Source organism: Narcine bancroftii, chromosome 3 (genome assembly GCF_036971445.1).
Source record: "Narcine bancroftii isolate sNarBan1 chromosome 3, sNarBan1.hap1, whole genome shotgun sequence".
In the NCBI taxonomy this organism is placed as follows: Eukaryota; Metazoa; Chordata; class Chondrichthyes; order Torpediniformes; family Narcinidae; genus Narcine; species Narcine bancroftii.
In genome coordinates, this window is record NC_091471.1 from 13,339,415 (window position 1) to 13,445,199 (window position 105,785).

Genomic DNA, 105,785 nt, shown 5'->3' on the forward strand with positions numbered 1-105,785 from the left:
AGTAGGTGAGATACAAAGCAGAGGAGATAGGTTAAGTGAGAAAGGGGAAAAAATTAGGGGGAACATGAGGAGGATCTTCTTCACTCGGAGAGTAGAGGGAATGTGGAACAAGCTTCCAGCTGAAGTGGTGACTGCAGGCTCAATTTGAACATTTCAGAAGAATTTGGACAGATACATGGATGGGAGCAGTATGGAGGGCTATGGGCTGGGTATAGGTCAGTGGGACTATGAAAAGAATGGTTCAGCATAGACTAGAGAGGCAGAGATGGCCTGTTTCTGTGCTGTAATTGTTCTACGCTCTAAGATGGAGGTTTATGGCAATATGATTTTTAGACATACAGCACAGTGACAGGCCCTTCTGGCCCATGAACCTATGCTACTAAAATACAGTAAACCCCCGGTATCCAACACCGATGGGGATTGATAGATGTCGGATGTATGAATGTTCCGGTTGCTTGAGACTAACTCTTACAATGCCTAATTAATACACCAGCATTAAGAATAAACAGTTTAAAAGACAAAAGTGAGTGCAAAATATAAAATAATTTGAAAATAATCAGTATTGTCGTCCTTAATTAAAGTTCACTTTAATCAGGTCATTCCTGTAACTGGTAATATATAAATTTAAATTCTAATCACAGTTGCTGGCGTTGTAACAGTGTTGCACTAACTGATAGGCTAACCATACAGCTGTCATAATTAAGATTCCCCTCCCCCAAGTTTACTAAAATATACTAATAAGATGAAGACTGAACTAACGTTTCAGCAAATAGATTATCGAATTACTTACCTGGTTTAATTCATGTAGATCAAGCTGGATTTATTAAAATTTGTTATTCTGCAGATAATATTGTAAAATTAATTAGTTTGATTCATATTTCTCGAGAGGAATCCAAGTTACCAATAGTCTTATCATTAGATGCCGAAAAGGCATTTGATAGTGTAGAATGGAGTTTTTTTTAATTTAAAGTATTGGAAAAATTTAGGTTTGGATCAATGTTTATGAGTTAGATTGAATCTTTATGTAGAAATCCTTCTGCCAGAGTGGTGATGAATGGCCAAATATCATCATCTTTTTTAGGTTCTCTGTGATTAGTAAGGTATTGCTTAAGGTGGTATGTGGGTGGAAAGAAAAAGTTTGAAGACCACTGTTCAATCTCTCCTTGTATTTCAGATGCTGAAACCCAGGCAACATTTTTGTAAATCTTCTCTGCACTCTCTCTGTTGTTAATATCCTACCTATAAATCGGTGACCAGAACTGCAGACAGTCCTCTAAATTTGGCCTCACCAATGCATTGTACAGTTTCATCATTACTTCCCAACTCCTGTATTCTATGCACTGATTTATATAGGCAAGTATACTAAAGGCCTTCTTCACCACCCTATCCACATGCGCTCCTACCTTCAGGGAACAATGCACCGTTATTCCTAGATCTTTCTGCTCCACTCCGTTCTTCAACACCCTCTCATTTACCAGATGTCTTGCTTTGATTATTCTTTCCAAAATGAAGCACCTCACACTTATCAGCATTAAACTCCATCTGCCATCTTTCTGCCCACTCCTCTAAGCAGTTTAAATCTGTCTGCAATCTTTGAAAACCCTCTTCATCATCTACAATTCCCCCTATTTTAGTAACATCTGCATATTTACTAATCCAATTTACCGCCCCATCCTCCAGATCATTAATATATATGACAAACAGCAAAGGTCCCAATACTGAACCCTGAGGTACACCGTTCGTCACCAGCCTCCATCCTGACAAACAATTATCTACTACTTCTCTCTGGCACCTTCCTTCCAGCCACTGTTGAATCCATTTGACTATCTCCAAATTAATACCCAAGGACTTAGCCTTCCTAACTAACCTCCCATGCGGAACCTTATCAAAGGCCTTACTGAAGACCATATAGACAACATCCACTGTTCTACCCTCATCAACGTTTCTAGTCACCTCTTCAAAAAAATTCAACAAGATTGGTCAAACACAACCTTCCACGCACATATCCGTGTTGAGTGTCCCTGATCAGACCCTGTCCCTCCATATACTTGTATATACTATCTCTAAGAACGCTTTCCATCAATTTACCTACCACAGACATCAAACTTACAGGCCGATAATTGCTAGACTTGCTCCTCGAACCCTTTTTAAACAAAGGAACCACATGCTCAACTCGCCAATCCTCCGGCACGATACCCGTCTCTAATGACATTTGAAAAATCACTGCCAGAGCCTCCACTATTTCCTCACTAACTTCTCTCAAGGTCCTGGGGAAAATCCCGTCAGGACCTGGAGATTTATCCACCTTTATATGTTTCAAAAGCTCCAGTACTACCTCTTTCTTAAACACTATAGTCTCCATATTTACCCCCTTTGCTTCCTTTACCCTGCACAGTTCAATATCCTTCTCCTCACTAAATACTGAGAAAAAGAAATTGTTCAAGACCTCCCCCATACCTTTTGGCTCCACACACATTTGTCCTTACTGATTCTCTATTGGACCAATTTTATCTCTCAATTTCCTTTTGCTATTTATATATTTGTAGAAACCCTTTGGATTTATTTTCACCCTGCTTGCTATAGCCACCTCATACCTTTTAGCTTTTCTAATTTCTTTCTTAAGATTCTTTTTACATTCAATATAATACCCAAACATCTCCTTTCTTCATTGTTTCTTATATTTATTGCAATACTCCCTCTTTTTTCAAACCAAGTTTCCAATATCCCTTGAGAACCATGGCTCTCTCACTTTTGACCTTACCTTTCAACCTCACAAGGTATATAAAGATTTTGTACTCTTTAAATCTCTCCTTTAAAAGACCTCCATTTCTCTATTACATCCTTCCCAGAAAACAAATTGTCCCAATCCACCCCTTGTAAATCCTTTCGCATCTCCTCAAACCTAGCTTTTCCCCACTTCAAAACCACAACTCTGGGTCCAGACCTATCCTTTCCCATGATTACCTTGAAGCTAATGGCACCATGATCACTGGACCCGAAGTGCTCCCTCCACACATACCTCTGTCACCTGACCCATCTCATTCCCCAACAGTAAATCCAACACAGCTCCCTCTCAAGTTGGTACCTCCATGTATTGATGCAAAAAGCTACCCTGCACACATTTTACAAACTTCAACCCATCCAGCCCTTTCACGGAATAGGTTTCTCAATCAATAATCGGAAAATTAAAATCCCCCACAATCACTACCCTGTGCTTATTACAAATATCTGCTATCTCCCTACTAATTTGTTCCTCTAATTCGCTTTCCCCATTCGGTGGTCTATAATACACCCCTATAATTGTAACTTCCCCTTTCCCATTCCTCAATTTCACCCAAATAGCCTCCCTGGACGAGCCTTGTATTCTATCGCACCAAAAGCACCGCTGTAATATTTTCTCTAACAAGTAGTGCAACCCCACCCCCTCTTTTCCCCACCCCCCCCTCCCGGTTCTATCACACCTAAAGCAACTAAATCTAGGAATATTTAGCTGCCAGTCACATCCCTCCTGTAACCATGTTTCACTAATCACTACCACGTCATACTTCCAAGTGTCAATCCATACCTTCAGCTCATCCACCTTCCTTACAATTATCCTAGCATTAAACTATATGCATTTTAGAGATTTCCCACTTTTTACTTCCTGTACGCCCAAGGGTTTCTACAAATCTTTACCAACAGCTCTGTGATGATCTTTTGCAACCGACCTCTGTCCATCTTCGTTTTGAGCATCCCCCTTTTCTATCACCTGCCTTTCCCACCTCAAACACTGTCTACAAGCTTTCTCTGACTGCACTCTAACCATCTCCTTGCTGTTCTCCTTCATTTGGTTCCCTCCCCCAGCCATTCTAGTTTAAAGTCTCCTGAGTAACCCTAGGAAACGTCCCTGCCAGAATCCTGGTCCCCCCTGGGGTTCAAATCCAACCCATCCTTTTTGCACAGGTCACACCGACCCCAAAAATGGTCCCAGTGATCAATACTTGGTAATGTGACACTGTTAAACCTCTTTGGACACGACTTGAGTTTTTAGAGTAAGTTTTTAAGATTGAATTGTCAGTGGAACCAACATTATTTTAATGAGGTAATATTAAAATGTTGGGTTTGAATTTGAGATTAGCTAGGTATCAAATTTAATTTTTAAGATTAGCTTTGGCTGTAGGGAGAAAATGTATAGCATTTACTGGCAAAAATGAGGTTGATTTAAGTTTGCAACGATGGCATATGGAATTGAGATGATGTATTCCACTGGAAAAGATAACATACAATTTAAGTGATAACTATCTTTTTTTACTGGAAAGTATAGAGCCCTTATTGGATTATATGAGTTTAAAGTTTTGAGCTTTCTATGGACCGTTGTGGTATTTAGTTATGTTATTGATGGTTGAACCTCCTTTCTTTCCTTCTTCTATCTTTGGGGTTGGGGTTAGCGGGGGGGGAGGGAGTGGAGTAAAGTATTAAAAAAAAAAGATGAAGACTCTTACTAGGCTGGGAGTGAGCCCCTTACTAAGGCTCTAACTAAGCAGGCAGCTAATTGGCAAGCAGCATCAACCAGTTCTTCATCCTGGGCTATGCCCTTTTATTCATACACATCTTAATTTGAACAGCTTTGAGAAGAAGTACCAAACAATGCCTACTAGAATCCCTGGAAAAGGTGAGAACCATGTGATATCTGTCTCTGAGGGCCACATCAGAAGATCATTCAAGAGGTCAAACCCTTGCAAGGCATGGCATACCAACTAGCCGGAGTGTTCATGTAAATTATCAACCTCTCATTGTGGCAGTCAGAGGTTCCCACCAGCTTCAGAAAGGCATCAATCATCCTGGTGCCCAAGAAGATTAGTGTGGGCTGCCTCAATGACTACCACCCAGCAGTACTAACTTTTACTGTGATGTGCAGTTATGACCAGAATTAACAAACCCCTAAAAAGAAATCTGGACCCACTGCAATTTACCTATTGTTACAATTGCTCCACAGCAGATGCAATATCGCTGGCTCTCCACTGAGTTCTGGATCACCTTGAAAACAGCAATTCGTACATACTGCTCTTCATCGACTGCAGCTTGGCTTTCAATATCATTTTTCCCTCAGTGCTGCTACAAACTCTAGACCTCTGCAACTGGATCCTTGACTTTCTCATCGGAAGACCACAGTCAGTACAAATTGGAAACAACGTCTCCTCCTCATTGATCGTCAGCACAGGGGCACGAAGGATGTGTGCTTAGCCCACTACTCTACTTGTTATACACTCATGACTGTGTGGCCAAGCACAATTCCAGCGCCTTATATTTTTGATGGGTGGGAGGAAACCAGTTTCCTGGAGGAAACCAATGCAGACACGGGGAGAACTTAGAAACTCATTAGAAACAGTGGCAAATTTGAACCTGGGTCACTGGTGCTGTAATAGCATTGTGTGTAATAGTGTAATGGTGCTGTAATAGCATTGTGTGTAATAGTGTAATGGTGCTGTAATAGCATTGTGTGTAATAGTGTAATGGTGTTGTAATAGCATTGTGTGTAATAGTGTAATGGTGCTGTAATAGCGTTGTGTGTAATAGTGCTGTAATAGCATTGTGTGTAATGGTGCTGTAATAGCGTTGTGTGTAATAGTGTAATGGTGCTGTAATAGCATTGTGTGTAATAGTGTAATGGTGCTGCAATAGCGTTGTGTGTAATAGTGTAATGGTGCTGTAATAGCGTTGTGTGTAATAGTGTAATGGTGCTGTAATAGCATTGTGTATAATAGTGTAATGGTGCTGTAATAGCATTGTGTGTAATAGTGTAATGGTGCTGTAATAGTGTTGTGTGTAATAGTGTAATGGTGCTGTAATAGCGTTGTGTGCTAACTGCTGAACTAACCATGCTGCCTATTTGGTTCAAAAGAAATCATTTAGATGCATCATTTCTGTTGTATTTGTGGTTTGAGTTATTCTTGTATCCGTATATTTCCTATCCAAAATAATAGTGTTAAGTGGAATAAATTTAAATTTTGTGGATTTAAAATGTTGACTGTATTAACTTCTTCCCTGAGAAGCGTTACTTGAATTTGACCTCCTTGTGATCTTGGGTTTTGTGGGCAAGCATAATTACAATGAGTTATTCTCGTAGGATTTGCGAGGTGCAGTCACATGTGGGCTGGGAATATTATTTTTATTTCTGCACATGTGATAGTTTAAAAGATATTCTACATGTGTGCAATAAATAGAACAAGTTTTTTTATTCAAAGAATAAAATGATCATGTGCTCTGACAAACTTATGCCTGCTTAGTTATCGTTAGTAAAACATTAACCCAGGATTACAGACTTTTTCATAATTGCCTTGCATATCAAATAATTGGTAATAGTATAAAAACGCAATGCTGGAGAAAGCAAGCAGGTCAAACAGTGTACTTTATATTGCAAAGGTAAAAATATATAACCAACATTTTAGGCTTGAGCCCTTCATCAAGGTATGGAAAAATGTCGGCAGGCGTCCGAACAAAAGAGTTGAGGGAGATGGAGGTGTTGACACAAAGGCAGAATATAATAGGTGGAGGGGACTACAGCAAGCAAGGGGAGGAGGGATGGCTAGGTGAATAGACTGAGGTTACCAGCCGTGGGAGGGAGGTGACCAGAGGTGATGATGTTGGAGACAGTGTTTGATGAGCTGTGGTAGGGTCCTGTGGATGGTGGAGGTGAGGGGTTAGGAGAAGGTGTCTGAGTGCTGTCATCCTGCCTCATCATGGTGGAGGTCAGTGTGCCAGATCACAGCTGCAGCAACCTTGTCAGTGGGTTTGGTGAGGATGGGATTGTTGTAGGGAGAGTGGAGGGCAGAGCTTTTGGAGGATGCAAGATGAGAATACAAAAGAGGAGTGGCAAAGTTGAGATCGTTTGTCTTGGTGATAGTTGGAAATAAAAAGGTCCAGAACAGGCAGCTGGCCAAGACCAGGTGTCCTGGAGGAGGAAGAAGGCTTTAAATGGGAGAAGGGGTCTTCTGTGGAAGGAGGAGAAGGAGTGACAGAAGAGTTTGGCTTTGTGGCGTGCGCAGAACTCATTTAGATATGGGCGGAGGGGGATGAAGGTAAGGCCTCTGCTGAGGCCTGAGCATTCTGTCTCAGAGAGGGGAAGGTCAGAGGGGTTAGTAAAGACTAAGTAGGGGTCAGAGTGTGGATTCCGGTTCGTTCAGTGGAGCATGCAAAATGACGACACCCAAACTTTTGTCTTGGTCAGATTACTTTATTCTGCAGAATACTTGAGCTATCTGCTCAATACTGTCACAGACATGCTGTCTGCAAGCAGCAGGCAGAGAGTGTTTTACAACTTTCCATTGATTGGTCTACACTTGGGTCAGGCTACATTTGGCCCATCAAAAGTTTACACCACCCATTCTTACCCAATATAATTGCTTCTTACATACACATTAGTTTACAACTTAAGATTGGCAGCCTCGTATCAGACATTGCTCAAGCTGTTTGGTTCAAAATAAATTCGGAGATGGGGGTGGGGGAGAACTGTGGGGGAGTTCAGAGGGGGGTGGTGGAGGGGGGAGATGAGGTCTGAGGGTTAGGGAGAAGAAGAGAGCTGAGAGTGTGAGATATGTGAGGGGAAATGGGTGGAGGTGTTGGGGGATAGGGAAGAGGGATGAGTAAGTGCAGTCCAGCAGCGAGATCGGGGCCACAGTAGGAGTCTATATTGGCAGCCACGTGGCTTAAGTCAGTCTGGTAAACTCTGGCCTGAGGTTAACTGGGGCTCAAGTGAAGAGTTGGCACCATCAGCTTCGGGATTTCCTGCAGGTAGGCAGATGACGGGATCAATGCTGAAGTTGGCGGTCGAAGCGTCGGGATCTCCAGTGATGGTCACGATCCGGGTTGGAATTTGTGGCCTTGTCATTGGGAGCTCTGTCGGGTCAGCGGGTGGGGCCAGTGTTCTGGTTGGCGGCCTTGGCGTCAGGAGTTCCCTTCACCACCATCAACTGTTAGGTAAAAACATCATGAGCTGGGAATGTAGAGGGAGTCACCCAGTGCTGGGCCGTAACAAGATGCAGTTGTGACCTTGTACTCTCAAGATAAGAGTGGGGATGACAAATTGATGTGCAGGAGGCGAGCAGAGAGGGACAGCAACAGTTTATTCATTGGACAATGTCATGGTATGATAATTTACTAAGTACGTATCCTAAGGTATATAAAAAACACCACTTGCTGATAACGGCAGAATGCGCCTTCTCCAACTAACACTGTTAGTTGCAAGTGTTACAATCCGGCAATAAAGAACAAAGAACCTTGATTTCGACGAAGTCTGGTGTTTGACTCACTCATTCATGAACAAAGCAGACCTAACACAACTCAGCCCTCACCTCCATCTCCTTCTTTTCCTGCTCATCTGCCCTGGATCCCTCTGTCCCCAGATGCAAGAAACAGAATCCCCCTCGTCCTCACCTATCACCCCCACCAGCCTTTGCATCCAACACATTAATCTCTGGAATTTCCAGCAATTACCACAGGATCCCACTTCCAGATGCATCTTCCCTCTCCTCCCCTCCCTGCCTTTCGCAGGGACTGCTTTCTCCGTGACTCCCTTTTGCCCTCATCCCTCTCCACCAAGGATCCCGGCCCCTTCCCCTGTGGCTGCAGGAGGTGCCACTTTGTGCCCACACCTCCTCCCTCACCACGGTCTGGGGCCCCAAACAGGCCTTTCTAGTGAAGCAACACTGCACTTGTGTATCCGCAGGATTGATTTACTGCATCCAGTGCGTTATTTGAGGCCTTTTCTGCATCAAGGAGACTGGGAGCAGATTAGGAGATTGCTTCATTGAGCACCTTTGCTCCGTCTGCATCAGTGTCAAGAGACCTCGCAGTAGCCAACCACTTCAGATCTGTGACACACTCCCATGCTCACATATCTGTCCATGGCTTTTTTTTTGTCCTGTCCCACCAAGACCACCCATAAATTGAAGGAATAATACGTGATTTTCCATCTCCAACCAGATAGCATTAACATTGACTTTTCTGGTTTCGGCTGACCTGTTCTCTCTCCCCAACCCCCACATTCCTTCACCCTCTTCCAGCTCTCATCTTCTCCCCCCCCCCTTTTCTATTCATCTCGCCATTCCTCCTCTTGCTTGCTGCTGTCTCTTCCCTTCCTTCTCCATCCTGGCTTTGCGACCATGCCTCCCTCCCATTCTTGTTTGGACACCTATCAACATTTTTATGAAGGGCTCAAGCCAGAATCATTGGTTATGAATTTTTATGTTTGTTATATAAAGGACGCTGTTTGACCTGCTGAGATTCTCCAGCATTTTGTCTTTTCTTCAACCCCAGTGTCTACAGAATTTTGTGTTTTATTTCCATTTGGTAATAGTGTAGCTGAAACTGGTTGTTCGACAGTCTGAGAGGACTAAATGAAGTTTGAAAACTTGGTGAACTTGCAAATTTGAGATGATCTTATGTTGGATGCAGGCATATCTGATCTGTTGGGGTTACCACTGAGAAGCTGGAAGCACTTTGGTTGGAACTTCCTTTTCCAAAATGAAAGCAACTGCTTAGTTTTCTTTGGAGGAATTGAGCAGGGTTTTTCCTCTTGTTTATCATTTGAAGTTCCAACCAGCATTCTGGCAAGGGGCTCAGCTGCTGACGGACCCACACAAATTGCAGGCGACTTGTGGCTAGGAGGCCTGTAGGGGCTGCGGCCTGCTGGAGACTGGCTCATGGGAACCAGACCTCAGAGCTGTGATTCGAGAGGCTGCTGAGGGCCAGAAGAGCTCCCGAAGGGCCTCGGTCATTGAAGGAATCCTGATTGGGTCAGAAGTTTGGATTTGGAGGTTGGGTTGCCGATGGTTGAATTGGAGTCTGTGCAGTTACAGAGGGTGAGCGAGTGCTGGAGCCAAATCCACAGAGACTCCATAGCCCCTTTTCCACTGGCATCCCAGTTAATTGGCTGTGCAGTGTCCTGGGATGGGAAGCCCTTTGTGCTGTTTTCACTGGGCCACCCTTAACTGGGAGACAACTTTTCACTGGTGATTGGAATGTTCTACCTTCAACTGAAAATGGGTGACTTTCTGCTATCCCTTTTCCACTGGTTTTATCAGCACGCCGGCATCCACTGACTCCTGGGATATGAGGAAGGGTCAAGGTGGTTAATCCCCGGCGTGAAATGATGCCATTTGATGCCGGTGTGCTGACGGTTTTCTTTTTCCACTGGTCCCTATCCCAGTTAATTGCTGGGACAAGGTGCCAGTGGAAAAGGGGCTAGTGTCTCTGAAGGGACTCTCTTTTGTTTCTCTTTCTCTCGTAAGGGGTGTCGAGCAGTGCTCATGTCGACCCTTGCCCCGTGGCCAGCACAAGTTAAATAATATCACGTATGTTATAGCGCTACTGGCGGCAGAGTTACAAAAGAAAACACCTGACTCCGGATGAGGCGAGCAGGAAAATTGTTTTATTCCCTTTCCGGCCAACTTTTATGTCACTTCTGGTCCGGCTGTCCTGACTTCATGATGCCCCTATGTGTTTCTCGACTTGCAGGCTTCATCGCCAAGGTGGTGGGAGTCAGCGCCATCTTAGCACGGATCCCTGGGACGTGTGGTTGGCTGCCATTACAGGGACGATTTGTGTGTCCTTGAACCTTGAAACAAACCTATGCAAAGAAAATTAAATTCTCTGACCTCTGGTGAATGCTGGTCAATATCAGCATTATTTTTCTTTTGTTAATATTTTAATTATTTTTGACTTGAATATTTTTTAAATAATTTTTGTAAAATAATCTATTTGAACAGCTTTTGTTTTGTTCAGTTTGAAATCCTTTGACAATGACGATCTTGTTTTCTAAAATCTAGGCCTGTTTTCCTTGGAGTATAGAGGGAAGAGAGAGGATTTTGAGGCGCATAGAAAGTCTGTTTTCAAGAGGAGTGGAATTTTAAGATGAGGGCATAATAGGTTGGGACAGCACGTTGAGCAGTGGTTAGCACCACGCTGTTACAACATCAGTGACCCAGACTTGCGTTTGAACCTTTGTGGTGAGTACTGGCTGCCTAATGTTTCACTTGAAATAAGGGAAACAAAAAATAACTCTGTGGTGACCTGAAAGAAAGAGGTTATCATCTGGAGAACCCTGATGGGGCAAGTTTCTTTGGCAAGACACTGAAGTGGCTGATTAAAAGGGATCAGTTGTGGGTGTCCAGCGAACAACAAATCTCTCTCTGAAAACAGACAAGAACCTTCCTGAGCGGTAACCATTTACCTTTCAAGCACCAAAGCCTGGTGAACTTCATAAATGTTAAATTCTGTGCATGGTTCAAGAATTGCCTGCAACCAGTAAACTTTTAGGAATGAGAAGTGAGATTGGATTGTGAATCACATGCATGTGCTTAGAATTAAAAGGGGGTTGTTAATTGTACTAAGTTAAAGTGTGATCCTGTTTTCATGTTTAAAGATAATTAAAAGCAACTTGCATTTAAGTAACCATTTGTTTTGGTGAATATCTATTGCTGCTGGGTTTTGGGGTCCTCTGGCTTGTAACAAAAGAAACTCAGATTATTATATGAATAGCAGGAGTTTGGGAGGGATTTTGGCTAATGCAGATAAGTGAACTAATGCGAGAGGTCACATTGTTCAGCATGAACAACCCCCTGGGCCTGTTGGTCAATTTCTGTTCTGTATCTCTCACTCATGCTCTCTCACGCACGCTTAAATAGCACCCAAGTCATCATTTTCATCACAAATAATTAGCATGGCCTTGGTTAGGATTACTGTAAATATTCGAGTATAATGCAAAATATTTTTTCCTCCTTTTTCCCCTCAAAAATAGGGGGTCGCATTATATTCTAGAGTAATTTTTTTTCTGCAGGCGGGTGGGCGAGGGGAAGGGGGTCGTGAAAGATGGCAGCACGACTCAGGTGTGTAGGGGAGGGGAGGTCGTATTGTACACAAATATTTACGGTATACATAATCTTTGAGCAAATAGTTGGAGGGTTTTGGTACGAGTCCACCATTGAATATGGAATGGCAGGTGTTCCTTAAACTGTGGCCCTTACTCATGGAAAGACTTCAGTTCATCCCTCATTACGTGATCTTGGACCTTGTGAGTGTTAAAGTTTGCAGTCCTTGGTCAACACCACATACTAGAAAACCATGAAGTTGAGGCAGACTGGAAGATGTCCTTTGTTAAACTGATGGATCTCCAGCAGCAATTTTTTCTTTCAAAAATTTTTTGATTTTAATAAAGAACTTGTACAAATGAAGAGGGTACAATTCCATAAGACAGTGTGGACACCTACACAAACTAAATAAAATGTTCCATATATCAGTAACATACATAAATTGTTAATCATATCTATAATTCATATTCTAAATAGTATATACTATTTTGGAGAAAAAAACTAATAATATATTTAAAAAAAAAGAGAAGAAAATATAAAGGAAAAACACTCAAACCCCTTACTTAATTACCAAGTTGCCAGATGCTATACATGACTAGTATTTAAAAGAAAAGCGAAGGTTTAAAAAAAAATGCGGAAAAGATAAAAGTCAAACAATTTAATTACATTGGAGTAAAATTATAAAGTAAGACAATAAGTCAGAAATGACACCCTTAACTTCTGGAATCTTGTATCTGAATTATTAATTGAATAACATGCAGCGGCCTGAACCGCACTAAGCAATGAAGCAGCTCACTGAGGCCTGGGTCAGCAAGAAGCAGCAGCCCTGGAGCTGCCAGTCAGTTGTCAGAGGTGATGCCATTTCTGGGCCGAGCATTGTGAAGGCCATCGAGAGCACGGGTACTTTAAAAAATAAATGTGCGTCAGAGTTGAGTAAAGCAGTGGGTCTAAACTCAACTGCAATGACTGGCGAGTTTAGTTCTTCACTGAACAAGCACAAACAGGACATACTGTCACACAACCACTGATCATGAGTAATTAAAATTGAGATCCAAAATAAATGGCGCTGAATCAAAGATTTTAAAAAAAAAAGAATCCTTCCCTCCTGTTGTACCGAAGAGAGCCACCAAAGGATTGGATGTCAAATCTATATTGAATTTTTTTGATAAAGTCTGGAAAAACTCTCTCCATTATTTTTCTAGACCAGGACAAGTCCAGAACATATGAATTAATGACGCTCTTTGCTCTTACACCTGTCACATCAGGGCATCATATTGGGATAAAAGCAAAACAATTTAGCCTTAGACAAATGCACTCTAGGTACCACTTTGAATTATAATCTTTTGGCTTGGCTTCGCGGACGAAGATTTATGGAGGGGGTAAATGTCCACGTCAGCTGCAGGCTCGTTTGTGGCTGACAAGTCCGATGCAGGACAGGCAGACACGGTTGCAGGGGAAAATTGGTTGGTTGGGGTTGGGTGTTGGGTTTATCCTCCTTTGTCTTTTGTCAGTGAGGTGGGCTCTGCGGTCTTCTTCAAAGGAGGTTGCTGCCCGCCGAACTGTGAGGCGCCAAGATGCACGGTTTGCGGCGAGATCAGCCCACTGGCGGTGGTCAATGTGGCAGGCACCAAGAGATTTCTTTAGGCAGTCCTTGTATCTCTTCTTTGGTGCACCTCTGTCACGGTGGCCAGTGGAGAGCTCGCCATATAACACAATCTGGGAAGGCGATGGTCCTCCATTCTGGAGACGTGACCCACCCAGCGCAGCTGGATCTACAGCAGCGTGGACCCGATGCTGTCAGCCTCTGCCATCTCGTGTACTTCGATGTTAGGGATGAAGGCGCTCCAATGAATGTTGAGGATGGAGCGGAGACAACGCTGGTGGAAGCGTTCTAGGAGCCGTAGATGATGCCGGTAGAGGACCCATGATTCGGAGCCGAACAGGAGTGTGGGTATGACAACGGCTCTGTATACGCTAATCTTTGTGAGGTTTTTCAATTGGTTGTTTTTCCAGACTCTTTTGTGTAGTCTTCCAAAGGCGCTATTTGCCTTGGTGAGTCTGTTGTCTATCTCGTTGTCGATCCTTGCATCTGATGAAATGGTGCAGCCGAGATAGGTAAACTGGTTGACCGTTTTGAATTTTGTGTGCCCGATGGAGATGTGGGGGGGGCTGGTAGTCATGGTGGGGAGCTGGCTGATGGAGGTCCTCCGTTTTCTTCAGGCTGACTTCCAGGCCAAACATTTTGGCAGGTTCCGCAAAACAGGACGTCAAGCGCTGAAGAGCTGGCTCTGAATGGGCAACTAAAGTGGCATCGTCTGCAAAGAGTAGTTATAACATATAACATAACATAACAATTACAGCACGGAAACAGGCCATTAGGCCCTTCTAGTCCGCACCGAACCAAACACCCCTTTCTAGTCCCACCTCCCTGCACAATGCCCATAACCCTCCATCTTCTTCTCATCCATATACCTGTCCAACCTTTTCTTAAATAATACAATTGACTCCACCGCCACTATTTCTCCCGGAAGATGATTCCACACAGCTACCACTCTCTGAGTAAAGAAGTTCCCCCTCATGTTACCTCTAAACCTCTGCCCCTTAATTCTTAACTCATGTCCTCTTGTTTTAATCTTTCCTCCTCTTAACGGAAATAGTCTATCCACATCCATTCTGTCTATCCCTTTCATAATCTTAAATACTTCTATCAAATCCCCTCTCAACCTTCTACGCTCCAAAGAATAAAGACCCAATCTGTCCAATCTCTCCCCATACTCCAGATGCTTAAACCCAGGCAACATTCTGGTAAACCTTCTCTGCACTCTCTCCACTCTGTTTATATCCTTCCTATAATTAGGCGACCAGAACTGCACACAGAACTCCAAATTAGGCCGCACCAACGTCTTATACAATCTCAACATCACCTCCCAACTCCTATATTCCATGCAATGATTGATAAAGGCCAGCATACTAAAAGCCTTCTTCACCACCCTATTCACGTGAGTTTCTACCTTCAGGGAACGATGTACCGTTACTCCTAAATCTTTCTGCTCTTCTGTATTCCTCAATGCTCTCCCATTTACCACATATGTCCTATTCTGATTCTTCTTACCAAAATGAAGCACCTCACACTTATCAGCATTAAATTCCATCTGCCAAGTTTCTCTTGTGTCTTGGTGTGAGCTTGCAGGCGCCTCAGATTGAAGAGACTGCCATCCGTGCGATACCGGATGTAAACAGCATCTTCATTTTTGAGGTCTTTCATGGCTTGGTTCAGCATCATGCTGAAGAAGATTGAAAAGAGGGTTGGTGCGAGAACACAGCCTTGCTTCACGCCATTGTTAATGGAGAAGGGTTCAGAGAGCTCATTGCTGTATCTGACCCGACCTTGTTGGTTTTCGTGCAGTTGGATAACCATGTTGAGGAACTTTGGGGGGCATCCGATGCGCTCTAGTATTTGCCAAAGCCCTTTCCTGCTCACGGTGTCGAAGGCTTTGGTGAGGTCAACAAAGGTGATGTAGAGTCCTTTGTTTTGTTCTCTGCACTTTTCTTGGAGCTGTCTGAGGGCAAAGACCATGTCAGTAGTTCCTCTGTTTGCGTGAAAGCCGCACTGTGATTCTGGGAGAATATTCTCGGCGACACTAGGTATTATTCTATTTAGGAGAATCCTAGCGAAGATTTTGCCTGCAATGGAGAGCAGCGTGATTCCCCTGTAGTTTGAGCAGTCTGATTTCTCGCCTTTGTTTTTGTACAGGGTGATGATGATGGCATCACGAAGGTCCTGAGGCAGTTTTCCTTGGTCCCAACAAGCTTGAAAAACTCATGCAGTTTGACATGCAGAGTTTTGCCGCCAGCCTTCCAGACCTCTGGGGGGATTCCATCCATACCTGCTGCTTTGCCACTTTTCAGTTGTTCAATTGCCTTATATGTCTCATCCTGGGTGAAGACCTCATCCAGCTCTAGCCTTAGGGGCTGTTGAGGGAGCTGGAGCAGGGCGGAATCTTGGACTGAGCGGTTGGCACTGAAAAAAGATTGGAAGTGTTCTGACCATCGGTTGAGGATGGAGATCTTGTCGCTGAGGAGGACTTTGCCGTCTGAGCTGCGCAGCGGGCTTTGAACTTGGGGTGAGGGGCCGTACACAGCCTTTAGAGCCTCGTAGAAACCCCTGAAGTTGCCAATGTCCGCGCTGAGCTTGGTTCGCTTGGCGAGGCTTGTCCACCACTCATTTTGGATCTCCCGGAATTTGCGCTGAAGATGGCTGCATGCGCGACGGAAGGCTTGTTTCTTCTCTGGACAGGACGGCTTTGTAAGGTGAGCCTGGTGGGCAGCTCGCTTCTTTGCCAGCAGCTCCTGGATTTCCTGGCTGTTATCGTCGAATCAGTCCTTGTTTTTCCTGGAGGAGAAGCCCAGTACCTCTTCAGTGGATTGCAGTATGGTAGTCTTCAGCTGATCCCAGAGGGTTTCAGGGGATGAGTCCGTGAGGCGGATTGCATCGTCGAGCTTTGCTTTGAGGTTTGCCTGGAAGTTTTCTCTCAGTTCGTCTGACTGCAGGTTTCCAACATTGAACCTCTTTCTGGGGGCTTAACTGTTCCTGGGCTTTGGCTTGAAGTGAAGGTTGAGCTTGCAGCGAACCAGCCGGTGGTCAGTGTGGCATTCCGCGCTGGCCATGACCCTGGTGTGGAGCACATCTCGTTTGTCTCTTTCTCGCACCAGGATGTAGTCCAGGAGGTGCCAGTGTTTGGATCGGGGATGCATCCAGGTAGTCTTCAGGCTGTCCCTCTGCTGAAAAAGGGTGTTTGTAATGACAAGCCGCTGTTCTGCGCAGAGCTCCAACAGGAGGCGCCCGTTGTCGTTGCACTTGCCGACACCATGCTTGGTTAGGATTCCTGGCCAGGTTTCTGAGTCTTTGCCGATGCGAGCGTTGAAGTCGCCAAGGATGAACACCTTGTCGGCTGTAGGGATGCGTTGAATGAGGTTGTGCAGGTTAGTGTAGAACTTGTCCTTTTCTGCTGGTTCCGCCTGGAGGGTTGGAGCATAGACACTGATGAGGGTGATGTGACGCTTGTTTTGAAGGGGGAGTCGCATGGATATGATCCGGTCCGAGTGGCCTGTCGGGAGGTTTTCGAGTTTGGAGGCAATGGAGTTCTTGACCATGAAGCCTACACCAGATAGACGTCGTTCATCCAAAGGCTTGCCAGACCAGTAGAGTGTGTAGCCCGCGCCGCGTTCTTGGAGGCTGCCTACATCTGCCAGGCGGACTTCACTGAGAGCGGCTATGTTGATGTCAAGTCTAAGGAGTTCATGTGCAATGAGGGCAGACCAACGTTCAGGTCAGTGGCTGTCAGCCTTGTCTAGCATGGTTCAGATGTTCCAGCATGCTACCTTGAGTTTGTAAGCATCTTTTGAGGGGGAGGACGTGGAGGGGGAGGACGTGGAGGGGGAGGACGAGGAGGGGGAGGACGAGGAGGGGGAGGACGAGGAGGGGGAGGACGAGGAGGGGGAGGACGAGGAGGGGGAGGACGAGGAGGGGGAGGACGAGGAGGGGGAGGACGAGGAGGGGGAGGACGAGGAGGGGGAGGACGAGGAGGGGGGGACGAGGAGGGGGAGGACGAGGAGGGGGAGGACGAGGAGGGGGAGGACGAGGAGGGGGAGGACGAGGAGGGGGAGGACGAGGAGGGGGAGGACGAGGAGGGGGAGGACGAGGAGGGGGAGGACGAGGAGGGGGAGGACGAGGAGGGGGAGGACGAGGAGGGGGAGGACGAGGAGGGGGAGGACGAGGAGGGGGAGGACGAGGAGGGGGAGGACGAGGAGGGGGAGGACGAGGAGGGGGAGGACGAGGAGGGGGAGGACGAGGAGGGGGAGGACGAGGAGGGGGAGGACGAGGAGGGGGAGGACGAGGAGGGGGAGGACGAGGAGGGGGAGGACGAGGAGGGGGAGGACGAGGAGGGGGAGGACGAGGAGGGGGAGGACGAGGAGGGGGAGGACGTGGAGGGGGTGGACGTGGAGGGGGAGGACGTGGAGGGGGAGGACGTGGAGGGGGAGGACGTGGAGGGGGAGGACGTGGAGGGGGAGGACGTGGAGGGGGAGGACGTGGAGGGGGAGGACGTGGAGGGGGAGGACGTGGAGGGGGAGGACGTGGAGGGGGAGGACGTGGAGGGGGAGGACGTGGAGGGGGAGGACGTGGAGGGGGAGGACGTGGAGGGGGAGGACGTGGAGGGGGAGGACGTGGAGGGGGAGGACGTGGAGGGGGAGGACGTGGAGGGGGAGGACGTGGAGGGGGAGGACGTGGAGGGGGAGGACGTGGAGGGGGAGGACGTGGAGGGGGAGGACGTGGAGGGGGAGGACGTGGAGGGGGAGGACGTGGAGGGGGAGGACGTGGAGGGGGAGGACGTGGAGGGGGAGGACGTGGAGGGGGAGGACGTGGAGGGGGAGGACGTGGAGGGGGAGGACGTGGAGGGGGAGGACGTGGAGGGGGAGGACGTGGAGGGGGAGGACGTGGAGGGGGAGGACGTGGAGGGGGAGGACGTGGAGGGGGAGGACGTGGAGGGGGAGGACGTGGAGGGGGAGGACGTGGAGGGGGAGGACGTGGAGGGGGAGGACGTGGAGGGGGAGGACGTGGAGGGGGAGGACGTGGAGGGGGAGGACGTGGAGGGGGAGGACGTGGACCTGTCCTCGGGCCTGCGCAAAGGAGCTTTTAGGTGGAGTGCAGTTTGCGCAGTACTGGCCCCACCCTTTACACCCATGGTTCGTGTGCCGTGGCCAAACAAGCTGGGACGTGGCAGCGAGGTCCTTGGGTCGTAGGTTTTATATCGGAGTGGCCTTCTCCTATGCATGTTTCTTACCCGGGCTGGAGGGGCCTGCCTCCCCTCTTAGGTCGGTCCATACTGCCCGGACCGGGGCCGAGGCCGCCGCTGCTCTCCCTGTGCCCGGACTGGGGCCGCCGCCTCCAACTCTCTGCCCGGACTGGGGCCTCCGCCTGCCTCACTCGACCCAGGCCGGGGCCCCCGCCTCCCCCTTGCTCCTGCCCGGATCGGGCAATAACAAAGAACCATCAACCAATTTAAGAATTTGACTGTAATTGGATGTGGATTGGGACACAACAGTCAAATTTCAATCCTGTTCCCAGGCATTTTTGATTTTTAACTAACAAAGCCTGATTTAAACATAACATTTTCTTATAAATAATAGATATTAAACCTTTACGAGAAGGCATTCAGCTAAAATCTACAAAATTTGATTCAGACTCCCTTAGGAAATTAGAAACGTGATTCAAGAAAATGTTGGACTTGCAGACATTTAAAGAATAGAGGTTTGGTCAAGTTAAATTTAGCAATAAATCTGTTCAAATGATGCAAAGTATCATCGGTGGAACAAATCCTCAAAGTTTTGAATACACTCTCTGAAAAATATTGTCATGTAAAGGGGGTTGAAAAAAGTGATTGGATACAGTAGGACTTGAGAGAGAAAAATTATGAAATGCAAAATATTTTCTAACTGTGCCCACAAATTCTCATAGAATATTTAACAATTGGGTTATCTATTAACCTCGTTGAGAATTGAAGAGCCCAGAAGCGCTGAATTAGAAAATTTTGGGGGAGAATTCAGCTCCATTGATATCCATAATGAGCGGTCGGAATTATTATGAAAGAAGGACCAAAATGTAAAACTTCGTATTTGACTGCCCAGTAGTAGAATCTAAAGTTAGGTTGAGCCATTCTTTCTTAGATCTTCAAAGAAAAACTATATGCAAGTCGACATGGCCAGCAGCAGTTGACATTTGTCTGGGGGTCTGTCCCTGAGAACAGAGTCCTGTGCCCATTGAGGAAAAAAAATGTCTTCAGAATTATGAAAGGAAAGTGTTTTGTGATCCCCTGAATAGACTGTCATTTGGCAGAGTGCCTTGTTATCAGAATCATCCAACAAGCACAAGGACCATATTTGACTGGGTCATGGTTAAAATGGTTCTCCTGCCAGGTCCTTTTGTCAAACCCCATCCTCCCCAACCTTCTCCTTAAGAGCACGGGAGGCTGATGGTAGACCTAATAAACTCATGAGGGCCATTTCTGGGGTACACTGTCAGAATCATTTCCTCAGGGCAAAAGCATCACCCACCAGAGAACATGTGCTTTAGGTGAAGAAGTATAAGGGAGATGTTTGAGGCAAATTACTTTTAAATTTTAGTGTTGTGGGTGCCTGGAATGCATTGCCAGGGATGGTGGTGGTGGCTGAAACATTTGGGGCATTTAAGAGACTTAGGCACATGATAGATTAAAAAGAGGGTTATGAGGTCAGAACAGTTAAGGAATCTTTGGTAGGTAGATGTAGGTCGCCACAACATTGAGGATGAAGGGCCTGTACTGAGTGTAATGTTCCATGTTCTCTCTCTTTTGCTTTGCTGACTTGTTGTTTTCACCTTTGGTGCCCTTGCATATAAATTCCATAGTCTGTTCTCATCTCAGTGCTGTTGGGTCAGCTCTTTTGGTTATGCTTTTATTTGGAGCATGTCATTAACTAGGACTGGTGGGAATTCCATCCTTGGAATAGGAGCTGCAGTAAAGCAGCAAGCAAATCGTACTTGTTGGTAAAATAGTTGAGAAATTGGAGATTTAGTATCAGGCACAAAATGATTGGTATGTATTTCCCTCCCTGATGCGCTCCTTGTTTCTGCTGAGTCCCAAAAAAATTTCCTTTATTATGTCAAATGAGAATAAAATGCATTATGACGGTGAAAATTTTGCATAATATGCCATTTTTGTTTTGAGTAATCTTCTGCTATTTCAGCACGTTTTAAATAAGGTCAGAAATACATTTGCTTTAAAATATCTCTCTAGATTGCCTCTTATTACAAAAAAAATTTAATCTACTTGGTGATCCCAGATAATAGTCCCCAACCTTGCTTTCAAATGATCATGTTTTTGAGTGGTTTAATAGTTTTTGGCAATCTTTTTTTTGGCAGGTTATCATTTACTGCATCCAAGTATTTAGTTCTTCCTCGGAGCCCTGATCCACATCCTAAGCCCAAATGGCACATTATTTCTCATTGTCCCCAATTGCCTTTTGAGTCACAAATTTATTACTTGGGCCCTTCATGAGACATTATCTGCTTCTGAACATTTACCATCTCCAATTGGATGCAGTTAAATGGAAACACTTTTTAAAAAAAAATTCAGTTTCACTGTTGATAAAATTGAATATCTAAGGTAAAAGGATTCACGATGAGAGGGGAAAGTTTTAAAGGGGGCCTGAAGAGCAATGGGTTTTTTTTTTGCACAGAGGGTGATGGGCACATGCTGGGAGAAGTTGGGCAGGCAGCAAAAAAGTTGAACATTTGGATGGGTGCATTATATGGAAAAGAAAGCTTTTGAGGGGTAAGGGGCAAATGCAGGCAAATAGGGTGAGGTCAGGTGGACAGCTTGGTCAGCGTGGCTCAGTTGGGCTGAAGTGCCTGTTTCTGTGCTGTACAACTCTCAAGAATGAAACCAAACTCTCTGTCTTTCTGCTGTCCATGAGACATCTAACGAAATAATCTGATCAGCTAACGATTTGCTTGTGGGTATGGTTTGGCTTGACTGGGAGGGAAATAATGGTTATTCTTAACAAACGATAAACAAAATCCCTTTTTCCCTCATCCCACTGTCTCCCTCCAGCTCTCCACCTCTGTCCCTTCTTCCAGCAGAGCTATTTTTCTTGGCTCTCTGTCCTCTCTTCCTATTATTTCTTAGCTCTTTCTTTTCTACCCTTCACTCATCAGTTCTTACCCATTGGCCTGTGCTCCTACCCCCAACTTTTTATTCAGGCATCTGCCTGATTTTCAACACACCTGAGGAAGGGTTCAGGCCTGAAACATGAATTTCCTTTTACTTTCCATGGATGCTGCGTGACTTACTGAGTTTCTCCAGCACTTTTGTGCACTAAACCTGATCTTTTTAATACTGCTGATGCTTTATACTTTGGTTTGCTCTCATTATTACTGTGGAGATGATGTAAGGTGTAGCACCATTCCAGCTTAATGCATGTAGAAGGTTACTGCACTCTGGGCTGCAGTCAGCAGTTTTATACCCAACAAAAATATCCGTTGGACCTAGCTTTCAAGTTCTCAATGAATTTTTAATTTCATTTTAACTCCGGAAAACAGCACCCTAAAAGGCCCTTCCAGCTTACGAGCCCGTCCTGCCCAAATATCCCAGTGAACCTACAACCCCTGTATGTTTTGAAAGATGGGAAGAAACCAGTGTGTCCAGGGGAAATCCACGCAGACACGGGCAGAATTACAAGCTAGTTACAGACATTGCCAGATTTGAACTCGGGTCGCTGTTAGGTCTGCTTTGTTCATGAATGAGTGAGACAAACACCAGACTGAGTCGAAATCAGGGTTCTTTGTTCTTTATTACCAGATTGTAACACTTGCGACTAACCATGTTAGTCGGAGAATGCATTCTGCCGTTATCAGCAAAATGGTGATTTTTTATACCCTTGGATATGTGCTTAGAACATCATCATATCATTACTTGTCCAATGACTAAAACTGTTGCTATCCTTTCCCTGCTAGCTTCCTGCCTCTCAATCCATCAATGTCTCTCTTATCTTGTAAGTACAAGGATGCATTCACATCTTGTTACAGCCCTGTACAGGGTAACTCCTTACACATTCCCATCTCATGATGTTTTACCTTACATCGCTGGCGCTGTAATAGTGTTGCACTAACCTTACTGCTGTCCTCTTTTCTAGGTCACCTGAATAAGATTGCCATAACATCTGCTGGTTCACTGTTTTTTTGTGGAGGGTCCACAGTGACCTCTACTTTAATTAACCATAGATACATGACATGGCCACATAGTATTTATTAAATTCTGTACCACTTTTGTTGATTGTCTTTAATTTTCAGTTTCTCTTGATTTTTTTCCAGCATGTAATATTGATGCCAGCCCTTGAATTTTAAAGTATCTTACCAGAATGGACAGTGGCACAATGGACACAGAAGCTGACGGCAGTAGCCCTGCTGTTGATTCCATCTCCATTTCCTCCTTGAAGTTGAATGGCTTCAATTCGCAGTCAAGTGATAATGAAGATGAGGACTTGAACTGTGAGGATGGCGATTTAGAAGTCAATCCTTTTGATGGACTCCCTTTTTCCTCTCGATATTATGAGCTGCTCAAATGGAGAAAAACTCTGCCAGTCTGGAGAGTCAAGTATCTCTTCATGGAAAGCCTTGTCAACAATAATATGGTGCTGGTATCTGGCAAACTAGGATGTGGCAAAAGTACACAGGTCAGTGGTCTACAGGTGGTTTTATACATATAGAATGGACAAATTCAATTCAAATCATTTTTGGGCACTCACAAATTTTTCTTAATAGCAAGATGATGATTTGCATTTTAATGCAATACATGCACAGTAAACGTGTACCTCTTCCTGTGTTGTATGTCTGGTCTTCAGATTGTATGGTGTTCGAAAAATCACTGAGGCAAAGCTTCATTATTCTTGCGATTTCTTCCCTCTTTCTCCTGCCTTTAGTGGATTTTTTGTGGAGGGCAAAGGAATGTTCAACGTTTCAGGTCAAGAGTCTGCATCAGGAATGAGGGTCTCGTACTGAACTATCAAAAATCCTTCTAGCTCCACAGATGCTGCTCATCTTGCTAAGTTCCTCCACAGTTTCTGTTTGCTCCAAATTCTGACATCAGCAGTTTCTTGTGTCTTTTTTGGAGTTCTTGTTTTGCTGGCTTCAAGTTCATAGTCTTCCCCGGAGCCATCAGGTTCCTGAATAATCAATTAACCTTGCTTTTCGTTCAGTATTATTTTTATTTTTTTTAATAGTAATGTTGTAAGATGGTTATAATATGTCTGTTTCCACTATGAAGCGGCTGCAAACACCAAATTTCATGACTTGTTCATGACAAAAAATTCTGATTCTTGAACTCTTCTTTTTCCACATCATCTCAACACAACCCTTTCATTTTGAGGCTCTTATGATTTGACTTTTTAATGAGCTAAGATCCTCTTTCCTTCCCCCGCACGCACGCACGCACGCACGCACGCACGCACGCACGCACGCACGCACGCACGCACGCACGCACGCACGCCTCTTAAATTTCAAGCACATTCTTTCATCTCCGATCCACAGCTAATCCTTTCTACGCTTCCTTTCTCCTGACTTAATGGACAAACTCCACAACACCTCTTCCTTCACCAAACTTCAGCTTCTAAACAACTACACCCTTGGTTCTGAGAGGAGGATGTTTCTCCTTGGTGGAATGGGAGTGGGTAGCAACAGGATGTGTTTAAGACATTTAGGGCAGAGATGATCAGTTTCCTCACTGAGGGTGGTGAACCTCCAAGATCAGGAAAGGCAAAAGTGCTGATTAGATTTTAAAAAAAAGAATATATTTCTAGATGCAAAATGCTTCAGAGTATGGGGAGAGGAAATGAGCATTATATTGAGATCGATGATCAACAATAATTGGTGGAGCAAGTGGTCTATTCCTGATCTTACTTTCATGGGAATTTTTTTTAAGTCACTGACTTGGATTTATATACTTAATTTATTCTTAACTGTTGCCTTGAACTGTTTCATTATTTGGTGCTATTGAGAAGAGATTTTGAGGGTTTAATTTCATCAATAATAAAAGAATAATGGTCAGGACTTGATATGTTATGGGATTCCAAATAGAACTGCAATACATGTGGTCCAGACAGAATTAATATTAATAACTGCAAAAGTTATCTTCTTCTTTGGCTTGGCTTCGCGGACGAAGATTTATGGAGGGGTAAATGTCCATGTCAGCTGCAGGCTCGTTTGTGGCTGACAAGTCCGATGCGGGACAGGCAGACACGGTTGCAAGGGAAAATTGGTGGGTTGGGGTTGGGTGTTGGGTTTTTCCTCCTTTGTCTTTTGTCAGTGAGGTGGGCTCTGCGGTCTTCTTCAAAGGAGGTTGCTGCCCGCCGAACTGTGAGGCGCCAAGATGCACGGTTTGAGGCGATAAGTATTTCAGTCTATCAGACATTGATGAGAATGGGAGTAAATTTAAAAAAAATGATCAGGGAAAGGTCTTTAAAATGGATAGAGTAATGAAGGGTGACCTTACAGGTCGTATCTTAAGGGAGCATAACTGGGTGGATGTCGAGATGTTTCTGTTAGCAGGAGAGGCACGAAGAGAACACAGCCACAAATGAAGTAGTACAATGACATTTTTTCTTTCCAGAGGGTAGTGAATCTCAGGAAATTCTGTGCCCCTGGTGATGAAGCACAGATGATTAATTGCATATGCGATAGATAAATAGTTAAAGAATTGAGGATTACGGGGAACTGGCACATCAGTAGAAGCTTCTAACTTCTCGATTTGTTGTTAATGTTTTGAACTTAGTTGGTCAGGACTAATGTGATAGACTGCAGGCAATACAGATATTATAGACCACCTCATGCTATTTGCTACATAAAAAGTAAGAAGTAAAATGTAGTTTGAGAATAAAGCATAATAGCCTTGTAAAAAATCTTTCCTGAGTCCTAAATTGTCAAACTATGGTAAAGGTGAAAGGTCAGGAGAATGGGACAAAATGGACAGCTTGCCAAGAATCTGTACGAGCTGTTTGGATTGAAAGATTGTGTTTTTTTTTAAAGTTTGATACAGCGGAGTCTTCCACAACAAAAGAGAATTCCAAAAGCGTATCTATTTAAGAACATAGAACAAAAAATCAACAGTGTTTTTCTGATTTAATAACCTATTCTAACAACTGCCTAGAATTTCTCGGCTGCATAACCCTCCGTGTTTCTCCGATCCATGTACCTATCTAGTAGTGTCTTTAAAATATTCTACCTGCCTGCATCACCATTTTCCATACCAACAGATTATGCATTTGTCTTGGGAAAAAAAAACATTGAGATCATAAGTAAGTAAGATATTGTACCAATTGTTCAGGTTCAAATCGGGTATCTGCACAAAAGAGCAGTTTTGGGCCCATAAAACTGTTGGCACTCAAACCCATATTATTAAGTAATAAGTAATAAGTCCAACCAATTTTCCCCTGCAACCGCTGCAACCGTGTCTGCCTGTCCCGCATCGGACTTGTCAGCCACAAACGAGCCTGCAGCTGACGTGGACATTTACCCCTCTATAAATCTTCGTCCGCGAAGCCAAGCCAAAGAATAAGTCTGTGCACTCGTAACTCAAGTAACGTAGCCATAACATGAGCAATTTAGTACATTAGTTAACCAAGACGTTCATTTGTCATAAATGTATCTTGACCAGACCTGTACTTGACCAAAAAAAAACACATTTATTCTCTCACTGCCTTCTCAAAATATTCATAGAGCATTTCTCATCAGAATCTGTTTGTTCATGTTGCATGCAACTTGCTGGAAGTGATCTTTAAGGTATTTTGTGGTTGAGGTGTCAACAAATGTATTAAACTTTGGTCATAAAATATGGTATATGATCTCAACTGCAAAATATCCTGGTCTTGTGATGAATTTAAAATACCTGATATTTACAGTCAGTGAGTCTGTTTACTTAAATTATTACCTGAGCTTTGTTTTTAATTGACAGTAACCCTCAGCCAAGTAAAACATGTGACTGTTTAACAGAAAGAATACTTACCTATCATTTCCCTCTGGATTTGGACACTCGTCACCTGTTCCCAGTCTCCAGTAAATATTATTTTAAATGGGCTTTTTGGGAATAGACTTCAAGGTACTGATTTCCTTGCACGTTCATTTTGTGCTCCCTTTTTTAAAAAAAGTCTGGGCTCTGTTAATTCCCAAGGTTGCACAGCTGAGATGATAAACTTTGTGCTGTGAAGCAAATACAACTCCTGATACCTGACAGGTGCAAATGGAAAAGTCTGGGCTCAAATGCTGATAAGATCTTTCAAAGATTGGGTTTGGAGCCTTGGAAGAGGTTTTGGTTTTTACAAGCAGAGAGAGGAAAGGAAAAACAGGATTATTCTCAGAGAGAGAGAAAAGTCAGTTCTACAGTGGCAGTTGAGGTTGCAAAATGGCAAGCTCACAGGCTTGTTGAAAGACCCCATTTTGAAGCTGGGTTGTGAGTTCGGAGTTCCGCCTGTTGAAAACCCTTGTAATCCTTACAAGAGGAAATGGCTGGCTAGAGTATTTCTCCTGAAGTAAGGGAAGCAAGAGGAACTCTTTGGTGATCTGGAAGAGGAGGTTATCATTTGGAAAACCCATCACGGAACAAGTTTCTTCGACAAGGCACTGAAGTGACTGATTGGAGGAAATCAGTTTGTGTGTCTCCAATGAGCAACAAATCTCTCTCTGAAACCTGAGTGGTAACCATTTAACTTTAAACACCAGAGCCTGATGGAGAATCATAAATATAATAATTGCCTGATACCAGTGAACTTGAAGAAGTGAAAAGTGAGATTGGACTGTGAATCAAGAATTTTCCTGAACATATACACATTACATACACGTGCACTTAGAATTGGAAGGGGATTAAGTTGATAGTAAAGTTTGATCCTGTTTTTGCATTTAAAGAAAATTAAAAGCAACTTTTATTTAAGTAACCATTTGTCTTGGTGAATTTCTATTGCTAATGGGTTTTGGAGTCCTCTGACCTTGAAACAATACTTCATTTGCCAGATTGTGTTCAAATGCTGCGAGGTAATAAGCAGCTCTATAAAACTATGTTTAGACCACACTTAGAGTATCGTGCTCATTTCTGGTCTCTTCATCACAGGAAGGATGTAAAAAGTTTGGATAGGGTGCGGAAGAAATTTACTAGGATGTTGGCTGGATTCAAGAACATTTCATCTGAGCAAAGGTGGTCTGTGGTGGGGCTTTTTTCTTTGGAGCGAACGAGAAAGAGGCAACTTAATGGAGGTGAATAATGTTGAGAGGCCCAGATTGAGTGTGTAACGGCACTGATTTAGCACAGCTTACAAACAAAGAATACACTCACTCATTTCTTTCAGCATACCATGAAGTTGACTTGATTATTCACTAGACTCAACATTGCATTCTTCCTCTCCCCAAACACCACCCAGCTGAACTCCTCTAACCTTCTTATTGGCTCACTGCTACACTGGTGATCCTGACGAAGGTAAGTGGGCAACCTGACAAGGGGAACAGCCTGCACCTTTCTCCCCAGAGCAACAATGACCAATATTGAAAAGGATTTCAACAGTCAGGCTAATTATGAAGGAATGAAGCAGGATCTAGTGAAAATAAATTGGAAACTGATGTTTAAAAAGGTGAAAGCTCAGAAGTAATGTGGAGGAATTTTTTTGGACCACTTGTGCCAGGTTCAAGATGGGTTTGTCATGGAAAAGATGGTAGGAAAAGGGAACTGTGGCTGTCGAAACAGGCCGGGCAACTAATCAAGAGGAAGAAGGAAGCATACATTAGATATAGGAAACAGAAAGGGCTCATGAGAATTATATGGTAGCCAGGAAGGAGCTTGAAAGGAAGGAAGTATACATTAGATATAGGAAACAGAAAGGGCTCATGAGAATTATATGGTAGCCAGGAAGGAGCTTGAAAGGAAGGAAGTATACATTAGATATAGGAAACAGAAAGGGCTCATGAGAATTATATGGTAGCCAGGAAGGAGCTTGAAAGGACTTGGGAGAACTCGAAGGGGGCATGAGAAGGCCTTGGCATGTAGAATTAAGGAGAATCCTCAAGGCATTTTTTTGTGTATATGAAGGATGACGAGAATGAAGGTGGGCGGCTAAAGGATGAAGGATGAAGGAGGCAACAAAGGATGAGGTTGGCGAGGTCCTAAATGAATTCTTTGCATTGGTCTTCACAAGAGAAGAGGACCTTGATCACAGTGAGGTCAAAATTGTGCGCTGGACAATGGGGAGATTAAGAAGTGTTCTTTAAAAACATCAAGATTGATAAGTTCCTGGGGCCAGAAGTAATTTCCTCCCCAGGTTGCTGTGGGAAATGAGGGAAGAGATAGCTGGGGCAGTAGCGATGATCTTTGAATCCTCTTTGGCTGCAGGGGAGGTGCTGGGGGAACCTTTTTTAAAAAAGTAATCGGGAGAATTCTGGGAATTAAGTCCAGTGAGTCTTGCATTAGTGGTGTGCAAAGTAATGGAGAGGATTCTTCAAGATAGGATCTATGAGCATTTGGAGAAGTCCAGTGTACTCAGGAATAGTCAGCATGGCTTTATGAAGGGGAAATTGTACCTCGCGTGTCTGAGTTTGAGGGGTAACAAAATAAATTGATGAGGATCGTGTGGTAGATGTGGTCCACCTGGATTTTAGCGAGGCATTTGACAAGGTCCCCATCCCGAAAGTCGTGAGGCACGTTTTCAGTGGAACCTTGGCTGTATGCATTAAAAAATTGGCTTGTAGGAAGAAAGCAGAGAACAGTAGTGGATGGAAAGTATTCTGCCTGGAGGTTAGTGACTAGGGGAGAGCTGCAGGAATCTGTTCTTTTAATATACTAACCCTGCCAACAGCATCCATTTGGCAGCTTAAATAAAGTAAGTTGTAAATCAGGATGAACTTCCTGAAAGAAACCAGAAGCGGAATGAATTTTAACTTTCAAAATAAATTAATACAAATAAAAGGAAGAATGAGATTATTGGCCTGCAGGGAAAGAGGTTGTACAGTGAGATGAGCTAAATAGGAAAATTTGGTCACTGAAATAACTCCATAAAAACACGAAGTTCAGACAGGATGGAAGTTCATTGAGCATAGATCCAATAAAGAGATGGGGAAGTGCAGAGAGACCTAGGGGTACTTGTACATCAGTCTCTGAAGGCGAGCATGCAGGTACAGCAGGCGGTTAAAAAGGCAAATGTTGGCCTTCATATCAAGAGGGTTTGAGTCTAGGAACAAGGATACCTTACTGCAGCTGTACAGGGCCTTGGTGAGACCACACCTGGAGTATTGTGTGCAGTTTTGGTCACCTTATCTAAGGAAGGATGTTCTTGCAATGGAGGGAGTGCAGAGGCGATTCACCAGGCTGATACCTGGAATGGCAGGAATGACTTATGAGGAAAGATTGCGCAAATTGGGATTGTACTCGCTGGAGTTTAGAAGATTGAGAGGGGATCTCATAGAGACGTACAAAATTCTGGCAGGACTGGACAGAATGGATGCAGATAGGATGTTTCCAAGGATAGGAAAATCCAGAACCCGGGGCCATGGTTTGAGGACCGAGATGAGGAGGAATTTCTATACCCAGAGGATGGTGAATCTGTGGAATTCATTGCCACAGAGGGTAGTGGAGGCAGGTTCATTAAATCTATTTAAGAGGGAATTAGATATATTTCTTCAGTATAAGGGTATTAAAGGTTACGGAGAGAAGGCGGGGAAGGGGTACTGAACTTTAAGATCAGCCATGATCTCATTGAATGGCGGAGCAGGCTCGAAAGGTCGAATGACCTACTCCTGCTCCTATCTTCTATGTTTCTATAAAATTGATGGACTTCAGCTTTCCAATAACTTGTGACGAACAGCTGCAATGAATGAAGTTCAAAGCAAACTCCAGCTGCAGATGGTACTATGGGTGGTTTCAAGCACCATGTTTCCACAAGAATATTGGTTCAAGAAATGGTAACTGTTTAGCCTTTCTTGACTAGATCATCTTATTAGGAACTAGTCCCCTGAATCTCCTTTGTACTGCCTCTAATGTTACAATAGGTTGAAACTTTGGTCTGGCATGTTTTGAATCTGTGGGATTGATCTGTAATTTATTTTAACTAAGATGTAAAATTAATTGACATTTGTACTAATCTGTAAGTAGTTCCGGTACCAGTACAAACTTGTGTGATCTCCTCTTACACCAGTGACAACTTTCAGAAACTTCAGGTTACAGGGTTCTTGGAACCCTTGTGTAATCCAGAGAATCTATTCTTTGGAAGAATGTTTCTGCTGCTCAGAGAAAGATGATGATGGTCCAACATTTTCTTTGGCCCAAGATTGCTGGATGGGTAAACTGGGAGACCTGTCCCACAGACCAGTCAATCACAAATTTGTGTGTGTGGCAAATTCTTGATCACAAACCCTGGAAATATCCTGGCCTGCTTGCAGGAACTCCCACCAGAGGTGGTAGCACTGTGTTACATAGGTTAGTGGATAGCCCTGAAAGTCTTCAGGGAAAGCTTGGGAAGGAAACCTCCTAATTAGCATTTAACCTTTCCTGACAAATCTGTATTCCTCCTGAAAGAAACATTCCAAGTCACAAGGTTGGGACTTCAACACGATTATTAAGAGTGGCTTGAGAGTATCATTATTGAGCTTTGAGTCCTGATGGACAAAACTAAGATGGACTCTTCATCAGTCACAATGGATATCTTATTTGACCTTGTCTGTGCCAGTGTACTGACGACAGGTGCATCGATGCATGGCATAGGAGTGACCACCACTGCATGTTTTTTTTTGTGGAAGCAAAAGCTTCTCTCTCCACACCCACCCTTGGGGTATCTTCAGCATATTTGGTTGTCAACACAACTTTGCTAAATGATATGAAATTTAGCAGTTCAGACTGGAAAATCAAGGAGCTCTGTAGACCATCGGCATGGGTGGACATCTACATCACCACAGTCTGTAATTTGGTCCAGCACATCTTGCGCTCTGTTGTTGCTATCAAGCCAGAGTGGGACGGAGTGGCAATTTGTGTGAATGTGATTACACTTAGTTCATTGTGCAGAGAAAGCTTTGCTCTACGATGCTTCAGATGGGCATGAATTATCCTAGTGTCCAAGATGAGCAGGGTGAGCTGCCTCACTGACTATCGCCCAGTTGGAAAGAGATATGGGAGTATCACAGCCAGCATCGCCAGGCTGAAGAAAAGTTCTTTCCACAGGCAGTGAGGATGCTGAACGATCAAAGGAACTGCTCACACTAACCATCTGAGACTCTCTTATTCACGAAACAATATTTATATGTGTATATGTATACTAGTCCTGCGTTTATGGTTTGTTTGTCTGTAAGTGTGTTATGCCTGGTTGTGTGTCTGTGCATTTTGCTCTGAGGACTGGAGAATGCTGTTTCATCAGGTTCCACTTGTTCAATCCGTTGACCATAAACTTAGCTTGACAGTAGCACTCTCATCTTCAGTGATGAGATGCTTCAAGAGGATGGTCATGACCAGAATTTCACTCTCATGTAAGTAAAGGAACCACAGACACTACGTCACTTGCTATTTTGCACTAATTTATTTATTTTTGAAATGTAACTTACAGCAATATTTGCACCAGTAATGCTGAGGCAAAATGATGAATTTTATGCTCGTGGGTATGAATGGTAATGTGTGTAATTTTGTTTTCTCTGTGTTTTGATGTGTGTTTCCCCTCCCCTCCCTCCCCCCCCCCCCCCCCCCCCCCCCCCCCCGCCGATGTAGCTGGAATTGCATTTGGTTCCTTGCATTGCATGGGACTCTACAAAATCTCAGGGATATTGGTTGGAAAAAAAATAGTTATCTAGAATCTGTGATGCTTTAGAAATGAGAGCGATCACTTCTCATTTGTCTGAAGAGGAGAATATGAGATACCTCGGGGTCTATGCCCAAGATGGTTGTGCCTGTACTGGCATTGCAGGCTCTGGGGGAGCAGCGACCTGGTGCAGGGCACCAGAAGTGGGGAGAATATCCCCACCTCCCTCTTTTTCCCCCTTTGAGAAGGAGAAGCATAGGAGATGACCCTAGCGGACCCAGTGAGGGTTGAAGCGGCTGTAAGACTCACACAAGCTGTGAGTGCTTGGGAACTTGCAGTTGAAGGACCCACACAGGGGTAGCTGGACACTGGCACATGGGAACCAGACTTCAAAACTGGGATTTGAGAGGGTGCTGAGGGCAAGAAAGCTCCCAAAGGGCTCTGGGCACTAAAGGCTTCCTGATCGTATCAGAGGTTTGGATCTGGAACTTGGATTGACAATGGTTTGAACTGAAGTCTGTGCATCTGCAGAGGCTGTAGGAGCACTAGAGTCAAAACTATGAATATTCGTTGTCTCTGAATGGACTTTACCTTTGAAATTGATTTTTTATTCTTTGTTTTTTAAAAAGGACCCTCTCACTCTACTAGGTGTTTTGTGACAAACATTTTTTTGTAAATGGATCAAGGACACCTCATCTTTTGAGTATCACTAATTATCAGTTTCTCACAATTTCAAGAAAGATCATATTGCAAAGGCAGAAAGTATGTGCAACTACTAGAATTTTCTGAGAAATATTGATAATGGTACAAATTGTAGCGGCAGTCAGACGGGTGAGGCTTCATGTTTGAATTATCCCTGTAATGCTGGATGACCACGAGTCCTGGGGGCCCGCACTGAGATGGCGCTGGATCCCCTCCACCTAGGGGACAAAGTCCGCAGGCTGAGAGATGTGTTGGGAACGTCATGACGTCACTTCTCGGATTTGGAACGGTTGAACCAGAAGTGACTTAAAAGTGGTCTAAAAATGAGATTAAAAGAGCTCTTTGCTGATTACAACTTGAGTCAGTGTTTTCCTTTGTAGCTGTGCCTTAAAAGGTGCCACACAAATCTTTTTTTTTGCAATTTCTTTCATCCTCACTGATTACTTTGAAGCCCTTTGGCACTTCTAGTCTGTGCCAAACTATTTCTCTGCACTGACCTGCACTATCCATAGTCCTCCATTACCTCTCCCATCCATGCCCAAAATCTTCTTAGCTGGCAGCTTGTTCCACTGATCCACAACTGTGTGAAGTGGGTCCCCTTGTATTCCCCCTAAACTTTTTCCCTTTCACCCTTAACCCATGCCTCTGGTTTGTATCTCACCTGCCTTCAGCGGGGGCGGGGGGGGGGGGGGGAGCATTTCATAATTTTCAACACATCTATCAAATTTCCCCTCATTCTGTATGCTCCAGGGTGGAAAAAAAATCCTATATGTTTAACCTTTCCCTGTTAATCCGTTCTGGAAGTCCAGACAAAATGTTAGAAAATTACCTCTGCAATCTTTCAATCTTGTTGCTATGTTTCCTGTAGTTAGGTGACCAAAACTGCATGCAATACTCCAAATTTGGCCTCACCAATGTCTTAAACAACTTTGCTATAACATCCCATCTCCTATACTGAATACTTTGATTTATGAAGGCCAATATGCCAAAAGCTGTCCTTATAACCCTATCTACCTTCTGGGGATTATGCAACTGTGCTCTATCTTTGTCCTTTCCTCCAGCTTCCCAACCCCTTTTCTTCTCTCACCATTATGAGCTGCCTACTTCCTACCGGTTAGCCTGTACTCCTTCCTTGTCCCATCCTCCCTCTCTTTCCCCCCACCCCCTTCCACATTTCCCCGTATTTTTATTCAGACATCTGTCTGTTTTTCGCTCGTACCTCACAAGATCACAAAATAAAGGAACAGAAGTAAGCCATTCGGCCCATCAAGTCTGCTCTGCAACTCCACCCTGAGCTAAACCATTCTCACATCTAGTTCCAAATCCTGGCCTTTTCCCCCCATATTCCTTGATTTCCTGACTAATTGGATACCTATCAATCTCCTCCTTAAACTCTCCCAATGACTGGGTGGCAACAAATTCAACAAATCTACGACCCTCTGGCAAAAGAAATTTCTCCTCATCTCGGTTTTAAATGGGTACCTCTCATTCTAAGACTGTGCTCTCTTGTCCTGGATTCACCCACCAAGGGATATATCTTATTCACATCTCCTCTGTCCAATCCCTTCAGCATTTGAAATGTTTCTGAGATCCCCTCTCATTCTTCTACACTCCAATGAATAGAGTCCAAGAGCCACTAAACATTCCTCACATGCAAGCCCTTGCATTCCAGGAATAATCCTGGTAAATTTTCTCTGTACTCTCTCCAACATTATTACATCCCTTCTGAGATAAGGGGCCCAAAACTGCACACAGTACTCCAAATAAGGTCTCACCAGTGCCTCATCAACATCTTTTTACTCTTGTACACTCAATATTCCTCTTGAAATGAATGCTAACATTCACTTTCTTTACTACTGATCCAACCTGGTGGTTAAGCTTTAGGTTATCCTGCACAAGGAATTTTGAATTTTCTCCCCATCCAAATAATAATTTGCCCATTTATTTCCTCTTCCAAAATGTACAATCACATACTTTTCAACATTGTATCTCATCTGCCTTACAAGTCTATGCAACCTTTCAGTTTTTTCAACACTTCCTACTCTACCACCCATTTTGGTGTCATCTGCAAACTTATCCAACCATTAAATCCATAATCTAAATCATTGATATACATTGTAAAAAGAAGCAGCCCCAACACTGACCCCTGAGGAACACCACTAGTAACTGGCAACCAACCAGAACACGATCCCTTTATTCCCACCCTGTGCTTTCTGCCTATCAGTCAATGCTCCACCCAATCCAATATCTGGTAATTCCACGTGCTCTCGTCTTTTTAAGCAGCCTCTTGTGCAGCACCTTATTGAAGGGCTTTTGAAGATCCAAATACACAACATCCACAGCCTCTCCCTTGTCCATCCTGCCAGAGATTTCCTCAAAAAATTCCAATACGCTGGTCAGGCAGGATCTTCCCTTCATGAAACCATGCTGGCTTGGACCTATCATGGTATTTCATAACCTCGTCCTTACTACCGATAACTTTCCAACTATCAAATGTCAGACTGATAGGCCTATAATTTCCTTTTTTTCTGCTTCCCTCCTTACTAAAACAGCAGAACTACATTTGTGACCTAATCCTCCAGAACCTTTCAGAGTCTATTGATTTCTGGAAAATCATTTTCAATGCCTCCACAATCTCTAAAGCCACCTCCTTCAGAACCTGTGCGTGCACCTCATCTGGTCCGGGAAACTTATCTATAGAGTCCATTGAGCTTACTGAGCCCCATCTCCTAGTAGTCTTGACTGCATTTAATTCTATTCCCTGAGACATCAGGCAGATTGCTATCGTCTTCTTCAGTGAAGACTGGCACAAAATGCTCATTTAGTTCCACTGCCATGTCTTTGTTGCCCATTATCATTTCTCCAGCATCATTTTCTCTCTTATTCACATATTTAAAAAAAAAACTCTTAGTATCCTTTAGTATGTTACTTGCCAATTTTCTTTAATAATTCATCTTTTCTTTCCTAATGACTGTCTATTTCTGCAAGTTTTAAAGTTTTGCCAGAACTATTTTTCCATTAATTTATACCCTCCCTTTTGCTTTTATTTCAGCCTTAACATCTCTTATTAGCCACATTTGTCATTTTTCTAGTCATAATTTTCTTTTTCTCTTGAATATATCTATCCTGCACTTTATTTCTTGTAGAAATATTATCCAATTCTGCTCTGCTAACCCACTATCTGGCTTACTTTTTCAGTCAACTAGGCCCAGTTCCTCTCTCCTATCACTGTAATATTGACACAGCTTTTCCTTTTCAAATTTGAAACTGAACTCAATCATATCACTACTTCCTAAGGGTTCCATTACCTTTATTCTTTTATCAGCTCGAGTTCATTACACATCACCCAATCCAAAACCGCCGATCCCCTGGTGGGCTTATCTATTCCAAAAAGCCATCCTATAAGCATTCCACAGACTCTCTCTTCTGAGATCCAGTACCTTTCAGACTTTCCCAATCTCCTTTCATATTAAAATCTTCCATAATTATTTCCACATTTTCCTTCTGACACACTTTTGTCTATTTCTAGCTGTATCTCATAGTCCACTTCCTGACTGCTGTTTGGGGGCCAGTATATTACTGCTAATAGGGTCCTTTTTACCCTTGCCATTTCTTAACTCAACCCATTAAGGATTCTACCACATTTCACCCTATGTCCTTTCTTTCTAGTGGGCCATGCCACACCCTCTAACCTATACACTGTGTACTTTTGGACATTCAGCTCCCAATCACACCCATCATTAAGCCACGTCTCAGTAATGGCAACAATATCATAGCTTTTAATCTGTAGCTGTAGAACAAGGTCACTTACTTTATTCCTAAAGCTGCGTGCATTAAGTACAGTATGTTTCTGATTTTGCTGTATTTTGTCATTTTTGCTGCATGTTATTTTTGACTTTTTTCTGTTTTCCTCTTTCTCAACCCTAACTCCATTCTTCCCTAAACTCTGCACTCACATTCTGATTCCCACGCCCCCCCCCCCCCCCCCCCCGCCAAACTAGTTTAAATCTCATCAGCTTTAGCAAACCTGATCCCCCTACAGTTCAGGTGCTGCTGTCCATTTTGTAGAGGTCAGACCTGCCCCAGAAGAGATCCCAATGATCCACGTATCTAAATTTACCTTGCACCAACACTTTAGCCATGCATTCATCTGCCATAACTTCCTGTTCCTACCCTCTCTAGCGCATGGCACAGGCATCAATCCAGAGATTACCACTCTTGATGTCCTGCTTTTCAACTTCTTTCCTAACTCCCTATATTCCCTCCTCAGGACTTCATCCATACTCCTATCTGTCATTGGTCCCCACATGGACCATGCCACCCAGCTACTCACCCTTCCCCTCCAGAATGCTATGAACTCGATCAGAGACATCTCTGACCCTGGCATCTGGGAGGCAACATACCATCCGGGAGCCTCAATCTCGATCACAGAACCCCCTATCCACTTGTCTAACCTACAAGTCTCCAATGACTATCGCTTTTCTTTCTCTCCCCCCCCCCCCCACCCCCGCCTTCCCTTCTGAGCCAGCCTCTGTACTGGAGACGTGACCACCTCAACATGTCTATGGTAGGTCGTCCCCACCAACAGTATCCAAAATGTTATACCTATTGTTGATGGGAACAATCCCAATCTTCACTGTCTGCATCTTCCCCTTCTCTCTCCTGACAGTCACCTAGCAACCTGCCTCCTGACTTTTAGGGGTGACTGTCTCCCTGAAACTCCTGTCTATAACTACCTCTGCCTCCCTCAAGATCCACACTTCATCCAACTGTAGTTCCTTAACTCTGTAAGCAGCTGCAGCTGGATGCACTTTATGCAGTTGTAGTCATCAGGGACAAATATACAGTCCCAGATTTCCCACATCCTGCAACCAGAGCAATCCACTGCCCAAGCTGACTCCATAATTCAACTTTAATGAAAGGACTGAAGCTATCTCAAAGGATTGAAACTATCTCGTAATGGAATTGTTGATGTGGAGGACTGTTAGGAGTGAGGACAATTTATGTCGTTTGAACAATTGAGGAATAAATATGAAATACCACATACTCCTTTTTTTTTGTTATTTTCAATTAAGGGAATATTTCAAAGATATATTCGGACCAGCAATGTTTTTGTCCAATTGTACTGAGGGAGATCTTATTAGAAGTGGAAATGCCAAAAAAATTATTTTTGATATATTAGTTATTGCAAGAAGGAACTCCTAAATTAGGTTGTATAGATCTAGGCAGAGATGGGAAACAGACTTAAATATTACGATAGATCAACAAATTTGAGAAAATTTATTTAGAGATTCTATGACTAATACTATCAATAAGATATAGAATTGTTAAGTACAATTTTTTTAACATCAATTATATCTTACACCACACAAATTAAATAGATTGAAACCAGATTTATCTGGTGTAGCAGGCCAAATGATCGCGTGGTTAGCCAGGCCGAATCACCGCCCCAATCATTTGGTAACACTGGTAATCATCTCAGGAGAAGCCAGTGTTTAGCGACGTGTTGGCTGGGAGATGTCGCCTCTTGTTTGCGTGTTGCTGGGCGACTCAGTGATGTTGCAGTCTCAGATAGCCCATCCTACACATTCAAGACTTTGCTACATAGCTCCAGGGTTGCCAAATTTTTTTGAAGGTGCACTTTGTCAAAGGGTACCATCAGATTCCAGTGCATCCTAACGATGCCCTTATTACACCTTTTGGCCTTTTCGTGTTCCTTCAGATGCCTTTCGGATTAAAGAACACAGCCCAGACGTTTTAGCGTCTCTTGGGTGTGGTTGGCAGAGACCTCTATTTCATTTTTGTCTCTCTTGAGGATATCCTCATCACTAGCCCCAACGCCATTACGTACTGAATGCACATGACTTGCCTTTTCGAAAGGTTGCAGGAGTTTGGACTCACTGTGAACACGGCTAAGTCCCAATTCGGCCTGAAAACAATTGATTTCCTTGGACGCCCACGAGGGTACCATGCCGTTGCCAGATAAGGTAGAACCCATCCAGCTATACCTCCTCCCCCTGCCCCCCCAGGCTGAGCACCATCAAAGGTCTACAGAAATTCCTAGGGATGGTAAACTTTTATCATAGTTTCCTCCCGAAAGCAGCCACCCTCATGCAACCCCTATTCGACCTCATCAAACTCAGCGACAAGGCGCTCTAGTGGACACACAAAACCGTGAAGCATTCCAGGTAATTAAAGCGGGACTAGTGGAAGCCACATCTTAGGCCCATCCTAACTATTCCTCCCTCTGGCCCTTACAACAGACGCATCGGACAGAATGGTCAGCACGGTGCTTGAGCAGCGGGTTAATGAACAGTGGTGAACCATGGCCTTCTTCAGCAAACATCCCCAGACACCAGAACTCAAATACAGCACATTTGACCATGAACTGTTGGCCCTGTACCTGGCAATAAGACATTTCCGGTACATGTTAGAAGGAAGGGTTTTTGTCACCTACACAGACCACAAGCCACTGACTCATGCACTCAGAAAGGTCTCAGACCCAGGTTAGCGAAGCAACAACGATATGTATACTACGGACATTAGCCACATCGCAGGCAAATCTAACTTTTTGGCCAACACTCTGTCTAGACCAGCCATCTCCACTATCTCATGAGGACTCGATGTTGCTGAACTGGCCATCGCCAGCTTGAAGGTTCACGATTTCCTGTGGTGTAGTGCGCCAAGCGACCACACAGTTAGATGGTTGGAACAAGACGGCGTGGTCTTCCCTTCCCTTCTCAGGAGAAGCCAGTGTTTAGCATTGCCTAGGAGATGTCACCACTTCCTGGTTGCATGTCGCTGGGCAGGCAGTGACTCCACAACGCACTGACGTCGTTCCCTTAGACCAGTGCACCCTAGACTGGAAGTGTTCGTCTCCTAAAACCAGCGTGAGAGATTCAAATAAAGTCACCCTCCTGTTGTGTGGACGTACTTCATTTCAGTAGCTTTGCCGTTAGCAACTGCTATAAAATCAATGTTTTAGATGCTGTGAGGATGTAGGATCTTTCATATATTCAACATGGTCTTGTCCAAATGTGAGACCTTTTGGGTATCTACAAGTAATTTTTTTTTTACAAGTTACAGGAGTTGTTTTCCCATTAAATCCTGATTTGTTTTTATTAGGAAATATTGAAGGTACAACTCCTAAATTAAAATTATCAATTTATCAACTGAAATTTGTTAAATTAGCATTAGCGGTTGTGAGAAAATGTATTGCAATTACTTGGAAAATAGATACATCTTTAACATTGGTGAAATTCAAAGTTGTATCCCTTTAGAAAAAAATTTACTTAAAATCTAAAAAATAAATATTCTATGTTTTAACAAAGTTGGCACCCGCATATTCAGGTAAGGGGATTAAATTTGTAGTGATATCCCTTTTACCTCTCTGGCCCTGCAGAATCCCCCTCTATATGTTTGTGTTAGAACTGATGAGTTGCACTGGACATCTCTCTGCAATCCAAATCTTTGCTACTTTTTCTATCTTTTTATACATATTTTTAAATTTATATTTTTTTAAATTTTTTTCGGGTGAGAGGGAAGGGGTTTTTGTAATCAATCTTTTTTTTTGATATCTGTATATTCTAATTGTAGTGACTGCATGTATGGAGTATTAAATAAAATATTCCAAAAAATGTAAACTACCTCACCTGGCCTTGCCTCTCCGGTACCAAGCAAGCTCATTCTCAGCCTCTGCTCTCCAAAGCTTCAGAGCTCCACGCCCTTCCCTGCACCAAAGCCTCAGAGCTCACTGGCCACTCCCTGGCCACTCTAGCCCTCCTTTTTCAGGTCCCTGCCAATTAACTCAATTACCCAATTATTCACTCACTTAAATCAACACTCTGCTTAATTCTTTACCCTGCACACCCATTTTAAACCGTGCAAAAGGCTTGTACTCACCAACACCAGTCATTCACCCCTCCTCCGACTCTCCCTCGACTGAAACCGAAAAGGCCCGAGTCCCAACTGCATGCCCTTCTTAAACAGTGCAAAAAAACTTGTGCTCACCACCACCAGTTACTCGCCCCTCCTCCTCCGACTCTCCCTCAACTGGAACTGAAACTGAAATGAAAGGCTCAGCCCCGAACTGTTGGTAACCCTTTACTTCCAATGGGGGCTTTGTGGCCTGATAAGTTTCTCCAGCACGTGTGCACTGCACATCTGTGCTGACTGTGAAGCAAGCACCCATCTACGTTAATTTCACTTGTTTTTCTCATTCTTATCAACTTTCCAACAGGTAAGATTAAAGTACAATTTACAGTAGCCAATTAACCTAAGCGTCCACACATACTTGGTATGTGAAAGGATACAGGTGGCAAGGTTAGCACAATGCTGTTACAGTGCTAGCTTTTTCATCTGTGAGTTCTTAGACAACACATAGATAAAGGAAAAGGTTCTGTACTTTAAAGTTGTAAGAAGCCCATGAGGCAGGCCATGAGGCTGCATGCCTCCATTACAGATCTTGCATACTGCAGTCTCCTGCTCCTGTGTCAGCCCCCTGCTGGCAGCCATCTAATCAAACAGGAACTATAATCAAGGCCTTGCTAGTGGCCTTGCAAACATTTATGTCTGTGCGGGATTCCTCTGGGGTGCTCCGGTTTCCTCCCACTAGCCAAAAACGTATGAGATTGCAGGTTAATTTAGGTCTAATTGGGCGGCATGGAATTCGCTTTTTTTTAAAAAAGCAATGCACTCCGAGGAAGGCCATGCAGTTACAGGGAGATGCTGGAGGAGGTCAAGCAGCATCAGTGGGAGGAAAAGAATTGTTTACACTTCGGGTCCTGATGAAGGATTCTGATCCGAAGCATGAACAATTCTTTTTCTCCCACTGGTGCTGCTCAACACACACTGAATCTCATAACAGACTTGCTCCAGTCACACTCCACACATGCAGTGGCATTCAAGATCAGAATCAAATGCTCTCTGGAGCTGTGAGGCAATCACCACTGTGTTTTCACAGCTTTGCCACTCGGTGTTGGATTTGGAACCCTTCTACGAGTACCCTGAATACAGAAAACAAAAGGAGAAATTCGGGAGATATTTAGAGCCCTAATTATTTCATAATCATCAAAGATTTTGTGTTTGTGTGTGCCAAATCTTCCTGATTGTTTCAAAGGGAATCCATGTCGTAAAATTCTATGGCCCCATTACATCCATGACTTATTGAGTGTCATTTGCTGTTGTATCAGTCAGTCTACCTGATGCCAAACTCAACAATTCCTGGTCTATTGGAATTCCTCGTTGCACTTAAGAATCCCCTACCTGGTCATCTGATACCCAACACTTGCCAGCGGCCATTATCTACGTTATTTTTAATTATTTTACTTCTGTTTAAATGTCTTTAATCTTTATATTTTAAACTAGTCACAATATGAGTAGCTTTAAAATGTATCTGTCAGATGCATTAAAATGTATTTGACAGTTTTGATAGAAAATGAAGCTTGTCACCAGGGTTCCCTCGCACAGGGACCACGACCACGAGCACCAATTTTGAGCCAGATATAGAAAAATCTGATTCAAAAAGATAAACACATCAACATGCAAGGAATAGGAGGATATGTATTGTATGAAAGCAGCAAGAGTTTTAGTTTAATTTGAGCATCCTGTTCTATGCAAACATTGTTCGCTGAAGGTCTTGTTCCTATGCTTTTCTACATTCTACACAGTTGATGGACTTTTTGTTTGTAAATACCCAAAAGAGCGTAGCAGTGTGTTCATTCCTCTGTCAACCAGAGGCATTTGACAGGAATGTGACCAAGCAGGGAATGGAGAGATGAAGCCATGTAGTGCAGTTGAAATTGGCACCATGGACATCGTGGTCACAGGGCCTGTGACTGCATTATCTTTTCTTTCTTTTGGCTTGGCTTCGCGGACGAAGATTTATGGAGGGGGTAAAAAGTCCACGTCAGCTGCAGGCTCGTTTGTGGCTGACAAGTCCGATGCGGGACTGCATTATAATGTTTTATGAAATAACAAAATTAAAAAGATATCATGCGGTTGAGCTTGTCGCTGTCTTCCCTGTCTTAGATTGCCCAGTGGTGTGCTGAGTATGCACTGTCTGTCCAGTATCAACATGGAATGGTGGTCTGCACACAACCCCATAGTCTGTCTGCCATGTGCTTGGCCCAACGTGTCGCGGATGAACTGGACTTGAATGTAGGCCACGAAGTTGGGTACCGTGTTCCTTATGAAGACTGCTGCACAACAGAAACTATTCTCAGGTCAGAATCTTTCAGTTGTTTTACTCGTCACAGAACTGAAAACTAATGGCATTATGAAACCTCTCTCAACTTAGATTATCTTTAGAGAATATTGGCTATTCAATTTCACGGGAAAATACCATAAGGGTTGCTCCAATCCCAGTAGACGAAAAACAGCTTTTGGTTGTTCATTGTTTTTCCACATTTACCATCTCTCAAAGTGCTTCTCAGGTATTTTAAGTATTGTCACTGCTACCATTCAGAGTGCTTTTATATGGAAACCTTCTACAATAGGTCAGATAAGTTCATTTTAGTGATAATCGTTAAAATTAAAAAAATTAAATTTTAAATTTAGAAATACAGCACGGTAACAGGCCATTTCGGCCCACGTGCCCGTGACACCCAATTTACACCCAATTAACCTGCATCCACGGTACATTTTGAACGGTGGGATGAAACTGGTGCCCCTGGGAAAACACACGCAGACATTGGGAGAACATACAAACTCCTTAAAAACAGTGCGGGATTCAAAACCTGGTCTCAATCGCTGGTTCTGTAAAGGCAGTGAACTAACTGTAATTTGCCAATTTATTGGATAGTGTCTTTTGCACTTGTTTGAAATGGCATCCCTGGGTATTTTGTATCCACTGTTGGAGTCGATAGGGCTCCAGTTTGCAATCTAAGGCCCTCGTCTGCTTAAACTCTCGGCCTCAGCAACATCTTGTTCAACTGCAACATAATCTTGCAACTATGACTGATGAAGGCCAGAGTGTTTAAAACCTTTTTAATTCCCCTTTCTATCTTTGACACTACCTTTATGTACCTAACATCCTAGATTCCTCTGCAACACTCCCCGGATCCCTACCCAATGTGTTGGTCCTACCCATGTCAGACTTCCCAAAAGCAATCCTCACTTTTCTACATTCAATTCCATCGTCCATTCCTCTGCCCACCTGTCCCAACAGATCAAGATCTGAATGCAATGTTCGGCAACCATCTCCTCAATCCATATTGACAGTGAAATGGAAAATGGAGTTTAATCTGGACAAGTGTGATGGGTTACAGTTTGAGAGGTCAAAAGTAAATGATTGATGTAGAGGGATCTGGGGGGGTTCCAGGTCCATAGCTCATTCAAAGTGGCCCCACAAAGAGATGAAAAAGGAGGGATGTGGTCCACTTTGCTTCATTGAGTATAAAAATAAGGAAGTTGCAGTGATATAAAACTTTGGTCAGGTCACCCTTGGAATACTTTACGCAGTCTTGTTGCCCCTTACAGGAACGATGAAGAGGCTTTGGAAAGGGTACCGCGGAGGTTTGCCTGGTTTGGAGGATACGAGTTAAGGGGGGATGGGAGGGGGCGGATTGGACAAACTTGGATTGTTTTCTTTGCAGCCTCGGAGGCTTTGGGGAGACTTAATGGAGGTTTATATTTTTTTTAAAAATGTGGGTAGGACAATCAGAATCGTTTCCTTGGAGGTAAAAGAGTCATACACGAGAGGACACGTGTTTAAAGTTGGGGGGAGGGGGGGAGTTTAAGGTGGGATACATTTTTTACACAGAGTAATAAGAGCCTGGTACAGGCTGCCAGGAGTAGATGTGGCAGTAAATGCAAAAGACCAATTTCAGAGACTTCTAAGGAATATGAATATCAAGCGGTAGAAGGATGTCTATCAAGTTCCCACAGCTGTTTTAGTTTGTTTTGCACATCATGTTTGGCACTGATATGTTCCTCCATGAACTGCCCCATGTTCCATTCTTCAGAACACTTTATAATTTGCATTTTCTGCCACAAATCTTAACAGGTTCCCTTTCTAGGAATGTTTTCTGCTCTTTTCCCTCCTATTATCAATGCTTAAAAGATGTGTCGCATCCAATTGCAGAATGCTCTATTTTAGTCGCTGAAGAGGTGACGGTGATACCATGCATTACTCCCACCTACAGAATGCTATCAGTGAAGAATCACATGTTATTAATTGTAAAAATATCATTGTTTAAGAGTGTTCTTTGATAATTGGTCTTACTCATGATAACAAATCTGGACTCCAAATTTATTTTCAGTTCTTGTAGTCTGTCTTGTAAGCTATCCACTCGTGGCTTCACGCTCCAATTGTCCATACTTAACTCACTTTATTAACTCAAGCCTTTCTTATTACTTCGTAACATTCTCTCACTTCATGAGAGATTAACTTTGGATCTTTCAGTGGCCTGTCCCCTGTCTGGAAACTTATTCACAAGTTGACCTCAGATTTTTTTTCTTCCTGTGCTGTTGATTTGCTCAATGAACAAGTCCAATTAATGACTCTTGATTATTTTAATATCATACGTAACTATTCTTTATGTGACCTGACTGTGGTACTAATATATGAATCTTCCTATTTTTGACCTTGCTTGTGGTGCTGTCAGTTAATGCCTTTTATGATCAAGGTTCTTTTATCGTCATGTAAAAAAACATGTAATGTGATATGAAATGGCATTTAGTCTGTAGTAAGGCAAAGTTTGGCCATGAGCAGAAATTGCATGATGCCCCTTACAGTCAGAGAAAGAGAAGAAAAAAAGACTCCCTTCAGAGTCACTGAATATCTGTGGATTTGCCTCCAGCGCTCACGCTCCCTACTGCCTCTGCAGTCACACAGACTTCTGTCCGAACCATCACCAACCTGAGTTCCACATCCAAATCTCTGACATGATCAAGAAGCATTTAGCGCCTAAGGATCTCCTCCTGCCCTCAGCATCCTCTCATCCCGGTTCTGATACCTGGTTCCCCTTCATCCTGTCTCGAGCTGGTCTCCAGCAGTCCACAACCTGGTGTGAGTCCTTTGACCACAAGTAACCCACGGCCTGCGTGAGTCCTTGCCTCAAATCACCAAAATCCCCCTGCCTGTGTGTTCTTCAGTAGCCGAGCTCCTCACTGGTCCACCGCCGTGGTCACCATCACATACAGTTGTCTCCTCTGCTTCTCCTTCTCAAATGGTTCCTTGCACTAATCCTCAGCTTTCCTGAAGACCTCAACCCCTCGAGCCTGCTGCCAGCGCAGGTGCCACCATCTTTGGCCCAGACCCCGTGGTCAGAGATTTTAAAATAAAACACCGTCAGTTCCATCAACAAGTCATTTAAAAGCCGGTATAGAGCCATTGGTAGTTGCCTGGGAGTAGAACCCTGCGAAGAAGCGCTCTCTGCTCCCCGTTCTTCTGGGTGAACACTAGCGGTAGCTTTGCTGTGGCAGCAGCTCTGGCAGTGTGCCTTTTTTTATACAAAGCTTGTGAGTTAGTTTTTAAGCAGGTCTAAGCTGTTCTCAGCATGAGATGATAAAATAAGGCCTTTCTTCTTTTAACAGGTACTGCACAGATGATATCTTGCTCTGTGAAATGATGTCTGATCCCTTATTGCATCACTATGGCGTTATAATTATTGATGAAGCCCATGAACGAACTGTAGCAACAGATGTGCTTCTTGGTTTATTGAAAGACTTGCCAAAGCAGCGGCCGGAGTTGAAGGTCGTGGTCATTACAGCGCCATACCTGGCAGACAGGCTAGGGAGTTACTATCCAGATGCACCTTTTGTGAAAGTGGAGGGAGCGGCTGAGAATTCATTTCCTGTGGAAATTGTATACAGAGATGGACAGTTTAAGGATTGTGTGTCAGCTGCTTCACAAACAGTACTGGATATCCACAGGAAGGGAGAAGAGGGCAACATTATCGTCTTCCTTGCCAGTGAAAAAGTGAGTATTTTTCCTTGTAAGAGCATTGATTTGGGCATTTTTAAAGCAGCAAAATGAGATATTCAATGTCAAATGTATTTGGAAGCAAGAACAAACCTCGACTATTCAAACACACATTTTCTACATTGGGAGTTTAACTGCTATTCTTCCAAGCCAGCTGGTTCCTGTCTTTCTATTCCAACATGTAACATTTCTGTTTCCTTGAAATGAAAGGGTGGAAATAATGGCTTGGGAATTGCAATTCATTTCTTTGCGCAGACATGGAAAGTTTAACCGGAAGTTAATGCTCCCCAATTTACACAGTGTCTTCAACAAACATACCTATGAAGTGATCAAAAACTCATTGTTTGTACAAAATATCCCCAAATATTTAATTGCAAAGCAGTTCTTTTACTGTCAGCAAAAAGAAATGTGAGGAGGAAAGCTTTGGGCTGCAGGAAGAACAGCTGCTCTGGTTAAGTTGGACCAAAATGGCAAGTGAAATTTAATCCATGGATGAGTGAGTTGATGCAGTTAGGGATATGCATGAAGACAACCAAAGTCCACAAGTTCATAAACATACTAATACAAGTTGAGTGTGTTTTAAAGATGCACAGGATATTTTTCTTTATTAAGGAAGTTAAGTTTAAATTTATTTCTCACAAGTTAACTCTAAAATTCATACAGCCATATGAAGAGTGCAATTTACAGAGTATACAATTACAATGAAAATAAAGATCAATTCGTTCCAACCAAGGGAGGCACAATAGAATTATTGTGGGGCTAATTCGTGAGCCTGCTGGCTTCAGGGAAGAAACTTTTTCAGCTTGTGTGCACACTTTCAGGTTTCTGAACCTTCTCCCCTTGGGGAGAAGGAAGAAGAGATTCGGTCAGAATCAAAATTTATTGCCATGAACATGTCACAAAATTCATTGTTTTGCAGCAATATTACAGAGCAAATATTGTTGTAAAATTACATTTTAAAGAAGTAAAATACAATATTATAGTCACAGAAAATGAGAGATTAAAAGAAGATCTAATCTTCTAAGGGAAGGTTGGAACAAGAGGCCATGAGTTAAGAGTAAGAGGGCAAAACTTTAGAAGAAATATTAGAGGATGCTTCTTCACTCAGAGAGTGGTGGCAAAATGGAATGATCTTCCGAATGAGATAATTGCGTCAGGGTCCCTTCTGTCATTTAAGAGAAGCTTGGATGTGTACATGGAGGTGAGGGGGTTGGAGGGATATTGGCGGAGAGTGGGAGGATTGAGCTAGTGGATTTGTTCAAGTGAACCAGTGCGGACTCGAAAGGTCGACATGGCCTGTTTCTGCTCTGTAAATGGTTATATGGTTCATTGTCCGTTCAGAAATCTGATGGCAGTGGGGAAGAAGCTGTCTTTGTGCCATTTGGTATTCGTCTTCAGGGTCCTGTTGGTAGCAGGGTAAAGATGGCATGGCCTGTGTGGTGAAGGTCCTTGGGGCAGAGGTTGCTTTCTTAAGACGTTGACTCTTGTTGATGTCTTCTGTGGAGTGAATACTGTACTGTTGTGTGGCTGAGTTCACAATTTGGTGTTCTTTTCTTATCCTGTGCATTTGCACCTCCATACCAGACAGGGGTTTAACCAGTCAGAATGATGTCTACGGTACACCTGTAGAAATTAGCAAGAGTTTTTAGTGACATACCAAATCTCATCAAACTTCTCGCGAAGTATAGTTGCTGTTGAGCCTTCTTCGTGATTGCGTCAACATTGGTTTTTGAAGATGGATGTCATCACGTGCCAGAACAGCAGAATGAGAATTCAATTTTCAAGTTTCTTCTATCCAAACTTCTAAGGGGAATAAAAATCAAAAGTTATTCAGTCCATGATGAAGCACTGTGGTGTTCACAGCATGTTGATAAATTGTACTGATTGCCCAGATGCAGACAATAAATGTGATTGAAAAGTTTGAACAGTTGATACCATCCTGCTACACATTTGGAAGCCATTCTTTCATCGTTGAACACAAAATTCCTATCAATAAACTCCACAAATTTTAGATAGCTTCCAATAGTTTTATAAATATTACTGGGATTGGCACTATTTTCTATAGCAGTGCAATATTTTTTTCTCTAAATGTGTGTGGTCTGGCATTGCCCGTGGGTAGGTCAGGGGGGTGGGAGGAGTCCACTGGAAAAGGGGTATTAGAGGAGTCCATCTGGGGATGTAGGATTGGAGGAGCTCCCAGGGTACGATGGGGGTGTATATTAGAAGTGCATCATATGGGGATGGACCATGGCAAGTGGCTGGTGTTGGGTCTGGAGGTGTCTGAGGAACATGTAAAATGCAGAATGACTCACGTTGGTAGGTAATATTACAGAGATGGAAGTAAGCAGTATGCTTTTTGTTTGAATCTTCGGTGAAGAGTAAAAAAAAAGATACCTTATATATGAAATAGTTGACATTGCCTCAAGTAGGAACATGAAACCAATGTCAATTCACCAATACGTGCTGAGTTGAGAATGTTGCCAGTTGTCCAAATGTTGATATGGAGGAAGTTATGGTCAATTTGGTAACACCACAACAAAGGATGTCCAGCGAATTATGTGGCATGGTGAAGCGAGTAATAATTAGTTTTGTGATGACAGATGCAGAGTGTTAATAACTAGTTATCAGCATAAACGTTTAATATAAGAACTCTTACCTGTGGATATTACTTTACTTGGCTGCCTTTTGGACGCGGGCGGAATGGAAGACTGCATTAAAAAAATAATTCCAGAGATTCCACAGTTTGGGACAGTTTCATCAATGAGTAGTTATTTTTAGTTATTTAAAGCAGGATCATAAATATTTTCACGATAGTGTTGCATGAATTGGACATTGAACTGGAGTTTATTGGAGTAACATAGCATTTGACTCACTATAATGTCAAGATAGCTTTGGAGAAAGAATAATATCAAGGACATCTGTACAAAGTGAAGGCAGGAAAGTTTAGGGGAGACATTAAGGGTGAGGTTTTTTTTGCATAGACATTTGAGGGTGTCTGGAATGGATTGCCCAGGGTGGTAATGGAGGCTGGAACAATAGAGGCACATGAATGAAAGAAAAATAGAGGGTTATGAGGTTGGGAGGGTTTATTTTTTTTGGTAGGTAGGAAGATGATGGGCCGAAGGGCCTGTAGTGAGCTGTAACGTTCTATGTTCTATAAATCACACCACTCTATCATCTTCTATCTTTTAGACATGACGTAGACATCAATACAGCCATTTTGGCTCACGCAACCGTGCTGTCCAATTTACACCCAATTTAACCCTACACCTCTGGTACTTTTCAGCATAAATATCTCTAATTTTTCTTAATAACCAATTATAATGAGCCCAGAGGACCCCAAAACCCAGCAGCAATAGATATTCACCAAGACAAATGGTTACTTAAACAAAAGTTACTTTTAATTATCTTTAAACCTGAAAATAGGATCAAACTTTAACGTCACTATTGACTTACTTAACTTAACCTCCTTCTACACATGTGTGTGTAAGTTCAGAAAAGTTCTTTGATTCACAGTCCAATCTCACTTCTCATTCCTCCAAGTTCACTGGTTGCAGGCAATTCTTAGACTGTGCACAGAATTTAACATTTATAAAGTTCACCAGGCTTTGGTGCTTGAAAGGTAAATGGTTACCTCTCAAGAAGGTTCTTGTCAGTTTTCAGAGAGAGATTTATTGTAGGATGGACACCTAGCCACTTCAGTGTCTTGCTGACGAAACTTGCCCCCTTCAGGGTTCTCTAGATGATAACCTCTTTCTTTCAGGTCATCACAGAGTTACTTTTTGTTTCTCATATTCCAAGTGAAATATTAGGCAGCCAGTTCTCTAAGATCCACAAGGGCTTTGACCAGGCTGAATCAAGCATTTACAAGCTGTCTTCCATATGGGGTTTTCCACAAGCTTGCCAGCTTGTCCTGTTCCAGTCCCAGCTGCTGTTGATGGCTGTAACACGGTAGAAGTGATCTCTCTCTCTCTCGCTCTCTTTCTTTCTCTCTCTCTCCCCCTTCCCCTCCCTCCAGACATTCTGCAGCTGCCACAAGATCTTTCATCTGTTGCTTTTTTGTAAACAACAATCCATTAGTGAAGTCTCTTGGGCACTCTCCAAACCTCTTGCAAAGACTGTTGGCCGCGACATGTCTAGCATGAGGCAGAGTTCCAGTATTTTAAATAAGATCTGTTTTGAAGTGTTTGTATGTGACCTACTTGAACAAACTTTTACCAATTTACCTCCCAAAAACATATATATATATATATATATATATATATAATCTGTCACACCTGGTATTCAGTTATTTCCCATCCCATTCCCTTGTCAACATGTTTATCTATGGTTTCATGCACTGCCAGACTGAGACCACCAACAAATTGAAGGAACATCACCTCCGATTTCCCTGGGCACATTAATATTGACTTCTCTGGCTTTGCTTTTCTCCCCTCCATGTTTGTCTCTGTCCCTGATTCTTTTTCTCTTTTTCACTTTCTGTTTCTTTTTTTCATTTTCTGTGTGTGTAATTCTCTCTCCCTCTCTCTCTCTCTCTCTCTCTCTCTCTCTCTCACTCACTCTCTCTGTGTGTCTCTCTCTCTCTCTCTCTCTCTTTTTTCCCCTTCCCAATTCCCCTAGCCCTGCATTCACAGAGTCCCAAACGACCCTGCCTCCTCCCAGGTCAATCCTCACCTTTCCTCTCTTCTGTGTCCCATCAATATCTAATTAACATCTCTTGTCTGTTGATGTGTCCTACTCTCCCTGCCAATTCTTTCCCTCTCCCCAGCCTTTTAATTTAGGTGCCTGCTGTCACATTTGTGGCCCAAAATGTGAAGTTAATAAAACATTAAACACAAGTTTTATCAGGTAAACTTCTCAGTGGCTTTATTCTCCCGTTTCCTTTGTTCTCCTGCTTGTGTTCTTATCTCTCTCTCATACCACTTGACTTCCGGTACATCTCATACATATTCATTATCATGACATCCCTCCTTTAATTAGAAATAAACTTTACCTTCACTTACTAGTATCCCTTGGAAACCTACAAACATCGTAACTAATGGTAATACTATAACTTAACTACATAAAATTTACTTCCTACAGCACTCATACATGCACTTTATGATATAAGATTAAAATACTGTCCCAAAGTTCTTATTAAAACTATGGCACAAAGTCTTCGTATCGTTTGGGCGCTTTCCGGTTTCGTTTCGGCCTGCCTGCGATATTGTTGTCGCTTCTCGGTTGTTTACTCTCAGCATCGGAAATACTGCTCACCACGGCTTCGGGTGTTTCTGGCGCTCTAGTCACTTCATCAGGAGTGCTGGTAACTGCCTCTGGAACATCATCAGGTCTCTCAATTTCAGCATCTCGTATTGGCCTTTCAACCTCTTCGCTCGATGTATCTCTGGACTGGTACCTTTTTACACCTGATACATTTCTCTTATACAGGACTCCAGTCGGAGACTTGACTGTCACCATACTGCCACTTCTGGATACGACAGTATAGAGTTGATGGTAATAAGGTGTGTCCAGCTTACCACCAGTTTCATGCCTCACTAGAACATTATCTCCTGGCATGATGTCTGAGTACTTGGCTCCACGTTTCGAATCTGTGTACTGCTTTGCTGCACCCTTCTTTTCAGCATCGTGGTCCCTCATCTCCTGGTCGTCTCGGATTTCCTTTATTTCTGGCATTTTTGTGCGGATTTTTCTCCCAAAAAATGCTTCTGCAGGACTTTTTCCAGTGGTTGCATGAGGCGTTGCTCGATGACAGCCGCATAAGATAGCAATGCTTCTCGCCAATTTTGTCCTTCAGCGTGTGCAATCCTCAATCGTTTTTCAATGGACTGATTTTGTCTCTCTACTTCCCCGTTGGCTTGCGGCCATTTCGGAGTTACTTTATGATGGTGGATACCTGTGGTCCTCATGTATTCCGCAAATGTCTCTGAAATGAATTGTGGACCATTGTCAGAGTATAATGTAACAGGTAATCCATATCTTGCGAATATCTCTGCTAACGCTTGTATTGTTTTTTCAGTGGTTGTGGACTTCAACACCACGTACTCATAGTATCTGCTGAAGTAATCTATCACTACCATAATTGATTCACCCGTCGGTAAAGGTCCAAGAAAATCAACAGCTACGTCGATCCATGGTCCTGTCGGGAGTTGCGTACTCTGGATCGGTTCTGGCGGATTACTCCTACTTGTGATTTGACATCCGTGACAAGTTTTAACAAATTTCTCGGCGTCTTTATCACAACCTGGCCACTAAACCTTGGTCCTGAGGTTTTGCTTGGTACCAACAATGCCTAGGTGTCCTTCATGCGCTAAGGATACGATCTTCGGTCTCAATCTTTGCGGTATCACCAATCTGCAACCTCTCAATACACAAAGTTCGTCTCTAATGGGAATGTAAGCCTTGTGAGTACACTTGTCCCATTGTCCACTCTGTATGCATTCTCTTACTTCCTTGAGTTCTGGATCACGTTCGGATTCTCTCTCGACTTCCTTCGTAGTCACAGCTTTCGGTGTCGACTGAATAGCTACGAAGCGTACAAAGCTCTCTGTTTCTGTTTCCAATTCTGACTTGGATTGTGGACCTCCATCCTTCACCAATCTGGACAGCGGATCTGCAATGTTTGCTTTCCCTGCAATGTGGATTACTTTATATTTGTAGGGTTGTAGTCTGAGTACCCATCTCTCTATTCTGGCACATGGTTTGGATCTAGGTGCATAGATCACCTCTAATAGCTTATGATCTGTGATGAGTTCAAATTCAATGCCGTATAAATATGCATGGAACCTCTCACAGGCCCATACAAGTCCGAGTGCTTCTTTCTCTGTCTCATAGATCACCTCTAATAGCTTATAATCTGTGATGAGTTCAAATTCAATGCCGTATAAATATGCATGGAACCTCTCACAGGCCCATACAAGTCCGAGTGCTTCTTTCTCTGTCTGAGAGTATCTTCTTTCCACATCTGATAACGATCTGCTGGCATAGGCAATGATTCTTGGTCCTCCATCATGCATCTGGACCAACACGGCTCCTAAACCAACCGGGCTGGCATCCGCTATGACTTGGGTTGATGCCGCCGGATCGTAATATCCAAGAGTTTTTGCATCTGTCAGGCTTTGCTTCAGCGCTGTGAACGCTTTCTTCTGCTCAGATCCAAAATGAAATGGTACATCTTTCCTGGTTAGTTTCCTTAGTGGTTCTACCACTGTAGCGAAATTAGGAATGAACTTTGCACAAAAATTGACCAATCCCAGGAAACTCCTCACCTCTGTTGCGTTCTGAAGTGCACGTGCCTCTGCAATAGCTTTCACCTTGTCCTCTGCAGGGTTTAGTCCTTCCCGTGTAAGTCTGTGTCCCATGAAGTCCATTTCTGACACACCGAACTGGCACTTGTTTCCATTCACGGTAAGGCCTGCCTCCTGTAGTCTAGATAGTACACGCCTCATTTCAGATCAATTTTTGAGAATACCTTGCTGGTAGTTAGTTCTTGAAGTATTTCCTCCACTGTTGGTATAGGGTGTCGTTCTCTAATTATAGCTTCATTGGCCATTCTCATGTCAACACATAGTCTTATGTCACCCTTTGGTTTGGGCACAGTCACTACGGGACTGACCCATTGTGTCGAATGTTCCACCGGTTCAATAATGTCTTGTTCGATCAATTCTTTAATTTTGGCTTCGACTTTCCCACGAAGTCCACACGGAGTTCGGCGCATTGGTTGTGCCTTGGGTTTGACTGTTTCATCTACCGCTAGCTTCAATTGTCGACCTTTCAGCTTTCCTACTCCTTGGAAGACTGCGGGGAATTCTTGCTTCATATCCTCGTATGACAGAATTGAATTGACACAAGCTCCAATATGAAGTATTGCCAGGTCTTGCGCTGTGCTTCTACTCGACAATGGTTCTCCCCTCTCTTCTATGACCATAAACTCTGCTTCGGTGTACTTATCTCCAGCTTCAACAGTTGCAGTAAAACATCCAATGGTCTGCAATGGCTTGGTTGCTGTGTATGGATACAGTTTCTTAGAACACTTCTTGGAGTTACAGATGATCTTTTTCTTTTTCAACTTCTCTCATAAATGTCGATCAATCACATTACTGTCACTGCCTGAGTCTACAATGACCTGCACTGTCACTCCACCAATGATCACTGGGACCTTCTCATGATGTACTTCATTCAACGTAAATTGGTAACAACTCTGTTCCTCCTGGGTATCATCATCGTCACCGTCTATCTGGCGAATGGTATCTTTCTTTCCAGGATACTTTCCTTTCCCCCAGGCTTTGCCTTTGGAAGTTATACTCTTCCTCTTCTGGTCTGCATTGGACTTGCTTTTGCACTTCTTTGCAAAGTGGTCCTTGCCTCCACACTTTCTGCAAACTTTGTCTTTGGCCGGGCAATATGGGTCTTTTCCAAAGTGACCTCGGTTTCCACATCGATAACACTCCACATCCTGTGTCGACGTATATCTTGGCTGGTTATGGCGATGTGAGAGCCTCTTAATTTGCTGGCTTGAGTTGTCTTTCAGGGTCATGGTATGAAATTGCCCTTCAACAGCCTCTAATGCAGCAGCAATGGTTAAAGCATCGGTGAGTTCCAGCTCACTCCCTCTTTCCAGTAGACGTCTTCTGAGTTTATATTTCCTCATGGCTGGTGCAAACGGTGACTTTCTAACACATAGTGGAATTGCTCATTTTGACCCAACGGGTGATGCAAGCACTGTAAGTGTGAAGTGGAAGGCACGGCTGGAAGAATTTGAATCCTACGCCGACAGTCGTGGCCTATTTCTAGATACCGGTACGGTTGAACAAAAAGCGCAGAGAAGGGCGTTACTTCTTTTCACTGCTGGTCCTGCAGTTCGGGAAACATTTAAGACACTTTTAAATACTGGAAGAAAGGATGAGTACTGGAAAGCGGTAGATGCATTAAATGCACACTATGTAGTGACACCGAATGCTACATTTCAACGCCATTTGTTTCGGAGAACGAGACAAGAAGATGGCCAGACATTTGCTCAGTACGTGACGAGACTATGCCAGTTAGCTGTTGGATGCAATTACATGCCAGCTGATTTGGACAACCAATTATTGGATCAAGTCGTACAGCACTGCAGATCAGGTAAACTTCTCAGTGGCTTTATTCTCCCGTTTCCTTTGTTCAACTGCTTGTGTTCTTATCTCTCTCTCATACCACTTGACTTCCGGTACATCTCATACATATTCATTATCATGACACCTGCCTGCCTTTAATTTGTACCTTGAATGTGGTCTCAGAACAAACTATTCATAAATTTGATGCTGTATTTGAGATTGAGGTAAGTTTCTGACCACATGTCAGCCACATCAATAAGATTGCTTCATAATTATTGCTCAAACACTTAATATAATTGTTTCCTCTCTCTCTGGCACCTGCTGTTGAAGTCCAAATCTGTTCCTTTATTAACTCTTGTCTATTCAAAGAGTCTTGTGGCTGGCCTCAGATCTGTATACTACACAAATTTGAGTTGATCACAACCTCTGGATTATAAACTCCCAGTTGATGGACCAATGCATATGAATGAGTAGCTACATTCAAAGGCTGGGTTCAGCTGAGCTGATCAGACTCGCTCGCTTACTGAGTCGGTGAGGCTGCTTGTTGGCCGTTCTTCCGTTGCCTTTTTACTCTCTTGCACACCTGTTTTTCCGATCTTCTTCCATATTCATTTTAGTCTTCATTGTGGCCTCAAGTTTATTATTATATAATTGTAAAGTACAACTAGACGAGACGCCGTTCTTCAGACATAGCACACATGCAAGTGATTTATATGCAGTACATATATGAAAAAAATGTAAAACAATAGTAGATTCTTGGAAGGATTTTATGAGCAGTTCATCAGTCTTCAAATAGTCTCACTGTCTGTGGGAAGAAGCTGTTTTTCACCCTGGTCGTCTGGCTCTGATACCTTCTGTATCTTTTTCCTGATGGGAGTAGCTGGAAGGTGCTGTGTGTGGGGTGGAAGGGGTCCTTAACGATTTTGTGAACCCTCTTCAGACAACAATCCCAGTAGATCACGTCAACGATGGGGTAGGGAGGCCCCAGTGATCCTCTCTATTGATCTGATAGTCCAGTGGCTCTACAGCAACCATACCACACTGTGATTCAGCCAGCCAAAACACTCTTGCTAGAGCTTCTGTAAAAAGTCAACAGGATGGTGGTGGGTGGCAGCCTTGCCCGCCTCAGTCTACTTAGGAAGTGCAGTCACTGTTGCGCCTTCCTGACAAGTGAGGAGATGAGGAATGAGGAGATGATGACTGTCCACGATAGGTCACTAGTTCAGTGAACTTCAAGGAACTTGGTGTTCTCCACCCTCTACTACAGAGCTGTTGATGTGTCGTGGAAGGTGGTCGTTCCTAGTTAACCTGAAATTCACAATCATTTCCTTCTCCACATTGAGACTCAGATTGTTATTCTCGCATCATCTGGCATTGAAATCGTGGATGAAGAGCATGAAAAGGAGCTCTGATGTTCACCAATGCTCAGCCTAATGGTGCTCGACGATTTGCTACCGATCCGGACAAACTGAGGTCTTTCTGCTCGGAAGTCCAAAATTCAGACCAGAGAGGGGTGGTGAGTCTCATTGAGGACATCTTCTCCACTGAAGTTGATGAACAGCAGCCTGGCACATGAGGCATTGTTTTCCAGGTGGGTTAAGGTGCAGTAGTATCATCTATGGAACAGTTCCATCTTCAAGTGAATTGAAACGGGTCCAACATCTCTGGGACGTCCGCTTCGATGCGGTCCATCACTGAATTCTCAAAGTTGGAGCTCATTGCCACTGGGCTGTCGTCATTTAGGTCTGTTACTGTCGCCCTTTTTGGTCCAGGGATAATGGTGGCTGTCTTGAAACTGCTGATTCCCAGCTTAGTGACCCAGGTTCAGTCCTGACCTTGTGAATGTGTGGAAATCACACCTACTCCCAATGTCACAAGCTTTCGTCAGATGTTCCTGTTTCCTCCCACATCACCTAGACTTGATAGTCTGCTGACAGTGACCCCACAAGCAGGGATAATATCGAAATAAAAGATGAAGGTTGTGGGTACGTGAGAGATGATGAATGGCAGATACATGAGATCCACCAGACTTGGGGGTTGAAATTCTTTTGTCATTGCGAAAGCTTATTATGTGGGTTCTCGGGAGTTGAACCTCAATAGTATCTTCCAGACCTGTAAGCTTGAAAAAATATATTCTCATTTTGGCTGTTTTTTTTTTAATTTAGGCCCTTCTGGCCTGCAAGCCCATGCCACCCAAATACCCCAATTAACCTGCAACTCTGGGATGTTTTAAAGGATGGGAGGAAACTGGAGCACCTGGAGGAAAAAACGGGGAGAACATGTAAGCTCCATACGGACAGTGCCGGTTTCAAACCCATGTTGCTGGGACTGTTACAGCATTGCGCCAAATGCGTTTCTAATTTCAGTCATTTCATTATTGATGAGCGTACCTTCTCCTTAAGCCTAACATATGGAATTTCCTGCTTTTTTTTAACCCCCCTCCCTCTCCAATGGATTTGATCTTGTGTCTTGCTGTGTTTTTGGCATTTCTGCATTGAAGGCTTATAGCAAAGCAACATACTATTAACTTCTTTCTTAATCCCATTTAGAAGAGAACATTTTAATTTTCAGTACATGAGGTAAAGTTTATTTGACTGTTGTATGTCTTCTCTTATGCTTGGCTTCGCGGACGAAGATTTATGGAGGGGGTAAAAAGTCCACGTCAGCTGCAGGCTCGTTTGTGGCTGACAAGTCCGATGCGGGACAGGCAGACACGATTGCAGCGGTTGCAAGGGAAAATTGGTTGGTTGGGGTTGGGTGTTGGGTTTTTCCTCCTTTGCCTTTTGTCAGTGAGGTGGGCTCTGCGGTCTTCTTCAAAGGAGGTTGCTGCCCGCCAAACTGTGAGGCGCCAAGATGCACGGTTTGAGGCGTTATCAGCCCACTGGCGGTGGTCAATGTGGCAGGCACCAAGAGATTTCTTTAGGCAGTCCTTGTACCTTTTCTTTGGTGCACCTCTGTCACGGTGGCCAGTGGAGAGCTCGCCATATAACACGATCTTGGGAAGGCGATGGTCCTCCATTCTGGAGACGTGACCCATCCAGCGCAGCTGGATCTTCAGCAGCGTGGACTCGATGCTGTCGACCTCTGCCATCTCGAGTACTTCGACGTTAGGGGTGTAAGCGCTCCAATGGATGTTGAGGATGGAGCGGAGACAACGCTGGTGGAAGCGTTCTAGGAGCCGTAGGTGGTGCCGGTAGAGGACCCATGATTCGGAGCCGAACAGGAGTGTGGGTATGACAACGGCTCTGTATATGCTTATCTTTGTGAGGTTTTTCAGTTGTATGTGCATTATACATTAAAGGGCGTTTTCATCATGTTGCACTCTCCATTGGTTATCAAGAAATCAGGGCAAGAACCATGACAGCCCTTGACAACACAGAACAAAACTGTTCTGCCAATCACTAGCACATTTGCTGATGGATCTTTGGCCTCAAGCTCAGTTTCTCTGTTTGAGAGTTCAAAGGTTCATACATCTTGGGGGGAGGAGTATGGGGAATGTTCCTCATCACTCGCTTTTCTTGACCGAGTTGCTACCAGGCAAGCCCATAACTGAGATGTTATTTAAGGGCATCTAATTAGGGTCCCGTTCTGGAATATTCAGGTAGAAAGGAAGAATGTGGATGGCAAGGTAAGCGAACCTTGGCTGACGAGAGTTCTACCACAGATCGGTTCAGACTCTGGGTCAGGTATATGGTCGGACCCAGGTTTGGGTCTGGAGCATTTTAAACTCCGTACTTTCGCTGGGATATGTATTATGTGACTGGGTAGTGTATTTAAAAAGGTGAAATGGAAGTCTAAAAATATTAAGCTGCCAGAAGAACTCAGTGGGGAGAGGAGGGTTGTCATCATTTTGGGTTGAAACCCTTCAAGACTGTTAATGTTTTGGTTCAGAATCATCAAAACTTGATGAAGTATTTCAAGTTCAAGTTTATTGTTCTGGTCGCACTCATTGCAGGCAGCATGTAGATGCTTTAGAAAAGGTGCAAATGAAATTTACCAGGATGTTGCCTGAATTGGAGAATGTGTATTGTGAAGCAACATTGACAGAGCTGTAGACAATAGGAGCTGGAGTAGGCCCTTCGGCCCGTCGAGCCAGCACCGCCATTTTACAGATCATGGCTGATCACTACCATCAGTACCCCTTTCCAGCCTTATCTCCATAACCTTTAACTCCTTTGCCCACTAGAGTCTTATCTAACTCTCTTTTGAACATAATCAGCGAATCTGCCTCCACCACCCTCTTTGGAGCAACTGAGGATGTGAAATGATTAGAGATATATTACGAGGGGCTAAGGGTGAATAGCCAGCACTTATTTCCCAGGGTAACAATAGCAAATACGAGGGTAAACCTGTTTAAGTTGAGTGGAGGAAAGTTAAGGGGAGATATCAGATGTAGGTTTTATACGCAGAGTGGTGGGTACCTGGAATGCCTTGGCAGGGGTGATGCTGCAACTGGTACAATAGGGACATTTGAAATATTCTTTGATGTAAGAAAAATAAAGGGTTATGGTGTGAGGTAGGGAAGAATTAGACTGTGTAAGTAGTTTTACACAGCTCGGCACACCCTGTGGGCTGAAGGGGCTGGAATGTTCCATGTTCTATCGAACTTGGTACCATGGGAAGGGTTCTGTGAATGGTCCAGCAAATTAACACTAACATACAAAGCAACAGGATGGGAGGACAGTTGCATAGCACAGTGTTACGGTGAGAAAGATCAATTCATGGCAGCATGAGAGCACGCCTGAGAAACGATCTTCAACCTGATGGGAGGAGGGAGAATAGAATGTGTCCTCTTTTGCATCTGACATTGCCTGGCGCTGTGTTTCAGATGCCAACTCTTCTCTGTAGAAGAGGGAACAGTACGTTACAGGATCAGTTCCTGTCTGTGCATTTGTCAAATTAAACGGGGTCCTTCAATACCCATCCTCACCCAGGCCACGGGTTGTGCAGATGGAGTCTAACTGGAACGTCGACAATTCCTGTTGCCCTACTGATGCTCCTTGACCCACTGAGGCCTTTGAGCCGATTATTATTTTGCTCCAAACTCCAGCATCTTCTGTTTTTTTAATGATTTCTGAAGTTGATGTTTGGGAGTTTTCTCCAAACTTCTGGAAAATCTAGTAATCCCCACACCACCAGAGTCAAAGTGTTTTATTGTACTTGGCATGGCTGATAATGCGAGTTTACATTAAATGTTTGCATTTTATTTTATTTTAAGTCACAATGACTTCACTCCAAGCAAGATTGAGTGAATTTTGGTGTCCCTTGTTTGCAGGAGGTAACTGACTGCTGTAGAGCAATACGAACAGAAGGGGGAGCTGTTGGGTCTCAGTTGGGGGAGTTGATGCCTATTCAATTGCATTCGGGCACAGGAAGCAACTTTCAAAAAATGTATGAAAATTGCAACCAGAAGTTTATAGATCATCGCAGGAAAATCATCATTGCGGACTCGTTGGCTGATTCAACATTTTCTATTGAAGTTTCTTATGTAATTGACTCTGGAATGGAACAAAAAACTGTAAGTGAACTCTTGCTCTTCTAGGCATTATATGTTATTAGAATATATCCTCTGTCCTCGAACTGTGATTACTGCTGTAAATACTTTGGTTCTGAGGAATAAACCATGTATATGATCATTTTCATTATGCAGGACTAATGCATTCAGAATTGTCGCTCAGCTTAAACCCTATCCAGTATTATTTTCACTAGGAAAAAGTAATCCAGTCCCACTTTATTCCATGCGGATATAATGTGGCTTAATTTACCATCTGCTTTCAACTTGGTGATCGCTTGTGTAGCCTTCTGTGACTTTTCCTGTGGTTCATTATTGAGAATTATTCCAGTTAAAGAGTTCAAAATCTCACCTAATAAGTCTTAAGGGAAGGAGGGTCTCTGAAACTTAGCATGAAAAGATGTTCACAAAGCCTAATGTACTGAATCTATCTAATGTTCTACAAATTGCTGGTCTTGTTTGAATTAGTTCCAATGTGTAATGTGCTAGAAAATTGTGACTGTTTGTTTTCATGCCTTCATTGAGAAGTATCCAAATGCGGTTTTCGACCAGTGGTTCTCAACCTATTTCTTTTCACTCACATCCCACTTTAAGTATTCTCTATGCCAGCGGTGCTCAGTGATTAGTAAGGGATTGCTTAAGGTGGGATGTGGGTGGAAAGAAAAAGATTTGAGAACCACTGTTTTAATCGCCCCTAATTGACTCGTTATGTGCACGGCTTCCGAACTCCAATGGAAATGGGCCAATGACAATTTTTCTCAAGCAAAATATTTCAGTAACAATTGGGTCTAGAGCAGCGATTCTCAACCTTCCCTTCCCACTCACATCCCACTTTAAGCAATCCCTTACTAACCACAGAGCACCGATGGCACAGGGGTTACTTAAAATGGTATGTAAGTAGAAAGAAATAGGTTGAGCACCCCTGTTTTAGACCATAAGACATAGGCGATTCAGCCCATTGGGTCTGCCCTGCCATAGAACAGTACAGGCCCTTGAGCCCATGATGTTGTACAGACCTATGTAAACCTACTCCACAAAAATCTAATTTTTCCGTACCATGCGCCCTTAGCACTTTATATTTCTTATATTCATGTGCCTATCAAAGAGCACTTCGAAAGTCCCTGTTGTATCATCTTCCGCCACCACCCCCAGCAATGCATTCCAGGCGTCCACCACTCTTGTGTAAAAAGAAAAACACCAACAAACTTGCCTCCAACATCTCACCTAAACTGTCCTCCACTCACCTCAAACCAATGTCCTTTGATATTTTCTGTTGTCGCCCCGCAAAAAGATGCTGGCTGTCCACTCTCAGCAGCTCATTATCTTTATTAAGTCACTTCTCATCAATTGTCACTCCAAAGAGAAAAGGCCTAGCTCTGTCACCCTTGACAAGTTCACTAATCCAGGCAGCGTTCGATGGAAATAGCATGAACGTTTGTCTGTGTTACCGATACTTATTCTTTCCTCTCAGGTATATAATCCTCGCATTCGAGCTGATTCTCAGGTAATTCAGCCCATCAGCAAGAGTCAGGCTGAGCTGAGGAGGCAGAGATTAGGTCACACCTGCCCAGGTAAGAACACACATGCAAGTAAAGTGCCAAAAATCAGTCCAGTTAATGTGTAAACCATCCAAGACTCTCATTTGTACAAAAAAAAAGGCCTATTTATTTATTTATTTGTTTTGATAAAATACTTGTCCTGCATATGTATTGTTTGTCTGTTAGGTCTGGTTGTGGGTCTGTGTGTTTTGTACTGAAGACCAGAGAACACTGAGGTTTATGATTATATTGAATATACAAGCAACTCAAAGCAAATGTACAAGCAAACGTTTCACAGCTTCATAACTGGAGCTTGTATTTTAATATAAAAGTAATTCACGTATTTGGTTTTTTTTTAAAGTTTGTGACAAACTCCTCAAACTTCTTGTTTGTGTATAGAACACAACATTCACATGCAGAGGAGATTTACCAGGATGTTTCCTGGATTGGAGAACATATCTTATGAAATTAGGTTGACAGAGCAAGGGCTCTTTCTTTGGAGCAACAAAAGATGTGAGGTGACTTAATAGATTATGAGGGGCTCAAGGTGGACCTTTTTCATATCACAATAATTGCAAATACCAGAGGACATTTGTTTAAGGTGAGTGGAGGAAAGTTTAGGGGAGATGTCCACAGTAAGGTTTTGTTTTTGCATTGAGAGTCGTGAGTGCCTGGAATGCAGCGAGGACTGTTCTAGTGGAGGCTGGTGTAATAGGAACATTCAAAAGTCTCTTAAAGAGGCACATGGATGTGAGAAAAATAGAGGGTCGGAAAAAAATGGGTTGTCATTGGGTATGTTTACATAGGTTAGCAGAACATTGTGGAATGAAGGGCCTATACTGTACTTCAATATCCTATGATCTGATCACAATTCTTGTTGATGCAGTTAGTTAACCACGGTGGCAGTGTCGACAATTAATTCTGCAGGTCGACAAGTTAATTTAATGTCTTTGAGCAAAGATTACCAGCACTGAAATCTATACATACGGTACGTTGAATTCTCTGGAACAGTTTTATACTCATTCCACATTTTATGGATTCAACTAAGTTTCAGAAAGAATTGATGGTGATTAAGTTTCAAACTGATGCAATCAAATAAAAATAAATCATTTTAATTACAATCTGCCTCAAAACATGAGTTAAAATCGAAGCCCTGACTAACACCAGAACAAAGTAAGCAAAACCTTTTTATCTGTAAAACATACCAAAGCACAGAGGCAAACCACTTACCATCATCCACGCGTCGAGAAGTGAATCATCAGTAGTTAGTGTCAAATTCTTCTCCTTTTAATAATGCATCACATTTTCTCTCTGAAATTCATTACTTTCTTTTTTTTTTAAGACTTTATTTAAAATTTTATAACATGAATACAATAGAGAATTACATTTAAAGAAAAATAGAAAAAAAATTAAAAAAGGTATGATTACAATCTTCTTCTTCTTTGGCTTGGCTTCGCGGACGAAGATTTATGGAAGGGTAATGTCCACGTCAGCTGCAGGCTCGTTTGTGGCTGACAAGTCCGATGCGGGACAGGCAGACACGGTTGCAGCGGTTGCAGGGGAAAATTGGTTGGTTGGGGTTGGGTGTTGGGTTTTTCCTCCTTTGTCTTTTGTCAGTGAGGTGGGCTCTGCAGTCTTCTTCCAAGGAGGTTGCTGCCCGCCGAACTGTGAGGCGCCAAGATCAGCCCACTGGCGGTGGTCAATGTGGCAGGCACCAAGAGATTTCTTTAGGCAGTCCTTGTACCTCTTCTTTGGTGCACCTCTGTCACGGTGGCCAGTGGAGAGCTCGCCATAGAACATGATCTTGGGAAGGCGATGGTCCTCCATTCTGGAGACGTGACCCACCCAGCACAGCTGAATCTTCAGCAGCGTGGACTCGATGCTGTCGACCTCTGCCATCTCGAGTACTTCGACGTTAGGGATGAAAGCGCTCCAATGAATGTTGAGGATGGAGCGGAGACAACGCTGGTGGAAGCGTTCTAGGAGCCGTAGGTGATGCCGGTAGAGGACCCATGATTACATATTACATCAGAAAACTACACAAAATAACCCCCCCCCCCCGTTAATTGTAACACAATATTAATAGTCTAACTTAAAATTAGTCCAACCCTCCCCCCAAAATAAAGAGTGAAGAGTTAATAAAATTGACAATATTATATATGGCATTCCATTACTTTCGATTGAGACCTGCATATGGACAATATATGTTTCATACTATTAATACCCTAACATGCAGTTCCTTTCTTTAAAATATTTTAGCTTATTTCAAAAAAATCCCATTTCTCTGACTGAAAACTCTTGCTGAGATATCAAGTTGGTAAATGCGAGATTTCCTGGTGTAGGTGCCAACTTCTATAATTTTGCTTTTGGCTTTAGATCTTGAAATCCACACACTACAATCATACCAAGCATGAATGTCTGTGATTATCCAATGCAGTGGGATTTTAACATAAATTAAATCACAATTTAAGTTTACATTTTTAAGTCTGTAGTGGGGGGGGAAATGGTTGTTCCTGATCAACATTTTCACACAATAGTCTTGACAATAATGGTTAATTTTAAATATAATTCAATGAGTTATGCACCAAAATTCGTACTTACTGCAGCCAACCAAGTAAATAAAAACGCTAATAAGTAGGAATTTTGGTGCATATTTACAATGCACAATATGTATACTAATAAACTCATCACCATGAGCTTGCCCACACCGACCAAAATGTCCCACACGCTACTCCCACCTGTCTGCATTTGGCCCATATTCCTCTAAATCTGTTCCACCTGTGTATTCATAAAGCATGTTTTTAAATATTCCAATAGTACCTGCCTCAATCACCTCCTTAAATCTGCCTCCCCCATCTTAAACTGACATCCTCTTGTTACCCAATCTATTACTCTCACAATTTTCTACACCTCTGAGATCACCCATCGTCCTCCTGCACTCCAAGGAATAAAGCTCCAGCCTGCTCAACCTCTCCCTATAGGTGAGGCCCCGAGTCCTGGCAACTTCCTCGTAAATCTTCTCAGGAAAGATAATGTCAAGCGGGAGAGGATACAATCTTTCCTGTAGCACAGTGTCTGAAACTGAGCATAAATATCATCATCTTCAAATTTCTAGAAAAAGTCTCACTTCAAAGTACTGATTAAAAAATATTGATTGGGTTTAAATATTCTTCACATATAAAATTTAGAAAAACTTCAATTCACTTGCTATGTATCGGGGCTAAACAACTGCAAAAGAGAGGGTAGGTCCTCTTGGGGACTGAAATGCTAATGTTTGTGTGACACCAGATGTATAAATACTTCTCTGCATTCACCAAGGAGAAGAGTGTGGTAGATAGTGAGTTCAATGTCAAGGATGTGAATGATCTGGAGCAGGTCAGTAATTGAGGAGATGTTTGATGCATGGGATGACGAGGGTTGATAAATCCCTCATGCCTGATCTACTCCAGGTTGCTCTTGGAAGCAGTGGAGGAGATTAGTTGAATCTTGATAAAGTTTTGCATTTTTGTTTGTGATCAGTTGCCAGGATACTTGACAGTGAACATTGTTGCTCCGTTTAAGATGGCGGCAGGGATAAGCCAGATAGACAGATCAATGATTCTTGTCTCAGTGTTATGGAAAACTTCTGGAGGGGGGGAAATAATTCTCTCGCTAATTTGGTTGTGTTTTTGAGGTAACTAAGAAGATGAAGGCAGGGCAATGGATATTATCTTCAGAATTTAAACAGTAAGGAGAGAATGAGGATCGTGATGGATGGATGCTTTTTTCATTGGAAATCTGTCAGTATAGGTTACCTCGGGGTTACCTCGGGGTCTGTCAGGTTACCTCGGGGATTGGTACTGGGATCCATTGTTCTTTGATTTTGAAATGATTATTACAAATTACAAAGTTCAGATTTATTATTAAAGTACATACATGACTTTACATATAGCCCTGAGATTCTTTTTACTGCGGACCAGGCAGAATCACCACTTATTGGTAGAGCAAAATACTGTTCTTAGGGGGATTTGTATACATGAAAGCAAATAAAGAAATGTAAACAAACTGTGCAATACAGAGCAAAACATCATAGGGTAAAAGTATGCATTCTGAAATGTTGATGTAGAAAATATGATGAATAAGTTTGCAGGGACTGTAGTGAGGAAGGTCGGCAAACACATTGCACATCAGATGGAAAATTGGGTGGAATTTTATCCTGACAAATGCAAGGTGGTGCATTTGGGAAATCAAGTAGCAGTGGGACTTTATAGTAAGTTATAGTGCGCTAAGCAATGTTGACGAACAGAGAGGTTTTGAGGTTCAAATTACAGCGCCTCCACCCCACCACGGTGTCCAATCACCCAGTCAAACCGCCATCGGCTCGATGAGGGCTTTAAACGACCTGTTAAAGGAGTCGACCGTGGGCTCTGGGCCCAAGACGGCAGCGCCTACGTTTGGCAGCAGCAATGAGGAGTTGTAGACGCCAGGGAGGCAGAGCGAACAAAAGGACGGTGACCACGGCGGCAGAATGGTAAGGGTCTCTGAGGCTGAAGAACATATAGGTGGCAGGCTGTTGGGGACACAAAGTGAGGAACATACTCAGGCTGCTAATAACTGCGGTCAAGGGACTCGCACCAGGCTGCAGACTGCTGGAGACTGGCTCAAGTCTGGCTGAAGGGGCACCAGGTATTGGAACAGAGATGCGAAAGGGTGGCAAGGCTCCTGAAGGCTTCCGGATCATGGACCTGAAGCTTGGTTTGTTGATGGTTTTGACTGAAAGCTGTGTGGCGGCGGAGGCTCCAGGACCGCTGGAGGTGAATCCGTGGGCACTCAGCGATTCTGGGCGGACCCGCTTTTGCTTCTCTTTCTTTCTCTGACTGTAAGGAGCACCAGAAAATTCCTGCTGATACAGGTACACAATCCTTTATACGGACATCTAGAATCCGGAAAACTCCAAAATCCATCAAGTGGGGAGAGTGATGGCAGCGCGAGTCGGGTGGGTGAGGGGGAGAGACCAGCAGCGTGAGTCGGACGGGCGAGAGACCGGCTGTGCGAGTCGGGCGGGCAAGGGAGGAGGAGACGGCAGAGCGGGGCGAGGGGGACGGGAGGGAGACGGCGGGGCGACTGGAAGGGGGTAGGGGTGGATGCGGCAGCACAATTTGTGTGGTCTTAAATCTGGCTTTCCGAAATCCAGAAAAATCCGAAATTCGGAACACCCTGTCCCCCAAGAGTTCTGGATAAAGGATTGTGGATCTGTGGTGAATCTTTGCCTTACAGTAGACCAAAATAAATTTTGTGTAATACCATCTTTTCTGTTTTATTACATGACAATAAAACATCTTGAAATCTTGAGTTTTCTGAGGGTGCAAGACAGGTAGATTGGGTAGTGAAAGGGCACGAGAATATAAAGTTTGTATGTTAAGATACAGCTTTGTAAAACACTAGTTAGATTGCCCTGAGGTTAAGAAGTGCAGTTTTGTTTACCACACATTGTGGGAAGGATGTGTTCTTCCAGTCTTCTGCCTTTTGTTTCAGATTCCTACTTCTCCAATCTCTTCTGTCTTCATGGCAAAGATTTGGTCGTGCTAAAGAAAATGCAGAGGAGATTCATCAGGATGTTTCCTAGATTGAATTGCTTTGTGGGGGGGGGGGGGGGGTGGGGGGAGGGTGGGGGAGATTGGATAGTCCCTGGATTGGAAGAGGCGAAAGGTGACTTCAAAGAACAATAAGTGGACAGGTGTAAACCTTTTTCCACAGACAGTTTTTTTTTTCCCCCACTGTTATCAGACACTTGAATGGACCCCTCACAAGTAAAATCATGATGTCTTTGCACTGTTTTAACTGAACTTTTTCTCTCAGACACTATGCACTGTCTTTTATTCTGCGTTACCAATTACACTTAATAATAGGTTGACCTTCCTCGATAACATGCAATTTTTTTTAAACGTCTCTGGTGCATGTAACAAAAGAAAATCAGTGTGCCACAAAAACAAGAGAGCCAAGGTTTGAGGTTGAAGGTAATGAATTTTAAAGGGTGTTGAGAGAATTTTTTTGACACAGTGGTTGATATCAGAGGAAGTGGTACAAATGCTATTCAAGTGACATTTAGATAGGCAAGGCATGGAATGACACAGACGCAGTGAAGGCGAATGGGATGAATGTAGATGGGTAAAAAGATCGCTGACCGGTTTTTTGTAGTATTGCTCTATGACTCGATTGTGCTTTCTCAAGCTAATACCTGGAATAAGCAGGAGAAGTCCTGTGACAATAAACCCATCATAAAATTTACCCCTGATTCATTAGTTCAGTCATTTCTATTTGTTGTGCATGATTCAGTACTCTCTCTGTTTACAAATTACTTTGTTGTTGCCATGTGCTGTTTAAATATATTTTCATGGGGAATGTGGGCTCAATGAATCGAGACAGAGTACTTGATTGGAAATGGAAAGAAAGGCAAAAGAAACTTGCCCTGATGTATGACTTGCATACAGTAAAATCCCTGATATCCAAAATTCAAGCAACCGGCAACATCAATTAACTGCTAAAAGAAATTGTGGAAAGTAAATGGGTGGTTTATCACCGTTAGTTCTCCATTCACGCAACACGCAGTCTGAAGCGCCTGGAAAACTCGCTTATTTGGCATCTACCAATCCCTGTAGCTACCAGTTCATAGTTGTGGAATTCATTGGGTTGTGAGCTGGCACCTTTAAGTCATGGTTTCTGATGGTGAAATCAGCCTGATCCCCAACTGGAAATGAAGAACCTGCATTCATTCTGTAATCATAGCCGCATGAAGTAAATGATCCCTTGTGCTTTCTGAAGAAATCCATGCATTCAGTGCAGTTGAGGTGAACTTCAAATGCAGTCTTGATGGCATGCCCCACATCCCGTTGAGGCCAAAAAAAAAATCTCTCCAAGCAGTTTTCTTTGATTGGGCAGTGCCATAGTGGAAATACCATTAGAATTTCAACAAAAACCACATTGACTTCATTGGCCTTACTCTTTTGCTCGGACACCTGCCGACATTTCTCTATACCATGTTGAAGGGCTCAAGCCCGAAACATCAGTTATGTGTTTTTACCTTTGCTATTATAAAGATTTGATCTGCGTAGTTCCTCCAGCATTGTGAGTTTTTACTTCAACCATGGTATCTATAGATTTTTGTGTTTTACTTGACTTCAGGATTGCTTGCGAGGCAAAATGAGGTGCAGAAATTTCAAGAAATGCACATCATTGATTTGCAGAAGCCCCTGGTTTGCAGATGGTGCTGGTCAGTGAGATCAAAAATTGGAAGCTGCAGGAGCATCTTTTGAAAATAAACAGCAAGTGGGATACAGGCTTGGTCTGAGATGCTCTGTTTGGGGAATGAAAACAAGGCAAGGGAATACGTTATAAATTATTGAGTGCTGGGTTCTTGCAGCACTGAAAAGACCCTTTTGCTCACTTCTTCCATGCTAACCAAGTTAGCATTCTGGGTAGTCCCATTTGTCTGCATTTGGTTCATATCCCTCTTAGCCCATGCTATCCAAATCGTAGGAAATTGAGATGTGTACGTCGAGCAGACTGCGCCAAATATGATGCCTGAATTAAAACGAACCTTGTATCCTTTTCACTTTTAAAGCACATGGTCTGGGAAGTCATGTAGCAGTTGTGTAAAACTTCGGTTGGGCCACACTTTGAATATTGTGTACTGTTCTTGATCCAGCACTAAAATCTGGATGGAAGCTTTGGAAAGGTTGCAGAAGAATTGGAGTGTATTAGCTCCACAGAGAGGTAGGGCAAACTTGGAGTTTTTTTTTTTCCTGAGGCTGACGGGAACCTTCATGATAGTTTTTTTAAAAAAAATTATGAGACTGTGATAGGATTAAATGAAGAGTTTAAGGATGAAAGTTTAAAGAAAGAGTTGTCTTTGAGCACAGAGTGGTAGATGCCTGAGGTGCGCTGACAGGGATATTTTAGAGAAGCTTTAGAGGCATTTAGATAGACACGTGAACTTGTGGGGATTGAGGGATGTGGATCATGTGTCGGCAGATCTTTTTAGTTTAATTTGGATTCATGGTCAGCATAGATATTGTGAGCTGAGGAGTCTTTTTTTTTTGCTGGACATTTCTATGTTTCAGCCAAAGGAAGCTTGTTACATCGATAATCTGCTGTTATTTATTTGATGCTGTTGATATTTTTCAGTGCAGTGAAGTCATGTGCTTGTTGGTAAGAACTTCTACAGCTGAAGGAGAAAATAATGGGGCTTTAAAGAGCACATGGACATCAGAACATTTCCAATATTCTGTTTTTAATATAGTTTAGCGGTTTTTCTTTGCCTTTAATACCATTTCCTTTTCCAGGAAAGTGCTTCCGCTTGTACTCAGAAGCATTCCACAGTAGAATGGTGGAGGTTCCACCACCTCGAGTATCTGAAACAAACCTAAGCCACCTTGTGCTTTTGCTGAAGAGGTTGGATATTGCGGACATGGGGCAATGTGATTTCCTGGATAGACCAGGTGAGAGAAATGTGGCAGTCCAACATAAAGTATCTTGACTTTGTGCAGTCAGATACTTCTGGGTGCATTGCAAAGAAATGGGAATCCCCGATTAGCTCCTTCAAATGTGCAAAGCTAATTCTGAAAATTTCTGTTTGTATATTAAATTCAGATTGCTTGAAGAAGTGGGGCAGAGGTCTTAATCATCAAGTGTAGAAATTCAATTCTTGTTTATCCTCCTTTAGTTTTGTGAGAAATTATGGTTTCAAAAAATAAAAATGGAGGTCAGTAAGAACCCATTTGAGTTGGCTGACTCACCATGCATTCATTCTGGGAAAGAGCTGATGAAGAGACCTTGTTCGGGGACAATAAAACAGGCAGCAGCAAACAGAATTGGGGTTTTTTAATTCCCTACTGAAAGTTTGAGTTGAGCATTCGTCATACATGCAAGAACAATGCAGAGAAAGTCTTGCTTTCTGTTGCCTCTCCCTGATATATAAAGCACGACACTATAAGTTATAATTAAGGCCGACCAAAGAGAAAAAAGTGATTAATGTTCTTCTTACTGGCCAGTTGTGCAAAAACATTTGTCTGTACTAAGTTCAGAAAAGTTCAGATTTATTATCGAGTACTGCAGACCAATTGTTGGTGGCCTTATGTCCTGGTTCAGGTGAGTCAGGAGCTTGATAACTGATGCACAAAACCTGTTCTTGAACCCAGAGGTGTTGAACCTCAGACTTAACAATACCTTCTACCTTCAGGTAACAGTGAGAAGCGAGCATGGACAGGGAGATGGTGATCTCTTATTGGCTTCTATAGGCAGTACCTCACCCCAGTCACTATTATAAACCTGCAGCTGTACCGACACAAAAAATGGCAAAGTATAATTTCTATTTTTCCTTCATCAGCCCCAGAGGCCCTAATGCAGGCATTGGAGGATCTGGATTACTTAGCTGCTCTGGATGACGATGGAAACTTGTCAGAAGTCGGAATTATTATGTCCGAATTCCCCCTGGATCCCCAGCTTGCCAAAGCTCTTCTTGCATCTTGTGAATTTGACTGTGTGAATGAGATGTTAACAATAGCTGCAATGGTGATCGGTGAGATTCACTTTTTAAAAAAAATGTTGTTTGGACTTTCTCCAATTTCACCTCACATTTTGTAAGAGTTGGAGTGAATTTTAAAAATAACCAGTGGAGAATGATTTTTCGTTGTGGGTGGAGTATACTTTCGTTGAATTTGTACTGTGAATTTTTTTATGAAGAAAATGTTGTTACTTTTGTAAAAAAAATGCTTTCTGTTTTTAATTTGAGTTCCAACAAGTTCAATTTTACTTTTAACATTGAAAGAAAAAAAGTGAGGATGAAATTGTGAGCACTTGGGGTACGTAACAATATGCACGTGGGGTACGTCACAATGTGCACGTGGGGTACGTCATAATGTGCACGTGGGCTATGTCACAATGAGCACGTGGGCTATGTCACAACGTACACGTGTGGTCCGTCACAACCTGCATGTGGGGTCCGTCACAACGTGCATGTGGGGTCCGTCACAACGTGCATGTGGGGTCCGTCACAACGTGCATGTGGGGTCCGTCACAATGGCTGACCCCACGAAAGCCTTTCTTCCAGTAGCTCAGCCATCACGGCTTCCCTTAAACTTGTTTACCTCAAAGTTGTGGACACTTTAAACTCTATCTGAATCAATGTTCCTATTATCATATCACTTACTTGCTTCAGCAATTTTATTCCCTATCTTTGAGTCTCTCTGAAATACTTCACACAGCAAATTTGAATCTTGAAGGGCTTCCTCTCCTGGCTCATGTCCCTCACATTGAAAATTGATTTTAAAACCAAGTTAGAGAAGTAATGCAAGAAACTGAATGGACTTGTTCAAAATAGGTCCTTGGCTCTTGAACTGAAGATGGGTAGCAGTTTCAGATTTATTGTCAGAGTAAATGCATAACATCACATACAACCTTGAGATGCTTTTGTTTTTGCAGGCCTGGCTGAATTGCTACATTGGTAATGCAAAGCACAGCATATACATGTAAACTAATAAAGAACTAAACAGATAGCAAATGTAAACAAACTATGCAATATAGAGAGAATTTTTTAAATGATCAATGAAATGCACAAGTAAGAGTCCTTAAATGAGTCTCTTATTGAGTTTGTTGTTGATGAGTCTGATGGTGGAGGACAGAACCTGGTGGTGTGAGTCATGTGGCACCTAGACCCTCTGATGAAGGTAATGAGTTTGTTGTCATACACATAAATACAACTTCTCAGTTGCTGTAGCTGAACAGGTAGTTTTTATTTAAAAAAAAAACACCCTGAATAGCATGCATTCAGTTGCTCCAGTCAAGAAGGATAATAAATATGAAAGCGAGATGGATAATAAATATGAAAGCGAGATGGATAATAAATATTCACGGTTACAAATAGAGCAAGAGGGAAAAACTAGTGGTGTTTCAGTTGTGTAGTCAGGTCTTTTAGTGGTGCTTCTGTGGTTTATGATTAGATGATAAGGAAGGGGCAAGGAGGACCTGTTGGTTGACAGTTGGTAAAAAGCAGAAATGCTGGAGGAACTCAACAGGTCTCGCAGCATCCGGAGGAGGTAAAGAAATGTAGCCGACGTTTCAGGCCTGAGCCCTTCTTCAAGGCGTGCTTCAAGGATCTCCTCAGTTGTTAATTTGGAAAGAGTTTAAATTGGTGTACAAAGCTAAGGAACAACTAGAAGGCAAGTATTTTAATTTCATAGCAGTGGTGGCTTCTACTCCCTGCCATCCTCCTGGCCAATATGCAGTCCTTGGAGAACAAACTCTATGAACTCTGATTCAGATTTCAACATCAGAGAGACATCCAGGGAGTGCTGTGTGATGTGCTCTGCAGAAAAATGTTTAAACGAGGACATTCCGGACATGGTGCTGCAGCCTATGGGCTATACCCTCCACTGCGTTGGCATCAGGAAAAACCAGGGGAGGTGGTGTTTGTGTTATCATCATTTCATCATGATATACAGGCGTGATGGTTATGTCCAAGTCCTGCTTGCCCCCAATCTGGAACATCTACCATTCTACCTGCTGAGGTTGTTCACTGCCATCATTCTGAATATTTTATTTTTACTTCCTTCTGTACCTCCCTCCCCTATACAATTGATGAAGCAATCAATAAACTTATATTAATACAGAATCAATTAACTACCTTTCTTCATTATATTTAAAAAAAACACACACACACGATGTCTGTGTCATCTTCTTTACAATTAGGAAGAATTAACCAATCAATATAATTCAAATAAGGTTTCCTTATTTCCATCATTCTGGTTGCAGTATACATTCTGCCCCAGGCTAACATCAGGCTGACACTGGAGGGATGAGCACTGTGATTTGCAGCCATAAGACAGCACATCCTGATGCCTTCCTGATCTTTGTAGGGGACTTCAGTCAGGCCAACCAGAAGACTAACGAACCACCACCAACACATCACATGCAAGACCAGAGGATCCAACATACTTGGCCACTGCTGCACCATCATGAAGAACACCTACCGAGCCACACCCTGACGGCACTTCGGCAAGTCTGAGCACTTGGCTGTACTTCTTCTCCCGATGTACAAGCAGAGACTGAACACCGCAGCACCAGTAGTGAAGACAGCACAAGTCTAGTCAAGGGAGGCAGGGAAGCATCTGCAGGTCTGCTTTGAATCGGTGGAGATCGATTCAGGAACTCATTCTAAGGCTTGAATGAATGCAACATGTGTCACTGACTTCATAAGACCTATCTAGATGAGTGTGTGCCTATGCACACTTATCGGGTGTTCCCCAACCAGAAAGCTTTGGATGAAACAGAGTATTTGCAATCTACTGAGGGCGAGAACAAAGGTGTTTAAGGCTTGGGATCCAGATCTCTACAAGAAGTCCAGGTACAATCTGCGGAAGGCTATCTCTGAAGCAAACTGGCAAAATTCCAAAGTAAACTAGAGACAGGTACACACCAGCTACGGCAGGGAATGCAGGCCTCAGGATTTCCCCGAGGGCTCCAGCTTCCCCCCACTGTTCAAAACATTCTGGCAGTGTAGGTTAATTGGGTGTAAATTGGGCGGCGTGGACTCGTGGACTGAAATGGCTTATTACCAGGCTGTATGTCTAGATGGCTGTGATGCTTCATTATCTAATGAGCTGAACACCTAATGCTGGCTTTGAGAAGAAGAGCCCAATAGTGCCGACTAGAGTCCATGAAGACCCTGTGATACCTGTCTCTGAGGCTGAGGTCAGAAAATCATTTGAGAGAGTGATCCCTCGCAAGTCATCAGGCCCTTTTGGTGTACCTGGCAGGGTCCTGAAAATCTGTGCCAACCAACTAGCTGGAATGTTCACTGACATTTTCAACCTCTCATTGCTGCAGTCAGAGGTTCCCACCAGCTTCAAAAGGGCATCAATCGTCCAGTGCTGAGGAGAGTTGTATGAACTGCCTCAGTGACTATTGCCCAAAAACACTAACATCTTGTCCCATAGATCCTCAGGTAAGGGTCTTGGAAGTTCTAGTTCCCAAGCCTTTTTAATCTTTTAAAGTACTGGATGTAATTTTAATAATCTATCGTATATAATTCCAATTAACCCTTTCTGAAAAGGTTTCAATTGAAGAATATTATCAACTAGATCTGGTGAATATACAAATGAAAAATCCAGTAAGATGGTTTTTAGGAAATTTTTAGACTCTAAATATCTAAAAAAAAGAGAATTTGGTAAGTTATATTTACTTGCAAGCTGTTCAAAAGATATTAAGTTTGCAAAACAATACCTTTGATTTTCCATATTGAGAAAGATTGATCAATTAATGATGGTCGAAAAAAATAATTGTGAGAGATAACACTAGAAAAGACAAAGATTTGTTTTAGATTAAGAAATTTTTTAAATTGCAACCAGATTCGCAATGTATGTTTGTGTATTGGATTAGATATATTCCTACTGATCTTGGAAAAGCTAAATGGAAGAGAGGCACTCAGTAATAAGAGGCCACTGAATACTGCTGTACAGATTTCAATTCTAAATCTGTCAGAATAAAAAAAAAATCCACAAATTTAAAGAGCAAATATTAGCAGCCCAAAAATAAAATCTAAAATTAGGTAAGGCCATACCTTCACCTTTTTTCAAATTTTGTAAATGAAATTAATAAATAGACTGAGACTTTGCAATCAACCCTGATACCAGTAGCACTGTGATTTTACAATATAGAATTTCAAATTTAGACGTACAGTGCCGTAACAGGCCGTTCCGGCCCACAAGCCTGTTCTGCCCACCTAATGACCGACAACCCTCTTACGATTTTGAAGGGTGGGAGGAAACTGGAGCACCCAGCAGAAACCCATGCAGTCTATGGGGATCCTTCCAGATTTGAACCTGGATTACTGGTACTGTAACAGCATTGCTCAAAAATTCAAAATGGGCTGTGACCATGACCAGAGTGTGTTTCATCCTTGAACAATTGATGTAGTAGATTCCATGTAATTTTCTATTAACAGAGGTGCAAAAAGAAGAATTTCTGTGGCATAGAGGTGGGGAGCTGGTGCAATGGTGTGTGGCAGAAAAGACAAAAATGTTGTCTACAGTTTTTTTCTGGGGAAGGGAAAGAAACAGACTATCCAAACTCCATACATAAAAGTGCTGGAGAACTCAGCAGGTCATTCATCATCCATAGAAAATAAAAGGCAGTCCTATTTTGGGCCTGACCCCGTTTTCAAGAATGTGGAAAATCGGCAGACCCATGAAGAAAATTGTGGGGGAGGGGAAGAGGAGGGAGAGATGAAGGAGCAGGAGTGCCTGCTAACAGGTGAGAGGTCATAGTGGGTATACTTGGGAAGATAGAAGCTGAGGTGATAGAGGAAAGGGTAGCTCTTGATGAAAGGAAGGGAAGGGACTTTGGAGCTGGAGTAAAGGAGACAGAGGGTTAGGGAAAGAGAGACTGGAGTGGATTTAATGGAAATTGGAGGTCAATATTGATGGTTTCTGGCTAGAGAATGCCATATGAAATATAAGGTATTGTTCCACCAATTTTCCAAATGGTTTGTGTCAGTGTGGTTGTTCCCAACGGCTCCAGCTGTTTAGACCTGAATTCCCCTAGCTAGGTCTCAAGCCATATGTGCAAATGGGTAGATTCTATTGACAGAAGTGTTAACAGAACAATTTCTTTGGCATTGAGATAGCAGTAGTTTGGAACTGTGTGATGGTGGGCTGCAGTGTTCAAGGACAACAGCTTCTCCAATGTCAGAAAGGCATTGTAGACTTCTGGAAGAGCTAGAGCTCACTTCTCAGCAACATCAAAAGATATGAGGTGGAGTTAGTTGGTGGGAACATCTCCAGTGACTTGTCCCAGTCCAGCCATGTCAATGCACGGCCATGAAAGCACACTCAGAATCCTGAGGAAATTTGGGATATCACCTGCATTCCTCAACAACTTACACAGGTACACCATTGAAAGAATCCAATCAAGGTGCATCACCGCAGGGACTCTACGTACTACCCTTGAGCACTCCAACCTGCAAATGGCCAAAACAGATCTACAGCAGATACTGTATCCCTGGTGCCACACTCAGCCCCTGGACACTTGGGCAACAGGAACAACTATATCAGACTACTATTTATTGACTTTAGCACGTACCAAATGAACATGACCCCAATGTTCATGAGCATGGTCTCAGTGCCCTCTGGATTTATAACTTCGTATCTTGCAGACTACAATCAATGAAGGCACCCTACTCTACTCCCTGTACACACATGAATTAAATGTAAATTTAGACGTACAGCACGGTAACTGGTTCTTCTGACTCAATTGGCCTCCAACCCCCAGTGCATTTTTGAAGGGTGGGAGGAAACTGGAGGAAGCCCACAAAGACATAGGGAGAAGGTACAAACTCCTTACAGACAAATTCAAACCTTCGTCGCTGGCGCTGCGATATGACCTGGTGGCAAGTGATATCTTGAGGCACACGTGAATTTTTTTCCTAAATGAGGGAAAGAAGAGTGCGGTTGGGGTGGGATGCCTTTTAATACGCAAGCTGCTTTTCCGAGACACTGGGAAGTGAGTGTGATGGTTTGAGCCACGTTCACAGCTCGAAGATGAGATGTTAACTGAATGAAGCAGTACTAGTTGGAATAAAGGGGTCATACACAGAACCCTAGCTTGTTTACAACTTGTGTTCAAGATGCAAAAGACATTCAGGATTGCTTTATTGTCATGTAATAGTGCAGAACATGTAATATTACACAAAAATGTCTTCTTGCCTTAAGGCAGAGAAAGAGTTGCCTGAAAGAGGAGCAAAAGGGAGTCACTGAGTATCTGTGGATTTGTCTAAAGTGTCCACACAGCCTCTGTCGCTGTACAGACTCCTGGCGAATTAAACGGCAACCTGAGCTACAGATCTAATTCTCTGACACGTTCAGGCAGCCTTCAGTGCCTAGGGCCCTTCTTGCCCTCAGCACCCTCTTGAATCCTGGCTCCGATTCGTTGTTCCCTTGGGCCAGTCTCCAGCAGCTCATGGAGGCCCCCCCCCCCCACCACAAGTTGCCCACAACATGTGGGTCCTTCAGCCACTGTGCTGCCGTGGTCACCACCTGAGGAATAAATGGCCCATCTCTCACATCTGTTTGGCCATGTATCCTCCATTAAGACATTCCAATGCTTGAAACTGTCTATGAAGCATTGGCAATTGACCGATATTTTGAAAGGCATATTAATGACACGGATTATTTGTGTTTTCTCCAGCATCACCATGTTTTGTTGTGCCATCAAAGCATTTGGAGGAATCTGCAGCAATTCGTAGAAGGGTTCTTCTGCACCCTGAGGGAGATCATTTTACACTGATCAATGTCTATAATGCCTTCAAACAGCGTAAGTGTCAATTATGCTATTGAAAATGTATCGAATACTAATTATTTTCCCTCTTTCCACCTCTCATAAACTTGCAATTGTGCCAAAAGTTACTTAATTAAACTTGAGTGACCTTCAGTGTGCATATTTATGTCTGTGGCGATTTTGGACTGCATACTTGGGCAGAAGGGAGCATCTTTCTGATTTCAGATGCCTTGCCATTCCTTCATCTGGGCTATGGTCCGTCGAGTCCGTCCCGCCATTCGATCATGGGCTGATCCATTCTCCCACAGTCCCACTACCTGGCCTTCTCCCCATAAACCTCAAAGCCCTGCCTGATCAAGAACCTATCAATCTCTGCCTTAAATTGACTTGACCTCCACAACTGCCTGTGGCAACAAATTCCACAGATTCACTACCCTTTGACTAAAGAAGTTTCTCAGCATCTCTGTTCCAAGCGGACACCCTTCAATTCTGAACTTGTGCCCTCTTGTCTTAGACTCTCCCACCATGGCAAACAATCTTTTTACGTCTACTCTTGTCCATGCCTTTCAACATTCAAAATCTTTCAATGAGACCCTTCTTCGTGCTCCAAAACTCCAAATAATATAAGACAAAAGTGGTCAAACGGTCCTCCCTATGATAACCCTTTCATTCCTGGAATCATCCTTTTTAACCTTCCTTTGAACCCTCTCTGTCATCAGCACATTTGTTCTAAGCTGAGGAACCCAAAACTGCTCACAATGTTCCAAGTGAAGTCTCACCAATACTTTGTAAAGCTTCACATCACATCCCTGCTCTTCATATGCTATTCCTCTTGAAATGAACGCCAGGATTGCATTTGGTGCCTTCACCTCCAACTCAACTTGCAAATTTACCTTCAGGGTATCTTTTGCATCTAGGAATTTTCAATTTTCTCTCCAATTAGAAAATGGTCTTCACACCTTCTACCAAAGGGCATAACCAAATACGTTCTATCATTGTATTGGATTTGCCACTTCTCTGCCCATTCTCCTAGTTTGTCCTTCTGCACCCTCCATGTTACTGCCACACTAGCTACTCCTCCACCCACCTTTGTATCATCTGACAAAGCCATTCATTCCACAATTGATATCCAACATGATAGGGCAGTATGGTTAGCCTAGCAGTTAGCGCCATGCTATTACAGCCCATAGACCCATGTCTGTAAGGAGCTCTCCATGTCTGCATTGGTCTCCTCTCAGCGATCTGGTTTCTTTCCAGCTTCCAAAAATGTACAGGGTTGAAGGTAAATTGTGGTATTTGGGCGGCATGTTCCTCGTAGGCTTGAAGGGCCTGTAACTGTACTGTTTGTCTAATTGTTTAAAAAAATGAATAGAAGCAGCCCCAACATTGATACGTGTGGAACGCCACTAGCAACTGTTCGGCTCTCTGCTTTCTGCCAATCAGCCAATGCTCTGCGCATGCTGGTTTGTTTCCTGTTGTGGTCCATATGGGCTCTTACCTTGTTACACCTTGACAAAAGCGTTCTGGAAAATAGAAAAATACAGCCTGTCCTTTATCTATCCTTGCTTATCGAATACAGAGTAGAAATGGTGGATTCTGGTTATCTGAAAAGAATCGATCAGGTGATATTTGTGAATGGAATAGAAATGGATCTTTCATTAGTATCATCACATATTACAGTTGTACAGTAAAGAGTCAAAAAGCAAAAGAAACAATAACTGCAGAAATGTGGCATAACCTGGCAGTCCTTAAGACGTTGCAATGACTGGTTAACTGGTTGACGTGTTCAGTCTTTTCCTCCCATTTCCCTCTCTCTGGTCCTTTGTAAATTGATAAGCATCTGCAATATAAAGGTCCACAATTGAAATTTGTATACTTCCCCTTTCAGTGACTTCTGTTTTAAAAACAAGTCTGTTTTATGCTTGTTTTGATTCCATTCAAAGTCAGAAAACTTCTCTTTGTTATTGCAGAAAATTATGGAACTGGATGACCTTAGTTAGTAATCCCAATGATTAAGCTTTGGTCAGAGTGCGGTCTGCATCTGGACATCGTTGCCAGAGAAGACTTGAGAATCACATTACAATGATCGAAAGACATCTGGACAGATTTATGGTTAGGAAGGGCTTGGAAGGATATGGACTAAATGAAGGCCAAATGAGATGAGCCCAGAAGAGTTGGACCAAAGGGCCTCCTCTTTGTCGTAAGACTTTATGGGATGTCCTAACAGAACATAATGATAAAATAAGAAAATTATTGGTCATGATCTTACATTTCTACTCCACCATTCAACATTAACGTGGCTGATCTGACCTAAAGTCCTGCTTCCTTGATCATTTAAAAATGTATCTACCTCCACTTCAACAGCTTATAATAATGTAAGCTGGGGTGGAGATTTCCCTCAGCTGGAAGAAATTGCCTCATATTTTAAGTAATCAGCCTAATCAGCCCTGTAGTATGAGACCATGTCTACCGCTTCGAATCTCTCACCAGTGAATACATCTCCAGATTTGCTCTGTCAGAATCTTGAATGTTTCAAATGCAACTTGTTTAGCCACTCTACATAGGACAATCCTAATTCCCTTCAGGAATTAGCCTGATCAATCTTCTTCAGGCACCTACAGGGCAACTATATCCAGTCCTATGTAAGGGAACCAAAACTCTACACAGGTGCAACGTCGATAACACTGTGCACAGAGAAAGAAGCTTCCAAGCTCCAATTCCTTTGTCATGAGGAGGCCCAATATGTCACTTGTTGGTTTTCTTGAAATTCATTCATGACTCAACAATCTCCGCTTCACTCATTTGTTGTTCTTTTTTCAACCTGGTGAGGTCTATGAGTCCAGCAGTCCTTGCATGCAAGGGACATGCAAAAAAGTTCAAAACGTGACTACTTTAATATAATGCACATACCATTGCTATTTTCCAAATAGTATGGTGCCTTGAAATGAGGGCACTGTGTCTAAAAAGTGCTGTAATTTCTACATGGTCAAACAAAAATGTATACAAATGCCCTTCTATAAAATCGCCTACAATCACAACTTCGTTTCCTGCAGCTGTTTGCACTCTCTCTACAGATTTGCTCCTCCAATTGTTGCTGACTATTGAGCAGTCTGATGAGTGAGGTGATGCCTATCCCATTCCTCATCTCTACCCATATGGCCTCAGTAGACGAGCCCTCTGGTCTGTCCTCCCAGACCAAAGCTATGATATTTTCCCTGGCGAGCAATGCCCCTCTTCCCCCTTTCATCCCACCCACTCTATCGCGTCTGAAACAACGTAACCCCAGAACATTGAGCTACCAGTCCTGCCCCCCCCTGTAACCAAGTTTCACTAATAACCACAGTGTCACAATTCTATATGCCAATCCACGCTATTAAGTACGTACGCCTTTCCAACAATGTTCCTTCCATTGAAATAGTTGCACCTGAGAGCATTTCCATTATGTGCAAACCATTGACTCCTGACAGTGCATGCAATTTTCACATCATCTTTTCCTTCCTCCACTCCTCTCTCTGCTCTGGCATCCTGATTCCCATCTCCCTGTATATCTAGTTTAAACCCACCAGAGCAGCACTAGCAAACCTTCCCTCAAGGATATTAGTCTCCTTCCAGTTCAGATCCAAACCATCCCTTCAGAGCAGGTCCCACCTTCCCTGGAAGAGCCGAATGATAGAGAAACTTAAAGCCCTCCCTCCTGCAACATGTCTTTAGCCACGTGTTGCATTATCCTCCTATTTCTAATCTCACTAGCACATGGCAGAGGTAGCAATCCTGAGATCACAACCCAGGAGGCCCTGTCCTTCAACCTAATGCCTAATTCTCCCTGAACTCTCCTTGCAGAGTCTCCTTGCCTTTTCCTTCCTACGGCATTGGTCCCTATATGGCTTCTCACCTCCCTCCTGAGAAAGGTGTGAATTCGATCTGAGATATCTTGGACCCTCACAGTAGAGAGGTAACATACCATGCAGGATTCTCGATCCCTTCTCCAGAACCTCTTATCTGACCCCCTTACTATGGAATTCCCCCATCACAACAGCTCACCTCTTCTCCTTCCTTCCCTTCATAGCCACAGGACCAGACTCTGTGCCAGAGTTCTGATCACCAAGACGTCCCTGGTAGGTTGTTCCCTTCCTTCACACCCTCCCCCCACCTCCCAAACAACAGAATCCAAAATGATATACTTGTTATTGATGGGATGGTCACAGAGGTACCCTGCACTGTCTAGCTTTTTCCCTTTCTTTCTCCTGGCTGTCACCCAGCTACCTTCCTCCTGCATCTTGGGTGTAATTGTATCTCTGTTCCTCCTGTCTATCACCCCATCAGCCTCCTGAATGATTCGGAGATGAAAGAACTCCAGCTCCAATTCTCTAACTCAGTTTGTCAGGAGCCGCAGTTGGATCCACTTCTCGCAGATGAAGTCATAGGGGATAGTGTTGGCTTCTCTGACAATCCACATTCTGCCCTGGCTGTTATTCCCATTAAACTATAAAATAGGAAAAAAGTTAGAAAAACCTATCCTTTTTTTGCCTCAACTCCGAAGCCTCTGCTCACCGAAGCCTTCTGAAGCAAAGCCTCAAATTCACGTTCCTACACACTGGCAGCTCCCGTGATGGCCTGCTCTGTTTTAGTGCCGGCTTTATTTTTATTTGTTCCTGCTCCTGATTACCTTTCTCTCTCTGCTAGTTGATTGGTCCACTGCTAATGCGCCGAGACCCATGAAATGCGCCTTGTTTTAAACTCTTTTCCCCAACCTCATTCAGAGCTCAAAAGAGAAAATGTAAAATTCAGCATTTAAACACTACTTGTTCTTGTATTCTTGTACTATTCCCTGATTGCATTTTGTTTTGAGGCGGGCGCTTCCTTTTATCTCTATCGAGTCTGCTGTCTCTTGCACGCCCATGCCCCCTCTCGCGCACATGCGCCCTCGCTCCCCGGCGCCCTCACCCTCTCTACCCTGCAACCTCTCAACACACCGTCTCCCGCTTTCTCCCTGTGCCCGCTCCCACGCTCCCCCTTTCCCTGTACCCTCGCCCTCTCTCTCCCATGTTCTCCCCGTGCCCTCTCGCTCTCCCCCGCTCTTCTCAGTCTCTCCCTGTGACCTCTTCCCGCACTCTTTTCCCTTCTGCTCGGGTCCTCTCCCCCTCACTCCACGCCCACTCCCCCTGTGCCTTCGCCCTCTATCCCCCCACCCCCCCCGCCTGCTTGTCCCCCCCTCCCCGCATGCATGCCCTGCCTGCTCCATTGTCCCTCTGTTGTCTCTGCCCTCTCCCCGCATCCCCTCCCTCTCCCCCTCCTTCTCTCCCCCCGCGCCCCCTCCCCCCGCGCCCCCTCCCTCTCTCCCCCCCCCTGCACCCCCTACCCCCAAGCCCCCTCCCCGGCACCTCCCCCTCTCCCTCTTTGCTTTATGGTTTCCACTTCAGTTTTATTTATCAGGATTGCAGCTGCTGTTTGGCATTTATGGTAGTCTGGGTACCTAAAATAGAAATTCATTCTGATACCCAAAGTGTTGTTAATCAAGTTAATTAAGCTCTTCACTGTTTATATATATCGTAAGTAGAAAGTGTGTGCACTATATCAAGATTTAATGGTGCTCATCTCAGAAGCAACACACTTCAATTTTGTAATTCCTTTTGGCAAACCAATTCAAAATCTCACACTTTGAGTAACAAAAAATCTACTGCTTGTTCTTATAGATTTATGTTTCAGTCATCTCTTTTGTTTTGTGTTCTTATGGTTCTAACAGCAGCAGATCTGAACAGTAAAAAATTATTCGACATGCAGTACCACCATCTGACTGGTCAGCGTGGTCGAGGTGTGCAAACTGACTGCCTTTGTGTCCTATATTTCTGAGCTTGTAGTTCACTCCTGATAACTTTTGCTTAATTTATCATGAAATCATCCCTGGATTAAATGGACTTGATTGGCTGACAAAGTAAAAAGTATAGAGGCCATGTATCTCAGAGACAATGGCGTGATCCTGTTTAGGCCTTCCTTAACCTTCAACTTTAATAAATATATTGCTTTTGAATATAAACCTACTTCCTATTTCTATCAGTGTTTTCCTCAATAATGCTTCTGCATCAGAAAAGGTGCTATTTATTTTTGTGTAATAAAACAGAAATGTAATATTACATCAAGTTGCCTTTAGTCTGTCATAAGGCAGACAAAAGCCCCTTTTACACAGCCACTTCAATGCGGGAATGTTGCGCCTTTATTGCACCACACCTGTAAAAGGTACAAACGTGGAATGGGGGGGGCCTTACAGCTGGCTTCGGAGGTAGTAACAGCGGCAAATCAACATCTGTGTAAAAATAGCAATCCAGCAGCCCGGGACCAGGATGGGAAAAGATATAAGACAACCGCCCCCCCCCCCCCCACCCATTTCAGTGGGGAATATTAAGATTTTTTTTTAATGTATTTGCAGGTAAGCATTTAAAACTTGGACAAAACAATGACCTAGGACAACAGAAAAAAATCTATTTAATAATAATCCTGCTGTAATTTACAAGAGAAAACAAAAACAGATGAGCTGCAGCAGAAAACATTTTATAAAAACAAACTACAACTCTCGGTCCCCAGGGTTATCCTGCTGCCTGCTTTCTCTCGACAACCCGCTGTCACACTTTCTCCCATTGGCCTGCTGTCCCGCTCTCTCCCGATGGCCCGCTGTCATGCTCTCTTCTGGCAGTCCACTGTCCAGTGACTGCTGTCCAGCTCTCTCCCAGCGACCCACCGTCCAACTCCCTCCCAGCAGCCCTCTGTTGGTCCCCGCACTGGTCTCACTGTCCTTCTCTCCTGGGGGGGAGAGCAGGGCGGTGGAACCAGTGTGGGAACTGGCAGCGAGCCACCGGGAGAGTCTCCCACCACCCCACTACCCCCAACAAGTCCACCACCAGCATGGAGGTGATGCTAGTAAGCCATGCAGTATTTTTGAGCCATTTTTTTGGGGAAATAAATGGGATTTATATGCTGTCAAATACATCACACTAGACATTGACGCTGTTGTGTTACACATCCTGCCTCTTTTGTTCCCGAAATGCCGACTTGCTGTGTAAAATGACACACTGGCCCTGCATTATGCTGGCATTGTTTGGTTCACTGTAAAAAAACAATGCTGGGTCTTCTTTAAGGCAGTGTTGCTGGATTTCTGGGTAAAAAGGACTAAAGATTCATCATTTTCTTTCCACTCACGTCCCACCTTAAGTAATCCCTTACGGATCACAGAGCACCAATGGCATAGGGATTACTTAAGGTGGGACGTGAGTGGAAAGGAGAAGGTTGAGAACCACTGGTCTAGAGTTACAGTGCCTGTGGATTCACCTTCAATGTTGCCACAGCCTCTGCAGCCACACAGGACACCAACTCAGTTCAGACCATTGCCACTTCCAAAACTCTGCCACGATGAGGAAGCCTTCAGGGCCGAGATCCCTTCAGGAGCCCTCAGCATCTTCTCAAATCCTGGTTCCGATACCTGATTCTCATGAGCCAGATTCCAGCAGCCCGAGCCTGTTGCGAGTTCTCCGACTTCAAATAATTAACAACCCTCAGCCTGTGTAGGTTCCTTGTCTGGCAAGTTGCCAACGGCTCGCCACCTGTATGTGACCCTGGCTGGTCCACCACTATGATCACCATCCTTAGGGTTGTTTCCTCTGTCTCTCCTTCTTAACAGGGGGTGTTCTCCCTATTACGGGTGCCCTGTACCAATCCCCGGAGTATGCCACATCTTGAAGCCACTGTGAAACGCAGGGGTCTCCCAACCCTGCGGTCACAGAATTTTAAATACAACACCGTTAGCTTCCTGTTTAGGATCCACAATAAGCCACAACATTTTTCTGCCATTTAAAATCTCTTAAAGTTGATGTTCTTCCTTGTTACTTTCTGCATTGTGCGTGGAGCATTTCACTTAATCCACTCGTGGGAGGATTGTGCAATGTGATTCGACTTGTAAAATCTGCTTGCAGATTATGAAGATGAAACATGGTGTCTGAAGAATTATCTGAGTTATTCTGCTCTGAAGTTGGCAGATATAATTCGTTACGAACTTTTGGAGTTGATGCAGAGAATTGAGCTGCCAATTTCACCACCGAATTTTGGAATGGACGAAAACGTGCTCAACATAAAGAGAGCTTTGATCTCCGGCTACTTTCTTAAGGTGTGTGACCCAATTACGCTATCTAATAGTGCCTTGTGTTAATTAAGGTATATTTAATGAGCTGCATACATCGACATTTAATGCCATGTTTTCTCTCTTCATTCCAATGAGGTCTTTGTTTATTTCGTCCTCCACTATTACTTCAACCAGTGATCTTGATGTATGGATACAATTCAAAGAGTTTTATGCAGTGATCTCCACAAATGAGCCATCTCGCATACATCCAGAATTATTCCTTAATAACTCTTGATTAATCTGTCATTGAATCACAATGTAAAGTTGTTGAGCAGATTTACTGACTAGCTTAAAGACCTGGTTTCCTATTGTCATGGGTTTTGTTTGCAGCGAACTAGGCTGTCTAGAGCTTTTAAAAGCATCTCTACAGACTGTAAAGTTCAGTGATAGTAAATGTTAATCAGAGAAATTCTGCGTGATTTCATCCGTGAGTTAGTCGAAGAAAGTATAAAATTAGTTTTAGATTGGTCACAGTGTTTGAGCCACCGAAAGAAAATAGACACACATGCTGAGAGCAGTTCAGTTTATACAAATACTCATTACAAATTCTAAAGCTGATATCAAACTACAATATGCAAGCCCTTCCCAATTATACTTATCAATGCCTGGACTGGTCCCAACTGCCGAAGCGAGGCAACGACTGCACACTTGTAGTAGGTTGTCGGGGCGCCGGTAGCAGTTTCTCCACCTCCCCCGACCGGGACGTTGGCTGGACTCCAGAAGTTCTTCTTGTTGAGAGATGTTGCCACCTCTCGGAGAGTCTCCAACTTCAGCAGCGGGACCATGGCTTATATTATCCAAAAACTGCTTACCCAAGCACCTATCCCCAGCACAGCAAGAAAGATAAGCGAGCAAGCTAGCATGCTAGGCTTCTATCGAATAACACAACTTTCAGCTTATCACTTTGAATACAATGGTTTATTTTGCGTCAAGGTTAGGTCTCTGGGTAGTTTGCAACCTTTGAAAGGTCTGGAATTAGATAAATTTCAACTTGCTTTTGTATATTTAGCTTTATCCGTATTGAAAAAATGTATTGCTAATACGTGGAAGGATACAAATAGGAGTGATATTAATAGATGGCATAATGAGATGAAATATTGTTTAATAATGGAAAAAATTACATATGTTTCACGTGATAATTATAATTTTTTTCTTCATAAGTGGCTGTTATGACCAGAATATTTACATTTTGATTTACGTTGATTAGATTTTAATAGTGACTACCTCAGGCAAAGAGAGGGAATGGCCACTGTTCTCGGTGAAATACAGGAACGTCAAGCAATTCTTCCGACCAATCGTGTGTCTGACCAACTTAGAGCCACCCACCAGGAGCCCACTGAAGGGACGTGGAGAGAAAAAAAAAGTCTCCGGAATTATGAAAGGAATAGATAGACTAGACATAAACAGACTCTTTCCTCTGAGGGCAGGGGAGGTTGGAACAAGAGGCCATGAGTTAAGGGTAAGGGGGGAACACTTTAGGAGAAATATTAGAGGTGGCTTTTTCACTCAGCGAGTGGTGGCAGAATGGAATGATCTTCCGAATGAGATAGTTGCGGCAGGGTCCCTTCTGTCATTTAAGAGAAGGTTGGATGTGTACATGGAGGTGAGGGGTTTGGAGGGTTATTGGCGGAGAGCTAGTGGAGTTGTTCTAGTGAACCGGTGAGGACTCGAAAGGCCGCACGGCCTGTTTTCGCTCCGTAAATGGTTATATGTATGCTTCATTTTTCTTTATTTTTTTTTTCTCATGGCTCTCCTTAGGAGAGTTGGCTGAAGGGCCGGGGAGGGGTTCTTTTTTTTTTCCTCTCTTTTTTCTTTTATATACAATATAAAATGTAATGTTCATGATATGTTACTTATTACCTGTATCTTGAGCGAATAAATAAAGTTTAAAAAAAAAAGGTTAGGTCTCTGCCTGAAAGACTGTGACCAAAACAAGCAGGAAGATTAAATGTTCTTGGTACACAGATGTCTTTCTGTCAGACAACTGCATCTCTGGGCCCCATGGTGGAATTTAGCTTATGTCTGCTGAGTCTCAAGCAGGTTACTGATTCCCAGCCTTGCAGTTTAAATCCTCCAATACATTAGTTCATATTTCTTCATTTTAGTTTGCAACCAAGCATTAACCCTCAAGAGATAAAGATTTCAAACATTGCGTAAAGAAACTTTCCATTTAAAGGGTAGATCCATTACCTTGAGGGGACCTGCCCTGTTTTGAGACACTGCCCTCAGGAGAAAAGAGCCTCATGACAGCCAAATAATAATTGAATTTTCACAATTCAATTGATACTATTGAACAGCTTTTTTTTTTAAAGTGAAAATCATAGAGTAAATATACAAAATTGCTGGAGAAACTCGCAAGGTCCCACAGGAGGCAGAGATGTATCACCAACGTTTCGGGCCTGAGTCAAATCTTGGAAATATTCACAAACCTGGTGAGCATTAGAGAGTGAAATATTTTAGCCAAATCCTCCAACAAAATTAGAGATAGTGGCTTCCAATTTCAGTTAATGACATTCCTCCTGGGTTCAGCTACAAATATCCAAGAGCCTCCCTAAACCAGCTCTGAAGAAGCTTTTTTTTTGTTGCATGAATAGTACAGAGTTATTTGAGAAGAAAAACATCACTGAGGGTAAACTATGGGATGAGCCTACATGGTAACTATGTGCAATTCAATGGAAAGTTGAGGAGCTAAATTTATTAAATTAGTAACACAACTTTTTTCTCTTTCCCCTGTTTCCTTCCTCGTCTTACCACGCCCCAGGTAGCCAGAGATGTGGATGGATCTGGAAACTACTTAATGCTGAATCATAACCACGTGGCCCACCTTCATCCTTTGTCGTGTTATCTCACCAGAAAACCTCAGCCACGACCTCCCTCCTGGGTCCTCTATCAGGAGTTTACCATCTTTCAAGACAACTGCATCAGCATTGTCTCCGAGATTCACCCTGAAATGTAAGGCTATTTAAAATGGGTCTATCCTTCACAGCCAGTGTATGCTCACAGCAGAGGGTACTTGGGATGGGGTGAGGTGGGGTGGGGGTAAGTGGAGACAAGCTAGGGAGTGGGGAAGTGCAAATGGATCTGGGTGTACTTGTTCACCGGTCACTGCAGGTTCAGAAAGCTGTGAAGAAGGCAAATGGAATGTTGGCTTTCATAAAGAGGGGATTGGAGTCTAGGAACAGAGACGCCCTTCTGCAGTTATACAGGGCCCTGGTGAGACCCCGCTTGGAGTATTGCGTCCAGTTCTGGTCTCCAAACTTGAGGAAGGACATACTAGCTATAGAGGGTGTGCAGCGCAGATTTACAAGGTTAGTTCCAGGGATGGCAGGGTTGTCATATGCAGCAAGGCTAGAAAAACTGGACTTGTATCCATTGGAGTTTAGAAGGATGAGAGGGGACATGATTGAGGTATACAAAATCATGAGGGGGATAGACAAGGTGAAGTCTGATTACTTGTTCCCAATGATGGGGGAGACGAGGACTAGAGGGCATAGTTTAAGAATACAGGTTAGGCCCTTTAGGACGGAGATGAGAAAGCATTTTTTTACCCAGAGAAGTGTGAATCTGTGGAATGCTCTGCCACAGAGGGTGGTAGAGGCGGATTCGCTGACTATGTTCAAAAGAGAGTTAGATAAGACTCTTGTGGGTAACGGAGTTAAGGGTTATGGGGATAAGGCTGGAAAGGGGTACTGATGGTAATGATCAGCCATGTTCTAAAATGGCGGTGCTGGCCCGACAGGCCAAATGGCCTACTCCAGCTCCTATTGTCTATTGCCACATTTTCAGCAAACTTCTCCACCTGAAATCTTTTGTATCATGAGCCTCTGTGATTGCTGAGTAAAATAACTTAAAACAACAAGCATCAATGTAGGTTCGGAGTGTGTTTTTAGGGTGCATTTTTGTTGACAGCATGGCAATACATCAAGCTAATAGAACATCTAATCCGTTATCAGGTCATGCCATTTACTTGCCCCAGAACATCTAACAGCACAGGGAATAAACAGGCCCTGAGAACACAGAACATTGATCACTGCAGCACAGCTCAAGGCCCATCAGCCCCTCGATGTTGTGCTCATCTATATATTACTATAAAAAAAATGAAACCCTTCCTACCTCATAACCTTCTATTTTTTTCCATCACTGTGCCTGTTTTAGAGTCTCTTAAATACTCCTAATGTTTCAGCCTCCACCACCTCCTCTGGCAATCCATTACAGGCACCACAACTCTGTGTTTTAAAGTTATGTCTCCCATAAACTTTTCTCACTTCACTTTGTACAGGTGTCATCTGGTATTTGCTATTCCTGTCCTTGGAAAAAAATGCTGGCTCTCCACCTTATCTATGCCTCTCAGAATTTTGTAGACGTTAATTAAGTCACCTCTCATCCTTCTGAGCTCCAGAGAGAATAGCTACCTTGCCTGATAAGACTTGTTTTCCCATCCAGGCAACATCCTGGTCATCGTGGTAAATCTCGTCTGCACCCTGTCCATGGCTTCCACATCCTTCCTATAATGAGGTGACCAAATCTGAACACAATGTTCCAGGTGGGGTCTCACAAATGATTTGTAGAGTTCCAACATGACCTCTTGACTCCTGAACTCAATTCCCCGACTTATGAAGCCCAGCATCCCTTAGGCCCACCATGTCTGTGGTAACCTTGGTGCCGAGGTAAATGAATTCCATCATCCTGCAAATGATCCCTTTCATTCCTGCCTGTTACATGATGCTGATGTATCTGCTTCTCTCACCTCCCCTGACCACATGTTCCAGGGGCCTACCATTCTCTGTGTTTTTTAAAAAAAAACACTTGCCTCGCTCATCTTCAGTTTTAAATCGCCCTTTAACTACATTTTCTTTCCTTTCTTTATGACTTGCACCACTAAGCAGACATTTTTATTTTTCACAATCACTTTTGCCATCTAGTTCTCATTTCTACCCTCAGCCTAAAAATCCCATGGCATTGATCATGCATCATGTAACTTCATAACAGCATAAACAGGAAGAATCTGAAAATCTGATCTGTAGGAAACACCATTGCTAAAAACTAATAGCTTCTGTTTCTTCACCCAATTAGAATGTTGCATCAAGAGTAGACCATGTATTCGTTAGCCTCTTCTTTCATCCAGTCTGACCACTTATGACCCAACCCCACAAGCTTCTCTTAATCTCTTCACACTGCCCCTGAAAGCCGGTATTTAATTGTCTTTTTACCAGTTCGTTTCCCTATGTAAACACAACCAACACAGTATGGAGGCCATTTTCATCCTGGTGTAAAAGGCTTACCCATCTTCCCAGGACACCAACACTGTATTGCTGCAGGTCCCGCCTCCTTTTGCCCTGGAATGCTGGGTCCCTGTGTAAAAGGACCCACTGAACTGGGTTTTCTTGGTTCCTGTGATTGCTCCGACCCGACTTGGCTTTAAACACGGGTAGTTGACACACCAATTTACCGGGATCTCAGTGTGAAAGCACCTTCTGAGACAAATTCTGAGTTTCTCAGATTTAAAATTAAAACTTTGTACTGCCATCAGTTGCTTTTTTTAAAAAAAACACAAAGCTTTTCACATTTTTACCAGTTTCTGAACACAGATTTTCTTTTTCTACCTGGATAGCAGGTAGAAATTTTTAAACAATACACTGGACCTAAATTCCAAATTCATGTATTACACAAAAGTGCTGGAGAAACTCAGCAGGTCACGCAGCACGTTTCGAGCCTTAGCCCTTCCATCGGGAATTTACACTTTTGTGCATTGCACTGGACCCTCTCATCTATTTCCAAATGAATTTACCTTTGTTTATTCCATGTGTTCTCCATAATTCTTGTGAAACTTCAACCAAATATATGTGACTCAGAATCCACTTTGCTGCTCTGTGAAAGACCAATCCAAATACTATATTTATTTTGTTCTTATCATATTTATCTTTGTATTTATTGATGTTTTTCTTATTTTGTTTCCTCTTCTTCTGGACAATAAATGAAATCAAAGTTATGCAGAGCTTTTCAAAGCTCTTTTCAGTCCACACTTGGTCTCCTGTGAGGAGTTTAGAAAGCTCTGCATAACTTTGATTTCATTTATTGTCCATAGTACAGGTACACGATCCTTTATCCGGACACCTAAAATCCGGAAAGCTCCAAAATCCGGCAAGTGGGGACCGGCGGTTGGGGGAGACAGCCGAGGGACCAACGGTCGGGGCGGGCAGCCGGCCGGGTGGCTGAGGGACCAGCGGTCAGGGCAGGCGGCCGAGGGACCACGGTCGGGGGAGAAGGCCGAGGGACCGGCGGACGGGGGAGAAGGCCGAGGGACCGGCGGTCGGGGGAGACGGCCATTGGGAGAGACAGCCGGGCGACTGGAAGGGGATGGGGGTGGATAGGCAGCACAATTCGGGTGGGCTTTCCGAAATCCGGAAAAATCCGAAATTCGGAACACGCTGTCCCCCAAGGGTTCCGGATAAAGGATCGTGTACCTGTAGTATGAGCCAAAATAACTATAGCAACAGCACAGTTAACGTAGCAATTAGTGCAACACTACTACAGCGACCCAGGTTCAAATCTGCCATCGTCTGTTAGGAGTTTGTATGTTCTCCCAGTGACCTTCATGGGTTTCCTGCAGGGGCTATAGTTTCCTCCCACATTTCAAAGACGTACCAGGTTCGTAGGTTAATTGGTCATATGGGTGAACTGGACAGTGCAGCCTGGAAGTTCCTGTTTACTCTACTCTATCCCTTAAATGAAATATAAAAAGTGTAAGACCATTAACACGAACAACAACCAAGAAGAAACCGGGTGAAATAATGGCAGATGCTGGAATCTTGAGGAAACTATGAATTGGTGGAGGAACTCAGCAGATCAGAAAGTATCCACGGGGACAGGTGGTCCGTTAGCGATCTGGGTGGGACCATTTATTAAGACTTGAGATAAAGATGAGTGGAATAGACTGATTCATAGAAGATAAAATTTGACGTAGAAAAATCTGCTATTATATTTCTATGACAGTTAGCAATAGATTTATATTTCCGGTTCATTGTCACGTACCAAAATGCAGTGAAAAGCTCAGGCTTGCATGCTATCCAGACAGCTCATTACAGAAGTCGCCAAACTCCTGCACCACTGTGGGTTTAATAATTCACAGAAAACTGTGGTAAGAGTGAAGTAACAACTTAATTGTGGCAACGGGGTCAAACTGGATCTCCAGCATTATGATCAAAACAGAAATGCTGGAGAATCTCAGTAGATCTCACAACATCCATAGGGAGAGGTACAGATATATGATCGATGTTTCGGGCCTGCGCCCTTCTTCAAGGTATGGAGAAAGCAGACAGCATCTTAATGAAAGAAATGGCAGGGGGAGGAGTGCAGACCAACAGATAAAAGGTAATATTTGGATATGGACGAAAGGCCAGGAGAGAGGTGATCTAGTATTCTAATACAAGAGTTAAATCAGATTCATTTGCAGCTTCCTGCCATTCCAGGCACCACTTGGAATAATAATCCAGGTTGGGATACCGGCACAGTTGCTCCATGCCATCAGTTATAGTCCTGTTTAGAGCCGCTGCAGTGTCTGTCCTGGCCTGGTACTACCGCAGTAGTTTCCACGCTCTCTATGATTGGACAATGAGCTGGAGATTTCAACTCAAAACATTGACTGTCCATTTCTCTCCATTAATGCCACCTGACCTGCTGAGTTCCTCTCGGGTTTTTGTGCTTTTTTTTTTGTTGCTCCATATTCCAGTATTTGGAGTCTTTGGTCTCTTGAGAAAAATCTTTTTATTTTGCAGCAGGGGGTTAGAATTTGGAATGCACTGTTGGGACTGGGGATAGTTGGGGTTAGTGGAAGCTGATGTGATAATGACTTTCAAAAGGGAACTGCAGAGTGCTTTAGAACCCGCAGATGGGTGTTGCACGAGTGTGGGAGAATGGAATTAACTGGATAGTGTATTTATAGAACAAATACTAATTTACTACCTTCCATGCTTTCTCTAAAAAAACCCAACATGATTCTGATTTCACTCTAATGCCAGTTCAGGATAATTCCATCATCTGTGCCTATAAAATCCTAGTCTGTATGATCTCCACTCACTTGTCATGTTGGAAAATGCCCCCCATCAACATTTATTATTGCTTTGCATCTTGATTCCACGCCCATAATCTTCTGACAACATGAAATTTAGATGAAGGGATTTTGCGCTTGTAGGTGTGCCGCATCATAGGGTTTTCCAAAGTTCATTTGAGTATCAGTTCCTGAAAAATGTTAATGGAATTCGTCAGGTAGGGCCTTCCCCGTTCTGAGTTGGTTGATGTTTCCCTGCTTTGCAATCATACAGAGAATTTTGCTTTCATAGATTATACTGATGTCGCTCAAAAAGTACGTATTGCCTCATTTTTTAAAAATAAACATTTGTTGCCTCTACTGCTCTTAAACAGCCGGATGTTTTCAGCATGTACTTCCTTATGGCAATCATCCATGACTGCTTTTCTGCCAAAAATTAATGTCCCCCCCTTCCCTCAGGCTGTTTGAGCTGTTTAATATCCCTTCCAACTTGTGTTCAATTTAGCAATGCTGCTTGATTGAAAGAGGACACATCTTTATGTTTACCCCCCCCCCCCCCAGTCCATAAAGAGTGGTTCCTCAGTTGAGAAACAAAACCTGCAGCTGCTGGAATCTTGAGCAAGGAATGAAAAGTTGGAAGGTTGGGAGAGAAATGGTTAGTCAACGTTTTCGAGTTGAGACCCTTTATCAAAACTATTTTGAAATGATGTGCTGGCATTGGAGAGGGCTCAGAGAAGATCTACAAAAATGATTCTTGGAATGAAGGGATGAACACATGAGGAATGCTTGACGGCTCTTGGACTGTACTCCTTGGAATTCAGAAGAATGGGGGGGGGGTCGTAGAAGTATTTTGAATGTTGAATGGCCTGGACAGTCGTCGTGGCACGTTGTATCCCATGCTAGGGGAGTAAAAGAACAAGAAGGCATAACTTCAGGATTGAAGAGCACCCATTTAAAACCAAGATGCGAGGGAAGCCAGAGAGTGGTTAACTTCTGGAAATTGCTACCACATGCAGCTGTGGAGGCCAGGTCGTTGGGTGTATTTAAGGCAGAGATTGGTAGGTATCTGAATAGTGAGAGTATCAAAGTATATGGGGAACAGGCTGGGGTGTGGGGCTGAGTAGGACATTTGTCCAAAACTGTCCTCCACTCACCTGAAACCAATGTCCTCTGGTATTTGCTATTGTCGTCCCAGGAAAAAGGTGCTGGCCATCCATCCTATCTAAGCCCCTCATAATCTGGTGTACCACTATTAAGTCCTTCATTGCCTCAAAGATAAAAGCCCAAGCCCTGTCAAGTTTTCCATGTTCAAGCCCCTCCACTGAGAACTGCCATTGTGTATCCTGTGTCCCTGTTAATTAAAATTTGAATCAAGTTTTCCCAAACTGAAGTTAAATGCTTACAGCCAGGAGCCATAGATTCAGAAATAGCCACTTTAGCTCAACATATGTTGCACAATTTATGGATATTAGAACCATGCCCTTCTAAGTTTAAGCCTGTCTGTCCAAATGTAGTAATTGTATCTGATTTCACCATCTTCTCTGGCTGTGCATTCCAGATGTCAACCAGTCCTTGTGCAATCAAAAATCGTGCTCCTGTTTGTCATTAATACTACCTCCTCAGTTTAAACCTTAACCTGGGGGGGGGGGCGGGGAGATTTTGACTGTATATCTCCAATCTACATTGCTATACTTCTATTTGATTTTCACTCCAAGGAGTACAAGCTCAGCCAATGCAATCTCTTCCCATAGACCAAAGCCATACAAAACTAGAATCCTGGAGAGGCACAAAGCATACCTTAACAAAAATAGTTTACTCGTTGGGCCCAGGACATCATATGCAAAACCCTCCCCACCGTTGAGAGTATTTACAGGGAATGCTGCCATTAGAGAGCAGCAACAATCCTCAAGGATCCACACCACCCAGCACGTGTTCTGTTCTCGCTGCTGCCATCAGGAAAGAGGTCTAGATATCACAAGACTCGCAGCTCCCTCTCCACCATCAGACTCCTCAACGATGAACTCAATCAGGGACTCATTTAAGGATCCTTATTTTTGCTCTTTTCGATGTTTTTTCTCTCTACTACACAATCAGTTTGTTTACATTTCTTTATTTGTTTAAATTGAGTACAGTTCTTTTGCACTACCAATAGGTGGTAATTCTGCCTTGCCCACGGGAAAAAGAATTTCAGGGTTGTATGTCTACGCTGGCGATAAATCTGAAATCTGAGTTGCATCATAAATCTTGAAACGGATACAGGTTTACTTGGCTGATTATACCCTATTCTGTTTTTGTTTTGAATGTCTGATTTTTCATGAAATGGGATACACGTGTGGACTCAGAAGACTGAATGGTATTTTCAAGCTCTTTGTTGTCTATGAAATTTCATTCAGCTTGCCTTCTTTGCCGCATTCACCTCCTTTAGAATGATGCGATCAGTAAAGAATAACCACCAAAAGAAAGGTTTGCAAGAATATGAACCAAGCTTGCTTGTCTGGTCATGGGCATTGGGCCCAATTGCCTTATTCCTGCTCTGTAAAACTATTAACTCTGTGATTCTGAATTGGCCATTTCCATTTTCCTTGACAGATGCAGACTGTAGGCTACTCCGCAAGCACTCTGAATATGTTGATAGTTCCCAGATATTATCCTCTTTTTATCTGTTCGTTACTCTATTAAGACTTTGACAGTTTGTACTTGAATTTAAACCAGTCTGAAATCCTTTGCTTACATTTTATTGAAATAATTCGATCATTGATCGTTCTGAGGATTTGTTGAAGTATCAAATGAAGAGCATGAGACCATGACATAGAGCAGAAATAGGCTATTCAGCCCATTGAGTCTGCCTCACCATTCAGTTATGAGCTGATCCATTTTCCCACTGCCCAGCCTTCTCCCCATAGTTCTGATGCCCTGGCCAATCAAGAATCTATTAATCTCTGCATTAAATGTCTTGGCCTCCACAACTGTCTGTGGCAACAAATTCCACAGGCTAAAGAAATTCCTCTACGTTACTCTTCTAAGCAGATGCCCTACAAACTTGAAGATGTGCTCTCTGGTCCTCGACTCTCCTTCCATGGGAAGCAACCTTTCTACATCTCCTCTCTCCATGCCTTTCAACATTCTAAATGTTTTAATGAGAACCCCCCCTCATTCTCCAAAATTCCACTCCTCACATGATAGGATAACCCTTTCATTCCTGGAACCATCCTTGTGGTGTAATTTGCTCTTTCAATTTGTGAAAATTTTAGCTGGGAAATTTCTCACGCACCTGCTACTGTTGAATTTTGTTTTCTCCATTTCCCCTATTGTAGGCTGATTGAGTTCGCACCACAGTACTACCTTAGCAACCTGCCAGCCAGCGAGAGCCGCGACCTGCTCATGGAATTGCGGGAGAAGGCGAGCGGGGCTGAAACTCAGACTGACGAAGAGGTAGAGGAGGCTGCAAAGGAAGAAGAAACTTTTGAAGTTGTCGACAATGAGGAGCTCTGCTTGCTGCAGTGAACAGAAGGGAAGATATTTTCATCCAAAGAGAGCAAGATTGTCTCCCACTCCTGGTCATCAACTCAACTTGTACATGGCATGGGAGCCAAATCTGGCAAAGGAATATTTCTGTCAGAGGCTTACTTATTCCAAACCAGATGAAGATATATTTTTTACTCTCCCAAAGTGTGATCTCCCCAAAAAAGGTTGTAATAAGTAATTTTCTGAAGGGAGATAGATAAAAGGCAGGAAGAAAGAGTTGGGGAACTGGATTAATTGGATAGCTCTTTCAAAGTGTAGACAAGATGGCCCAAGTAACTTCTTCCGTTTATTGTCACCCCAATTCCATTAAAAGGCCCATAACACAGTTGCCATTTTTTTAATGTCAGTGCTTTTTTTGTTAAAATGCCTCAGATATTTTGGAATTATTCCACTTTGCAGTAGGGTGAATGTTTAGCTATTTTAGCCTGTAGCTCGGTAGTGTTTTACCTTTATACTGCCTCAAGGATTGAGGTGGGGGTAGGGGGGTGAGTGGAGTAAAAAGGCTCCATTTCCCAAAACTAGCATCCCTCGTGAAGAACGCAAAAAGTCATTTCTTTAAAATGAATGAAGACCCATGAATTTTGGTTTTAAATCTTCTGACCACAACATCAATTCTCTTAAAAGGGGAGACACGGTTAGCACAGAGGTTAGCACGATGCTATTACAGCACTAGAAATCAGGACCGGAGTTCAATTCCCGTGCAGTCGGTAAGGAGTTAGTATGTTCTCCCCGTGTCTCTGTGTGGGATTTCCCCAGGGGCTCTGGTTTCCTTCCACCATTGAAAAACCTACTGGGGGTATAGGTAAATTGGGCGGCACGCACTCGTAGGCCGAAAGGGCCTGTAACCTTGCTAAATGTCTGAATTTTTTAAAAGTTTAAAAATTTAAAAAGAGTATATCATTGCTTGAAAAGGACTGTGGAAGAAAATGGAGAGTGAGCAATGACATAAGATGCTTAATGAGAAACCAATTTTCTTGCTAAGAGGGAAGGCAGTGTAACACTTCAGGTTTCCCTTTTACTGCGTTTTGATGAGTAAGACCTCACCTCTACCATGTGAGAATTCTATAGGCGCATGTGTTGCTGTATGTCGATCTGTGTGTTTATCTGTGTGTTGATGTGCAGTTTTGTAAATCCAAGTCAAAAACCTGCTGTCCCTTGCATTTTGCACATGGGTCAAGTGTAACTTGGATAGAAGTAGTGTAGCAAGGCAAGGGTCCAATGCACTATTTATCTTTTTAAAGAGGTTGGACACTAAATTGATTGTATAGTTGCAAGGAATTCTATTATGCATCTAGATTTGTAACCTCCTTTATTGTTTGTAAATATTTCGGAGGTTATCCCAATTTTTATAATCACACAACAGTACGTCTCCATTGAGAATAGCACGGAGCTGTTGGGGATGCTGAAGCAGCCAGCTTATAGTTTTATGTCTACAATGGGTGTTGAATCTAGCTTCTGGAAATGGTCCCAAATTCAGCCTTTGGGGCCTGGGACCATTTCCAGATCTGGCTATTTCCTCTGTCTGCTCTGGAAGGTTCTGTACTTAGCCTCACAGTCGTGGCTGTTCGAGAGGATAATTGTCCGCTGCCATGCTTGTTTTTTTCCTTTCCATATTCACTCCACCTGGTTTACTAGAGGCAAGTGGCCAGTGACTGTGTGTTCCATTCTACGAATGCAAGTCCAATTTCAGAGCATCTTTCGATCCATAAGAGTTTAATCTGTAGATGCTTTTAATGGTTGATCAGCAGAACTTTGTTTTGAACAGTGTTGTAGCAAAGCATTGATGTGCCCTGTTTATTTTAGGACTAGATTACTACAGTATTCTTTCCTTGCTTAAAGCTTTCTTTCGGAATTTTAAAAAGGGAATTCTGGAATGGTCGCTAAAATCAGGTCGCATTGTTGAGTTTCACTCTTCTTTTATGTGCATGAGGGTTCCAAATCTCTGTTCCTTGCTGAGATCTCTCCAAATCCTGAAGTTGAGGTGAATATAAGAAACGACACAAAATATTCACTGCTTTGGGTTTTAGATTGCCCTTCCCACAAGGTGCAGTTTGCAAGCTTTTGGCAAAGTGACTACCTCTACATGCCCTGACAAATCAATGCACATTGTGGCTGCGAAGTCTCTGTATCTCAGTCTCTTTGTGGCCCAAAAGCTGTGGTTTAAATGGGAGAAAATGAACACTGAAGATTTTAGTTCCTGAACACTTTTGTGTATATTTTATTGGCTTTAGGCTGCTGATCTCAAAAATCGCCTTGAAATTTTCCTATTGTGCACTGTTTTTTTTGGACATAACCTCTTTGTTTGTGATTTCCTGTCATTTTTAAAATGCTTCAAGCATATAAAGCCATGAAGTGCAGCATGTTATTGAAAATTAATTTTCTGCATTCGCACTGGGACATCTTCCCTGCTGATCTTGGTGCAGTCAGTGACGAACAAGGTGAAAGGTTTCATTGTGATCCTGGAAAAGGGGTATCAGGGCAGCTGGAATCCATCAATGCCGGCCGACGATTGTTGGGGACTGACATGAGAGGCATCAGATGCTGAGTACAAATGAAAATCAGCGGCAAAACATTTTTAGGCCAGTTGAGCTAGCGCAATGTGTCAGCGTCCTGATGCAATTAAACACGCTCAATTCAATAAAAGTTGATGTTCCTCCACCTTCCTACGTGATGCAGCAAATCTGAACTCATCTTTGTGTTCAGCTGTCTATCTTATTCCCCACTTTTCCAGAAGCAAACCTACTGGAAAAAAAATTGTTGCCCAATATTATCAGCTGGAATTCTTATTCTTGATCACTCGGCACCATGCTGCAGCGGGGAGGGTTTGCTGTTGAATGAGGTCAAAACTATATGGAGTTTATGAATTGGTGCACTGGGAGGAATTGTCTTGAGCGCCCATGAGGTACGACGGGGTGGGATGTTATAACATCAGCTGCATAAGTTAAACTCTGCTTGGGCATCAGTGGAAGTCAAAACAAGAAATATAAAATTGCCTTTGAAATTTTTAGTGTTATGGAGAGCCACAAAATGCAAATAATTGTGAATTTCTTTGTTATTTTAAAAGAGATTAATGTGTTGTGTTAAACTATGTTTCTGAACCACAAATATCAGTAACATAAAGGTGACCGACCCTGAATCCTCCAACACTTTGTTTGGCTCCAGTTTTCCAGCCTCTGAAGACTTCTTGTCTACCTCGTGTAAACCGAACAGATTCACAAAATCTAGTTTGCCAGCCAATCGCATTGTTCAGGGTTCAGTGAGGTTGCTGGGAGACAGTTCAAGGCCAACTTCAACTCTGAACACTACAGCACAAAAACTGAGCTCTTCGGCCCTTCTAGTCTGTGCTGAACCATTCTTTTTGTCTAATCCCACTGACCTGCACCCAGTCCATACCTCTCCCATCTATGTACCTGTCCAAATTCTTCTTTAATGTTAAAATTGAGCCCACATGTTTGTTGATGACAACCCACACAGTTTTAAATGACTGGTATTTCTAGTTAAAAAGTGATTTAGAAAGTTTTAAGCCAATATCTGAAAACTGGGTATCATTTTTAACATTAAGCGGAATATAACCATAGAACACTACAAGACAGATCCAGGTCCTTCGACCATTCTAATCTGTGCCAGACTATTCTCCCTAGTCACATTGGCCTGAACCCAAAACGTGTCCTTCCGTACCCCTCCCATTCACCCATCTGTCCAAACCATTTTCTAGTTCATTCCTGGACAAGAGAATAAATCAATATGGTGTAAAGTCATAATTTCCTTCCCTAAAAATGGTATTTATTTCAGATATCTTTTTTTTTTGTAACTGCAGTTACAAAGTAAATCGATGCATTTGTATTGAGCCTCATGGCTCAACAAGCTGCAACTATATTTCACATTCTCTGAATCTTGCTCATTAAGAAGAGCTTTAAATGCATTTGGATCATTTCATAGGTTGTCGAATCTTCCTGTAGTTTTGAAGATCTTGCCTTGGGAGTGGAGGAGAAATGTTAGCGTTTTTAATATAGAGGAAGCAAAGAGTTGAAGTTGCATCCTGCAAGAATAAAGTCATCAGTATATCGCTGTGGCTTGTTGGGGTTGGACAAGCAGGGAGCAAGGCAGAAGCTTTTAAATTAGCAAACGGTAATAGCAAGGTCTGGAGGAACTCGGCCTTTCTTTGCAGCATCAAAAGAAGGTAAAGAGACCTTACTGACATTTCGGAATACCTTAAGGGCTCAGGCCCAAAATGTCCATAGTACAGTATATCTTTTCCTTCTGTGCACGCTGCAAGGCTGGCTGAGTTCCTCCAGAATTTGTGTGTGTTTTTACAACAATCGCAGCACCTGAAGGCTTTTGTGTTTCACTCCATATATTTAAAGTCCAGGCAACTCAGAGTTTGAGTGAAGCTCCAATATTGTTTCCAAGCGAATGCTCTATGAGTTATGTGAAAGGATTGCGCCAGAACTGCATTTCCCTGCACACTATCTCAGAACTTTGTCCTTGCGCATTTTATATTCTGTATGTGCCAGTTGTACAGATCCTGCTGTGCTGCTTTTGAATTGGAGCTGTCTGAAGATTTAGGTTTGGCTGCTATATTTATTCTGTTTCGTTTTCTCTCGGATTCAGATCTTGTAAACACACGTGGAAATTTTCTGTGAACTGAGGAAGAAATTTGCTGTAAACTTTCGTTTCATTACGAAATTGTTGTAGTTTAAATGTCATGCAGATAATATTTAAAATGAAATACCAAATTCCAGTGGTGGTGGTAAATTTAATAATTACAAGATGAAGCAAAACCCTTTTTGTTTCATTGTTTTTATTTTGATAGTGTGCATATTACATTGGAAAATCACAAATACAAGTCTGTAACTGACTTCTTATCTAATAGCATTCCCACTGTTGTGTGGATTCGACCCTCAAGTGCTAGACTCTGTTCACTGCTTAGACAGTGGCACGGTATTTAGCTGTAAGTTCTACTGTTCTATGGTTTGAAATGTGAATGTAATAAATATTCAACATTTAAACAGTGATGGAAATGTCAGTTCTTGGAGCTGGTATGAAGGAAATACAGAGACACAATTTATCCCACTTTCTTGCGTCTAAGTGGGGAGGCAGAGTTAATGTAGTGGTTAGCGCCAGCATTTGAATCCCACACTTTCTGAAAAGAGTTTGTACCCGTGTCTGTGTGAGTTTTCCCCAGGGCCTCCGGTTTCCTCCCACCATTCAAAACGTTCCAGGGATTGTAGGTCAATTGGGTGTAATTGGGCGGCACGGGCTTGTGGCCAAAAGGACCTGTTACAGTCCTCTATGTCTAATTTTTTTTTAATCACCTCGCACCTCTTTTGTAGGGACTATTCTCTTCTGTGTTTCCTTGGTTCCCTCTTCCCATCCACCACACCCTATCCTGCCTCCAGCACTTCCTGCTATGGTTTCTCCTGTAAGGACCCAGTTCCTCTATTCTCATGTAATGTCCTTTTTCAAACACTGCAGTTTCACCCCCCCCCCCCCAATACTGTGGTCTATCAAGCCATCTCCTGCATTCCCTCAGAGTTCCACTTTTAAGGGGCAGAGGTTTAGAGGTAACATGAGGGGGAACTTCTTTACTCAGAGAGTGGTAGCTGTGTGGAATGATCTTCCGGGAGAAATAGTGGCGGCGGAGTCAATTGTATTATTTAAGAAAAGGTTGGACAGGTATATGGATGAGAGGAAGATGGAGGGTTATGGGCATTGTGCAGGGAGGTGGGATTAGAAAGGGGTGTTTGGTTCGGTGCGGACTAGAAGGGCCTAATGGCCTGTTTCCGTGCTGTAATTGTTATTATTATTATTATTATACCAGTATAGGGTTCCATTGGTCCTCACCTTTCACCCACAACCCTGTGCATTCAGCACATCATCCTCGTTCATTTTTGCCACTAGACCCCATGCACAGACACCTCCCCCCACCCCACCCACCTCTGCAATCTCTGATGCTTTTCCCTGCAACTGCAGGAAGTGCAGTGCTCCCTCTGGTACCTCCTCCCTCACCACCAATCCAGGGTCCTAAAGAGCCCTTCCATGTGAGGTATACAATCACTTGCTCCTTGAATTTTGTCCACTGTCAGTGTGATCAAACACAGACTGGGAGCATTTCAGAGAGCTTCTACACTCTGGTCTCAATAGAATTCCTGGTTGCTGCCATTTCAACTCCCATTCCAACACTGACCTATCTGTCCTAGGCCTTCCCCATTGCTAGAGTGAGTCCCAATAAACAGGAGGAACAACATGTTCATTTTCTGCCGGGGCAGTCTTCAGCCCAATATTATGAACATAGAATTTTCTAATTTCAGGTCATTAGTTCCCCTCTCTTCTTGCACTCTTTCCCTTCCCTGGGTAGGACGGTTTGCATAGTGATTAGTGCAACATTATTACAGCGCTAGTGGCCTGGGTTCGAATCTGAAGCTTTGTTTCAGGAGTTTGTACATTCTCCCCATGTCAGCGCAGGTTTCCTCTGGTTCTCCAGTTTCCTCCCACCCTTCAAAACAGATGGGGGTTGTTGGTTAATTGGGGTACTTGGGTGGCACATGCTCCTGGGCTGGCAGGGCCTGTTATTGTGCTGTATGTCTAAATTTAAATTTCCACTCAGGCTTCTTATTATTTTCATCCCATCTCCTCTTTGATTCCACACCCATCTCCTCAGTGGATTATTCTGCCTTCTCTTTCACCTCCCTCCCCCCCCCCGGTTCATCGTCTCACTTTATGACAATTCTTTGTCAGATTCTTCTCATCACCCAGTCAACCCCGTATGACTCCTGACCCC

The 105,785-nt window shown here is 43.3% G+C and overlaps 1 protein-coding gene across 1 annotated transcript; it reads left to right on the forward strand.

Annotated features, from left to right (window-relative positions):
* Positions 1-10,809: 10,809 nt before the first annotated feature.
* On the forward strand, positions 10,810-104,019 carry LOC138756977 (putative pre-mRNA-splicing factor ATP-dependent RNA helicase DHX32). Its single transcript, XM_069923504.1, has 12 exons — positions 10,810-10,985; positions 22,753-23,114; positions 42,921-43,114; positions 46,428-46,812; positions 61,183-61,425; positions 62,891-62,990; positions 71,279-71,434; positions 72,322-72,513; positions 79,176-79,301; positions 87,227-87,417; positions 90,194-90,384; positions 98,794-104,019. The coding sequence occupies exons 2-12, from the start codon at positions 22,800-22,802 to the stop codon at positions 98,981-98,983; spliced, it is 2,283 nt and encodes a 760-aa protein (XP_069779605.1). The 5' UTR covers positions 10,810-10,985; positions 22,753-22,799; the 3' UTR covers positions 98,984-104,019.
* Positions 104,020-105,785: the final 1,766 nt, after the last annotated feature.

Excerpts from the sequence above, each read along its gene's own strand:
- LOC138756977 (XM_069923504.1), top strand. The coding sequence starts at position 22,800 with ATGGACAGTGGCACAATGGACACAGAAGCTGACGGCAGTAGCCCTGCT. Across the intron at positions 23,115-42,920 it reads GATGTGGCAAAAGTACACAG|ATTGCCCAGTGGTGTGCTGA; the intron begins GTCAGTGGTCTA and ends TCCCTGTCTTAG. Across the intron at positions 43,115-46,427 it reads ACAACAGAAACTATTCTCAG|GTACTGCACAGATGATATCT; the intron begins GTCAGAATCTTT and ends TTCTTTTAACAG.